This window comes from Podarcis raffonei, chromosome 16 (assembly GCF_027172205.1).
Source record: "Podarcis raffonei isolate rPodRaf1 chromosome 16, rPodRaf1.pri, whole genome shotgun sequence".
Lineage (NCBI taxonomy): Eukaryota > Metazoa > Chordata > Lepidosauria > Squamata > Lacertidae > Podarcis > Podarcis raffonei.
The window spans coordinates 8944783-9084438 of NC_070617.1; the positions used below are offsets into that span (position 1 = coordinate 8944783).

The following is a 139656-nucleotide window of genomic DNA, read 5'->3' on the forward strand; positions in this document are numbered from 1 at the left end:
CCACTGCCTCCTGTGGGAGTGAGTTCCACCGTTTAACAATGTGCTATGTGAAGAAGTAGGGACACGGGTGGCGCTGTGGTCTAAACCACAGAACCTAGGGCTTGCTGATCAGAAGGTCGGTGGTTCGAATCCCCGCGACGGGGTGAGCTCCCGTTGCTCGGTCCCTGCTCCTGCCAACCTAGCAGTTCGAAAGCACGTCAAAGTGCAAGTAGATAAATAGGTACCACTCCGGCGGGAAGGTAAACAGCATTTCCGTGTGCTGCTCTGAATCGCCAGAAGCGGCTTAGTCATGCTGGCCACATGACCCGGAAGCTGTACACCGGTTCCCTCGGCCAATAAAGCGAGATGAGTGCCGCAACCCCACAGTCGGTCACGACTGGACCTAATGGTCAGGGGTCCCTTTACCTTTTATGCGAAGAAGTACTTTCTTTCATCTTCCAACATTCACCTTCATTGGGTGCCCACCAGTTTGAATGTTAACGAGGGAGGGAAAAACTCCCCTGTGTGCTATGGATATTTTTATATACCTCTTACTCTCCTTTTCTCTAAAGCGAAAAAGTCTCAAATGCGGCCCCCTGAGCCTGCTCTGCAGCCACAGACTGCTGGCTGTTGAAGGACGATTATTTAATTAGATTATTAAAAGGGGGGACTGTTGTGTAACACTGGAGGTTAAACCATTTGGGCAGCAGGATGCGGAAAGCCCCCTGAAGACGAAAGGCAGTAAACCCGCTTGATAGCTGGCCTACCAAAGAGTGAAATGGCGCAGGGCACCAACTGTGCAGTTTGAGAAAAGTGCGCTTAGATAGTACACTTAAAGGTTCCTGGGCGTTAGCCACCAAATGGAGCACATTAATGCTATTTCTGAAGCAAGAACGACGGTTGGTGCCATACGCTTTACACCTCTCTGCCCGCGTCCTGCTTGCCCTAGGCAGCGGGACGGGTTCGTTTAAGAAATATTGCTTTTAATTTCACATCCCGTTAGACAACGACATCAAATGCAGAAGGAGCAGCGGGGTTCCCCTCTCCTCCAAACTCTCAGGAGCGAGGCGTTTTGCGCTTTGCATTAAATGCAAAGGTTGCCTCCGGCCAGCGAGGATCTGCATCGGATGCTTCCCGAAGGAACTGCAGGGTGCTGACTCGAAATGGCCCATTAGTGAAGGGTTACTTAGAAAACCAACAGAACCGTCTGTCTCGGAATGGTCTTAGAAAAATATTGAAGCCAAAAAAGAAAGAAATCTGAGCTCTACAAGAAGCTTCTGTGGTTGGAGAGACATTGGCCCTGCTGGGGATTTGGGGATGGGTCCATCGCTGTCAACTTTCCCCCTTTCTTGCGAGGAATCCTATTCGGAATAAGGGAATTTCCCTTTAAAAAAGGAAAACGTTGACAGCTATGGATGGGTCTGCTGGGGCCCACTTGTAGGAGCCCCCTGGCCCTCCCCTAAGAAGTGGCTTTATACTCAAAGCGTTGGTCCCCCTGGCTCAGTACTGAACTGTCCACACCAGGCTTCCTCAACCTCAGCCCTCCAAATGTTTTGAGACTCCAATTCCCATCATCCCTGACCACTGGTCCTGCTAGCTAGGGATCATGGGAGTTGTAGGCCAAAAACATCTGGAGGGCTGAGGTTGAGGAAGCCTGGTCCACACCAACTGGTAGCAGCTCTCCAGGGTTTAAGGCAGGGGATCTTTTCCCAGCCCCGACTGGGGATGCTGGGGAAGGAACTTGGGGCTCTTTGGCATGCAAATCTGCTGAGTCAATATACCAGGCATGGCCAAACTCGGCCCTCCAGATGTGTTGGGACTACAACTCCCATCATCCCTAGCTAACAGGACCAGTGGTCAGGGATGATGGGAGTTGTAGTCCCAAAACATCTGGAGGGCCGAGTTTGGCCATGCCTACAATATGCTCTCCCTCAAAGCAAAGTAAGAATGTTTTTTAAAAAAATATTTTTAATTGGTTTTTAACATACAAAATTATAAAACATACCACACAATTTATCACAAATACATTCTTATTGGACTTCCATCAGCACCTCTGATAATCCTCCGTCTTAAACACTTCTTATGCACTTCTTAACTTCATATTGCCTTTACATCTCTTAACATATCATCTCTCCTTCTCCATTTTTACAATATTTCTAATATTATTCCTCACAGAACTTCTTGTAAACCTACAAATGTCATCTGATCATCACATATACTTTTCAAATAATCCGTAAATTTGCTCCAGTCTTTGGTAAATTTCTGGTCCCACTGGTTTTGGATCCTTCCCGTTAGTTTGTCAAGTTCTGCATAGTCCATTAATTTCATCCTCCGTTATTCCATCGTTGGTAATTCTTCTTGCTAGTCTTCGTCAGTCATAGAGACATAGAGTTGGGAGGTACCCAATCATCTAGTTCAACCCCCTGCAATGCAGGAATATGCAGCTGTCGCATACAGGGATCGAACCTGAAAGCTTGGCCTTATCAGCACCACACTCTAACCAAGTCTAAATGAAGGGCTGGTTTAAACAGGAATGTCGGATGCTGCCTATCAACTAAGACAACTGGTCTACCCAGCTTAGTTGTGTCTGCAGTGACTCCCAGTCCCATCTGGAGACACCAAGGATTGCCTCTGAGACCTTCGGCCAGCAAAGCAGATGCGCTACCCACTAAGTTATGGCGCTTACCCCCCCCCCCAAAAAAAAATATTATAGTCCTCATAATTCTTAATAAAGGGCTGGTTTAAATAGAAGCATAGACATCTGAGTCATATCATTGGTTCACCTATGTCTGATGCCCCGCCCACTGAGCTAAGGCCCTCCCACAACCTCCTTGCTCCCTCGCCTTTCGCTCTGGCTCAAACAGCAGCTGCATCAAGTGGCTGATGCAGATTTCTGTTCCTTCTGTGTCTTTTGAATGACTTTGAAAATGGAATAGATTTATGATGTGTGTGTGTATAAATTTACTTTGTTCCTTCTATAAGTGAAATCAGGTGGTGGTGAGTGCCAGCACAGTTACTTCCGAAAGGGAGTAATTGGCGAGGTTTCTGTATGCTTAGACTAAGGAAACATGAAGTTTGCAAGAGTACCAAACACATCCCCTCCCCACAAAAATATCCACTCAGGCCCTGTCGTCGTCTTCTTCTTCTTCTTCTTCTTCTTCTTCTTCTTCTTCTTCTTCTTCTTCTTCTTCTTCTTCTTCTATCTGCCCTTCACCCTAAGGTCCCTGGGCAGGTTACAACAATTAAGATGGGTATTATACAGTTCAGAAAAGGGCAACAAAATGATCATTGAGACGAATCAACTCCTCTATGGGGAAAGATTGCAGCATTTGGAGTTTAGAGAGAAAAGGTGAGAGGTGACACCAAAGCAATTTATGAAATTATGCATGCCATCGAGAAAGTGGATTGAGAAAACAGTTTTCTCTCTCTCATGACCCTAGAATTTAGGGACATCCGATGAAGCGATTGCTGGACGATTCAGGACAGATAAAAGGAAGACGTTCTTCTCACAGCGCCGAGTTAAACTGTGGAACTCCCACCTGCAGGAAGGCCGACAATGTGGGAGGCTTTAAAAGAGGATCAGACAGATTCACGGAGGAGAGGTATATCATTGCTTCTGAATAACAGTTGCTGGAAGATGCAGGATGGGCGAGGGCTTCCCACAAGCGTCTGGGTGGCCAGCTCTGAGAACAGGATGCTAGACTAGATGTTTAGCTGCATAGCTGTCAACCGTCTCTTCTTTGGTGGGAAAGTCCCTTATCCCAGCACCGTGTCCCGCTGCTGTCCCTTATTGATGATGTCCCTTACATTTCCTGGTTTTCAAAGGAAGCAACTGCTCTCCCTCCCTGCCTGCCGGCCAGGGAGGAGGGAGGCTCCAACTGTGTTGCTTGGCTGCGTTGCTCACCCAATAAGGAGTCTAAGAACGACTGGGGGGTGGAGCTTGCATGCCTTGTGCCGATCAAATCGGCCGCGTTGCCTGGGGACTCGCCTTTGCTCAGCGCTTCCCAGCGGAGAGGTGACGGTGGTTTTCCTTGCTGCATCCCCTTTGCCGGGTTGCTGTGCTGTGAGAACCACCGCTTGAGGCTTTGTTTGGCTGCTGGCTGGGCTTTCTGCCTTTGGCTCGGAGGGGCTCAGAAGTCGAACATACCTGTGCTTTGAAAATCCCTTATTTTGGCTGCTGATCCCTTATTTCTGAGGCTGCTGGTCCCTTATTTTCAAATCTGTAAGTTGACAGCTATGTTCAGCTGAGATTCCTGCATTGCAGCGGGTTGGACTAGATGGCCCTTGGTGTCCCTTCCAACACTACAAATCTATGATTCTATTACTAGATGGACCATTGGCTCATGTTCTTATACGTATGTGTTGTATGTCCATTACAGAGGATAGTCCTCTATTTGAAGGTAATTTTTTTGGACAAAGTAATAATAAGAAATAAATAGGAATAAAAATGTGCACCCCACCCCTAGATCATTCCATTGTAACTATCCAACCTCCTAGAATTTCAACACCTCTTGCGATGGTTCGAACCATTTCCATTTTAACAGTACAAATTCTACAAATACCTTATTTGAATGTATCTTCTGCCTGAAGGACTGTCTAAAGGTAAAGGGACCCCTGACCAGTCATGGCCGACTGGGGTTGCGGCGCTCATCTCGCTTTATTGGCCAAGGGAACCGGCGTACAGCTTCTGGGTCATGTGGCCAGCATGACCAAGCCACTTCTGGTGAACCAGAGCAGCGCACGGAAACACCGTTTACCTTCACGCCAGAGCGGTACCTATTTATCTACTTGCACTTTGACGTGCTTTCGAACTGCTAGGTTGGCAGGAGCAGGGACCGAGCAACGGGAGCTCACCCCGTCGCGGGGATTCGAACCGCCAACCTTCTGATCAGCAAGTCCTAGGCTCTGTGGTTTAACCCTCAGCGCCACCCGCTAGTGTACTTTAAACCCGAAATTGGGAGGGCAAGAGGGAGCCCTGAAGTGGACCATTCACAACGAGCGCTTAGACCGCAGCAGGTACACAGGGCTGTCTTCCCCACCAGGCTGAGATTTCTTGTACATTCCTATTGCAATTGTAGCTATTTTTTCTAAAATGGCACCAAGACAAAAACACAGCCACATTTTCCTCTTTCTTGGTGACGCATGTTTTTTCTCGGGAGCCATGCCAGAGGCCCAAGGAGCCACAGAACATTTAAGTGTCCACTGGGAAAGGAAACTGGGTAGAGAGGGCATGGAATGGAGTAGCCCCAAGTGGGGCATGGCTGGCCAATTGGAACCGTGAACAGGATCACTCAATGCTGCAACGTTTTTGCTGCAATTCCCACTTGTAAACTCTTCATTAAACAAAAAACAAAGACCACAAATAAATCTCTTGAGCTCTCCTTTCTGCTGGAACGATTATCTCTCCAATCTAGGTGCCTAGTTTCTCCCAAGAATTTTCTTAGTTCCCCTCCATGTTGCCTGGACCCAGCCTGTGACCACTGACCGCTGCACAACGGTCTCTCTCCACTTGCACGCCAGATGACCGCTCTGGAAGCTGACGGCCGGCCAATGTCACACTGCCCCTTTGGCCACTTCCGTCTCCCTCCAGTTGTCCTCTGCAAAAGAGTCCAAACTTGTTATGTAACCGGGACTGATCGCCATGGAAGCCAGGAGGAAAAAGTGCCCATTGTAATTTCGTGGGAAACATTTGCAGCCTTTGTTCCGAAAGCCAAACTCCCCCCCCCCCACTTCTTGTTGAAGTCCTTGCCTTTGAGAAATAAATCTCTTTCATCCATGAGTCTTACAAAAAGAAAAGAGAAACAGCCAATCTGCCAAATACAGAGTCCCAAGTGGAACGCCAAATGAAGCCAAAAAAAGAGAGAAAGTCCAGAAGCAAACCTGGAGGCTTCTGGGAAAATCACAACTTTAGGGATGGTTTGGCAGGCCTCAAAGTGGTTGTTATGACGATGGAGCCGGTGTCTATTTTCAGTTATTTAATAAAATTTACATACTGCTTGGTTGTACATAGAACATCTAAGTGGGTTACAAAAATATTATTATTATTATTATTATTATTATTATTACATTAATATCCTATTTTTTTCTCCAAAGAGCACAAGGGGATGTACATAGTTCTCAGTTTTTCCCTCAAAACAACCCTGTGTGGTATGTAAGGCTGAGAGACAGTGATTCACCCTGTGGGTTTCGTAGCTGAGTGGAAATTTGAACCCTGGTCTCCCAGGTTGGAGTCTAGTGCTCTAACCACTGCTCCACACTGACAATAAGAGAAAGAGTTAAAAACATTATTTTTAAGAAAGGGAATAATTAATATTTGCAATAAAAACAGAGTAAAACACATGTGACTTCTACACGTCTCAATAGGTTGAAATGTTTTAAGCAGGTTCTGAAAAGTGTGCCCGCCTGAGGCAGGCAGTTCCAACATGCTGGGGCTGCCACATTAATAGATTGATTATAATTAAAATTGATTAAAAGATTGCTATATATACACATACATACAGTACACTGAGTTGGACCCTTGGTCCATTTAGCTCAGTACTACCCACTCTGAATGGCAAGCAGCTCTGCAGGGCTTCAACTGGGGAGTCCTTTCCTGCCCCATGTGGTGAATCCAGCTCACCAATTCACCAAGAACGTGTTCTTTTGCTTTAATAGTATGCAACTTTTAAAATAAAAAACCCCCAATTTTTATTAAAGTTTTCACAGTGCAATAAAGTAATATCTAGAACAGATAGAATCAAAAAGACAAGAAAGGGAGGATTAGAGAGAAAGGGAACAAAAAGGACGGAAGGAAATATTAATAATATAATAATTAATAACAATAACAATAATAATAATAGGCACAGGTTTGATTTTCATAAGGAACCTCCTTTGGCACAAGTGCACCCTGATCATCAGCCACCAGTAATTGGGAAAGTAATGGGTTTCCTAATGTACGAGTTGTTGATAATCCACCTGATTATTTTGGGGAAATGCTTCTCTCCCCCCCCCCCCGACTCTGCACAGACACACACTGTCTTTCCTCCAAAGGTTGATGGTGGCAGGTTGCCATGGACACAGCATCCAGGTACCTCTCTTCCTGCTCTGCCTCAGCCAGCAAAGCCTGGGACTGGATGGCCTTGCAAATCACAAAGCAATCGGGGAAGGGACTTTCCCACCCCTCCCCACTGCCTATCCCCCACACCGGAGAGGCTTGCATTTGTCCAGCACACCTGATGGTCAAGGTTAAAAGCCACCTGTACTACTTCCGGGATCTTCTGGAGCTAAGAGAGGATAAAAATATTTCTTATACACTGATCAAATTAGAAAACCACTTAACACCACTGCCAGTAAAATGAACAAGGAGAACAATTAATGAACAATTAAAAAAAAATAGCTACCAAAAAATCCACAGATGGAAACAGCAGGTTTCTCAAATAAATAAATTTATTTTTGCAAATGTATTTATTTATTTATATATATATATATATATATATATATATATATATATATATATATATATATATAAAATTTGCAACATTGAACCGCAGCTATCTGGGCAGCAGGTTTGGTATTTGTTATTAATGAACAAATGTATATTATTCAGAAGCAGTGTGGTGTAGTGGTTAGTGTTAGACTAGGACCTGGGAGACCAGGGTTCAAATCCCCGCTCAGCCATGAAGCTACCTAGCTGACCTTGAGCTAGTCAGTGCTTCTCAGCCTAGCCTACTTCACAGGGTTGTTGTGGAGATAAAATGAGGAAGGGGAGAACAACATATGCCACCTTGAGCTCCTTGGGGGGTGGGGGAGATGGTATATAAATGCAATTAATAAATAATAGAATTGTAAAATTAGAAGGGACCACAAGAGTCATTGGGACACGGGTGGTGCTGTGGGTTGAACCACAGAGCCTAGGACGTGCCAATCAGAAGGTCAGCGGTTTGAATCCCTGTGATGAAGTGAGCTCCCATTGCTCGGTCCCTGCTCCTGCCCACTTAGCAGTTCCAAAGCACGTCAAAGTGCAAGTAGATAAATAGGTGCCGCTCTGGCGGGAAAGTAAACGGTGTTTCCGTGCGCTGCTCTGGTTCGCCAGAAGCGGCTTAGTTATGCTGCCCACATGACCCGGAAGCTGTACGCCAGCTCCCTCGGCCAATAAAGCGAGATGAGCACCGCAACCTCAGAGTCGGCCACGACTGGACCTAATGGTCAGGGGTCCCTTTATCTTTACCTTTACAAGGGTCATCTAGTCCAGCCCCCCCCCCCCCGCAATGCAGGAATCTTTTGCCTAACCTGGGGCTCAAACCCACGACCCTGAGTTAAGAGTCTTGTGCTCCACCAACTGAGCTATCCCCAGCATAATAAAAGATGGTGATGATCATTGGGAATGGGCAGAGCGGACCTACTGAGAATAATAGACCTAAGTTAGTGGCGCTCAGTAAAGTCAGTGGTTCTACTCTGAGTAAAACGTAGCTGGCTACAACCCTGTATGATACTGAACCTGCGCTAGCGGGCAGAGAATATTGGGTACACAGTCCACAGGGCCAGGATGCGAGAGATAATCTGGATCAATTGACACAGAACACAAAAGGTTTCTGCTAGTATAGGTGAAGACTGAAGAAAGCAGTTAACCCAAGTGTGCAGACTCTGGAAATTAGTTTGTACTGGAGATCCTTGGCCTCTGACATCCCAGGATTTCTCGCAGCCCCAAACCAGAGCAGGTTTGTGTGTGTGTGTGTGTGTGTGTGTGTGTGTGTGAACAGCAGCGATCCTAATTTCGCAACAGGCTTTAAGAAAGCCCCACCCACACATTCCCATGTAACTGTAGTTACATAAGACCCCTCCTTCCCCAAATAATCTTGAGTTGCCCTATTTGGCAAAAAGAGGAAAGTAGCTGGGGCGAGGCCAGGATTACAAGAGAACATCTGGAGAACGGCGTCCAGGATGCTCAGTGGCGGCAGGCAGCTGGGATCCCAGCCCTCCGCATCCTCACAAAGGTAGCTGTGCGGCAGACTTGAATCTCCCTCCTCGGAGGCAGGATGTCTCTGAATCTGTCGCACTCAGGGCCCGCTTGCAAACTTCCTAGACTTAGGACCGAGCAAAGGGAGGACTGAGAAAAGATCGATGGAAGTTTGCTCCAGGAAGAGGCTGTGATGAGATATCATTAACTACGAACCCCAAACTACGAACTCCAAGTTTTGCAGTGTTTCTTCGGGTTCATAGCTGATGAAACTGCCGTGGCGGCCACCAACTTTGGAAGAGGACAAGGCAAACTCATGCTACTGGCCGCAATGGGTGAATACCAGCTGCTGGGAACCACAGGAGAGTCGTTCTTGTGCTCGGATCCTGTTTGCAGCCTTCTCCTTTGGACACCTGGGCGGCCACTGTAAGAACAGGATGCTAGGCTAGATGGGCCCCTTTGCCCTGATACAGCAGCTCTTCTTATGCCAACAGCAAGGATAAGAGAGCCTCCATCTCCTAAGGTAGTCTACCCCTGAACTGGAGAGATGATGGAGAGAAACAATCGAGGATGCTTTAAGTGCCCTGCCTGGGGGCCTTCCATCAGCAAAACAGGATGCTGGACCAGTGGTGTAGCTTTGGTTGCCAGTGCCAGGGGCCCCACTGAGGGGTGTGGGGGGAAACGGACAGAATAAGTATGTGCATTCAACTCATAGCTGTCAACGCTTTCCCATTTTTAAGGGAAATTCCCTTATTCCGAATAGGATTCCTCGCAAGAAAACGGAAAAGTTGACAGCTATGATTCAACTGCCTAATGGTGTCCGTCCGCATCACCCAGGAGATTGCAGCCACAGAGATAAGAAAAGAAGAGTCGTTCCATTGTCTGTAAAGGTCACTTCCTGGTTTGCACAGAGTATATTGAGGCAGCACCGGGTGTTGAAATTTTGTGCCCCTATTTTGCACCCGGGGCAACCGCCCCAGTGCCCCCCCCCCATGCTATGCCACTGTACGGACCGAGATGGGCCCTATGTTCTTAATAGGGTAGAAATGAAATAGAAATTCACAGTTGGGTTAAAGACCCTAACCCCAGGAAGAAGAAATAGCCTCTTCTTCAGCTGTGGAAGAATCTCTGCCCCGGCCCCCAGGAAAAGTCCCAACCCACATTCCTGAGGGATCATACATCTCTCTTACACTTCTAAAATCCAAACATCAGGTCCCCGGCTGCCGGAGAGGGTATTAAGAATCATATCCTTATACTTAGAAGAGGCGGATAATCTCCCAGGCTGCAGAAAAGCATTAAGCAGAGGGCAGAGAGAGAGATTCTCAGCTGGTACAACTCTGAGCCCATGTCTGCCCACGTCAGTGCTTTGAGCATCCCCACAGCAAGGTGCAGGGAACCTCAGGACCAATTGCGGCCCTCCAGTGCTTTTCATTACTATTATTTATTATTATTCTTTTAATTTATATACCGCCCTATACCCAGAGGTCTTGGGACGCGGGTGGTGCTGTGGGTTAAACCACAGAGCTTAGGACTTGCCGATCAGAAGGTCGGCGGTTCGAATCCCCGCGACAGAGTGAGCTCCTGTTGCTCGGTCCCTGCTCCTGCCAACCTAGCAGTTCGAAAGCACGTCAAAGTGCAAGTAGATAAATAGGTACCGCTCCGGCGGGAAGGTAAACGGCGTTTCCGTGCGCTGCTCTGGTTCGCCAGAAGTGGCTTAGTCATGCTGGCCACATGACCCAGAAGCTGTACGCCGGCTCCCTTGGCCAATAAAGCCAGATGAGCGCCGCAACCCCAGAGTCGTCCGCGACTGGACTTAACTGTCAGGGGTCCCTTTACCTTTACTTTATACCCAGAGGTCTCAGGGCGGTTCACAGAAGAGATCAACTTTAAAAACAGCAATATATATAATCAAAACGAAGACATCCCGAACATCTCTCTATGGCTACTTTATGAACAAGGAGGGGAGATCCGATCAGAATTCCTTGCATCGCATCTGCACTGGCTCTGCTATTATGAGCTTTTTATATGGAAGGAATTGTTTGTTTAGGTTTACATCCCTGCTTCTTGGGGGTTTTAAGATGCCGCTCGAACATACATTGACAAAAGGTAAACGGAACGCAACGTGTTAACGCATCCGTAACTTGAAGCACATATCCGGATGATGAATTCATACATTTGACGCCCAAACCTCACTTATAGCTCTGCTTCCCTTTGGACCACATCAGTGAGGACGAGAGGGAGCGGTTCTTGTCATCTGGGCAGCCCAGGCCCTCCAGACACACTGCCCAGGCTTGCGCCCTGGAGAGGTCACTTTGATGCTGCCAACACAGCAAAAACACCACAGGAGGCAGCAAGTTACCGGTCTCTGCAGTCGCAGCAGGCAGTGCGATTCTCCAGTGGTTTGCCTTCACCCCTGGAAGAGTACTCCATTGTCTCTCGAGACATGGATGCCAACAAAAAGTAGGCAGTCGACAGCCCTCCAAGGGTACAGCATTTGACTGCAGATCACAAGGTCCCCAATTCATACCCATGTTCCCCCTTTTTCCAGTGGAAATAAATGCAGTGCTGTTTATCTGAAATGGCTAGTTTCCAAATCATGCTGTCTTTGATGAGAGGCAGTGGTGATGCTGGGTTAGGGGGTTGGACTAGGAACCAGGAGAGACCAGGGTCCAGATCCCTACTTGCCATTAAGCAGGCAAGGCACTACAGTGGTACCTCGGGTTACATACACTTCAGGTTACAGACTCCACTAACCCGGAAATAGTACCTCGGGTTAAGAACTTCAGGATGAGAACAGAAATTGCGCTCCGGCGGTGCGGCGGCAGCGGGAGGCCCCATTAGCTAAAGTGGTGCTTCAGGTTAAGAACAGTTTCAGGTTAAGAACGGACCTCCAGAACGAATTAAGTACTTAATCTGAGGTACCACTGTACTTTTCAGTCTAACCTACCTCACAGGGTTGTGGAGGGGGAGAACCATGAGCAACCTGAAGAAAAGATACAAATGCAATAGATAGATAGATAGATAGATAGATAGATAGATAGATAGATACCTGTAGACAGACAGACAGTCTAAAATTCCTGGTAGAGGACAAGGATCTAGAGATCACGATAAGGGTGGCCAAATTCTGTGTGACTGCCATAAAACATAGGGAACAAGCTGTACTACCAAAATGATTAAGGTTTTAAATGACAATTTTAGGTTATATTTTAGTGATCAAGTTTTAATATATATTTTAAACTGCCACTATATCTGTATTGTCTCTGTTATACCCAATTGCCATTCAATGTATTCCTGTTGTGTTTTATGATTTTCCTGATATTGTGAGCCGGAACTGCTCTATGACCGTAATAATAAAATTCATTCATTCACTTCACAGATAGGGGGAAAACAACCACCTCAAATCAGCCCCAGCCAGCCAGGCCAGCGGTCAGGGGTGACGGGCGATGTAAAGGCCAACCTCAAATGGAGGAAACCTTGAGTTTGGCTGACCCCTGTGCAAGAACTATCCTGACCGACTCCACGTTCTGCACCTGAGCAAACGAGACTCCAGACCCACCTGATGGAAACTGGACTATTCTAGACAGACGAGAGCCGGAAACTGTAACCAATCCAAAGCTTTATTTTGAGTACAACAATCTTCTTCCTCTCCAGAGGGGAAGAGAGGAGATGGGCATTTGGTTGAGCAGTGAGTGGCATTAGCAAGAGATTATACAGCCGCACATCCAGTTTGCGGTGCGGGGAAGGAAGTCAGGTGTGCTGAAAGGAGCAGAGAGAGGACCTCGTCTCATGTACCTGGGCTATGTTTGCACGTTACACTCAAACCACGGTTTAGTGCAGCATTGTCGAGCCGGAGCACCTCTCCCACGACCCTCAGCCTCCTGAGTAGCCAGGACAGTGTCAGAAGCTGTTGCAAGCTTGCATCTGAATGAGGCATCACGGCTCGACTATGGTCTGTTTCAAAAGATGCCAAATGCAAACCATGGTTTCACGAAGCTGCCTTGCTGAAATGAGCCCTTGCTATGGTGAAACTGGGATTGGACATGGCAAGTTTAAGGGGAATTGGAATCTTCCGAAATCCTCCTCTTCTGGCTGTGCGAGAGGGTAAGGAAAGGGGGAAAGCACGACCCCTAGAGGGGACTAGCCTCATTCGCGTGACACTAAACCGTGGTTTGGCATGATGTGCAAACATGGCCAGGGAATATGCTAGGTATTCTGTAGCCCGGGGGCAAATCGGGTTGCATCAGTAGCAAACCTTCACCCTGTCCCTAGTTTTGCTCCCAACACCAGCCCACGTGACTATCTCACCCTAGCCCAAGCGCTCAACTCTCAATTCCCGCACAGTTTGGTCGCCCCCCTCTCCTCTTCAGCAGCAAAAGCCTGCCCTGCAATTTCTCAGCTTAGAACCCATTTTGGTCGCGTTGCCAACTACTTTCCCCATCATGGCTCCTGTGTCCTTCAGAACTTGCCGAACAACGTTCCCATCCGAGTAAAAAAGCCCTGTGTCGTTTATGTTCTGGGGATTAATCCAACAGGCTCAGCTCTCCCACTCTGGCTTGATCCCCACCTGTTGAATTTCTGTCCCCTCCTCTTTCCCATCACACAGCAAGGAAAAGGCACAGGAGCCTTGGTCAGGGAAGAAGTTGGTGAGATGTTTTCCAAATTAAGGATTTAGTTGGGGAGCCGGGCAAGCGAGGAGAACAGGAGGAGGTCAGCACTTTTAAGAATAAGGCACAGCGATTCCCCCCACCTTAGGGAAAGTGTGTGTGGTCAGTCATCAGCAGAAGCAGCTAAAAGTAACACTCAAAAGCGTTCCTGTCTCAGATAAAAATCAGCTTGAATCTGGGACGAGGAGCAGGACTGGAAAATGCCCCCTGAAAATAACATGCATATAATTCAACCCGCCGAGGGGACCCTATCCTGCCAGATTCAGGTGGACAGGATGATTGACAGGCACAGAGCTAGGCAAGGGTTACGAAATAAGATTTGTCCGGGGAAACAGAGCCGCAGAAGTGTGAAGCTTGAGGTTATTCTGCCCCCCGGTGGCCGAAAGCTGTAAAGGTCTAAAACTGCGACCCAAGATGGGAAGGAGGAAGGAAAACCCGAAACGGACCAAAAACCGCCCACTCCCCACAGCACAAACATACATTTCCTGCAAACATCAGCCCCCACCTGATGCTAGGTGGGGAAGGCGCCAGTGCCAGGTACGAGTGCAAAAGAACAGCCCGCGGAAATGACACACAAGCGAGCAGTCGGCCAGGATGGAGACGCATACCCTGCCTGGAATGGAGTCCCGGGGAGGGAAGAACTGGCACTGGATTATGGCACTCGCTGGAATGGATTCTCCAAAATGAAAGGAAGAGAAGAGTGGGATGGGTGTCAAAAAAACAACCCCGCCCAGAAATGCCTTGCCTTGAGGCGCACCTGACCGCAGCCCGGTGGCTACGGCGGCATTCTCCAGATTCTCTTTCTTTGGTGATGTAGCCAAACCCCAGCCCAGGTCCCGAAGGAATGGAGGGTGGGGTGGAGGGAGACAGAGAGAGAGAGAGAAAGAGAAGGAAGTGAAGATAACACAAGGGCCCTGGGTTGCGCTACAGCTTGCTGTGGATAAACTGAAGCAGTTTCTCCAGCTGAGCGTCCAGGGAAAGCTGGTCTCCGTCGTTGGTGATGACCCAATCATAAGGCACGCCCTGATCCAGGCCACATTCGGATTCCGCGTCGTCAATCCCTGGGGTGGAGAGGAGAGGGAAGACAGGCAAAAGTTGGCCATTTTGTAGTGATCAGGTGGGATTGCTATAAGGAATTGCAACAAATATAGAGTAAGCCATCTGTGTCAGCAATGAAAGCATTGCGTTGACTGGGTTTAAACTATCTTGATATGATTCCTGATCAATCCACACCTCTGCATCCCTGTTCCATTTCTCTTTCTTCACATGTCACGTACCCACTTAGACAGGCAGGTGTCTTGGGTCATCAAAGACAGTGGGCAGTTTCTTTGCTGTAGCTTTTCTGATATGTTAATCTTAGGATGTTAACCTTAGGGCCAGGAAAAAGGTTTCACATAAAGGTGATAATGATTGCTGTCCTCCTGGCCATCCTTCTTATCATGTGTATTGATTGTTTATGACCTCCGGGGTTGCTGAATACACTCCTTTGTAGTTTTCATTCATTTACCCCAAAAGTATGCATGCTTAACTAGTCTTTGTAGTTTAACTTTGTTCCCACTGGGGTTTGTTGAAATGCTCAGAAGAAATCTGATTGGTTCTTACGAACACTGAGTAAAAAGTTCTTTTGTGAATAAAACGACCTGGGCCGAGGGGTAGAGAGAGAGATTATTATACGCACCCTTCCCAGAGTCTTGCTGGTTCAAGCCTCTGTGTGTATTCTTATTAATCAGAGTTCAATCCTTCCTTTACTTTAGGAAGGCCTCACATTTGACTTGCTGGTGCTAAATGGTCTTGGTCCCGTATAGCAGGGGTGGCCAACTCTCAAGAGACTGCGATCTACTTTTAAAAACTGGCAATGATCTACCCCTGTTTTTTGGGGGGTTCAAAGTTGCAGGGCTTTTTTTTTAGGGAGGAGGAAATCCATGTTTTTAGGGATTTAAAAAAAAGCTTTGGTGGGCAAAACTTTCAGGAACTAAGCTGTTCGAAAACAAAGGTACAACTGTATGGGGGAAAATTTAATGTTAGATGTTTTGTAGTGGGGGTTGTATTTTGCTGGAAACCGCCCAGAGTGCCTGGGGCAACCCAGTCAGATGGGCAGCATATGAATAATAAAATTAGTATCATTATTAACACAAGCTTCCCAAATTCAGGCAGTGGGGAAGGGTGCAAGAGTGCAAGGAGAGCAAGCAGGATAAGGCCAATATCCTGACCAGAGATGCCAGGATAGCTCCGCTGGTGAGAGTGTGGTGCTGATAGCGCCAAGGTGGCAGCTGCGATCCCCATATGGGACAGCTGAACTGAAATACTTTATTGTCACTTGTACAACTTGTATACAGTGAGATTACTCGAGCACCCCCCACTCAGTTCTCTTAGTCTTAATTCCCCTCGTTTACTGACACACACACCAAACCCAAAAGTCAGTTGCCCTGTTGTTATCTTTTCATTCAGCAGCCTTCGGACAGAAGCTGTTCTTTACCCTGTTGGGGCAACTAATCAGGCTTCTATATCTTCTGCCTGAGGGCAGGAGATCGAGAAAGTGTCGGCCGGGGTGTGAGTCATCCCTGAGAATTTTCCTCACTCTCCTGAGGCAACGTTCTTCCGCTATTTCATCCAGCGGATTCACGGGACAGCCCATACAGTGGTGCCCCACAAGACGAACGCCTCGCAAGACGGAAAACCTGCTAGACGAAAGGGTTTTCCGTTTTGGAGGCGCTTCGCAAAACGAATTTCCCTATGGGCTTCCTTCGCAAGACGAAAGCCCAGAGGGAAATCTCCGGGACAGCGGGGAAGCGCAGCGCGTCTTCCCCACTGTCCTCGGACCTCCTCCGAAGGCTGGCGGTGGGGCAGAGAGACCTTCTCCCCGCGCCAGCTTTCGGATGGCTGTCCTGAAGACTTGCGGTGGGAGGAGGGTTTTCCTTCCCACCGCCAACATTCAGAATGCTGTTCTGAATGTTGGCGGTGGGGAGGAAAAACCCTCCTCCCACCGCAAGCCCCGGGAACAGAGAAGCGCTGCGCGCCTTCCCCTCTGTTCCCGTACCTGTCCTGAAGGCTTGCGGTGGGGAGAAAAGCCCTTCTCCGCACCGCCAGCCTGGCAAGCGGTCTCCATAGGAACGCATTAATTGATTTTCAATGCATTCCTATGGGAAACCGTGCTTCGCAAGACGAAAAACTCGCAAGAAGAAAAAACTTGCGGAACGAATTTTGTCTTGCGAGGCACCACTGTAATATCTTGTGCTGTATTCACCACCCTCTGTAGGCACCTCCTATCAGTTGATGCCAAACCAGCGTACCACACTGTGATGCAGTATGAAAGGACACTTTCTATTGTGGACCGGTAGAAGGAGATCATCAAATGTTGATTGACATCGTTCTTCCGCAATACTCTGAGGAGATGGAGTCTCTGTTGGGCTTTCTTAACCACCCGGGTTGTATTTATTTACCAAGTAAGGTCTTGGAAATATTCCTGCCTTGAAGGGGGTTGGACTAGATGACCCTTGTGGTCCCTTCCAACTCTACAATTCTATAATTCCATGCCTACGGAAAGCCCAGACAACCCCTCGTTGGTTTCCAGCAACTGGTATTCAGAAGCATCGTCAAAGTGGATTAGCTTTGACTTGATTGCTCTCCTAATATATAGGAAGAACAGTCCTTAGGGGTGTAGAAAGCTCCTTTATAGCAGGTCAATCTCATTGGTTCCAGTCTAGTCCAGTTTTGTCTACACTGATTTGCTGCATCTCTCTAGGGTTAACCCCCCAGAGCAGTGTTTCTCAAGTTTGGGCCCTTAGATCTTGTTGGACTACAACTTCCATCATCCTTAGCTAGCAGGACCAGTGGTCAGGGATGATGGGAGTTGTAGTCCAACAACCCAAGCTGAGGACCCATGAACTTACTAAGCTCGCTTCTCACCTTCCCAACCTCGTTTCTTCATGCAAATCCAGGACTGTGATGAGGCACTACAAGCCCTCCAGTGGGGGCTGCGTGACGACAACCTTGCCTTTCCATGTATATAGGAGGGAAAGGTTGCCATTTTATGTTCAGTCTTATTTTCTCGCAGAAAATATTATGATCTGAACTATTATTTTAATTGGAGCAGGGCTTTTTTCTACTTACCGCAAAGAACTGCCAAATGATTAAATGTGGGTTTTTGTTTTGCACTAAATTTTAAAAGCCTAATTGCACACCAAGCCCTGCAGAGAAACGAGAGGCAGGCGTGCCTGTGTCTCACTCACCCATTACAAACACCCAGGCCCGTCTCTTTCGCGTCTCCTCCGTGGCTACGACACGCACCACTTTCACCAGATCCCCATATACGTCCTGGAACCATTCCACGTCCGAGATGCGCCGCGTGTCACTCACTATCTGTGTGGGAAGACTGGCAGGTTAACATCCGGGGAGCTGGGTTCGAATCAATCCCTGCCACCAGCAATTTGCCACCGCTCAGCCTTACCCAGATGGGCTGTGTAACGCCCTCGACCACAATGCGGCAGAAGAATCCCGGGTCGGTCTGGCGCCGCTCCTCTCCCCATCGGATCATGTCCTGCCGATACGTCTCTTTATAAGAGCTGGAGTCCAAGAGGCGCTGGAAGTCCAAGCCGTGCTCCTACAAGGGAGGCCAGAGAGCCGAGCCACTTATCAAAGCTCTGGGATGAAAACGATTGGCAAACAAGACCAATCCAAGAGTCTACTCCTAAGTAACTTGTGGGACTCACTTCCTCGCGAAATACTGTCAGGAGCTGGAGTCAGGCGTACGCCAGCAATGAATCAATAAACCACCTGATGTCAGTGACATTAACTGTTTATACAAAAAGACCATATAACACCGGTCCTGAAAGACCTGCATTCGCTCCCAGTATGTTTCCGAGCACAATTCAAAGTGTTGGTGCTGACCTTGAAAGCCCTAAACAGCCTCGGCTCAGTATACCTGACGGAGCGTCTCCATCCCAATCATTCAGCCTGGACACTGAGGTCCAGCTCCGAAGGCCTTCTGGTGGTTCCCTCACAGCAAGAAGTGAAGCTACGGGGAACCAGGCAGAGGGCCTTCTCGGCAGTGGCACCCACCCTGTGGAACACTCTCCCATCAGATGTCAAGGAAATAAACAACTATCTGACTTTTAGAAGATGCCTGAAGGCAGCCCTGTTTAGGGAAGTCTTTAATGTTTGATGTTTTATCGTGTTTTTAATATTCTGTTGGGAGCCACACAGAGTGGCTGGCAAAAACCCAGCCAGATGGGTGGGGTATAAATAATAAATTATATTATTATTATCAGCAACTCTTCCCAGCAGGTCTTGCTTGCCCCAACGAGGCAGTTGTGACAAATGAAGGGCCCTGCCTTCCCACAGCTGAGTCCTCCCCAAGCAATCTGAGACACCTCAGTGTGTCTGCCTTTGCTCTGCCCTCTTCATACCTCTTCTGGTCCGGGGATACCAAAGGGGAGAGGAGCTGGTTGCAGAAGGAGGGGGAGACTCCCTGGTGTCTTCAGAAGAGTGGGCCCCCCTCCCCCCAGTCCTCTCCAGCCTCCACTTCTGTCTCTGATTCTGGGCCTCTCTCTGCCACAGGCTCCTCCCCGCTCACTTAAGCCTTGTTCCCTCTTCAGCATGGGTAGGCAAACTAAGGCCCAGGGGCCGGATCTGGCCCAATTGCCTTCTAAATCTGACCCGCGGACAGTCCTGGAATCAGCGTGTTTTTACATGAGTGGAATGTGTGCTTTTATTTAAAATGCATCTCTGGGTTATTTGTGGGGCATAGGAATTCGTTCATATTTTATTTCAAAATATAGTCCGCCCCCCCCCACATGTTCTGAGGGACAGTGGACCAGCCCACGGCTGGAAAAGGTTGCTGACCCCTGGACTAGATTGTGGGTAGGCAAACTAAGGCCTAGGGGCTGGATCCGGCCCAATCGCCTTCTCAATCCAGCCTGCGGACGGTCTGGGAATCAGTGTGTTTTTACATGAGTAGATGTCCTTTTATTTAAAAAGCATCTCTGGGTTATTTGTGGGGCATAGGAATTCGTTCATTTCCCCCCAAAAAATATAGTCCGGCCCCCCACAAGGTCTGAGGGACAGTGGACCGGCGCCCTGCTGAAAAAGTTTGCTGACCCCTGGACTAGACGGCCCCTCTTTCAAACTCTGCAATTCTATGGTTCTGGGCGGCAGGGCCTTTCCCAGATTTCCTCCATGAGATCTAGCGCCTCTCCTTTCAAATATAGTCCGGCCCCCCACAAGGTCTGAGGGACAGTGGACCGGCCCCCTGCTGAAAAGGTTTGCTGACCCCTGCCCTTCAGCTTCTGCCACCTCCTCCTCCTGGCCTGCTCCCTCTTCTCGCTCTGACCTCACATCGTCATCCCACCGCCACTCCCCTGGCTCAGAGCTTTCTTCTCCTGGGGGTTCCCTGGGGGATTCCCCAGCTGGTGTCTCCCGCCACTCCTCTTCATCCAGCCAGCCCATGACAAATGCATGTGGGCAACTGTTTTTAAGACGGGGATAAGACAAATCCACTAAGATCTGACCACAGTGATCTATGTGACGGTCACCTTCAGGCTTGATTATTGTAACTCGCTCTACGTGGGGCTGCCCTTGAAGCTGACTCAGAAACTCCAGCGAGTGCAGAATGCCGCGGCGAGGCTCCTTACTGCGGGATCACATTCATCCAGTGCTTTACCAACTGCACTGGCTCCCGGTGGAGTACAGAGTCAGGTTTAAGGTGCTGGTTTTGACCTTTAAAGCCCTATGTGGCCTAGGACCCTCGTACCTACGGGACCGCCTCTCCTGGTATGCCCTATCGAGAGCCTCAAGGTCCATAAATAGCAACACCCTCGTGGTCCCGGGCTCTAAGGAAGTCAGATTAGCCTCAACCAGAGCCAGGGCCTTTCCAACACTGGCTCCGGTCTGGTGGAACGCTCTGTCACAGAGACTAGGGCCCTGCAGGACTTGACATCTTTCCGCAGGGCCTGCAAGACAGAGCTGTTCCGCCTGGCCTTTGGTTTGGATTCAGTCTGACCCTCATGTTTCCCTCCCCTTAAGGTTTTGATCTATGGGCTACTTTTTAAATGAGACTGCATTTTAAGTTGCATTTTAACCTGTATTTTAAATTGGTTTTTTCCCCTATTCTGTTTTTACTGTAATTTTACTGGTGTTAGCCGACCTGGCCGGGGAGGGCGGGGTATAAATAAATTTTATTTATTTATTAATTATTATTATTATTAAGAGCAGAAGAGACAGAGGAGAGGGAATCTATCCGAGGCTGTCAGCAAAGCTATCCGAGAACATCAAGAGAGCGCTGGTGGATCAGGCCAAATGCCCATTCATTCCAGCTTCCTGTTCTTACAGTGGCCAGCCAGATGACTCAATGGGAAGCCCAGAGACAGGACGCAAGCAAAAGAGAAACTTTCTCCCCTCCTGCGATTGCCAGCAACTGGTAAACAGAAGCATTGCTGTCCCCACCTGTGGATGCAGAGCATAGTCATCATGACTAATAGACCTCAATAGCCCTCTGCTCCAGGAATTTTGCCCAAACCTCTTTTAAAGCCACCCAGTTTGGTGCCCATCACTGCCTCTTGTGGCAGGGAGTTCCACTGTTTTTTTAAATCTTTTCTTTGTCCGCTTTGCTGAGCTTCAATGAGTTCCGCTATTACCGGAGAGGGAGAAGTACAACTCTCCGAGACACGTGTGATTTTATAAACTCCGATCGTGTCCCCTCTCATCAGCCTTTTTCTTTGGAATAAAAAATCACCGAATGCTGCTGCAACCTTCTCTCACAGGGGAGCCGCGGAATCCCCCTCGATCTATTTCAGCCGCCCTTCTCTTTTCCAACTCTCGGCTTAACTCGGCAAGGATGCTATTATGCACATAACAGGAAAGATAGTAAAGGGTAAAGGGACCCTGACCATTAGGTCCAGTCGTGGCCAACTCTGGGGTTGCGGCGCTCATCTCGCTTTACTGGCCGAGGGAGCCGGCGTTCAGCTTCCGTGTCATGTGGCCAGCATGACTAAGCCGCTTCTGGCGAACCAGAGCAGTGCACGGAAACGCCGTTTACCTTCCCGCCGAAGCGGTACCTATTTATCTACTTGCACTGGCGTGCTTTTGTACTGCTAGCTTGGCAGGAGCAGGGACCGAGCAACAGGAGCTCACCCTGTTGCGGGGATTTGAACCACCGACCTTCTGACTGGCAAGCCCTAGGCTCTGTAGTTTAGACCACAGCGCCACCCGCATCCCAACAGGGAAGACAGAAGGGTACAAATTGGGGGAGGAACAACCTACCTTGGCATACTGCTCTTTGAGGGGTTCTGACAGCCGCAGGATAGTGCAAACATCAGGGCCCAACCTGTCAAGGGAGAAAAATTTAATTGAATCAGATCCAGAAAAGGCAGAAGTTTCCATCCTCAAGGGCCCTTTAGGGGAGAAGGTCTATGGGTAGGTAGGCAAACTAAGGCCCGGGTGCCGGATCAGGCCCAATCAGTGTGCTTTTACATGAGTAGAATGTGTGCTTTTATTTAAAATGCCTCTCTGGGTTATTTGTGGAGCATAGGAATTCGTTCATTCCCCCCCAAATATAGCCCAGCCCCCCACAAGGTCTGAGGGACAGTGGACCGGCCCCCTGCTGAAAAAGTTTGCTGACCCCTAGGCTCAGTGGCAGAGAGTCTGTTTTGCATACAAAAGGTCCCAGATTCGAATCTCAACATCTCCATGGGGACAGTCACCCACTGCGAGAACACGATGATGGACTAGCTAGGCCACTGGCCTGATCCCAGCAGCCAGGCTCTTCTTATGAACTCTGCCTTGGCTTAAACAAGGCCTAGTCTCTTCCCATCAGATGCACTGCAAAGTTTGAGAACATCACCTCCCTCCAGGGAAGGGCTTGGCAGACTGTGGATCTTGCCTGCTTTCCCACAGAGCCTAGGGCTTGCCGATCAGAAGGTCGGCGGTTCGAATCCCCGCGACGGGGTGAGCTCCCGTTGCTTGGTCCCTGCTCCTGCCAACCTAGCAGTTCGAAAGCACGTCAAAGTGCAAGTAGATAAATAGGTACCGCTCCGGCGGGAAGGTAAATGGCATTTCCGTGCACTGCTCTGGTTCGCCAGAAGCGGCTTAGTCATGCTGGCCACATGACCCGGAAGCTGTACGCCGGCTCCCTCGGCCAGTAAAACAAGATGAGCGTCGCCGCAACCCAAGAGTCATTCATGACTGGACCTAACAGTCAGGGATCCCTTTATAATAATAATTTATTATTTATACCATGCCCATCTGGCTGAGTCTCCCCAACCACTCTGGGTGGCTCCCAATCAAATGTTAAAAACAATACAGCATTAGATATTAAAAACTTCCCTAAACAGGGCTGCCTTCAGATGTCTTTTAAAGATAGGATAACTGCTTATTTCCTTCACATATGAAGGGAGGGTGTTCCACAGGGCGGGTGCCACCACCGAGAAGGCCCTCTGCCTGGTTCCCTGTAAACTCACTTCTCGCAATGGGGGAACCGCCAGAAGGCCCTCGGCCTATACCTTTACCTTAAGGACTAACGTTGGATTAAACTCCTGCAACTCGTGGCCTTCCCTCTTCCCCACACCCCCGCAAGGTGGGCTCCTTCCAGCTGCCCATGCCAACTTTTCTACACTTCCCTGCAACCTTCTCCCAGCCCCGTCGCGTGTTGCGTCACGTGTGAAGGGGGAGGAAGGAAACAAAAGGAGGAAACACGGAAGACCGCCTTGCTCCCCATCCCTAAGCCGTGGGGTGTCGCTTCTTTCCCCTCCTAACCACGGGGAGAGGGGAGGTCGGGGCCGATCTCGCGTGCGCTCCCGCTTCAGACGTTCGCTGCGGACACGGGAACGGGATTGAGAGAAGTCTTGCCACCACTCCAAAAAAAGGCTTGAAAACTAAAAAATGGGGGGACCGTGGGGTGTCGCTTCTTTCCCCTCCTAAGCACGGGGAGAGGGGAGGTCGGGGCCGATCTCGCGTGCGCTCCGGGTTCAGACGTTCGCTGCGGACACGAGATTGAGAGAAGTCTTGCCATCACCCCTTAAAAAGGCTTGAAAATTGAAAAATGGGGGTAATAGAGGTTTGGGAAGGTCTCTCCCCGCCGGATCCCGCGCGCACGTGGAGCGGTGGGTGGTCTTTCGCCTGCATCCCACCCACCCCGCCACCCGCCATCATGCACGGGGGGGCAGAACACTTCCTCCCGCCCGCTCTTGTGCAATCCCCGCGGCGCTGCTTACTGGCTCTGGATTTCCTCGGCCACGAAGTCCTTGCCCGACTTTCTCTTCCCGCTGAAGAGCAAGATCAGCTTCGGCGTCTGGGCCATTGCAATAACTCCGCAGCAGCAGCAGCAGCAGCAAGCAGCACTCAACAACGTCTCCCTCCCTTTGCCGGCCTTAATGGTCTCGTCCGGAACTGAGCATTCCGTCCCGCCGCCCTCCGCCCGCCTCGCACCAATGGGGACGTCGCAGGCGCCGCTTCCTGGAAAGCGGGCGCTACCAAGTGAGGAAAGCAAAAAAAGGGGGCGGTGGAAAGAGACGGACGGGACGAGGAAGACCGAATCACGCGGCGTGGGCGGAATAGAACGATCTGAAAGGGGGAGGGGCTATTCTTAAGCCACGCCCCGTGTGAACCTGCGTCCTGGTGTGTTAGGCGGAGACAGGCGTCATTTGCATATTTAAATATGATTTTTTTTTAATAAAAAAAATAATCATCTCAGTTTAGGCACAAAGGACAGAACGGGGTCATTTGGGAGGCTTATGCCGCAATACATAGGTTCCATTTTTTGAAAAAATTAAGAAGTTTTTTACGTTTATAAACATTTCCTGAGTTTTGAGTGTTTGGAAATAGTTAAGAAATAATGACTTTTGAAATATGTATTAAAAAGGGGGGTTTTCTCTTCTCTCCCCCATCCCAGTTATAGCTGATTCACAGTGATACCAAAACAATTCTACTGAATTTAAAGTATTTTAGATTTCACTCTTAAATTTGAAAAAGTGTAATGAGCATGCCCATTTAAAAATGAGTGATGTATACTTATTAGTATTAGAAGATAGTCTTTGAGAGGAAGTGAGGGAGTAACTTACCAAGGATGGTCCAAAAGAAATAGTAACATTTTTAAAATTCAGATTGGTAGCTAGGTTTGAATATGTAAGCTGCAGATGTGTACAGACACACACAAATAGTTCTGCTGGCTTAAGGTACAAAGCAAAGTATTTTGGAAGGGAAACTCTAAAGAGGGGGAGCCCTCCTCTCCCCAAAAAACCCTGTCCATTGAGATCTGAGCATGCTCTAGTAACGGAATAATAACTGATCTGGAGTTGGCAGATGTAATGGAGTACCCAGGAAGTGGGCATGGCTGGCCAGCTTCTTAAACAAGAGCCCCCCATCCTGTCGCAAGTTCCACTTGTCATGACTAATATCCATTGACAGAAGTCTCCTCTTCATGAATTCACCTTTAAAAAAAAACAACCTATGTAAGCAAGGGGCCAGTGATCGCAGGTGCCCATTTGGGGATGATTGGGCGAAAGGCAGGGAGCCCAACAAAAGGTGGCGCCAGAGAGCCCAATGACAGGCAGAGCCACCCATTTCTAGTTCCTGTTTCCACATGATCCTCCTCACTGCTGCCTTCTACAAGGGCAACACAGAGAGGAGGGAGGAAGCGGATCTACTGGTTGTAAGTTAAGAAGAAAGGCAAGTGAGGGTTTTTGGAGCCCTGCCCCATCTGCCCTAGTGAACCAGCCTCCGCTGGAGTGGGCACTGAGATCTCTCGCGCCAGTCAATCTCCATCAGTTGTGAAGAACGTGTGGCTTTAAAAAAGCTTCTGCCACAATGGACTCATTCCGCCTCCTCAATTCCAACAGCACATTCAGCAACTTGGGCGCAACTGATGTGAAAAATCGCTTCTTAGTCTTGACATCCCAGCTCTGGCCGGATACTCCTGCTCTCAAGGTCATCAAACCCACCCAAACCTAGCAGGGGCCCATCTAGCCAAAAACGTAGACAACTCTATGGTAGGGTGGATGGCTGGAGGACCAGTTGTGTGTTGCTGAGTGACAAAAAGAGGATGAAGGTTGAAGATCCCTTGTAAATCCATCTGTCTTTGAGGCTCACCCATCCATTGATACATGGCAAAGGCGGGCAGCACATTCTTAACGGTGGGATTTGTGACCTCTTAGTGTGGCTTTCCCAGTAGTGATGTATGGAAGCGAGAGCTGGACCATAAAGAAGGCTGATCGCCAAATAATTGATGCTTTTGAATTCTGGTGCTGGAGGAGACTCTTGAGAGCCCCATGGACTGCAAGTAGATCAAACCTCTCCATTCTTAAGGAAATCAGCCCTGAGTGCTCACTGGAAGGACAGATCCTGAAGCTGAGGCTCCAATACTTTGGCCACCTCAGGAGAAGAGAAGACTCCCTGGAAAAGACCCTGATGTTGGGAAAGATGGAGGGCACAAGGAGAAGGGGATGGCAGAGGACAAGATGGTTGGACAGTGTTCTCGAAGCTACCAGCATGAGTTTGACCAAACTGTGGGAGGCAGTGGAAGACAGGAGTGCCTGGCGTGCTCTGGTCCATGGGGTCATGAAGAGTCGGACACGACTAAACGACTAAACAACAACAAGTGATTCCAGCTTTGCAATGGGAGTTGGCGCACCTGTCTTGCAAGTGAGATGCTAATCTAGGGTTGCCATATTTCAAGAACTGAAAATCAGAGTACAAAAGTTGAGGGGGGAGGGATTGCCTGGACATTTTGCCCATTTTTCGAAATTCCCCCAGACGCTAATTTCGCCGGACATGTCTGGGAAATTCCAGGCGTATGGCAACCCTAGGTCTCCCAAAGATATTGGAGGTGGGAAACCACTTTGCTTATGCTCTGAGATACAATTCCTCCTTCACACACACTTCACACTGCATGCATTGTTGGGAAAGAGAGGAGAGTTTGAGCAGAGGCAGGAACGCAGGGAGCTGTGTCAGAGGTTTGGTGCATCTAGCCTGGCGTTGTCTACACTGACCGGCAGCAGCCACCCAGGACTTCCCCTCACCCAGTGCTACATGGAATTGAATTAGGGACCTTCTTCCAGCAAAGCACCGCTTGATCACTCAGCGGTGGTCCTTTCCTTAAACTCAGGAATTACTCAGACGCACAGGCCAGAAGATTCACAACGATATTCTTAGCAGGTGTCCTTGCACTGAAAAAACAACAACAGCGAACGACCGAAAGCTGTTGCCATGGCAAAACAAAAAGAGGATATGTTGTTGGAAGGACATTTCCACCCTGCCAGCATCACACACACACCCCACTCCCTCACCACATCCACCTTATGGCCTTCAATGGGCCACTTAATCAGAGACAACCTTGGAAAGAAAGGAACAATCAGTGCCTTTATTTGGTTTCCGACACACTCACAGTGCAAGAAATTGTGAGGGAGTAGGGAGGGGGTGAATGTGGGGTGGGGAAGAAGGAAAACAAGCCATCCCCCCAAGTGACTCAACCCTTCCCCACCCCTATCAGGTGAGGAAATGATATCCCCATTTTCACCATTCCTAATTAGAGAGAATTTCGGGAGAATTTCAGAGTTTAGAAGGGACAACACCAAGGTCACGGCGTCCCGAGAAGGAAAATCTCGCCGGCGTCGTATTTCTAATTTAGGGTTCCAATCCATTTTTCCTTTGACACAATTACAGTGGTACCTCGGATTACAGACGCTTCAGGTTACAGACTTTGCTAACCCAGAAATAGTACCTCGGGTTAAGAACTTTGCTTCAGGATGAGAACAGAAATTGTGCGGCAGCAGCGGGAGGCCCCATTAGCTAAAGTGGTACCTCAGGTTAAGAACAGTTTCAGGTTAAGAACGGACCTCCAGAACGAATTAAGTTCTTAACCCGAGGTACCACTGTACTTATCCCGAGCCGAAAGAGAAGTGAGCCAGGACCCCCTGGATCTGGGTGGGAAGGCCCTATAGAGACCCTCACCCACCCCCAGCAAAGATCTCTCTCAACAGGAGGGGACATGGGGTGAAAAAGGATTGCTTTCCTGACGATAATCCAACCGTCCTCTACTAATGGTCATTACTGAGTGGAAGCAAACTTGGGGTGGGGCAGGTGATGACAGAGGGCTCTGAGTGGACTTGGGTGGGGGGAGGACAATGTATCTGGGTGACCCCACACATCAGAACTTGGCATGTTGATAAAACACTTTCCTTCCCTACCAAGGAGTAACGGTACCAACCCCTCCACCGGGACATCAAGTGATCCTTGATAGGCCCAACTCCTTTACCCTCCCACCCTGAGCCAGATTAATACTGGCGGGTCCTGCCATCCTAGCCATGGGGCCAGCTGGTGCTCTCTCGGCCGTTCTTGCGCCCGTGTCCCTCGGGGTTCCTCTCTTTCGGGTGGCGCTGGGCGCTGCTGTCCCGCTGCGCGAATCTGGGGAGAAGGCAATAAGGTTAAGGCTGATAACATTGAGTGTTAAGTTGTGGATGAGCATATCAGACGACACAGCGATTCTTCAAACAGCTCTTGTTTATTCACAGGCCAGAACAGAACTGAACTGAAGGGTTCAGCCAGCCTGCTTATATAGAGCTCCAGTACAATGTAACTGTAACAATATTCTAAAACTATCCAATCACTGAATGTCACTTTCGATCCCTTATTTGCATAACTATCTACAGTATCCCCCTGCTGGCCCAGGGTGAGAACTTCAGTACATAACATTGAGCCACGCAGGTGCAGAGCACACCATTGGCAATCTGCTTCCCCTTCTCTCTTCCACAACCAGGAACGTCTCAGAGCCACGTATGACATGGGGAAAACATACCGTATAAATAGGAAAATAAGAAGAGCCTTCCGGATCAGGCCAATGGCCCATCTAGTCCAGTATCCTGTTCTCACAGCGGCTCCCCCACAAGAACGACCCACACACAACAGCAACTCTCCCCTGCTGTGGTTTCCAGTCGTTGTTATTCAAAAGCAGGACTGCCTGAGACTGTGGAGGAAGATTACAGCCATTGTGGCTAATAGCCACCAATAGTCCTCTCCTCCATGAATTTGTCTCTGAAAGACATCTCGGTCGGGGGCCATCACTGTGCCCTGTGGAATCACCTAGCTTAGCTAGGTGAAGGAATAAATGTGAGAACCAGTGGCGGCATAAGCGGTTAAAGCGTCGCAGTAGGACCTGGGGGACCCGGGTTCAAATCCCCCACCTGGTCACAAAGCTCAGTGGGACCGCATTCAAAGCATACATTTAAAGCCCCTAGAGCATGGGTAGGCAAACTAAGGCGGGGGGCCAAATCCGGCCCAATCGCTTTCTAAATCTGCCCCTCGGACGGTCTGGGAATCAGCGTGTTTTTACATGAGTGGTGGTGTAGTGGTTAAGAGCAGTGGACTTGTAATCTGGTGAACCGGGTTCGCTTCCCCGCTCCTCCACCTGCAGCTGCTGGGTGACCTTGGGCCAGTCACACTTCTCTGAAGTCTCTCAGCCCCACTCACCTCACAGAGGTTGTTGTAGGGGAGGAAGGGAAAGGAGAATGTTAGCCGCTTTGAGACTCCTTCGGGTAGTGATAAAGGGGGGTATCAAATCCAAACTCTTCTTCTTCATCATCATCTCTGGGTTATTTGTGGGGCCTGCCTGATGTTTTTACATGAGTAGAATGTGTGCTTTTCTTTAAAATGCATCTCTGGGTGATTTGTGCAACATAGGAATTGATTTCCCACACCAAAATATAGTTCGGCCCCCCACAAGGTCTGAGGGACGGTGGACCGGCCCCCTGCTGAAAAAGTTTGCTGACCCCTGCCCTAAAGAGTCTCCCGCACCCACAACTTCACAGGCTCTCTCACCTGCCCGCAGGGGCTGCCCCCAGCTGTCTCAGGATCACCTCCTCGAAATTATCCGCTTCCTCTTCGCTGCCCCCCAGCTGCTCCGCCAGCTCCTCCAGCGCGTCCTCAACCTCATCCAGGAGCTCCACGAAGCTCAGGCGGTCGTGGGCAAAGGCCCCATCGCTCCCAAAGTAGCCCTCGAGGGCGGCCACTAGTCCACCGTAGTGCTCGGCCCAGCCCAGCCCAGCCAGGTAGCTCTGGAGCATGGGCAAGAACCGCGGCTTCTGCACTGGCTCCAACCCTTCCTGCCGGGCGCACTCGCCGACGCCGGCGCAGCCCTGAGGAGGCCGGTACGGGTGCTTGGCCAGCGCTTCCCACAATGCACCGGGCTCAGCGGGCTTCTTGGCCTTCCGGTGCTCTCCGTCTCTGGCCGGCTTGGCGTCTCGTGGCCCCTGGTGCTTCCTGGGACGGTGCGGCTCGTCGGCCATCTTGGGAGCCTTGTACGGAGGACGGTGTTCCTTCTCCGGGCCTTCTCCGTGGTGCGTGGGCTTGCGCTCCTCGTGGCCATCATGCCTTTTGTGCCAGGCTCTCTCCTTCATTCGCTTGGCTTTGTGGCCATCTTTCCAGGACGGTTTGGCCCCCTCTTCTGCCCCCTCCAGCTCCTGGGCCACCCTCCGCTCCACGCCGTCCAGTTCCTTCCGGAGCCCTTCGGACACGTTGCCGGGCGGAACTTTCTGGAAGGCCCTCCCCAAGTCCCGCCGCACCGACGCCAGCAAGGAGCGCAGGCGGCGGATTTCAGCCTCGGGCCTCTCTGCCTTTTCCCGTTGGCGGTCCTGCGAGGGCAGCTTTTCCGGGCGCGGCTGGGATTTGGAGTCGCCCGCCTCGGCCAACTTCTCCCGCAAAAGATTGAGCTCGGCTCGCGTGGCGAGGAGGGAAGCCGTCTCCCGCTTCAGCGCCTCCGCCAGCCTGGAGTTCTCGGCGGCCAAATTCTGCCGCTGAGAGGTGAAGTCCAGCGCCTCGCCTTCCGTCTTGCGCAGGAGCAGCTGCAGTTCCTCCTTCTGGGCCTGCGGTTTTCCAAAAGGAAAGGAAAATGGAGACGCGTTAGTTTGCTGGAGCAAAGACGCAAGAGGAAAGCCCAATCCCAGGACACAAGTGACAAAACATCACCAGACCAAGGAACCCGGAACAATTATTGAGAGCCGCTCCCCAAAAACTGTTTGTGGAGCATTCGTTTCAGCAGTAAAATTCAGGACGGAAAGGAGTTATTTCGTCATTGTTGCTGTCATTAAAAACGCCCACCTAGTCCCACATTCTATTCTCTTAATTTATTTATTTTAAGTTTTTATTTATACCTTTTCAAATGTATACATTTCATTAATTTTAAAATCATTTTAACATTTCAAAGTTTGACTTTGAAAAAACTTTGGCCAAGAAAAAGAAAAGCTGGACAACTTTTGTGTCCTGATTTTCACTTTTTGAAATATGGCAACCCTCGCATAAGTATTTAAGAAGGAATGAAAACCACTGATGGATTATCTGTCAATTTATCACCAATATATGAAGGATTTGTAATATAAGCAGTGGATTACCGAAATATTTAACGGTAGATGGGCTTAGATAATAAATACGTATCTGTTATAAAACAGCTAATGAAAAAGAGTAAAAATCAAACATTAGGAAAGGAGGGGCGGGAAGTCAAGAAGAAACATTGTGTGTTAAAAAAGATTTGTATGTGATGATAAATGCTTTGAAATATTATGGGATACGTAATGAAAATGATATGAATGGGGAGGGGGGACAAATGACAAATGGGGAGGGGGGACTACTGTTATGAGAGAGAAGAATCAGGTCCTAACTTATTAAGGTAAAGGTAAAGGACCCCTGGATGGTTAAGTCCAGTAAAGGTGACTATGGGGTTGTGGCGACCATCTCACTTTCAAGTTTGTACACAGACAGCTTTCTAGGTCATGTGGCCAGCATGACTAAACCACTTCTGGTGCAACGGGACAATGTGACGGAAACTAGAGAGCACAGAAACACCGTTTACCTTCCCACCACAATGGTACCTATTTATCTACTTGCACAGGTGTGCTTTTGAACTGCTAGGTTGGCAGGAGCTGGGACAGAGCAACGGGAGCTCATCCCGTCGCGGGGATTCGAACCACTGACCCTCCGATCGGCAAGCCCAAGAAGCTCAGTGGTTTAGACCACAGCACCACCTTTTACCTAACTTTTACTGTCTCCACCAACTGGCAGCATCTCTCCAGGATTTCAAGTGGGGGACAATCCCCCCCTACTCGGGGATGCCCCTGGGGATTGAACCGTGGACCTTCTGCATGCAAAGGAGCTGCTCTGCCCTCCTTCGCTCCACCCAGACCCTCCACACCACCTGCAGTTCCGCTTGCATAAGCCGGATGTCTTGATTCTCCTTGGCCAGCTTGTCAAGCAAGAGTCCCATGGCATCCAGGCTCTGGCGGTCACCATCTGATGACATCACCGCTTCCTTGGCTCTCTGAAGCTCCTCGCCAACCGGGGGTTCCCGTGGGGGCGAAGCTGGCCAATCCTGCTGGGGTGGGGTGGGGAGTCACAGTGAGCCGCAGCCTTGTTGGCTGCCAGTACGTTTCCGAGCACAATTCAAAGTGTTGGTGCTGACTTTGAAAGCCCTAAACAGCCTCCGTCCAGTATACCTGAAGGAGCGTCTCCACCCCCATTGTCCAGCCCAGACACTGAGGTCCAGTTCTGAGGGCCTTCTGGCAGTTTCCTGACCGCGAGAAGCGAAGCTACAGGGAACCAGGCAGAGGGCCTTCTTGGTGGTGGCTCCCGCCATGTGGAACGCCCTCCCACCAGATGTCAAAGAGAAGAACAACTACCAGACTTTTAGAAGACATCTGAAGGCAGCCCTGTTTAGGGAAGCTTTTAATGTTTAACAGACTACTGTATTTTAATACAGTACTTTGTTGGAAGCTGCCCAGAGTGGCTGGGGATTATTATTATTATTATTATTTGCAAACATCAGGATTTGAACATCGCAGCCAAGTGTTGGTCCCTGAGGGCTCCGCCCTCCTGACCCTCCCAAGGTTTCCCATTGGCTGGAATCTTTGGCTGGGCAGCAAGCCAGCAAGAAGATTCCATATGCTAACCCAGACCCTGTATTGTCTGCACTGACTGGCAGCTGCTCTCCAGAACTCCAACCAGGAAACCCCCTGTTACCTCTTGCGTGAGCACAAAGATAAAAAGACTCACCACCCCAACAGAGCCAGGAAGGGGCTCTTCACTGTCTGAGCTTGACCAGGTGCTGAAAATGTCCACTGGGCCTGTAGGAGACAGCCGGGGTGGGGCGGGGGGAGTATGTAAAGGAGAAAAAGGGGAGAGGTGCAAAAATTAAGAGCCTCTTTCATATTCATATATATAAACACACACACACACACACACACACATAATTAAATTTTCTCTTTTACAAATTCAGAATATTCATTTAAACAGCTTTAAAATATCAATGACTTTCCCTCTTCTCCTTCCATGGTTCATTCTGCATATCATAAATCCCTGCATATTTTACATAAACTAAACAATTCAGCATTCCGTTATTACATCCATCAAAACTTATTTACCCTGTTGAATTTAACTAAACACTGCCAACGTTTTCAACTGTACACAATAGCCCCATATATTCAGTAAACATTTCCCAAACTTCTTTAAATGTATGTTCTTCTTGTTCTCTTATTCTATATGTTATAGAGCCTCTTTCTAAGCCGGCAAAATAGTGGGGGGGGGGTTCTGTGGTGGCTCCCCACTGGTGGGGAAAGGGAGTTAAAACAAGACTTACCATCATCTTGGTCAAATATGACCCCTGTAGAGAGAGATAGAGAGAGGCAATGAGGCTTTGTTATTATTTATTTCATGAAATGTCTACGCCATTCAATTGTTTTTAAAAAGCCCTCACCGTGGTTTGCAAAAAGGTTAACACAGAGGGGCTACCTTTGAAGGTGACCCGGAAACTGCAATTAATCCAGAATGCGGCAGCTAGACTGGCGACTGGGAGCGGCCGCCAAGACCACATAACACCGGTTCTGAGAGATCTGCATTGACTCCCAGTACGTTTCCGAGCACAATTCAAAGTGTTGGTGCTGACCTTTAAAGCCCTAAACGGCCTCGGTCCAGTATACCTGAAGGAGCGTCTCCACCCCCATTGTTCAGTCCTGACACTGAGATCCAGCGCCGAGGGCCTTCTGGCGGTTCCCTCATTGCGAGAAGTGAGGTTACAGGGAACCAGACAGAGGGCCTTCTTGGTAGTGGCGCCCACCCTGTGGAACACCCTCCCTTCAGATGTGAAGGAAATAAGTAGCTATCCTATCTTTAAAAGACATCTGAAGGCAGCCCTGTTCAGGGAAGTTTTTAATATTTAACACTGTATTGTTTTTAATACTTGATTGGGAGCCGCCCAGAGTGGCTGGGGAAACTCAGCCAGATGGGCGGGGTATAAATAATAAATAATAATAATAATAATAATAATAATAATTATTATTATTATTATTATTATTATTATTAAGACTGTCACAGGCCCATCCCAGAGGGAACAGCTAGCAGAGTTAGCCCCCACCCCAGCAAGGCCACCGCTTACCCAAGGATGCCAACAAGGCCAAACCCAGGAGGGCAAGGAACCCGAACAGCCATTTTGTCCTGGGAAGGCCACCGTCGTCACCCTCGAAGGCCTCTGCGCCTCGATCTCTGCCGGCCCCCGGCAGAACGGGAGGCACGTCCCGACCCTTTCGCCTGCGCAGGCCTTCGACATCACGCTCCTTGGACGCCTCTTCCCCGCTGCTGGAAGTGTTCCCTTCCTCCTTCCCCAGAGGGCCTGGGAAGGGAAAGGAGAGGAAAGAAGAGGGCAAGAAATGAGGATCAAAATATTGCGTCAGCTGGAGAAAACAGGCTCACCTGTGGCCGCTCGCCTATGGCGAGGGTGAAATTGCTCCAGGCAACCAAGCAAAGAAGCTTTTACAGGTTGCAGGTGCAGAGGTGGCGAGTCACCCTCTTTGCTCCTGAACCCTGAACTCTCTTCATGGAAATTCAGCATAAAGGTAGAAAATACCTCTGAACCTCACGGTTTCTGCTCCACATCCTCCTCAATTAGAATCTGCTCTTGAACTGCAAGAATACCTTCAGCTTGCCAGGATGAAGTGAAAGCGAGTGAACATCTGTAAGCAAGAGCCTTTGGCGACCCTACAGAGCTAAGGTTTCGTCTGCTGTTCCACCTACTGTTGCCTCCTGGATATGTCCACCACTAGAATGTGGGACGCGGGTGGCACTGTGGGTTAAACCACAGAGCCTAGGGCTTGCCGATCAGAAGGTCGGCGGTTCGAATCCCCGCAATGGAGTGAGCTCTCGTTGCTCGGTCCCTGCTCCTGCCAACCTAGCAGTTCGAAAGCACGTCAAAGTGCAAGTAGATAAATAGGTATCACTCTGGCGGGAAGGTAAATGGCATTTCCGTGAGCTGTTCTGGTTCGCCAGAAGCGGCTTAGTCATGCTGACCACATGACCCAGAAGCTGTACACCGGTTCCCTCGGCCAGTACAGCGAGATGAGCGCCGCAACCGCAGAGTCGGCCGCGACTGGACCTAATGGTCAAGGGTCCCTTTACCTTTAGAATGTGGCCCCCTGAAAGCTGCCCACAAAGAAATGCGGCCCTCAGACCCGACAAGAATCTCTGCCCCACCTAAGTCCTTAAGCACACCTGTCCAGACACTAACTTGAAGCCTAAAACTCATGCAATTGCTTGCATTTGTGTTCTGTTTCCTTGCCCTCTGCACTTCCTCTATTGCTTCTTCTGGCAGCCAAAATGTAGATGTGTAGGCTGTTACGAAAAAGGAGCAATGCAGAAGCGAGCTCCAGGTGGCTGGAAAGCCAAACAGGATGTTGATGTTTTGGGACTGTACCATGGGAACAAGGGACAGTCTATTCAAAGCACTGAGCACCTGATGTTAGCTCAGAGTGTCACATGACCCTGTACTGGAAGTACATGGGAGGAGTTTTTCTCTCTCTGCTGTTGGTGATGAGAGAGAGCAGTCACGATTTCTCTGTACTGCTGGAAGGACAGAAATAAAGGCATGTAAATACATTTCTGTCTGTCTCTTTCCCCTCCCTGGGAATGGAGGGGGAGGAGTGGTGTGTTCTTCTCACGTTGAGAAGGATCGCCGATTGAGATCTCGCCTGATCTTGCCGGGAGTCGCTGACAGGGAAGTCAACAAGGATTCAAGCCGGGCACCTGGAGGGTGGCCAATTCCTCTGACCTTTCGGCTTGGGGCAGAGATCTGTCAAAGGCCTCCGCATTATTCCACAAAGAACTGCCTTTGCTGATGGCATTAAGTCACCTGCTTTGTGAATGAAGACAGTTCCCTGTGGGACAGGCACAGATCCTTCCTCAGCCTCGCAGGTGCTGGCCTCCTTTGCATGTGACAGGACGGGCTCTGGCGTCTTGACTAGCGTGGGGGCTTCTTCAGAACTGGGGTCCACCACCACTTCAGGACCCTGGATCGCGAGAGAGAGATAAGGATGCTTGTAAAATTGGCATTGTTCTCGAATTGTGAAGGTGTGTGTGTGTGTGTGCCTACTTCCTGGCAACCTCTTATCCAGTGTTGCTTGGGAGTTCTAAGATACAAAAAAAAAATTGGTGCAGCTTTAAAAGGTTCAGTCTGCCATCTTGGTTCAAAATGGTGCCCAACCAAAATATTGCTCAAAGAAAGATACGCTAATATGCCTAGATTAAAATGTGAAGTACTGGATGGAAGAAAAATTAGTAAGGAAAGATAATAAGAATATATAGATGATTTGAGAAGATTGTAGAATGCAAAGATTATTTTAAATTTTATAATGTGGAGGAAATCGAGTGGGGGCGGAGGGAAGTGGGAGGAAGGAGAAAAGAAGAATAGGATGGATTGAGGAAATATAAATGTAAATGTATAGGGGGATGGGAAAGAAATGGTGTTGGCTTTGGTACATCTGTATTGTGATGTAATATGTGAAAACCAATGAAAAACAAAATGGTGCCCAACTGTATCCAGGTAAGAGGAGCCACCGTGCAAAATTTGGTCAGACCAGTTTCTTTGTACGATAATGGCTTTCGTTGGCCAATTACCGCCATTTACATGTCCAAAGCACTGCCGCCAACTCCAGGAGGCCCTGGGTGCCTGGGCACCCACAAAATTTTCGCTGTGGGCGCTTGGCCTACTGCCGCCCGCTGCCTTACCTCCGGGGTGCATCTGTGGCCGCAGCAGGCCCCAACAGAAGAGGGCCTGTGTGGATCATTTGGCTAATTGCCAAATGGAATTGGGTTCAAAGAGGAACGAAGCCCCAAAGTTGGAGAATTCTCATATACATGCAGAGAATTAAGCGAATGCTGTACCTTCTGACTGGCGCCATCTGCATCAGGCCGGTCGACGAGGGTTTTGCTCTCGTTGAGAGGGGCTGTCCAAAAAGATGTCTGTGTTAAAGCTAGTAAACGAATGCGTTTATTATGTTCATCTGCATGCAGGGCATAGCTGTCAACCTTCCCTTTTTTTGCGGGAAATTCCGTTATTCTAGGGCCGTTTCCCGCTGCTATCCCAGATTGTTAGATATCCCATAGACTGTCCCCGGGACAGGTGAGGCTGCTGATCCCTTATTTTCAAATCTGAAAGTTGACAGCTATGATCCAGTGTGGGGAACCATTTTCAAAGCCAGAGGCCCGCATTCCCTTCTGGGCAACTTCCGGGGGGGGGGCGCATGCCAGGGGTTGGTGGGGCCAGAAGCAAACCTGGACGCAGCAAGGGGTGTCAGGGTTCAAGGACACATTTCAGCCAGGCAAAAACACCCAAGGAAGGTGCAAAGAAGGACTGGTGAGGGGCGGGGCCTGGAGAAAAGTGGGCGTGGTCTGTGAAAGGGGGTGTGGCCTGGTGAAAGTTCCAAGAGCCAGAGAATAAGAGGGCTAGAAGGGCCGCATTCAGCCCTCATGCCTGGAATTCACACACACACACACAGTAATCAAACAGGGTCTGATGAAAATACCAGGTATCCTCCATCACTGAAAATATGCTTCCCTCCTTCAGAGCAGTGGGGTGAGCCGGACCCCATATGCAAAGCAGCTTCCCCATTATATACTGAAGTCCAGCTTGCAATATCATGCAGAGGATTGCAAAGCAACAAGGGTGGCCAGGATATGCCGGGTGGGGTTAGGAAAGGGCATGGAATAATAATAATAATAATAATAATAATAATAATAATAATAATAATAATAATTTATTATTTATACCCCGCCCATCTGGCTGAGTTTCCCCAGCCACTCTGGGCGGCTCCCAATCAGTGTTAAAAACAGTACAGCGTTACATATTAAAAACTTCCCTGAACAGGGCTGCCTTAAGATGTCTTCTGAATGTCAGGTAGTTGTTTATCGCTTTGACATCTGCTGGAAGGGCGTTCCACAGGGCGGGCGCCACTACCGAGAAGGCCCTCTGCCTGGTTCCCTGTAGCTTTGCTTCCCGCAATGAGGGAACCGCCAGAAGGCCCTCGGCGCTGGACCTCAGCGTCCGGGCTGAACGATGGGGGTGGAGACGCTCCTTCAGGTATACAGGACCGAGGCCATTTAGGGCTTTAAAGGTCAGCACCAACACTTTGAATTGTGCTCGGAAACGTACTGGGAGCCAATGCAGATCTCTCAGAACCGGTGTTATGTGGTCCCGGCGGCCACTCCCAGTCACCAGTCTAGCTGCCGCATTCTGGATTAATTGCAGTTTCCGGGTCACCTTCAAAGGCAGCTAAGGGTTGGGCCTCGTCCATTGCTACATACCTTGTGTGTCTTCCTGGGCCGGCTCAGACCCAGCCTGCGTTTCCAAGCCAAGGTCTTCTACAGGTAGAGCCTGGAGGGGCAAAACGCAACGAAAATAGAGGTCACAAGATTTCCCCTTTTTCTCATAGAGTGGCAGGGGGGAGGATCTTCACCTGGCCCCTCCCCTGTGGGCCAACTTTGGCAGGTGAGTGGGGCAACCCACTTGTCAGTCACTCAACATCATGATGGTTGTGTGTGTGTTTTGTAGCTATGTTTTTATTTATTTATTATTGGATACAGAAAAAGAAGAAGAAAACAGCTGTGATGAAGTATCAGAAATAGAGATTTATTTATTTTTTAAAGCAAAATACTCAGGCGTGCAGGAGGAATTCAACTGCCCATGGTTGATCATTATATTTGAGGTGCATATTTTTAGGACCCACCTTATTTTCTTGACTGTAAGTTGTTTAAAAGTGTTTGTTATATTGTGCCTTAATGTTGCAACCCACCCTGGGACCTTAGGGTGGAGAGTGGAATAATAATAATAATAATAATAATAATAATAATAATAATAATACAGGTAGACTGCCCCTGCCCACCCACCAAAGTCCATCACAAGGAGCTCCCACAAGGGCTTGATGGCCAGCTGGTTGCCAGGTGCTTGGGAACTGCAGCGCAGGGGGCTTTTCTGCCTCCCTAGCACCAAGCGCTTTGCACTGAGCCGCCCGCTAAAATGAGAAGGGGCAATCTCCATTTCTGCAGGGGTTTCCAACAGCAGCCACTTGGTGCTGCAGGAGAAAGGCACAGGGGTCCCTCTCTTGCTCATCAGCTGCTTGGCGGAAGCGGGAGAAGATGACCTGCTTTGAGCTCCCGACTGTCTCTTCGTGGTCACCTGGGCACCTGCCCCACATATGACACCTTGCCTGGAGCCAGTGGGCGTGGTTTAGGGGGAAAGGGTCCTGTGGGCCAAAGGGTGGGTGATGGCGGGCGAGATGCAGCCTGGTGAAGAAAGGAAGGGATCGTGGCTCAGGATCTCCTCTGCCTACGGAAGGCTCCAGCTTCAACTGGCTGCATCTCCTTGCCTTCTGAGGGGCTGCAGGTCCCAAGTGGGTGGGGCCAGAGGCAAAAGTGGGCGGAGCAGCTGATGCAAATATTACCTGTGTACAGTATAGGTAAAGGTAAAGAGACCCCTGACCATTAGGTCCAGTCGTGACTGACTCTGGGGTTGCGGCGCTCATCTTGCTTTATTGGCCGAGGGAGCCGGCGTACAGCTTCTGGGTCATGTGGCCAGCATGACTGAGCCGCTTCTGGAGAACCAGAGCACGGAAACTCCGTTTACCTTCCCACCGGAGCAGTACCTATTTACCTACTTGCACTCTGACGTGCTTTCGAACTGCTAGGTTGGCAGGAACTGGGACCAAGCAACGGGAGCTCACCCCGTCGCAGGGATTTGAACCGCAGACCTGCTGATCGGCAAGTCCTAGGCTCTGTGGTTTAACCCACAGCACCACCCGTGTCCCTACCTGTGTACAGTAGGCCAGTTAATAAACACCCCCCCAATCGTGCATCCAAAGGAGCACTCCACCCCCTCAAGAGGGTACGAAGCAACACTGGTGAGGGGGTGTGGCCTGAGGGTAGAGGGTGTGGCCTGGAAAGATGGGTGTGGCATAGGTAGATGGGTGTTTCCTGGAAAGAGGGTGTGGCCTCAGGAAAGGGGTGTGGCCTGGAAAGATGGGCCTGGCCTAGAAAGATGGGTGTGGCCCAGGGAGAGTGGGCGTGGTTTGAGGACGCCCTCCAACCCTGAGGTTGCCCACCCCCTTCAAACCTCACTGCCAACTTCAGAGATGGGACATCTTCCAAGGGATGCTAATGGACTCCAGCTTCCATCAGCCCCAGGCAACAAGGACAACAGTCCAGGAGGATAGCCACTAAAAACCTGGAGCGCTGCAGGTTTCCCTACCCACCCACCCCCCAGCCTACAGAGAAAAGAAGTAGCTTCTAGGGCCCACCACAGACCCCAACCAGTGTCCTCCTCACAAGAGGTCAGGCCTGGGAGACCCAAAAGCCTACGAGGAGAGGGCTTTTGAGGAGTTTGTTATGCTGTCCCACCCCTGATGTCTTGCCCCTGCCCCACAGAGCCTTCACCCCTCTCCCCAGTTTGCTTTCGGCTCCCGCTCACCTCGGAGCCGGCAATCACCCAGCTGTTGTTGTCCGACTCCCGGGAGTCTGAATTGTCAGTCATTCTGGCTCATGCCACGGGGCGTTGGGTCAGCGGAGCCTCCTAGGGATGCAGACCCCCAATCGGATGGGGGGCTGGAAGGAACAGAAGATGTCTGAAGAGAGAAAGAGACAGAGGAGGTTCTTTATCAGCCTCAAGTACAAAGGAGGCGAGGCCGGCCGCTTCACGTCGGGGGAATTTGACTGGCAAATTAATTTGGGCAGAGAAATTGGGGCACAGGCTGCAGATGAGATGCAAAAACCTGGAAGAGGCCAGCCGGCCTCTCTGTCTCCCATCCCAGCACAGTCTGCACTGACTGGCAGCAGCAGATATTGTCTCTAACCCCATGAATAAAGATCCCAGGTCTCATGGTTTTGAGCAAACAGCTGGTTTAAAATAGGAGCATCGGAACAGAGTCAGACTGATGGGTCCATTTAGCTCAGCATTGCCTACACTGACTGGCAGCAGCTCTCCAGGGTTTCAGGCAGGGCAGATTCCCAGCCCTACCTGGAAATGGCAGGGACTGAACTGGGACCTTATGCATGCAAACTGAGCTAAGGCCCTTCTCCATATCCTTTCAACTTGACAGCTCAGGGAAGTTACCTAGCTTTAAGAATCATATAAAATAAACTCCTTTGCCAGTTTCCTCCATTCAACACGATTTTGCCCTTGGGAAAACAACTCTTTTCCCTGCCACCTCCCCAAGTGTGAGGACGTGTATACACACCTCCTACCCCAGGAAGTAGGGACGCAGGTGGCGCTGTGGGCTAACCCACAGAGCCTAGGACTTGCTGATCAGAAGGTCGGCGGTTTGAATCCCCGCGACGGGGTGAGCTCCCGTTGCTCGGTCCCTGCTCCATGTCAAAGTGCAAGTAGATAAATAGGTACCGCTCTGGCGGGAAGGTAAACGGCGTTTCCGTGCGCTGCTCTGGTTCGCCAGAAGCGGCATAGTCATGCTGGCCACATGACCCGGAAGCTGTACGCCGGCTCCCTCAGCCAATAATGCGAGATGAGTGCCGCAACCCCAGAGTCGGCCACTATGGGACCTAATGGTCAGGGGTCCCTTTACTTTACCCCAGGAAGTGCACAGAGGTGACAATTGCTGAGCTGATTGTTGGCCAAGGAAAGCCTAATCCCATCACCAGACCTGCCAAGGGGTCCAGACATGCAAAGGAAGTTCTATTGTACTTTGGGTGGTGGGACTTCAGGGGTGTTTGCCTATGCTAATCTTATACCTGGGTCTTGCCCTGCCATGCCTGCTTATGCTAATCTTGTACCAAGGACTTGTTTGGACATGTTTGCCAAGGTTAAACTAGTGTAACCCCTGTCTACCTCTCTCCTTTTGTGACATGTCAGGGATGTAGCAATGATGCTGTATGAACTGTATTCTGGGATATGGTGGGAAACTTTTAAAAGTCCTTGTCACCCCATCCTCGGGGTTCAAAATTCTTCTTTGAACCTGTTGCGCAATAAACTTTGGTCTACAGCTATTTGCTCCGGTTGGTGGCTGGACTCCTTCCTTTATTCCGCAGTGTGATAAGAATTTTAAGGTCTTAAATATGTAATAAATGTTCATAAATGTACCGAGCAAACACGTACATAAATATATAAACCACATGTCTGAAAACTCCACAGAAAAAAAGTCCTGAACAAATTGACCTCAATTATTTCTTTGCAAGGTCAAAGTGGGAAACCTCCCCATTGTCTTTTCCCTTCACAAATCCTGTCTTAAGGGCACATTTAAGATATGAATAGGGTGTGAGCCTGTGACCTGGCTCAGGAACTAAGTATTTATCATTACAAAAGACTAGCCAGGCTCCCCAGGCAATCCAATCAACCATTAAACAGGTAACCTGGCAGGCAGGAGGTAAACAAAGCACTCAGATTTCAGCCCTTCTGTGACCTATGTATGATGTTCCTGGGGGTGGTCTTGATCTACTGGGTGGCAATTTCGAAAGTCTATATAAGGCCTTCGTGCCATTGTTCTGGGTTCCTCCTCATTCCTGCGTGTGGTGAGCGAGGACCCTGTTGCAACAGATCAATAAAGATCAGGCTTACTAGCTGCTTTGCTTTTCAATGTTCTCTGGTTGGCCTCTGTTATTTTCTCCTACCAATAGGGAACCTACGTAAGGACTCTGTATGGGCTCTTGCATAACCCATAAGGGAAGAAGGGCAGATTTTGTTTACAACAGCAGGGACTCGCAATGAGATGGGTGACTGAGCAGCCTCGCACCTGTAACAAAATCAATGGAGTTGAGTCACAGGGTTGTACCCAATGCTGGTCTTTAGAGCAGACCCATTGAAATTTAATGGCTTTGACTAACTTAGGCTGTATAAACACTGTACATTTAAAGCACTCACCCCAAAGAATTCCCAGCATGCTTAAAAGGTAAAGGGACCCCTGACCATGAGGTCCAGTCGTGGCCGACTCTGGGGTTGCAGCGCTCATCTCGCTTTACTGGCCAAGGGAGCCGGCGTACAGCTTCCGGGTCATGTGGCCAGCATGACTAAGCCGCTTCTGGCGAACCAGAGCAGCGCATGGAAACGCCGTTTACCTTCCCGCTGGAGCGGTACCTATTTATCTACTTGCACTTGATGTGCTTTTGAACTGCTAGGTTGGCAGGAGAAGGGACTGAGCAACGGGAGCTCACCCCGTCGCGGGGATTCGAACCACCGACCTTCTGATCAGCAAGTCCTAGGCTCTGTGGTTTAACCCACAGCGCCACCTGCGTCCCAGCACACTTAGGAAACTACAATTCCCAGGATTCTTTGGAGGGGGGGAATGTGCTTCAGATGCATGGTGTATACACCGCCTTCGAGTAGAATGTACTATTTGAGTAGAACGTACAATAGATAGAACTCATTTATCTCAGTGGATCTACTCTGAAGTGGATTGAGTTGGAGCCAACCCAGAATAGACAAGAGAAGAGCATCTTCCCTTATTAGTTTGGAAAGGAGGGGGTGGGTGGGCAGTTTTAAAAACGTCTTCCAGGCAGAGCTATTCTTGCTGGAAAGAGAATGTGGGGAATCCAAATTATGCCGGACTCTGAACGAGGTCTGATTACCAGCACTCCGAAAGCAAGGAGAGGAAGAGGAAACAAGTCCTCTTGCAAACACAAAAATGCAAATTTGTGGGGCTCTGGGACAAAGTTAGTGGGTTTTTGGAGGGTGACACACACAGGTGTCAAAAGAATAGGTACTCCAGACCTCCTCTAAAAAGAAAAGAAAAGAGGTGCCCATATATAAAAACCTCTATTTTTCTTCTCTTCTTAAATGTAATAAAAAGAAATCGAACAAAGATTTAAAACTTTAAACCGTAAAGATTTGCAGTCTGGAAACAAAATTACGAAGATCCAATGCAGCTCTAAAGGGATAATAAAGTATTACAAATATTCCCTTTGGTATTGGTAAGAATAAAAGAAATCTCCGTTTGTGATCTCCCTTATTGTTGAGAATCTGGGGTTTGCATATACTGGTGGCACTGAGTGAGCCTGCAACTCAATATTTTGTAGAAGAAGTAAAATCAAGGCACGTATGAAAATTAAAAATGGTCGTTCGAGCTCTGCCTATTATGTAGTTTTAGTTTATGAGACATCTCTTCAAGTAGGGCAACCTGCCAACCTTTAAACACAGCAATCCCGATGATTAAGATTAAAGGTCTTCCAGGGTTTAGCAATGCAGTCGGCCTGGTCTGCTGTTAAAAGATGAGAAGTTTTTTACTTTTCAAGACCTCTTCTCTCCCCTCCATGCAATACATTCTTGTTAAATATCCCCCCCCCCTTCCCTGTAGGGAACAGCTGTCAGAACAGGAGACTGACTTTGGGGAAAAGGAGGGAGGTATTTTTAGACGCTTTTAATACACTTTAGCAGGTGGAAATTGCTGAGCAGACCAGCCCAGACTGCTCTGGAGGGACATGACAAGATCTTTCTTGTCTCCTGCCCCAGAATCCATTTAACTCCAAGCTTTTCGACTCCCATAGGGAGCTCCAGAAGGGAAATAATTCCTGCTCCCCCCAGAACAAGTAACTCTCCACTCTTCCTTTTTTGGACGCAGGCTTTTAAACAGCCTTGCTGGTTTGGGTTCCCACCCCCCCTCTCCTGCTAGGCCCCCGTGGTTATACGAAGGAAAAGCACCTTTTTGCAGAGAATTCCTAATCTGGAAGTTTGAGAAAAAGAAGGAAGAAAAAGGCTGATGTTTTAAATGTTATCTTATTTTTTAAAAGCATGTCCCCATGGATGCTAACACTCCCTGCAGGTGCATGTAATGTTTGCCATATTCAGGGTATAAATTAGACCCATCCGTTTCAAGAGTAAAACTGAGTTGGAGACAAGCCTCTCGAGGTAGGAAACCGTTAGTCCATTGGTCTATCTAGCTTAGCGATGTCGACACGAACTGGCAGCTCTCCAGGGTTTCAGGCAGCACACGTGCCCAGCCCTAACTTGGAGATGCTGGGGATTCGAACCCAGGACCTTCTGCATGCAAAGCAGACGCTCTGCCACTGTGCTACAGCCCTTCCGTTCCATTGAACTGGCATAGGAAACTGCCTTCTAGTGAGTCAGACCGTTGGTCTATCTGCATCAGCACTGCTGGCACTGACTGGCAGCAGCTCTCCCTGCCGAAAATCAGACTTGGGAGAAAAGAGAAAAGTTTTGGGGCAGGATCCTTGGAGTGAAATAGGCACTATTATTCCTCTTTCAGAAGTCTAATCCTGTGGGACAAAGCTAATTCCCAACACCACACAATCACAAATCCCCAAAGTCACACTGCACCCCTAGTATGTACATATATTTCTGTGTTCTCTGATCCTGCTCTCAATATACAAAGAGGCTGTGGTTTTACAGCAGGCATCAGAAGATGCAAGCAGGAAGCAGCCTTGTTTTGCTGCTCTCAACTTCTGCCCCCCCCCAGCTCCGATGCCATAGCAACCCTGGCAGCGGTGCCCTTAATAGGAGATTTATGTGGGACAGCGGAACCTAGCCGGGCCGGATCCTTGGCGGCAGTGGCTACAGGCAGCCAAGCACCACCCGACACAGGCAGGGACAAAAATGGGCCTCTCTATACAACAACACTTAAAAAAAATAATTCATAGGACAAGTGAGTCCGCAGCGGTGTGGTGGTTAGTGTGTTGGACTATGACCTGGGAGACCCAGATTCAAATCCCCTCTCAGCCTGACCTCTCAGTCTGACCTACCTCACAGAGCTGTTGTGCAGGTTAAGGGAGGGAGGGAGGGGGAGACCCATGTACACCAACTTCAGCTCCTTGGAGAAAAAAAGCAGGATATAGCTGCAATAAGGGGGTTGGACTAGATGACCCGCAGGGTCCCTTCCAATTCTACAATTCTATGATTCTACATGAGGTCCTGGCAGCCTTCGGCAGGGATGTGAGAGGGCGTGTTGCGGGGCAGGAACCCGGAATGGTGATTCCATTGTATGTGAGCTGCCTAGTATCTTCAGGGCATCTCATAATGTGTTATAGCCAACGTGGAGCCCTCCAGATCTTGCTCCACTACAACTCCCATCATCCATGACCAACCGAGCTATTCTGATGTGGGCTGATGGGAACTGGAGTCCAACAAGAGACGGAAGGGCTTCGTACCTCTGATCAGACCCTTCGTAGGTTTCGACGCAACCCATTAACAAAGCTCTTCCCCCTGGAAATAGCGTGAGTTGTGGATGCGAAACACGCACTGCTGCAGATAACTCAAGTTGTTGGAGCAAGTGGGGAGAGCTACAGCCCTTGTTGGACTCCCATAATTCCTCAGCAGTTGCCCTGGGGTCCTTGGAAGGAAGGGCAAGATATAAGTTTAATTTTAAAAATAAATAACAAGTCCAAAAGGATCTGCAGGGCCTGTCCCTGCCCTCTCCCCTCAGCCATAGATCGCCACCTGGCCTGCCTTGCAAGGCTGTTGTGAAGCGGTGGTGAGGAACCTGCGGCTCTGGATTTCAAATCCCATCAGCACACCCAACCCAACCAGGAGGGGTGATGGGAGTTGTAGTTCAGCAACTTTGGGGGAGCTTCTCCTCCATCCCCTTTTTACAGATCGCTTAGCAAAAGGACACACATTACTTTCACATTCAAAATAAGGGCATAAAGGCTTATTATATTAGCAAATAGTACAAAGTAATAAAACAAAAACTGGTAATAATATGATAGCCAGGGGTTTGGGACCTGTTGACCTCTGGAGATGTCGCTAGATTAGAATACCCATCCTCCTTGACCACTGGTCGTGCTGGTCGGAGCTGGTTAGAACTGGAATCCCTAAACATCAGTGGTTTGCCCACCTGCCATAAAGTTTAGGGTGCAACCTTGTAAGCACTGACCTGGTAGGAAGTCCCATTGAACTGAATGGGTGCTTACTTTCCGGAGTAAACATGTGCAGAACTACAGTTACTGAGTTAGTACAGTCATGGGATGCGGGTGGCGCTGTGGGTTAAACCACAGAGCCTAGGACTTGCCGATCAGAAGGTTGGCAGTTCGAATCCCCGCAACGGGGTGAGCTCCCATTGCTCAGTCCCTGCTCCTGCCAAGCTAGCAGTTCGAAAGCACGTCAAAGTGCAAGTAGATAAATAGGTACCGCTCCAGCGGGAAGGTAAACAACATTTCTGTGCGCTGCTCTGGTTCGCCAGAAGCGGCTTAGTCATGCTGGCCACATGACTCGGAAGCTGTACGCCGGCTCCCTTGGCCAGTAAAGCGAGATGAGCGCTGCAACCCCAGAGTCGGTCACGACTGGACCTCATGGTCAGGGGTCCCTTTACCTTTACAGTCATGAAATCAATGATTTGGAAGTCCTCCAGCCCAACCCTCAGCAATGGAGGAATCACAGCTGAATAATCCCTGACAGATAACTGAAGGTGTGAAGCTCTCGGGTGTTCAAAAAGCGGTGTGTGCGAATGTTGAGCATGACAGCCAAAAAACAAAACAAAAAACCCGCAATCACCAGGAATAAATCAGCCTGTAGCACTGTCAACTTGGAAGGCAGAAAAGATGGACACCTTACAAGCATTCCTAGCCTTGAAGTGAGGATTATACAGCCAATTAAGATCTCGCCTCTCCATCAAAACACAACCCTAACGATTCCAGGGGCTTGCAGACTCAAGAGTATACAGAACTGGAGAACAAATTCTTCTGGATTAATTCATGCAGTGTATGTGGGCACGACTGTGTATGCGGGTGGCAATCGGGGACAATATATGGGCACAGGTGGGCTTTTGCAATGGGACAGAGGAACCTCTCCCAGCTCCAGCATCGCCCCTCTCAAACCACGCATAAAAGGATCTGGTCTAGACTCTTCCCTTTGCATTGATCGCTGAGCCAAATGCCCGTTCCCAGTTTTGGAACCAAAGTTACCTGCAATAGATCCAGGGCACCGGTGGTTGGGGGGAGGGGAGTACATTTGGAGAGATCTCAAAAACGAGTCCCATCGAAACTGCAAGCCTACTCTCTAGATAGATAGATAGATAGATAGATAGATGAGATAGATGAGATGATAGAGGTAGATAGATAGATAGATGATAGATAGATAGATAGATAGATAGATAGATAGATAGATAGATACCGATGATAGATAGATAGATAGATATCCCGAAAAACCAGCAACTCTCTCCCAGAAGGCAAGGTGAAATCACAACCAACTCACCCCCCTAAAGGGGCAACGGGAGAGCTGATGGGGCTGTTGCCATGGTAACCCTGCATCAGCGACCCTCGGGGATTCCCTCTGCTGGACCAAATCATGCCGCCGCCGCCGCCGCCCCCCTCTTCCCTTGAGAGCTGCTTGCCCTAAAATTGTGGGGGCCCCCATCTCCGGTGACCCATACTATTACCCCACAACATCCCCCTTCCTCTTCACCTTTCTATCCATCCTTACCTTAGTCTAGGGGGCTCTCAGATCTGGAAGTTTTTTTAGAAGGTGGAAAAAGGAAGGCTGCGGACGCCTCTTAACTTTGTATAGGAAACTTCGCAGCACTTTACCCTGCGGGGGGGGGGAGGAAAGGGGCGGGACGTCGGGGCCAGGCAGCCTATCCCAGGGGTTGGGGGAAATGAGTTTGGCCAATGAAGGGGAAGAGAGGGCAGGACGGGGGGTGGGCGGGGGAGGACAGCACTGTTTTGGAATCCGCAATGCAATCAATCCTGAGGCCGGGAGATAAATGTGTGCGAAACCCCCTAAATGGGGAGAATTCTGGATCGGGAAGGAGGAGCACGCTTTGCGGGGAGATTAGGGGTCCCCCCATAAGATCAGCCTTCCTAAGGCTTGGGGGGGTGCAGAGAAGGGGTGTGCCCCCCCAGTCAGCCATTTAGGATCCTAGCGAGCAGGCATGACTAAGCTGAGCGAGGCTGGAGAGAGACAGCAACAGCTGGGAGCCCAAGCAGAGAGGCGGGTTGTCCTGCCATCCCAGGGACACTTTATACCAGCCCTGGATAGCTCAGTTGGAGAGAGCGTGGTGCCGGTAACGCCAGAGTCGCAGGTTCGATCCCCGTATGGGGCAGCTGCGTTGCAAGGGGGTTGGGCTGGATGACCCTCAGAGTCCCTTTCAACCCTGGAATTCTATGGTTCTGGGGAAGGACTAGGGGACCTGTCGCTGCTGACGAATTCTGACTCTAAAGTCAGAACATGGGAAGAGCGAATAGCCCATTGATCCAGTATCCTGTTCTCACAGTGGTCCACCAGGTGCCCCAATGGGAAGCCAAAAAGCAGGACTTCCACTTGCTGGGAGTAACTGGTATTCAGAAGCATCACTGCATCCAACTGTGGAGGAACGGCCGTCATAGTTAGTTGCTCTTTCCCCCACGAATCTGCCAGCTTTGTTAATAATAATAATAACATAATTTATTATTTATACCCCGCCCATATGGCTGAACTTCCCCAGCCACTCTGGAAGGCTCCCAATTGAGTGTTAAAAACAAGACAGCATTAAATATTAAAAACTTCCCTAAACAGGGCTGCCTTCAGATGTCTTTTAAAGATAGGATAGCTGCTTATTTCCTTCACATCTGAAGGATGGGTGGGCGCCACTACCGAGAAGGCCCTCTGTCTGGTTCCCAGTAACCTCACTTCTCGCAATGAGGGAACCGTCAGAAGGCCCTCGGCGCGGGATCTCAGTGTCTGGGCTGAATGATGGGGGTGGAGACGCTCCTTCAGGTATACAGGACCGAGGCCGTTTAGGGCTTTCAAGGTTAGCACCAAAACTTTGAATTGCGCTTGGAAACGTACTGGGAGCCAATGCAGATCTCTCAGGACCGGTGTTATGTGGTCCTGGCGGCCACTCCCAGTCACCAGTCTAGCTGCCGCATTCTGGATTAATTGCAGTTTCCGAGTCACCTTCAAAGATAGCCCCACATAAAGCGCATTGCAGTAGTCCAAGCGGGGGATAACTAGAGCACGCACCACTGGCGAGACAGTCTAACCCTGAAATTTTGGGTCCCCTATGATGGGAGTAGTCAAGATTTATGTCGGGGGGGGGGGCTGGAGACCCACCTGTCATCATCCTCCGTCTGGCTCCAGCTAGCAGATTGGGAATGAAATGTCTCAACAAGGGTTGTTTTAAATTACTTTCTTTTGGTCCCAAGTGCTCAGGAAAATCTTGTCAAAATCTTCCTACAATTTCAAATTTTAGTTAAGCATTTTTATTTATTTACTTTCATTTAAGGGGGGGCTACCCCCTGGCTACTATGGCCATGGTCCCTTCCAAAGTTCTGAACTCGTTTTGTACTGCAAACCCCACGTTTTGTGCTCCCCCCCAATTGAGTAACTGATGCTCAAACTGGGGGCCATAAGTAACTCCCCCAACCCAACACTGTCCACCTTGTGCCACAAACCCTGTGTTTTGTTTCGAGTATCACTTACTCAATTGTGGGGTGGCACACAACGCAGGGTTTGCAGCACAAAACAATTCCGAAATTTTGGCACCAGTTTGGAGTGAATTGGAGAATGTTGGGTTCTGCTCAGGAGTGGACCTGCTGAAACTGAAGAACATGGCTCTTAAGTCTATTGGTTTAAATATGTCTACTCTGAGTAAAACATTGTTGACTAGCACCCATGGTGGGGCAAGGCAGGCAAAGGGAACACAAGACCTTTTAAAAAGGATGATCTTGATATCTAAAGAGGCTACCACCTGCACCCGGGAAACAATTGTCTGGGGGGGGAGCCTTTTTTCAGCTTGAGGGCCAAATTCCCTTCTGGGGAACACATCTGAGTGGTGGGTGGGGCCAGAGGCAAATGTGGGTGGAGCAACAAATGTATCTGGAGCAAGCTAAAGACCTGAGGAAGGAGATCATCACCTCACTCGTACTAACCATCCCAGGGTGCTCAACCACTGCCACAATGTCCTTTCGTCTATCAGATCAAAATGATCAGATTAACAGCAAAGGTTGCTAGGTTGATAGCAGGGGCAGTCAGAATAAGGGCCACTAACTGAATGCTGATTCAGGACTTTAAATTGTATTTTTATATCAAATTTCCTTTTCTGCGTATACTGTAATGTTTTACTGTTGCTATGGCCATTGGCTAATGCGAATAAAGTTTTATCTCTCTCTCTCTCTCTCTCTCTTGAGCAGGCTTGTCTCTTACACCCACAGCTCTCTATTCTTCCTCCAAGCAAGCAAGAGGCATTGTCACAAGTTCAAGGACACATTCCAGCCAGGTAATAACAGACAGCCTGGGGAAAGTCCTGTAAAATTCCAGAGAACTGCATCCCCCAATGTTCCTCTTCCCTGGCCCAAAATTATTTCCCTGCAACGCTGCTTCTAAGGAGCGTAGCGGCTTCCACTCTCAAAAACAAACCTGCAAGGCAGGCTCAGCTGAAAGATGCTGACCCTGGATCATCAGGTGAGCTTTGGAATTCCAGAGGGATTGAATCCAGGGAGCAAGCTCTGCAAGGTGGTGAACAGGGGATCCCAGAATTGATCAGCAGCCCCGATACCTGATCTGCATCCTATAGCATGTTGGCTCTGTAACCGGACGGTTTCTGGCTTCAGAGATGCGTTTGGCTGAGAAAGCAAAACAAACCCTTTAGGCCGGGTTTAGGCCTTCGCCTTCCTGAGAAGGGTGTGCAGACACACCTGCCACACTTAAATCTCTGCAACATTTACCTCCACCCCTGCAGATTTCAGCAATAGATGGGACATTTTGACAAGCCAGCAAGATAAATCTCAACCCAGGTCACCTGCACCCAAGTGAACAGTTCGCTTTCTATATATATGTATATTAGCATTCATTTATGTAAGGTTTTTGGAGTGGTCGCAGCACTCACAATAACCGTGAACGGGAGGTCAATTTTATCTCATAAAACCACCTTGCAGTCTGTCTCCTGGAAGCACAGGAAGTTCTCTAATCCTCTCAGCAACCTTGTAAAGGGAGGTAAAATTTCATCACAGATGCACACCTGTTGCGGAATCAGACAAGAGCCTCTTTCGCCATGACATTTCGCCAGTGTTCTTTTCTGTACCGTGGAAATGGTTCACTCTGTCCTCTCCCTCCCACCCACCTCCCTTAACTTCTACTCCACTGTTGGAAGATTTACCCTAAAAGCACCGCAGCCAGAAACCCCCCTCCCAAACCAGAGATTTTGCCTTTAGATTTCTAAGTCCCCTGCCAGCCTCTTTCTTGGCAAATCTCAGCAGTCCAGGCTTGTCCTTGGCAGCTGAATGGGTTTGGGGCTTTGTTTCTTCAGCAACCAGCCCGGGGGGGGGGGTGCTTTGAAAGGAAGCAGAAGCAGAGGTGACACTTTGTCAAGGAAGCAAACAAGGGAGGGGGGAAATGCCTTTTTGTGTGTGCGTCTCAGTAGACTCTTGTTCTTTCAAGCCTCGGATTGTCCAAATGGGCATTTTTGTGGCTTTGGCATGTGGAGGGGACGCTTAGCCAGCATGTTTGGGGGTCAGAAAAATAGAGCAAGGGCATGAAGGTCTGGTTGGTAAATTTTGTGTGCTTATTCCAACAGGATCAGATCAATTGTCTCTCTAATCAAGCATCCCATTTTCGACAGTGCACAAAGGGAGTTGCCTTCTACAAAGACTGACCACTGGCCTATTTAGTTCAATACGGCCCACACTCATACGCAGCTCAGGAGGGGGAGGCAGTATATGCCTCTGAATACCAGCTGCCAGGAATCACAAGCAGGGAGAGTTGCTGTTGCAATCAGTTCCTGCTTGTGAGCTTCCCGTTGAGGCAGCTGGCTGGCCACTGGGGGAAGAGGATGCCGGACTAGATGGACCACTGGCCTGATCCGGCGAGGCCCTTCGCATGTTCAAATGCAAACCACTAATTCATACACACATGAATGTATAAGTAACCAGGTCATTGCTCCCTCCCACTAGCTTTCAAATTGAGTTTATAACAGCACGGTACAAAATGTTTCTTTTAATACGTTCACATAAAAACCAAGAGAGTGAGAGATAGAGGCTGTAGGTGTGTGTCTGTGTGTGTGTAAACGCACGTACACACACACAGCAATGATTACCTACTCCCCCAGATTCCCTTCTTTTCAAAAAGTCCAGCAGGACAAAACAGATTTTTTTTTAAGAAAACAATTATCAAAATCACACCAGTAACCACTTGACCAAAACACACACACAAGTACAAAAAAGGTCTGGGTCTAAGGGAGAAAACAAACAAACCCGCCAATTTGTTTTTAAAAGTAAAAATTTTAAAAACCAAAAAGATGTCCAAGAGTGTTTCCTCTTGCATGGCTCTCTTGAAATGCCCTCTGAAAGAGGTTCAGGGCAGGGGTGGTCCATTCTCCGTTACTTGAGGGCCTGTCGACCTTCAAAATATCAACCCTCCCCACAGGGCCCAGGCTTTGGCTGACTCACACCTGGCAGCAGTTCTAGGGAAATGGGAAACTGAGGGAACCGTGCTGCATCTGAGGAGAGGGGGTGGTGGTCCTCTTCTAAGAAAACGCCAGCGGAAGAGAGAGCATAGACACCCCCAGTGAAGTAACCGCTCTCCAGTTTATGCTAAATTGCCGTCCGCTGGGTATCTGCAGCCCAAGGCTGGCTGTTCTGTGGCTTCGAACCGCAGGAGCGGCTGTAAAGAAAGCCCAGGAGGAGGAGGAGATGGAATGCTCAAAGGCTTGGGAAGAACAGCTCCAGGTTCCGGAGGTCACAGGAGGGGCGAAAACTCTGTCCTGCCCTTGCACCAAATCCTTTCAATAAGCGGGAGGCTTTGAAAATGTGCTACCCGTGTTCCTTGAACAGGCTGCAGAATCCACGGACGAAGCCGAAGAGTGTCTAGTGGTGCAGAGCAGGGATGCCACCACCTCCGAGGCCCAGGCAGAGGGAAGCGGCTGCGCCACAGGAGGCTCAGCCGTCGTTGGCGGCCACCAGCTGCCCCATGCCCTCTCGGATGTAGACCGACTGGATCTCCTTGGTCTTCAGGCAGAAGTCGCAGGCCCAGACGGCCGAGGCCTCGGTGGTCAGCAGCCCGTAGGCGTTCTCGGTCATCCCCGTGCACTCCCGGTGGAACCACTTCTGGCACGAGGCCTCGCATAGGATGGCGTCCTGGTCGTCGTTGACCTCGCTGCGGCACGCCCCGCAGGGGTACACCAGGCCGGGCGGGGGCTGGTGGCCCGAGTTCCCGGAAGCCTTGCTGGAGGGCGGGAGGCTGTTGGCTTCGGGCGTGCCGCCCCCGCCGTGCCCCGTGCTGTTGGGCGCAAAAGGGGGCTGGGTGCCGTTGATGGCTGCCGGCGAACTGCTGTGCTGCTCCTGGCTGAAGGTGCTGGGGGGCGGGTTGAGCGGCTTCCCCCCGCCGTTGTCTTCGCCGCCGCCAGGAGGGAAGCTGGGGTCGGGCCCGGGGAAGGAGCTGGGGTTGGGGGGCAGGTTGGGGAGGTTCGGGCGCTGCATGGGGGACTGTCCGAACAGGTTGCCCGGCTGGTTGAAGCGCTGGGCCATCGGGGGCCCCCCGGGGGGGTTTAGGGTGGGCCCCGGGCCCATGTCGCCTCCGCGCGGGGGCTGCCCCATGGTTGGGGAGATCATGGGGCCGAAGCCGCCCATGGGGCCCTGCATCAGCTGCCCCCCGGGGGGGCTGAAGTTCTGGCCCAGGGGCTGGCCAAAGGGCTGGCCGCCAAAGCCCATCCCTCCGGACTGCACGTACCCGGGGTTCTGGGGAGGCATGTTGAAGGCGGGACCCATCTGGCTTGGTCCAAAAGGGGGCGGCTGCCTCCGCATGGGCTGCGGGCCCCCGCCGTAGCCGGGCGGCACCTGCGGCCCCATCGCCCCCTGCATGCGGAAGTTCCCAAAGGGTCCGGGGCTGCCGAGGAATGGCGCGGAGGCAGAGCCGACTTTGGGGGCCCCGAAGTCATCCTCAAAGGGGTTCGACGCCACCAGGTGGTCCACCATGGGCGTGGGCGGGGGAGCAAATTCCGAGAGGTGGGAGTAGGCAGGGCCCTGGAAGGGAAAGATGCGCCACAGTTAACAGGGGGGACCTCCGCTGCACGGATGAAACCAACCTCTACATTATGCCCAGGGAATTCTGGGCTGCTCCACCATGGGGCTGAAAACAGGGTCGTATTTCTCGACCAGCCTCGCCATCCAGGATGGCCATTTGATTTAACCAGGTTAATTCTTAATGTTTCCCCCCGCCCCTATAACTCAATTGATCTTTTTTGGAAAATGACACCCTCCCCTCAACAAAAAAATATTGAGGTACAGTGGTGCCTCGCAAGACGAAATTAATTCGTTCCACAAGTTTTGTCGTCTTGCGAAGCACGGTGTCGGGAAAGTTTTGGAAAAGCTTAAAAAATCACCAAAGTCTTTAAAAACCTCAAAAAAGGCTACCACACCGCGTTCTATGAGTTGCTCCTTGAAGTCAAGTCGCAACTGTATTAACGGTGTTAAGAAAAAGGAAACAAACTTGCAAGACGTTTCCGTCTTGCGAAGCAAGCCCATAGGGAAAATCGTCTTGCGAAGCAGCTCAAAAAACAAAAAACCCTTTCGTCTTGTGAGTTTTCCGTCTTGCGAGGTACCACTGTATACAGTGAAGACACGGCATAAGAATGTAATTTAACCCAGAGCAACCAAAGAGAGGTTCGGAGGGTGGCAACCTAAGAACGGGGCCTTTTCTGCAGTGGCTCCCTATTTGTGGAATGTTGTCACTTGGCACATTCATTTACATATCTCTAGACGCCAGGCGAAAAGGTTTCTCTTCAACCAGGCCTTTGGCTGATTGCAATCTGATGGCCTTTTAAATGTGAGGTGCGAGGGGGGATTAACTGGGTCGTCTCTGGTCTTATTTTTCATTATGTATTTTGTGTTGTTTTTTTTATTGTAATATTGTGTTGTGAACTGCCCTGAGATCTATGGGTATAGGATGGTACACATAATAATAATAATAATAATAATAATAATAATAATAATAATAATACTCAGGATGTCTGAAAAAGTGCAGGACTGTTTGTCTTATTCATGTAATCGATAAAAGAGTGTCAGTCAGTTGTAAATGACTCTTTGCATCTCTGCCAGCCGTATTTTGTCGGTCAATTTCTCTATGAGGACTAGTCACCAAATTATGTTATTTCAATAAGGATGCCCCTTCCATGTCTTTCTAAAACATATGGGCTATAGCAAGTCTAACTGCTAACAACAGTTAACTAATAAGAGATTTAAATGAGATATCTGCATTCTGAACCGGAGATATATTCAACGGGCTGAATGATTTGTTGGACCAGTGATATTAGGTATCTCAAATAATGACCATATTTACTCAAGTCTAATGCCACATCAAATCTAATATGCACCTCAATTTTTAGAACTTTGAAACCAAAAAAAAGTATTTCCTGGTGAATGTAAATGTGCCATTGAATTTAATGCACACCTTAATTTTTGCAACATGATTTGGCCCCAAAAGGTGAACCTTAGATTTTTAGTAAATACGGTAATTCTTTTGCAGCTGCTACTTCAGCTTTAGGGACGTGGGTGGCGCTGTGGGTTAAACCACAGAGCCTAGGACTTGCCGATCGCATGGTCGGCGGTTCGAATCCCCGCAGCGAGGTGCGCTCCCGTTGCTCGGTCCCAGCGCCTGCCAACCTAGCAGTTCGAAAGCACCCCCGGGTGCAAGTAGATAAATAGGGACCGCTTACTAGCGGGAAGGTAAACGGCGTTTCCGTGTGCGGCTCTGGCTTGCCGGAGCAGCTTCGTCACGCTGGCCACGTGACCCGGAAGTGTCTGCGGACCGCGCTGGCTCCCGGCCTATAGAGTGAGATGAGCGCACAACCCTAGAGTCTGGCAAGACTGGCCCGTACGGGCAGGGGTACCTTTACCTTTACCTTACTTCAGCTTTAAGACAGTTGCAAATCTGCTTTTTGAACAGGCCAGAAATTCACTTTCCAAATGACTGGAGCATTAGAAAATGGACGCAGCAATGCGGCAGGATCTGTGTGGAGCAGGAAGAAGTAAGGAAAAACCCAGATCCAGAAATCTTACTTGGAAGAAAATTAAGGTGCATGCAAGGCAGAAGGGAAGCAGACAGTAATTCTCAGAGGCTGCTCTGTAGAGGTGTATTACTGCTGATTCATATACGGTGCAAACAGACACACACCCCAGTCACGTTACCTGTGTATTGGACTTGCGGCGCTTCTTCTCGGGACTCTTCATTTGAAGGCCTAATTAGGAGGAGAAAAGGGAGGAGAAAATGAAATGTAGATGTGACAAGCTAATCCAAAGTCTGGGTGGTCAGTCACAGCCTGAACATCCTGGTGCACTGCCTTGCAACTAAGCCCGCCCACGTCACTAGACCACCAAACCCAACAACACCCTGTTTGCCTGTCTACAGGTAACTATGCTAGAAATTTGTGTTTCAAAAACAAAATCTACTGCATCAAGATCATTTCCTGCCAAGTTGCTTGGGAGGAGGGAAGAACCTTGCTTTTCCAGAACTTTAAAAGAGACATTTGAAAAATGCATTGATTGAATTAAGTGCCACTGGGTGTTACAAAAGCCACCACCTTTAATATGCTTAGTGATAGCCCAGCCCACCTTCTTGTGTCTGTAAGCATATTAAAGGTGGTGGCTTTCGCAACATCTTGTGGCACTTAATTCAATCAATGCAATTTTCAAACATCTGTCTTCTGGAAAAGCAAAGTTCTTCCCTCCTGAACAGATTTTGCTTTGGGGCCGTGCTGGAGGAGAACAAACAGCATGAGAGGGGAAATTGCCTTCAGGCCCTGCTGAAATATTTGCCTGGGCACTGTGGAAAACTGGGTGGTGGGTAAAAACCACGCTGTGATCTTGAGATGAAGGGCAGCATATAAATTGAGTTGTTACTACTACTAATATTACTAATTATTATAATGTGTCCATGCTCATATTAAACAAAACAGTTCTTAGATTCCTCTAAAGCATGCGTGGATAAACTGTGGCCCTCCAGATGTTGTTGGACTACAACTCCTATCAATGGCAATGCTGGCTGGGGCTTATTGTGTCCAGTTCTGTGCAGCACAATTTAAGGTGGATATTGACAAGCTGGAACATGTGCAGAGGAAGACAACCAAGATGAAACCAAACCTTAGGAGGAACAGTTGAGAGTTGGGGGTGTTTAGCCAGGTAAAAAGGAGACTGAGAGGAGATACATCTGAAGGGCTGTCCATGGAAGATGGAGCAAGCTTATTTTCTCCTGCTCCAGAAGCTAGGGCCATAACCAATGGATTCAAGCTGCTAGAAAGGGGATTCCGACCAAACATCAGGAAGATATTTCTGACAGCAAGAGCTATTCGACAGTGGAACAGACTCTCTCGGGAGGTGATGGACTCTCCTTCCTTGGAGGTTTTCAAGTGGAGGTTGCATGACCATCTGTCATGGATGCATTGAGGGTTTGCACCAAAATGACCCTTGGATTTCCTTCCAACTCTACAATTCTATGAACACCTGGGAGAACCACAGGTTCTCCATTCCTGTTCTAAGGGACTAGATAAATTCATGGCACAATTGTCCATTGGTAGTTGGAATTGATGCTTTTGAATTATGATGCTGAAGGAGACTCTTGAGAGTCCAATGGACTGCAAGAAGATCAAACCTCTCCATTCTGAAGGAAATCAGCCCTGAGTGCTCACTGGAAGGACAGATCCTGAAGCTGAGGCTCCAATACTTTGGCCACCTCATGAGAAGAGAAGACTCCCTGAAAAAGACCCTGATGTTGGGAAAGATGGAGGGCACAAGGAGAAGGGGACGGCAGAGGACGAGATGGTTGGACAGTGTTCTTGAAGCTACCAGCATGAGTTTGACTAAACTGTGGGAGGCAGTGGAAGACAGGAGTGCCTGGCGTGCTCTGGTCCAGGGGGTCACGAAGAGTCGGACACGACTAAACAACAACAACAAAAAGTTGTCACTAAAGCTGAAATAAAAATCACCTGGAGAAGACAAGGATTGAACTTGGGACCTTCTATATGTGAAACAGATGCTCCACCACTGAGCTACCGCTCTTCTCTATAACAAAGGGACATGGGAAGCTGCTTTATTCTGAGTCAGACCACTGGCCCATCCAGTGTATTTACTTCACTGACTGGCAGCAGCACTCCAGGGATGTACACAGGACCTTCCAAACCCTACGTGGAGCTGCTGGGGGGTTCAACCTTGCACCTTCTGCATGCAAAGTACATCCCTTCCTCTAACATTAAAATAAAGATTCATTTCATTTTCACTTACTACATTAACATACCACCTTTTTTCTTCCAAGGATCTCAAGGTGGTGTACATGGTTCTCGTCCTCTCACAACAAACCTGTGCAGTAGGTTAGTCTAAAAGATGGTGACTGGCCCAAGGTCACCCAATGAGCTTCATAGCTGAGCGGGGATTTGAACCCTGGTCTCCCAGGTATTCCAACACTGTAACCATTACACCACACTGGCTCTCATGGTAGTAAACAAAGGGCCAATTTAAAGAGGAGCGCAGGAAGCTGCCTAATCCATAGTGAGGTCATTAGTCCTTCTAGCTCTGAACTGCCTACCCTGGCTGGCAGTAGCTTTTCGGGATTTCGAAAAGGACATTCCCAGCACTGGGGAGCCAACCTGGGACCTTCTGCGTGCGGAAGAGATGCTCTCTGAGCTTGCAGCCCTTCTCCCGACTGCCCTGTTCCTTCTAACTCACCAGGGTTCACGCTATCACACTGAACAACAGACTCAAAAGGACCTAGAGCGACCAGGCGAGGGCTTAAACACAAGGCTGCTTGAGCCCCTGTAAGCCCCATTGATTTCAAGGGCGGAGGGCGCTGCCACTCGAAACGTGCCGACTCCATAAGCATAACTTCCGAGTCCCATTGATTTCAATGGATCTGATCTCAGAACAGCTAAGTCCGAACCCAACGTGCACGTTTTAAAAGAAAACAAATATTTAAATTCCAGAGGGAAAAGGGGGTTCCACCCATAGACAAGACACCCCCCCCCATCATCATCATCATCGTGCGCCCTCCCCTGTCACTCAAGGACTCCGTCTCCATGGCAACCACCCTCGCCCGCCTCCCGGGTCCTTACCGGCCTTGCCCTGCTTGCGGCCTGGTCCTGTGGAGATGTTCCCTGGCGGAGGAGGCGGAGGACCCGGAGCAGGCGGAGCTGGGCCGACTCCCCCCTCCAGCTTGTCGGGGTGCGGGGCCGCCATAAGAGGGAAAAGGGGGGGAGGGGGGAGGGAGAATGGGGGGAGGGGAAGAGCAGCTACGAGCGCCGGAGGGGCCCTGCGCGCGCCATCGCGACGAGAACAGGAAGCGGAAGCCCAAGACCATAGAGTTGAGAGGACAGAGCACAGCTTCCGTCTTCCACCGGCTTTGGAAGGAGAACGCGCGCCGCTGTGCCGCTCTAGGGACCAAGCAGCTCTATGGCGACAGAAAAAAGGCGAGCCTCGCTCAATAGTGAAAGGAGGGACACTCTATTTCCCCCTCTCTATGGCTCAGGGAACCTAGCCAATAAGAAAAGAGCTTAGACATGAGGCGAGTGAAGGGGGATTGGGATGTACCATTTCGTCAGCGGGGGGAGGGAATAGAGAAACTTTAACAGACACAATAGATCTGACCCTGAGTAAAGTTCCTCAGGCGGAATGAAACCAAGGCACGGCCGGAAGGTTAAGACCACTTTTCCCCCCAGAACGGGTGACATGACACACATCCTTTCCCTACCTACCCCTGTGGAATATTCCTAAACGGCAGGCGAAGGACAGGCTTAATCCTGACAGGCACGGCCGTTGGCCAATCAGCGGCAAGGAACAAAACGCTCCTAGCCAATGGAGCTTAGGCTCTGCCTTAAGGAATCATGGGAATTGTAGGAACGAATATGAACAAGCGATTCCGTACTGCAGAGGCGGTGGGAGCGAGCGCCGCCAGCGGAGAGTTTGGGGCATAGCCGTCAACGTTTCCCTTTTTTAAAGGGAAATTCCCTTATTCCGAATAGGATTCCTCGCAAGAAAAGGGAAACGTTGACAGCTATGGTTTGGGAAAGCAGCTGGAATTCCAGAGAGACAAGCAAGTGCGCTATACAGGCGACGTGGGGAGGAGCAGGTGCTTTGGGATCTGCTCTGGAACAGTTAAGAACTTCTATATTAGAAGTAATTAGCTATATTAAGAAAAAGTTTAATTATGATAAAAGTGTGTATTGGCAACAAGTAATATGAAATCGAAATATGGAATAGACAGGAGGTTGGGTCTTTAGTGTTAAGACCACTATATGTTTTATTGTTTGCTAAGAAAATTATGTGTCCATGGTTATTCCTGTGTGCAATTTGGTATTTGTGTTTTTTTCTTTTTTCTTGCTGTATCAATAAAAATCTAAAAAATTAAGAAGAAGAAGAAGAAGAAGAGGAGGAGGAGGAGTTTTGATTTGATATCCCGCTTTATGACTACCCGAAGGAGTCTCAAAGCGGCTAACATTCTCCTTTCCCTTCCTCCCCCACAACAAACACTCTGTGGGGTGAGTGGGGCTGAGAGACTTCAGAGAAGTGTGACTGGCCCAAGGTCACCCAGCAGCTGCGTGTGGAGGAGCGGAGACACGAACCCGGTTCCCCAGATTATGAGACTACCGCTCTTAACCACTACACCACACTGGCTCTCAAAAAAAGTAAGACCCAAGTAAGACTCTTTGCTGGGTGCCCCCAACTGCACCCCACCTGCAGCTAAACAGGCAAACAAACAAAAAGTGAGGTTCCAGCAGCCACAGCTTTAAAGAAATACCAACTTTTAATAATAATAATAATTATAATAATAATAATAATCATTGGGTTCCTTTGGTATAATCAAGATAAAATCAAACCGATAAAAAGTGTGTGTATAGGATTGGGGGGGGGGACACGTGAGGTGGAAATGAAGTCCCCCCAGGGTGGGGGGACAGGCACAGTGATCATGGGTGTGTGTGTGAGGGAGGAAGGGGGGGGCTACACTTTGGCTTCTGGAGTATAACAATGTACATGCAACACTAAAGTTATCAAACTTATTTACAGACCTGGGGAGGGGAGGGAGGTGTGGCTGCAGCCTGAGCACTGCAAGGAGACGTGGCTTTCTTATACCCCCACCTCCTCTCTCCCTGGTCCTTTGGGTGCTCTGGGAAGCTTTGTGCTCCCCAATATTGCCTCCTTATGGAAGGTCCTCGAGTTCAAGGACGAGCGTCCCACAAATCCCGAGAGGTCCCTGCGCTGCTAAGGCTGTGCTTTCATAGAATCACGGAGGTGGGAGGGACCCCTGAGGGCCATCTAGTCCAACCCCCTGCAATGCAGGTGAGGAGAGGGGCTGTAGTGTAGGGCGTAGCCCAGAGTAATCCTGCCCTCTCCTCCACCTTCCCCGCAGGGCACTTTTGCCAACAGGGATGCCCAAGAGGGGTAGGAGTGCCCGCCAGGGCACAGTGATGGCTGTGCAGGTCCGAGAGATTGGGGGTGGGGGGCAAAAGAGAACAATAGCCTTCTTCTCTCCCACCCCAACCCCATCACCCTCCAAAGCAGGCCACCACAGCAAGAGGGATTTTGCATAAAATCTCAGACCTGTAAAAGGGTCAAGGCACGCAGAGTTAATTCATATGTAAAGTGAGTGTTTTTTTGGGGGGGGTGTATGTGTTACACATCTGGGTCCAGGGGGAGAATTGCGCTCTCTCTTTTTGTGCTTTACAAAAAAGGCGGCCGGGGGGGGGGAGAGAGAGAGGCTATTGTTTCCCTCCCTCCACCCTCTCCCCCACAAAAGAACAAAATACGACCAGCAACTTTGGCATTAGCTGAATCCATTGGGCAAAGATTCAATCAGGCGCTGCTACAAACGGAGACGGGGACGGACTTCCGCCCAGCCGCTTTAAAAAGTCAAGAGAAGAAGGGTGAGGTTACCTGAACTGGGGGTGGGGGTAAATAGGCAGGCGAAGTTTGGGGCTCTTCTGCCCCAAGGGAAGCTGTGCAGGCACGGAATCCAGCAAGGGCCACGAGAAAGCGAGATCCTCGCGCCCTCACTGAGGACTAGCGCCCTGCGCAGGCTTTGCAAAGGTGAGGCAGTGCTGGCCCAGGGCCTCCTTGTGAGAAATGAAAGGTGGGTGACGATAAGCGACAGGAGAGTTTGTTGATAATCGGAGAGCATCTTCTACCAAGGAGGGGTTTGTGGAGTGAGGCAGGTGTCCGGCTCGCAATAAAAGGGAGACGCTTTGGCAGAGATGGCACCGCTGTGGCCTGTGGTGGAGGGAACCATTGATGCCTGGTGTACAGGCGACACGTGTGTGAGGAACAGAACACCCGTAAAAGGCTGGAGAAGCTGAGGTGAAGCTGCTGGAAGGGGCAAGGCGGCAATTATTTTTTCCCACTGAAGGATTTGCAGGGTGGGGATTAGGATGACACCCCGGCCCCTCGCTGCTCACAATCTCCGCTCCACTGGTTGCTGCAGGCAGAGCTCGCTGCCCGCCGAAATGATTGGCAGCCGATTGTCCATGTGGTAGCTAATGAGGTGGCTGACGCTCTCGAAGCGGTGATCCTTCGTCCGGACCTGCAGGTGAGGGAAGGAGACTCTGACTGTAAGGCTTTTTAAAAATTATTTTTTAGTAAGCCTTAAATGCACTGCTTGCGCAATGGGGCTCCTCCCATTCCTGCCTCTTACGCCACAAAACTGGCCTGGGAGTTGGTGTTGGGGAAACCCCCGGAAGAGCCCATGAGAGGAGAGGGGCAAAACAAGAATTAGTGGGCTCTGGCTCTGCCCACCTTTGGGTCTCCCCGCCTCCTGTCCTTCTGCCTCTGGCTCCACCTCTTGCTGGGCTCTGGCTCCGCCCACCTTTGGGTCTCCCCGCCTCCTGTCCTTCTGCCTCTGGCTCCACCTCTTGCTGGGTCTGGCTCCGCCCACCTTTGGGTCTCCCTGCCTCCTGTCCTTCTGCCTCTGGCTCCACCTCTTGTTGGCTCTGGCTCCGCCCACCTTTGGGTCTCCCTGCCTCCTGTCCTTCTGCCTCTGGCTCCACCTCTTGCTGGGTCTGGCTCCGCCCACCTTTGGGTCTCCCTGCCTCCTGTCCTTCTGCCTCTGGCTCCACCTCTTGCTGGCTCTGGCTCCGCCTACCTCTGGGTCTCCGTGTCTCCTGTCCTTCTGCCTCTGGCTCCACCTCTTGCTGCCTCTGGCTCCGTCCACCTTTGGGTCTCCCTGCCTCCTGTCCTTCTGCCTCTGGCTCCACCTCTTGTTGGCTCTGGCTCCGCCCACCTTTGGGTCTCCCTGCCTCTGGCTCCACCTCTTGCTGGCTCTGGCTCCACCCACCTTTGGGTCTCCCTGTCTCCTGTCCTTCTGCCTCTGGCTCCACCTCATGCTGGCTCTGGCTCCGCCCACCTTTGGGTCTCCCTGCCTCCTGTCCTTCTGCCTCTGGCTCCACCTCTTGCTGGGTCTGGCTCCGCCCACCTTTGGGTCTCCCTGCCTCCTGTCCTTCTGCCTCTGGCTCCACCTCTTGCTGGCTCTGGCTCCGCCCACCTCTGGGTCTCCGTGTCTCCTGTCCTTCTGCCTCTGGCTCCACCTCTTGCTGCCTCTGGCTCCGTCCACCTTTGGGTCTCCCTGCCTCCTGTCCTTCTGCCTCTGGCTCCACCTCTTGTTGGCTCTGGCTCCGTCCACCTTTGGGTCTCCCTGCCTCCTGTCCTTCTGCCTCTGGCTCCACCTCTTGCTGGCTCTGGCTCCGCCCACCTTTGGGTCTCCGTGTCTCCTGTCCTTCTGCCTCTGGCTCCACCTCTTGCTGGCTCTGGCTCCGCCTACCATTGGGTCTCCGGACCTACCACCCTACTAGTCTCTACAGGGGGCAGCCAGCAAAGCGGGGATTTGTGACAGGAGGGGCTGTTTTGTAGGTGGCACTTGGCCCCTCTCGCCCCACCCCCTGAAGCAGAAGATGAAGCCTCACCACTCCTTCGGGGTCCACGAGGAGCAGGTGCTTGGGCTGCCCCCCCTGCAGGCCGGTCAGCACATACTGCCCCGGCGTGGTGGTGCTCTCGCGCACCAGGAAGTCCCCGTTCGCCTGCAGTAGCTTCTCGGCATCTTTGCGACTCATCCGGCCGTGGTACCAGGGCTCCCGTCGGAGCTGCTCCTCCATGGAGGCCACCAGCTGGGCTGGGGACACAGGCGGCGGCCCCCGCAAGGCATCCTCAAACGGCTCTGGGGAGAGAGGCAAGCGGTGAGAGGCGCATGACAGCCAAGTGAGGTCTAGCAGCTTGACAACTCCTTTCAGTGCCAGCGAGATATACAGTGGTACCTCTGGTTAAGAATTTAATTCGTTCCGGAGGTCCGTTCTTAACCTGAAACTGTTCTTAACCTGAAGCACCACTTTAGCTAATGGGGCCTCCCGCTGCCGCTGCACGATTTCTGTTCTCATCCTGAAGCAAAGTTCTTAAGCCGAGGTACTATTTCTGGGTTCTTGTTGGAAATACACTAAAAAGAATATACCAAGAGCTCAGGCCACAAGTTTCAATATAAGGAATAATTCCTACTCGAGAGTTGAAAAGAAAAACGTGTATATTCTGCTAAGAATAACAGTTTGAAGCTAATAGTAAATTTAAACACAACATGTAAGTACGATAGTTTTAAGGTAAAACGTTTAAGTACAGAAATAATGTAGTTTCAAATATGCAGTGATATAGTATAAAGGTACATAAAATACCAGTACACGTACAAGTCTCAATGGCAGTCAAAAGGAGTCCATATTATATAGAATCAGAATACAGAATAAAGAATCAAATAGGGCTGAAAAGGAGTATCCGGAGTGTGAATCAGATGTACGACTCAGTAGTAGTGACCAGGACAGGGCCCTGTTTCGGAGTAAACGCCTTCTTCAGCTGGTAATATCAAATAATATGTCAAAATAAATCAGGTTCTTCAATACCATAGATCATAAATATAATAAAGTATATACATTCTAAAGTGTATTCTTTTCAACTCTCGAGTAGGAATTATTCCTTATATTGAAACTTGTGGCCTGAGCTCTTGGTATATTCTTTTTAGACTATTTCTGGGTTAGCGGAGTTTGTAACCTGAAGCGTCTGTAACCTGAGGTACCACTGTCATTGGTTGGGGACTACAAGACGCTAGCAGAAGCCCACAGAGGGAAAATGAGAGTGGGGCAGAAAGCTCCCTCATCATTTTATTCATTTATTAATTATTATTATTATTAGGGATTTATGGTGGGAACTGGAGCCCAACCCACCACATTGGTGAAGCCTGATTTTGAGCATTAGGAACTCTCCCGCTACTCCCAATTCAAAAGTTTACAAATACCACAATAGTTTAAATGGAATGGTTTCAGGTCAGAAACATGTCGACACTATTTCTTAATCATCTCTTTTGAAAGGCATATGCACTTCTGCAGGAACAGGTGCATATCTTGAGATGGGACAGCAGTTAAATTAACACTACTAGATTATTTATACCTGATTATTGAGATATTGTAACAAAGGGCGGTAGATAAACCAATCGAACAAATATCCTCCAGCCCGAAACACACTTGTAAATAAGCCTTTTAAACTAGATCACCAAACATTACTAGGAGCCTTCCATCCTCAAGCCACACTTCATGGAAGGCTCTCCGCCCGGCCTCCTCTCCTCTCTGCTATTGCTTGCAGGCAGCCATTCCATCAAGAGAGATTGGGAGCAGAAGGCTCATTTCCTCAGTTCTGCTGGAGGCCCAGTTCCTGCGCCAGCCGCCCAATGGTTGAAGAACGTGCCCGAGTTTGATTTCCCCCTCTTCCCTCCCTGTCGCTTCTCCCTCATGTGTCGTGTGACCTCAGGCACTCTGGTGATCATGCTGGGGGCCACCTTACCTTATTTTGTGTTATTTTCATTCGTTTAATTTCATTCCACCCTTTTTTCCTTTTCCTCATAACACAGTTAAGATGATGTGCTCAATGCACTTCTTATCCCGGTTTCTTAATGCTGCTCACTGACTGTAATACTAAATATTTGATAGCTCAGTTGGTAGAGCGCGAGACTCCAGAGTCGTGGGTTTGAGCCCCACATTGGGCAAAAGGTTCTGCATTGCAGGGGGTTGGACTAGAACCAGTGGTTCTCAACCTGTGCGTCCCCAGATGTTGCTGGACTACAACTCCCATCATCCCTGAGCTCTGGCCTTGCTAGCAAGGGGTGATGGGAGTTGTAGTTCAACCACATCTGGGGACCCACAGGTTGAGAAAGGCTTGACTAGATGGTCCTTGTGGTTCCTTTTAACTCTAGGATTCTATGAATTAGTGACGAGTTCGATTTCCCTCCCTTCCCCCTTTTCCTTGCGTGTCTTTTTCATTTTTAAGATAGCACCTGCCTGCAGGCTTGCGGTCTTCTTTTAATTGACCGTACAGTGGCTTCCTGGGAGTCTTTTTGGCTGAAGAATGGGGTAGAAACGCTTGATATGACAACTCTCCCCAGGGAGGCCTGCTAGGACCAATATTTGGCACCAGGCAAAGACATGATGAGATCGTATTATTGTTTTTTTCTCTCTCTCTTTTTTTACTTAGGATGCAAATCACTTTGGGACTTGGGCGAGAAGTGCACATTTCACAAGCCAAAGCTAGCTTGCAGGTTACTAATAATTGTAGAAGAGGAGGGACAAAGAGAAGAGGAAGAAGAAGAAGAGTTTGGATTTGATATCCCGCTTTGTCACTACCCTAAGGAGTCTCAAAGCGGCTAGCATTCTCCTTTCCCTTCCTCCCCCACAACAAACACTCTGTGGGGTGAGTGGGGCTGAGAGACTTCAGAGAAGTGTGACTGGCCCAAGGTCACCCAGCAGCTGCATGTGGAGGAGCGGGGACGCGAACCCGGTTCCCCAGATTATGAGACTACCGCTCTTAACCACTACACCACACTGGCTGTTCGCCTTGCCCCTTTCAAAAGGCATTCCCCACAACATTTCCCCACTAGGTGCTTCCACCAGCCTTTTTACCCGCCTGTGGCTCCCAGGCAAGTGCTTAATTGCAAGGTTGCTGCCCCTGTGCCCACGAGTCTCTTGCACATACACATACACAAACATGCCTTTGACACTCACTCATGTCAAAGAGATCTCGCTGGGTGCTGCCGTTGGCAGTGGCCCCCGGACCCCCCTGCCGCGCCTTCTCCAGGTTCTGCACATTAACGTAGGAGGGGTCGTCAAAGAGATCCGTGCGGCTGGGCGGGCCCCTCTCCCTTCCTGCGAGAGGAGACAGAACAGAGCGTTAGGAAACCCGCAGGAAGACTGTAACAAATAGAAGCCCCACATGGCAGCAAACAGGATGGGGAGCTCAGGAGGTCAAGGGCAGCTAAGAGGAGCCTCCATGTCCAGAGGCAGCCTACCAGGAAAAGCCTGGGTCTACCACTTCTGGCGGGGAATGGGAACGCAGGAACATTGGAAGCAGCCTTAAACTAATTCACACCCTCCAGTCCACCTATACGGGGCTGGCAGAATCTTTTCAGGGTTTCAGACAAGGGTCTTTTCCCCAGCCCTATCAGGAGTTGCCAATAATTGAACCCGGGACCTTCTGTACTCAAAGCAGCTGCTCTGCCACTGAATTATGGCCCTTCTCCTGAAATTAAAGCATGAACTGGTGGGTGGCGCTGTGGGTTAAACCACAGAGCCTAGGACTTGCCGATCAGAAGGTCGGCGTTTCGAATCCCCGCCACGGGGTGAGCTCCTGTTGCTCGGTCCCTGCTCCTGCCCACCTAGCAGTTCGAAAGCACGTCAAAGTGCAAGTAGATAAATAGGTACCACTCTGGCGGGAAGGTAAACGGCGTTTCCGTGCACTGCTCTGGTTCGCCAGAAGCGGCTTAGTCATGCTGGCCACATGACCTGGAAGCTGTACACCGGCTCCCTCGGCCAATAAAGCAAGATGAGCGCCGCAACCCCAGAGTCGGTCATGACAGGACCTAATGGTCAGGGGTCCCTTTACCTAAAGGCAAATTTAAATAGGAAGCTTCCTTATTCTCAGCCAGTCCATTGGTCTGCCTAGCTCAGGGCTGACTGCACTGACTGGCGGCTGCTCCCTGGGGTTTCAGTCAGGGAACATCCCCAGCCCTTCCTGGAGGTGCCAGGGACTGAACCGGGGACCTTCTGCATGCCCCAGCACTAAGCCAAAGCCCTACAGCATCACCGGGTGCCAAGGGTTCCCTTTTCCTGCTCAAGGCAAAGCAGTGGCCTGGAAGTTCACCTTGTGCTGGGAGGTGCGGTTTCTTGGATTCGTAGTCCCCGGCGGACATCTGGGAGACAGGCTGAAGGAAGAAAGGCAGTGAGTGAGGCATCGAAGCTTAGACTGGATTCGGGAGGAGGGAGAGAGGGGACCTCAGGAAGCCAGCTTCCTGCTTCTGTACTTAAGAAATAGAAGCTCAAATGCTTAAAGATGTGCTTGACATTACAGTCAAACCTTGGCTTGGCTCCTGAAGAAATCGGCTCCCGAATGCCGCAAACCAGGAAGTAAGTTTTCCGGTTTGCGACTGTTTTTTGGAAGCCGAACGTCCGACATGGCTTCTGATTGGCTGCAGGAAGCTCCTGCAGCCAATCAGAAGCCGGGCCTTGGTTTATGAACAGTTTCGGGAGTTGAGCGGACTCCCGGAAAGGATTAAGTTCAAGAACCAAGGTACCACTGTAATGTCTAACGTTTTACAATTTTTTAATGTGCTGTAAGCCGCCCAGAGTGGCTGGGGAAACCACTTATAAATAATAACATTCTTATTATACCTGTAGATCAGGGATGGGGAACCCAATGTCCCTTCACCTGTATATGGACTCCAACTCCCATCAGCCTTGACCAGCCTGGCCAATGGTGCAATGATGGGAGTTGTAGTCCCCAACAGCATCAGATGACTCTGCAGTTAGGATGGAGCAGAGTGCTACTCTGGGCTTCAGAATACAAGAATAGCCCTGGCTGATAAGGTCAGTCGCCCATCTGTTACAGCGCCCTGCTCTCCTGTTATTCAACCAGATGGCCTCAATGGGAAGCCCACAAGCAGGCGCTGAGCCCCACAGCAACCCTCTCCACCCACAATTCCCAGCGACCGATGCTTAGAGGCAAATCACAGCCTAAAAACGGATGGTAGAGCATAGCCGTTGTGGCCATTGACAGCCTTTTCCATTAATGCTCTTTTAGAACCAACCAAGGTGGTGGCCGTCGCTGCTTCCTGTGGCAGTGAGTTCCAGGGCTTAACTGTGGGAAGAAGTATTGTCACAGAACTGTCGCACTGGAAGGGACCCAAAGGTTTAGGGGTGCAAATATCCAGAGTGTGGGGGGTCAGGTGGGATCGCTATGAGGAATTCTGAAGTATGGAGCAAGCCACTGTGGCAGCAATGAAAGCATTGCATTGACTGGGTTTGAATCATTGACAAGAGTTTCTGATCAATCCTAATCCATGATGGATTATGCAGAACTGGACAAATTAACAGGGAAGATCAGATATCTACGAGACCACAAGTTCATCGAAGATTGGGGGAAATTTTCAGACTATTTGAAATGCACACGCGACGAGCAAATAACGCTAGTGGGATTTCAAGAAGCTCTGTGAATGTTTGAGGAATATTGTATTGAAGAAAAATAAGAGGGAGAGGGTATATAAAATGCAATATAAAAATTAGGAAATGTGTAATTAAAAAACTGAATAATAGATGATTGTCAGAGAGGCTGAAGGAAGTCTAAAAGAGAAAATATGTGATAAATTTAGATTGGATATTATAAATGTATGTTGGAAAATTAATAAAAAATATTTTTTTAAAAAAAGAGTTTCTGATCGAATCCCACAAGCCTCTGCACCGCTGCCATTTGCTTTCTCTATGCCTGACAGGCATGTATAAGCATTCTAAATACACAGGCCAGTTGCTTCATCTGGCATCCTGGGTCTTAAAGATGATTGTTAGCTTTGACGTACCTTTCCTTGGTTTTTTTTAATCTTAGGGCCAGGAAATAGTTTCACATGGAGGTGACAAAGATGCCTAATCTTTCCTTGCCATCTTTCCTCTCCTGTTTACCGCTTGTTTATGACCTCCGGGTTTGCTGAATGCATTCCTCCTTTTAATCCTGTTTTATTAACCCAGAATGTATGCATGCTTAAATTAGCTCTTTGTAATTTTAACTTTAACTTTGTCCCCACGTGGGGTTTTTTGAAATGCTCAGAGGAAATCTGATTGGTTCTTACGAACACTGTGTTAAAAGTTCTTTCGTGAATAAAACGACCTCGGCCAAGGGGTGGACGGATTATTATTATTATTCGCACTCCTCCCAGAGTCTTGCTGGTCAAGCCTCGTGTGTATTTTATTAATCAGAGTCCAATCCTTCCTTGTTTTGGGAACGTTTCACAAAGGGTCATTTTGTTCAACCCCCTTGCAATGCAGGAATCCCAACCTTCAGCTGCCCCAGATAATCCTGCTGGCTTCTAGTGTCATGAGATCGAGAGAGAAAACTGGCCCCCTGTTCACTTCCTCCACACTGTACCAATTTAAGAACCAGCCTGGTTGCCTATGGCGAGTAGGAACTGCATGCAGGTGAGCGAGCGAGTTGGCAGAGGTACGCCGGCGCACTAACCAGGGTGGCTCCTAAGTGGTTGGGCATCAGGGCCGCCGCAGCTCCTTCTCTCAAGCGCATATCTACCACGCCTCCCAGCGGGGGCTCCTTCCCCGGGAAGTCGTTGTAGTACTGGTGGTCTGGCAGCGGTTCCTCCTCTTCGTCCCAAGCGGAGCCATCGAATCCAGCCATCCTGAGGAAAGAGGGCAGGCGCTGAATGCAAGAGAAGCCCTACTGGATCAGGCCAGGGAAGCTCCCATCATGCTCAGCATCGCCACACGATCCAATCGGATGCCTTAGGGAGGGCAGACAACAGGGCACAGAGGCTATAGACCTCTCCTGCTATTAAAGGTAAAGGGACCCCTGACCATTAGGGCCAGTCGCGGATGACTCTGGGGTTGCGGCACTCATCTCGCTTTATTGGCCGAAGGAGCCGGCGTACAGCTTCCGGGTCATGTGCCCAGACTGACTAAGCCGCTTCTGGCGAACCAGAGCAGCGCATGGAAACACCGTTTACCTTCCCGCCGGAGCGGTACCTATTTATCTACTTGCACTTTGAGCTGCTTTCAAACTGCTAGGTTGGCAGGAGCAGGGACCGAGCAATGGGAGCTCACCCCGTCGCAGGGATTCAAACTGCTGACCTTCTGATCAGCAAGTACTAAGCTCTGTGGTTTAACCCACAGCGCCACCCGTGTCCCTGCTATTACTACTCTGCAAACAAGTTTTATTTTGTTTTTAATAACAAGATACAAGACAGCCACAGGAAAGAAGGGAGCGCAAATTGTCCTTGAAAAATTTTGCCTGATTTTTTTCTTGGGAAGAACTGGGGCGGAAATCTCGCTTGAGTGTCCAAGGACCTAATGGCTTCTTTACCATTAGGTATAATTTTATTTTATATACAAACAGCAGCTCAGGAGGGCTAGGTATACCCACAGGTCTAAGTAAGCGTCCAGATTTAGTGCAGTCCAAGGTTACGTAGAATTGAAAATTTTAAAAATGGCAATGATTTTGATTTAAACCATGGAACCCTTTGTAATCACAGAACACACATCCTTCTCTTGGTTATGTTTTCTTATCGATTCAGTAAATCACATCGCTGCATCCTTTATTTATTTTTATTGACCTTTCTTTAAAATAAAGCTATTTTTTTCTTTCATTGCTGTTCTTGCCTACAATTGTTCAATAAAAAATATTTGAAAAGCAGAGGGAGTGTGCTATAAAAAAACAAAGAGATGCCACAGCATATAGACAGGGTGCTGGAGATTCTGCTCCTTGTCTGAATTTCAGGCGATGTGTGATTTTCCTCTGTAATCGCTATATTCTCCAACACTGTACATGCATTTAATATGTGATCCCTGATTGGTTGGGGCACGACTGGTTTGGGAAAGGGGTGCGGGGCCCTCCAGGTGTTGCTCAATAAAACCAGCTTGGCCTTACCTGTCATGAGGGGTGACGAGCTTGGGAGGGTTCTTGAGGTACTGTTTGAAGCGCAGCTCAAACGCCTGCCCAATGGTGCTGATCACGTCCTGCGCCAGCCCCTCGGGGCACTCCAGAATGTGGCAGGCTGTGGGGGGGGGCAGGGAGAAGCAGAATAAGGTAACAGGTCGTATCGGATGCCGTTTCGGGTGCTCAAGAGTAGATCCAGTGCAAAAAAACCAACATCCCACAATGAAATAAACCCAAGCAAACTGAAAGCGGGATAAAAAGACTGGGATGAAAAAAATCAGTTACAAACCGACGTAAATACCGTATTTTTCGCTCTATAGGACACACTTTTCCCCCTCCACAAATGAAGGGGAAATGTGTGTGTGTCCTATGGAGCAAATGCAGGGGGGAGGCAGGCAGGAAAAGCCCCCAAAAGCCGCACACAAGCTCCGCATGGCTCTTGCGGGCTTTTCCTCAGGAGGGACAAGGGACTGACGCGGCCAGTCAGTCCCTTCTCCCTCCTCGTAGAAAAGCCCACAGGAGCCGCACGCTCCTTAAAGGGTGCACGGCTCCTGTGGGCTTTTGCGGGAGGTGGGGGTATTGCCATAGCCACGTGCAACCTCACCAGCCGGGAGAGGTGATGCGCGGCTATGGCAGCAGCCTCTCCACTGCGTGCCTTTACGCTGCGCCCCGACTTGCTCTTTGGGGCTGGCGGTGGGCTTCCCCCTGCCAGCCCCAAAAAGCAGGTCGGAAGGAACCTGAAGCCTGGAGAGCGAGAGGGGTCGGTGTGCACTGACCCCTCTCGCTCTCCAGGCTTCCAAGGTAGCCGCCTAAAGGCGACTGAACGCACCTTGAACGGCACCTTGTTTTAGAGGGGGAAAGCAAGGGGGGGGGGAATTCTCCCCCTCTCTACGCAGCACCTTCTGCCGCTTCGCTGAAGGGGCGCTGGGCAGAGAGGGGGAGAATTTTTTTTCTTGTTCTCCCCCTTCTAAAACAAGGTGCGTCCTATTGTCTGGTGCGTCCTATAGAGCGAAAAATACGGTACATATTTTGCACACAAACATACCTATATCTATAAATTTAATGGAATCTAATAGCAATTAGAATCTTTCTCTCTCTCTCTACCCCCCATCTATTTATCTATTCATATCTGCCATCAGAACAGGGGCGGGAAACAGAGGGGCAGTCGTGTTACAGGGAGCCTCCGAAAATCTCGCAAAGCAGTTCCTCTTCCGGTGATGAGGAAAGCCCCACCTCCAGTGGGGAAGAGGTAAAAGGACCTGAGGATGCTGCAGGGAGCCTCAGCACCACTCCTGGCCAAGCCGGCCAGGAGGGAAGCATGCCCCTTACGTTGCCCACCTTGCGCAGAGGTCTAAAGTGCAAAGAGGGAAGGAAAAGGCTGGGACGTTCTGCTAGCGATTGAGGCAGATATGAACTTGTGGCTCTGCACTGCAAATAGTTTGCACCCAAAATAAAGCCTGTAAAAGACAGGTCTGAGTCCTGCCTGGTTACTCACGAGCAACCACCACTGCCATCTGACAATATCCAAAGCAAAAAACAAAGCAAACAGTGCATGCTAACAGAATATCAACGAACAGAAGACATGTAGCTCATGAAATGTTGTTGAGCGCCATCTCCAGCTTCTTGTAGCAGCACTAGAAGCTGCCTTCTACCAAGTCTGACCCGTTGGGTTCATCCAGCTCAGGACCGTTTACACCAGAGGTGGGGAACCTTTGGCCCACAAGCTTAGATCAAGCCCACCAGGCCTCCCAATTTGGCCCCCACCCGTCACTGGCATGCCTGTCAGGTGCCAAGACTTAAAAGAAAAAGTTAGGGATTATTATTATTCTGATTGAAGTGCTCGCTCGGTATTTTTTAAACGCTGCTGGCGTTATCGTGAGTGAGATGAACGTGGTTGCTGGAAAAGCAGGACACAAATCTTTTAAACCCAGTCGAAGCTGACCCAGGCCCAGTTTCTGGTTGGCGCAGAACGTCTTACCTCTGTGGTTGACAGGATCTTTGGCAACGTAGGCAACATATTCGGCCGTGTCCTGGGAAGATGGGAGACTTGATAAATGCCAGATTAAAAAAGGGGAGAGAGGGAAGAAGAGAAAACACCCCACAACTACCTTTCACTGGCGCTGCTTTATTTGCTATATCTATCTATCTCCCGGGATGCGGGTGGCGCTGTGGTCTAAACCACAGAGCCTAGGACTTGCCAATCAGAAGGTTGGCGGTTCGAATCCCCGCGACGGGGTGAGCTCCCGTTGCTCAGTCCCTGCTCCTGCCGACCTAGCAGTTCGAAAGCAAGTCAAAGTGCAAGTAGATAAATAGGTACCGCTCCGGCGGGAAGGTAAACAGCATTTCCGTGCGCTGCTCTGGTTTGCCAGAAGCGGCTTAGTCATGCTGGCCACATGACCCAGAAGCTGTACGCCGGCTCCCTCGGCCAATAAAGTGAGATGAGCGCGTGACTGGACCTAATGGTCAGGGATTCCTTTACCTTTTTATCTATCTCCCACCTTTCTCCCTCCAGAAGCTCAAGATGGTGTAAATTGTTCCTTCCTGGTTTATCCTAACAAGCCTGCAAGGTTGGATTATGTGTGTGGCCAAAAGTCACAAAGTTTGCTTTGGGAACAAGTGGGAATTTGAACCTGGCTCTCCCCAGACTTCAATGCTATACCACACCAGCTCTCCGTTTTCCTGACATGAAGGAGGGTAATAAGAAGTTATCTGAATCCTGCTGGAAGGGAGAATGGCTAGTCCAGGCATAGGCAAACTCTGGCCGTTCCGATGTTTGGGACTACAATTCCCACCATCCCTAGCTAACAGGACCAGTGGTCAGGGATGATGGGAATTGTAGTCCCAAACATCTGGAGGGCCGGAGTTTGCCGATGCCTGCGCTAGTCAAAGGATCTAGCAACTGGGGTGCAGCGGAATGAATATAGTCAGGACTGCATGGAGTCTGTGCTTGAAGACCCTAAAAATTCCATAGCACACATCACTGGAATTCTGCAACCTGCATAAATTATGTGAACAGCATTAATTTGCATAATTTATACAGGTTCTGCTAGCCACAGGGAGAGTCTATGCGTGGCTCACATGCAGAGAGGATGGTAAAGGTAAAGGTAAAGGGACCCCTGACTGTTAGGTCCAGTCGCAGACAACTTTGGGGTTGCGGCGCTCACCTCGCTTTACTGGCCAAGGGAGCTGACCTACAGCTTCCGGGTCATGTGGCCAGCAGGACTAAGCCGCTTCTGGCGAACCAGAGCAGCGCACGGAAACGCCGTTTACTTTCCCGCCGGAGCGGTACCTATTTATCTACTTGCACCTGACATGCTTTCGAAACTGCTAGGTGGGCAGGAGCAGGGACCGAGCAACGGGAGCTCACCCCATTGCGGGGATTCGAACCGCCGACCTTCTGATCAGCAAGCCCTAGGCTCAGTGGTTTACACCACAGTGCCACCTGCGTCCCTGGGAGAGGATGGTACTCAACTAATTTTCAGTGCAAGGATTAGCATTAATGCAGGAGGTTTTTCCCCATGTGCATCCCACACTGTCTCCAGAAACCCCAGAACAAGGTTAGGGGGCAAACCAGGGAGCGGGGAGAACATTCTGCCCTCTCGACACTCACCGGATCCCCTCCGGATGCAAAAGAAATTGATTGCATATGATGGTTGGCGATGATCTAAACAATGGAAGGGAAGGAAGAAGGAAAAATGAGACGCAAAGCACAGCAAAAAAACACAAAATGAACTTCCTCCCCGCCCCTTCCCACCCTCCTGAAATTCTTACAGTAAAGTCAAGCTCTCCTGGATTATGGGAGTGCCAGATTTTAGCTCCCCAAGGCAGACTTCTGCACCCTGACGCCCTGGCAGGGACTGGCAGGACGCTGGCAAGTGGGCACCAGGGGAAGGGGGGCAGTGGTCTGTGGGGGCCTGTACCAGCCAGGAGGCAAAAATCAGAGGCAGGAGAAGGGCTGGGTGCTTCTCCACCCTCCCCTACATCACTGGTGCCCAGAACCAGGAAAGAGCAGAAGCAGGAAGAGCAGAAACAGCACCCACACAGGCGCAATCGCTGGCTAAGTGCGCACTGCCTATTAGGGGAAGGTATATAAACTGGTGGAGGGGGAGTCGTCCCCAGTTGCTGCCAACGCCCCCTAGAGCGATGACCCAGGAGTAGTCATACCTCATGTTACGTTTTTTCAGGTTGTGTCCCGCAGCGACCCGGAAGTACTGGAAAGGGTTACTTCCGGGTTTCGCCAATCGCGCTTTGCACAGGCGCAGTAGTACCAAATCACACCGTGCACCTGCGCAGATACAGCACTTCAGGTTGCGGGCTTTTCATGTTGCGAACGGGCCTCTGGAACGGATCCCGTTCGCAGCCAGAAGTACCACTGTAGCTGCCTAGATGCTAGATTGCTGTGTGCAAGTATCCAGAGCCGTAGAGGCAACTGTAAGTGTTACCTTAGACAATAAAGAGTTAACTCTATGCCCTGCGCATTCCGTGTCTGGGAAGCACCCCTGACGTGGTTGGCATGGCCAATGGTTGATGGCCGTTGTGGCCTAGCAGTAGCTGGAAGGGATGCAAGTTTTCCTTCCCCATATTGGAAGAAGATAGAAATGTGACCAGAGCTTAGAGAAGGCAAACAGTGGTCCAGTTCAGGGATAGGGAACTTCTGACCCTCCAGATGTTGCTGGACTCCAACTCCCATCAGCCCCAGCGAGTGGTCAGGAACAATGAGAGTTGGAGCCCAGCAATGCCTGGCGGGTTCCTCAGCCGTGCCTTAGATGCATGTCCCAGCCAATCAGGGATCACGCATTAAATGTATGTAGAGCAGGGATACAGAGATGTTGCTGGACTAACATGGCCAATGGTCAAGGGACAAAGGGAACTGTAGACCAGCAACATCTGGAGGGTCATAACAAGCAAGGAGGAAGGCTGTCTAAGCCCATGATCCTCAACACCCGTCCGTCACCGAGGTGAAAGTATCCATTCTAGACAGTGTGTCCCAGAGGATGTTGGGAGAGAAGATATCTCCTTACCTGTTTACAGTCAGACGCCATGAGGTTGAGGCTGCTGGTGGAGATGGTGAGTGTGATTGGCATGCCGGCAAACTTCAGGTTGCTCTTGCCAAGGATGGAGTTCAGCGAGCGGCCGCAGGGCTGCCGAGAGGGAGAGAGACGCACCCCAAGGATGTTAGCAACAGCACTGGCTGGAGAAGACCAGGATTGAACCTGGGACTTTCTGTGTGCAAACCACGTGCTCTATCACGGAGCGACGGCCCTTCTCCATAAAACACCCCAGGATTGCCGGGGATTGAACCCAGGGACTTCTATAGGCCACTGAGCTATGGGGCCTGAAACAGGTCTGGGTTAACCAATCAGTAAAATAAGCACGTGCTTAGGGCATCACAGAATTTTTCCATTGCCAGATTTCTAACATTAACAGCCACAAATTGCTTGGCTGCGTGTTCCATTTTCTCAGTTGAAGCATATTAAAAATCCCAACAGAACTACTGTGCAACAAAGCAGGCTGGATGCCTTACCTCTACTAAGTATAGAAGCAGATGTGTTACGTAAGGATCTGATCAAAGACTTTGCAATTAGAAAAAGCAGGAGAAGATTTTTCAAATATAAATCAAGTGGAAGTATACAAAAACAAACATCATTTTCAAACTTGCCGTAGGTTTCGTTTCATTTCGAAAAATCAAAAATTTATTTTACGGTTTATTATTGTTTCTGTTTTGAATTAGATCTACGGGGGCACCAAAACCTTTTAAGTGCTTAGGGCCTCTAAAGGTCTCAAATCCAGCCCTGGAATGAAATCTGCAATCCTAGAGATTTGCTGCCAGCCAGTGCGGACAATACTAAGCTAGGTGGACCAATGGTATGGCTCAGAATAGGGCAGGCTCTATTTAAAAAAGCAGCTGCTTGTTCAAAACCATGAGGACTAGGATCTCTGTTTCTGTGTATCAGGCAGCTCCCTGTGTTCCTAAGATCCAAGCCTATTCGGGAATGGTGACTGGTAGCCACTGGGACTGGGGGATGGGAGGCCCACAGTAGGCGGAGCCAGAGCCAAGGACCCCTGGGATTGGCTGTTAAGGAAGGCAGGAAGGCAGGTGACAGGGCTGGACAGAGAACCCTGCTTGAACGCCTGGAGAGCTGCTGCCAGCCAGCGCAGACATAACTAAGCTGGCAATCAATCAATCAATCAATCAATCAATCAATCAGTTCCTTATATGTTCCTAAGAGATCAGGGAGAAGGGTGCACAGTGGGAAGAGGCAAGAGCGAGCCTGGGAAGGGCAGAAGGAACAAAAGGGAGATGGGCTGATGACCAAACGGCCCCCTCACCTCCCCACCCTGCACATGCCCCTCCACTTTCCTCCGCGTCCATTAGACGGGCTGTTATGGTTATCTATTGATCAGCCTCGCCTGCGCCGGGCCTTTATTGCAGCAACTCGGTCCCCATTTCCCAGCCTGAGGGGGAAAGGGGGGGCCGAGGCTGGAGACCTCAAATCAAATCACGCACAGACACATGTGCAAGCTTTCCTGAAAAGCACGCGCGGCTCGCACTGTGGGAGTGTTGCTGTTCCAGCTGGGGTGTGCTGAACGCATCCTCGCACCAGCTCCTTTTATCCAAATCACAAGCCCTTAAGAGTTATTCTGCCCTCTCCGGTTGGTTCTGCCTTGCTTGCTTGGGGATCTTTGCACAGACTACTAGGCCTTGTTGAAACTACAGATTTAAACCACCGCAATGCCAAGATAAACAGCCACGGCTTCCCCAAAGGTATCTGACATTTTTAAGGGTGCCTCGGATCGCTAGGAGACCCAGCCCACTCCTCTTGCCCTCCCAGAGATAACAATTCCCAGTGGGATTTCGCCCCCCATTTCAGGAAAATAGTAATAGGTTAAAAAAACAGACATTTTTAAAAGTTACACCCTTGAATATGTGAAATATTGTAGGGTGCTCCCAGAATCATACCCTAATAGACTCAAGCAGTTGTAACTCTCTCTGCTGCAGTATACTATATCCATGCACTGCACTGAAAGGAGAGTGGATTACCACTGGATTACCGCGAAAGGCTGTCTTGCGTGAGGAATCCAATTTGTAGCTGCACACAAGGCAACATTTTATTAAAGCTTTTTCATGATACAGTTAAGATAAAGGAAACTAATCCAAATAAAAATTTAAAAAGCAGAGAAAGAGAAAACGCAGCGTTCTCTCTCAAAAGTACCTCTCAACCCTTGTCTCACACAGAAAGCGGTGTGCCGTCCCAGCTCTCACCTGGGAACTTTCCTTTTCTTTTCCCTTACTTGCCAATTCCCAGAGTGGTTTAACAATCAATCCTGTTTCCTAGGGACCTCTGGGAACTGTAGCTCTGGGAGAGGAAGAGGGAAGCTTCCTAACAACTCTCAGCACCCGTAATGAGCTGCAGTTCCCAGAATACAGTGGTACCTCGGTTTAAGAACAGTCCTGTTTACGAACGATTTGGTTTACGAACTCCGCAAAACCGGAAGTCCTGGTTTGCGAACTTTACCTTGGTCTAAGAACGGAAGCCAAATGGTGGAAGAGCACCGGCGGTGGGAGGCCTCATTAGGGAAAGCGCACCTTGGTTTAAGAATGGTTTCTGTTTAAGAATGGACTTCCGGAACTAGAGCCAGTGTGGTGTAGTGGTTAAGAGCGGTGGACTCATAATCTGGTGAACCAGGTTCACTTCCCTGCTCCTCCACACGCAGCTGCTGGGTGACCTTGGGCTAGTCACACTTCTCTGAAGTCTCTCAGCCCCACTCACCTCACAGAGTGTTTGTTGTGGGGGAGGAAGGGAAAGGAGAATGTTAGCCGCTTTGAGATTCCTTAAAGGGAGTGAAAGGCAGGATATCAAATCCAAATCCAAACCCTTACGTTAGTAAACCGAGGTACCACTGTATTTTGGGGGAAAGCCATGATAGTTTCAAAGTGGCGCGCCAGCTCTTGAGATGTACGGGGCGAATTTTGACCACAGAGAAAAACAGCAACAATGTAGTATTCTCTGTCCACCTCACCTTTCTCCTGCGAATGGCTCCCTTGGCACCAGGCACAGCTTCACAGACTAGGCCAATAGCCTCCCTGGAAGAAGAGAAGAGAAATGAGGGATGGGTGTATAGAATCTTAGAATTGTGGAGCTGGAAGGAACCCGGAGGCTCAGCCATCCCCCTGCAATGCAGGAATCTCAAGTATATACTGGCAAAAAGTGGTAAACGAGCTCACCTGAACCCTCGCCCGTTTTCTTTCATTGAACTGCCCTCCTGGAACAGGACAAAGACCTGCCATCATGTCCAGCAGCCTGTTTTCCCAGCGTGGGCCAACCACCCTGACTTCTTTGGACGATGGGCGGTATATAAATTAAATAAATAAGAGGGTATTGGACCACACAGGCTGCAAGGGCTGTTCCCAGGTTCTTAGGACTCTCTACCTTTGTCGCATTGTTATGTCAGGTGTGCAATGGCTCAACCGATCGCTCCCGGTGCAGAAGCACTGTGGAATTGCCCACCATTAAGGGAGGGCACATGGGGCGCGGGTGGCACTGTGGGTTAAACCACAGGGCCTAGGGCTTGCTGATCAGAAGGTCGGCAGTTCGAATCCCCACGACGGGGTGAGCTCTCGTTGCTCAGTCCCTGCTCCTGCCAACCTAGCAGTTTGAAAGCACATCAAAGTGCAAGTAGATAAATAGATACCGCTCCGGCGGGAAGGTAAACAGTGTTTCAGTGCGCTGCTCTGGTTCGCCAGAAGCGGCTTAGTCATGCTGGCCACATGACCCGGAAGCTGTACGCTGGCTCCCTCGACCAATAAAGCGAGATGAGCGCCGCAACCCCAGAGTTGGCCACGACTGGACCTCATGGTTAGGGGTCCCTTCACCTTCAAAGGAGGGCACTTCTGGACGAGACGCTGCCCTGTCGCTGCTCTGCTTCCTTTGCCCAGCAGGCTACGTTGCCAGCCACCTGAGAGTCAAGAGGTTTCTAAACACACACGCACATCACACATCCGCCGCTCACCCTTCCACGCAAGCGAGAGCTCAAGGACGCCTTCCGGGCAGGAAAGAAAATCCAAAGACGATGAAAGCAAGGCGGATTGGGGTGTGTGTGGCCTGAGGAGGGGTGTGTGGTCCCGAGGGCCAGCTAAAGAGCCACATGCGGCCCCTGCAGGCAGCCCGTGCACACACAAACACACACAGTGTGTTTGTGTTTGGTTTGTGTGTGTGTTTGCGTGTCTCCCGCCTCCTTGGTAGCAGAGCAAGGATGGAAGAGGACGTGGGGGAAGAAATCGAGCGAGAGCTGTTAATATTTGATGATGCTGTATAAACGCTTCCTGTCTTTAGCGGATTAATTTTTTTTTTATTAAAAAAAACAACAACGCCGGCCGTTGATGGCAGGCTTGGGGCCTGGCTGCTGAAGCCTTTCCATCTCCTGCTGGCTGCTCCCTCCGGTCACCTTTTTCCAGACCCTGCGTCTGCCCGGTAATGGACAGGCTTACAGTGCAAACACACACACACACACACACACACACACACACACACACACACACACGCCTCTCTGCTCCCCCTCCAACTCAGCTTTAACTATTTCCTGCTGCTGCTAAGGATATGAGCTGGAGCGGCCTGCCTCTCTGCTGGCCTCTGCAGTCAGTTTTGGCTTCCCAAGGCCAGAGTGGCTGGGGCAAGCCAATCAGATGGGCGGAGTACAAATAATAAAATTATTATTAATATTATTATTGAGTCTCGGGTATTACAGGCTCGGTTCTTGGGATTTAATTAACAGGGGTGGGGGAGACGCAGCTTATCTTGCTGCACCAAGGGACAACAGATTGAGCCGATGACAAGGCATAACAGAATTACTTGGCCCCCAGCAAAGCCTGGTTGGAAGGACAGCGTCCCATCCAGAGGCACAACAGGCAGCCTCCCCGGACAGTGGGTTATTCCACAGTGTTTCTGCATTGGGAGTGACTGGTTGAGCCAATACACAGCCGATGCAGAGGCGCCACAAAATCGGCTCCCCAACAGGTGTCGGGTGTCAGGAGGAAACCCGGGGCAGGAACTCATCCAGAGATACAACAGGCAGCCTCCTCTGAGGGCAGGAAAGACTATCGGATCACACCGTCAAGCTAAATGACCTCCACTGAGAAAATGCACATTGGAAGGAGGCAAACACAAAGCAGCAACTCATGCAGAGACACATGAGACAAGCCTCATGCAGAGACATGTGTCTTGATCGTCTCAATGCTCCCTATGCAGCCATACCCAGTACGGTGCAGAGGTACAGCAGAATTCTGCACACACACACACACACACACACACACACAGAGGCAGATATGGAAAGGAAGTAAGCCCAGAGCAGGAACTCGCACAGAGACACAACGGGACACACCCTCTCAAAGCTTACGGCGTTTCTGCTTTAGGAGTTAGTGAGTGACAGGAGCGAGGCAGCAGTCAATCACCCAAGCGAGTTGGAGTTAACTCTTTATTAGCAAAAAACAAAGTCTGAATAGGAGTGTCGGGCTTAATGAGCACAGCAACTCGTATTGCCCCCATGAAGCAGTTGCAGAGACTGAAGGTTCCCGCCTTCTCACAGCTGCCTAAGCCCCCTCCTCCCCAGGGTTTTCCCCCAAGCAATCGGAGACTGAGAGCCTGCGTGCAGCCAACCTCTCCTCCGCTCTTTTCATGCCTCTTCTGGTTCTGGAGACAAGTGGGGAAGGGAGCTTGTCGCAGTGGGTGGGAGAGATACCTGTGACTCTTCAGCAGCCTGACTTATCTCCGCCTCTTGGCCTCCGTCATCCCACTCTCCTGCCTCCGATTCTGGACTCCTCTCTGCCACCGACTCTCCCTGCTCACTAAACCCTGTTACCTCTTCCGACACCTCCTCTTTCTGGTCTTCTCCCTCTGACCACTTGCATCGTTGCCCCACCACCAATCCCAGGGCTCTGAGCCTTCTTCCTTCTTCCTTCCCCAGCTGGTTCCTCCCACCGTTCCTCTGCATCCAACCAGTCGGTGACCCTGAGTGATGGATTGCAGCCTGTGCGGTGGCACAACATAACTATCCCGTCCGACCTCCCCTGCCCCCCCCATACCACCCCTGGTCTCTGAATGACTACGCAGCTCACCTTGTGACTTGAGTCCTCGTGTTGAAGTCGAGAGCCCGCATGGATTGGAGAACTTCCACGCAGCCCATGTACTGATGGGAGAAGGAAGAGTGGGAGAGCCTGTTAGGTCCCAAAGTCCCCTCTGTTCTCATTCACCCTCATCCCCATCACCCAGATATTATGAATCAATTATTCCACCTCCACCCTGCTCACCTCCCCATTTTTTCCTAAGGGAACAAGAGGACAGGTAGGGCCCCTGGAAGACTTCCAAGCTGCAGTGTTATCTTTATTAGTCATCAACGCCATCACTGAATTCATTTTCTGCCCTCCGCCAGCAGGTCCCAGGGAGGGCGACGGCAATTTAAAGCCAAATGCAGCCATAGGAATAGGGCGATGGGCCCCGGAAACCACCATCTCAGGGGTCAAAGGCTGTATAGTGGAAATGCCGGAGGCTCGCTCCTCTGCAGGGAGGGAATTCTAGAACTTAGGGGGCTGCCACAGAGAAGGCCCAGGTCCAGGCCATCTCCTATCGCACAGCGAGCCAGCAGTAAATCACATCAAAATTGGAGCTCACTCTTTATTAGTAAAACCACGGTCTTTACTGATTGGCAGTCAGGCCTAGTGAGCACAGCAGCTTATCCCTGGTCAGTCTTCCCCCCATGAATCCTTTCTCCTTCTGTGATGAAACTCCTATTTGGGGACTTCCCTGGCTTTTTTCTGGCCCACGTAGGACCAGTCTGGATACTTGGCCTTGGTGAAGATTTGACGTTTTCATCCCCAAGAAGTTTTTGATTTGAGTTTCTACTAAAATGAGGCTGCATTTTAATGTTGTATTTTAATCTTGCTTTTAAGTTGTATTTTAATCAATTGGTTTTTATACCTGGTGTTAGCCGCCCTGAGCCCAGTCTTGGCTGGGGAGGGTGGGGTATAAATAAAACTTCAACTTCTTCTTCTTCTTCTCAATTGCCCAGACTGAAAGTCCTTGTCTCCTCCCAGCTGCCTAAGCCCCCTTCTCTTCAGGTATTTCCCCAAGCAATCAGAAACTGAGCCTGCATGCAGCCTGCCCCTGCTCTGCCCTTTTCATGCCTCTTCTGGTTCTGGGAGATCAGGCGGGAGGGGAGCTTGTCGCAGTGGGAGGGGGAGAAGTGGGTGGAGGAACGGATGCGAATTGTACCTGTGCAGTGAGCTAGTTTCTACACCCAGAGAAACAAACACACACACTCTGTATCCTTCATCTGGATAAAGCAAACCCAGCTCCCACGACTTCACACACACAGCAGAGCCTCTCCTGGTCCTCATCACAAAGTGGCGTTTCCAGCTGGTTAGCAACACAGGAAGCTGCCTTGGACCATTGGGCTCAGTATTGTCTGCACTGTCTGGCAGCAGCTCTCCGGGGTTTCAGAAAAGGAGTCTCTCCCAGCCCTACCTGGGACCTTCTGCACGCAAGGCAGGTGCTCTGCCGACCGAGCCGCAGCCTTTCTGTTGCTGCTCGTGGAACAGGGCGCAGGAGAGATCCGTTGGCACAATCGCCAGCTGGGATGAAGAACCGACAGCAAAGAGGGTGGAAGGGGCAAGCAGCTGGCACAGGATGTGCCACTGGGCACCTGCCAGGCCGGCTGTGCGCGGTGGGAAGACACAAAGACTTCAGCGACGCCAGCGAGGCGAGGCGAGGCTACCAGTATGAGTCAGAGAAGGGGAAGTGGCAACGCAAGTGCCGCTCACCAGACCCTGTCTCTGAACGCTCTCAGGCCAGTGTTCCATCTTCCAACCTCTGCCACCCTCCCGGGCGCTCAGAGGCAGCAAACTTGCTGAGTCTCCACCCTACAGAGTAGGTTAAGCCAAGGACGCTTAAGGCTCGGGCTCTGTAACGGAGCGGCGATTCGGAAAACAGGAAGCTGCCTTGCGCAGAGTCAGATCAGATATTCATCCAGCTCAATACTGCCTACCCTGACTGGCAGCAGCTCTCCAGGGTTTCAGGCAGAGGGGGACAGCCCTACCTAGAGATGCCAGGGATCAAGCCTTCTGCAAGCAAAGCAGATGCTCTGCCCCTGGGCTATGGCCTTCCTTAAAAATAACCGTAAGATTCCAATCCTCACGATGCTGAATCGACAGGAACACACTGGTCCATTGAGCTCAGCACTGTCAACACTGACTGACAGTGGCTCTCCATGGTTTCAGGCAGGGCACCTTTGCCAGCCCGATGTGGGGATGGCAAGAATTAAACATGGGACATTCTGCAAGCCAAGCAGGTGTCCTGCCACCAAGCCGCAGCTGCCTCCAAGGCTTCAGTCTTGAAACTGACCCTGGCGATCACAGCGGGACACAGGAGGCGTTGCCCTGGGTGGGTTGCAGGGGTTTGCGTGTGACTTTGTTTCCGCATAAATCCAAAAGGATATAAGGGCAGGGGGAGGAAAAGGAGGGGGGGTGTTGGAAAACCGGCCCCCTTCCTGTGTTGTACCAGCAATGGAGGTCGAGAAAACATGGACTGGAGACCCGGATCTGGACTCTAGTCCTCCTACCGCTCACCTTCTCCCGTTAAGGGTACAACCGATCGTTCTCTGTACAGAGTCGGCACTGGGGCACCGAGGGCAAAGACACTCCCAGTGACACAGCTGTGTGCCCCTCACCAGACAAAGGTTTCAGTGAGGCTCAAGTCCAGGGCTGGGGGAAAGGTGCAGTATGGCGCCAGAGGTTAAAAGGAGTCTGGGTAGCAGCAGGACATCTGCTCTGCATGCAGAAGGTGTCTTGGGTTCAATCTCCAGGTAGGGCTGGGGAAATACCCTGGAGAGCTGCTGCCGGTCAGTGTAGACAATCCAGAGTGAGATGGACGAACTTGCTATAAGGCTGCTCCCTATGTTCCTATTGAATCAGAAACATGAGGACTAGAATCTTGGTTTATTTTCAGGGAAAGGGCGACAGCTCAGTCGTAAAGCATCTGCTTCGCTTGCAGAATATCTCAAGTTCAATCCCCAACAGCACCTCCGGGTAGGACTGGGGAAAATACCCCTGCCTGAAACCTTGGAGCTGCTGCCAGCCAGTGTGATAATACTGAGCTTGGTGGAGCAACGGTCTGACTCGACGGTTCAGACTCAACTTCAGACCACGCAATGGGGGAACAGAAAGGCATGCACTCTGCACGCCATCAGGGGAATGTTTATCTAGCATTTCTGCTTGCGCTTTACAGGCAAGGCAGCCTGTTCCGTTCACTAGAGCTGGGCCAAACACCAGCCAGACATCGCGATATAGTGATACACCGCAGCGTTGCAAAGCGGTGGGAGGAACAAGCTGCGTTGGGCCCGACCCTACGAGGCACCAAGGTGAAACCGCCTCAACTTCCTAGGCAGGAGCAGTGACAATATCAGACTTGGGGGGCTCATTCCTCCACATGCAAGGCGCTGACAGGAGTCCCTCCGCCACCAGCACGCCGAGAGGAAAACGGGCTCTATCAGCCATGGCGCCTTGCAGCTTATTCCTCCCTCAGTTTGAGGGCCAGAGCGCAATGGAGCCTTCACCTGGTGGTACATCGTGGGTGAAAGTGCCATCGTGCTCAGGCCCTCAAACCAGTCCTGGGCGATGTATCAAGACATCACCAAGACCTACCATTTACCTGGGGCAGGTGGGTGGGTGGAACGAACTTCCTGCCAGATAATCTCAGCTTCCGAGCAGCTTGCAAGCAGCATGAAGATTCAGAGGTCTCCTCCGGCGCACACCTGGACCAGCAGCAATGGGCTGACCAATCCCTGGACTCCGCCAAACCACAGAGGGATGCCCCAGCCTCCCAAAGCAGAGATCTGGGGCTGGCGGTCATCACAGCCAGAGGCTTGGAAGAGGGGCGGGGGAAGTGGAAGAGGAATGCCGGCCGACTCGATGCGCCTGGCGCATGTGCGCTGTGGCCCGGGGGATGGACGCTCGGGCGCACGCTTGTCAGAAGCAATCATGTGGCAGAGCAGAAGACCCGGGACAGATGCCTGCCGGGGAGGCCACGCCGTCGCAGCTATGCTGGGTGGGCCTGGCTGGCTGGCAGCCTCTGTGGGGAGAAAAGGGCGAGAGGGGCTGTGTATGTCCCCCCCTCATTTCTGCATAAAGAGGCCAGAGTAAGAGGTGGTTCCTGCTCAGGATTCTCTGCAATGCTGCCTTTCTTAGGAGACGGGGAGGACGGCTGAAGGGAACAGCAGGAACTCTCCTCGGTGGCCTTTTCAACAGCTCCCGTCTCAAAATGACAAGTTAAGATAGGAAGCTGCCTCATACAGAGACTCAGATCACTGGTCCATCTGGCTCAGTGCTGTCTACACTGGCTGGCAGCAGTTCTCTGGGGTTTCAGGCAGGGGATACTCCCTGCTCTACCTGGAGGTGCTGGTAACTGAGACCATCCGTGTCTGGTAACTGAGACGTGCTCCGTGTTCGAAATTATCCAGGCGCATTTTGCACCTGGCTTTCAACCACTTGTGACCAAGTGAAGATGCCTGGATGGTGCCTGACATCTCCGCCATCTGTAAATCCTTGGATCTGGACTGTTTTCGCACACTAGCACCCCATCCTGTAGAATTCTATCCATTATATTTTATCTGTACAATCGGAATGAATTTCTGGAACCAAAATGCTTTTTTTGTGCAGCCTGAGCAGCAGCAGCAGTCACCATTAAGAAAAAGAGGCCAATATACATGTGGACTGTCCCTGGGTCAAGCGACTTTTCTTCTTCAAGTTCTCAAAGCTCTTAAGCGAGCTCAGGGTTGACATCTGAACTAGCCAGATGCTTAGCTGAGAATCAATCACAGTCAGTCAATCATCTGAAAAACAAGACTTTAGACCTGTCTTGCCCCAAAATGGCAACTAGACGTCATGTTTTGGCGCCTGCAACCTTGGTTTAAGGAGCCATTTGGCGCCTAGCTTGTATGTCTGAGTTTCTAACACTGCATGTGCTCCCTCAGTCAAGTTATAACCTTGCCTCTGAAAAGGGACAGGAAGATTCTAGTCCTCATGATTCTACCTGGAGATGCTGGGGATTGATGCAGCAGGTTGCCTTCCTCATAGCAGTGATGCCCTGACCTGTGTTGTATGGATATAGGAAGCTGCCTTATACAGAGTCAGGCCATCTATCTCTGCATTATCTATACCAACTGGCAGCGGCTCTCTGGGGTTTTAGGCAGGGAACATTCCTGGAGACAACCCTTGGGGATTGAATCTGGAACTTTCTGCATGCAAAGCAGTGGTTCTACCTTCAAGCCACTGTCCTCCTAGGAACCAAGAAAGATGCGAAGCCGAATTCAAAAGCTGCCTCATACAGAATCACATCATTAGATCATCTAGGTCTTTATTGTCTGTGCTGAATGGCAGCAGCTGCTCTCTAGGGCTTCAGAAGGGACAGTCCCCCCCCCAGCCCTACCCAGAGATGCCATTGGGGCCTTCCTTCTCCACGCAGAGTCAATGCTCTGCTGCGGAGCGACAGCCCTCTCCCAACTTATGTAGGTCATGCACGCCCTCTCTCCACGTGGAAGCACCTACCCTGTTCCCAGCTATGGAAAAGAGGCTTTCTGTATGCTCTGGAGAGGCGCTGTTTTCTTAGCTCAAGAGGCACTGCCAACACACACACAAACACACAGACGTACTTCGGCAAAATATGTCCCCTGCACATTAGGTCTTGGCAGCTGGAGACCCCCAAGATCAAATCCGAGGCCCTCTCTCAGTGGGATCAACTATCCCCCCACCCCACAGCAACAGAGGGGTGTGTGAAAGCAGGGAAAGGCAGCTATGGCCAATCAGTGCAGCCCAAGTAACACGCTGAACTAGGAAGGGGAGAAAAGCTCTTGACCCACTTTCCCATACCGACCCTGCTAGTTGCCAACCAGCGACTCCATGGTGGGCTGGCCCCTCCACGTGCCACTGGACTCTGACCCCTTTTGATCCCGGCCAGCACAGCCAGATGGGAGTTGGAGTCCAGCCACATCTAGAAGACCACTAGGTTCCCCATCTCTGGCCGAGATACGCGTCCCAACCAATCAGGGTTCCCAGCGATTGGGACTTGCTGCCAGACCGCTGCACCCACAAATGCCTTGAACTACCTACCGCCCCCCGCGATCACCGCTCACTTACCCGGACGAGGTAGGAGACTCCAGGGCCCATCACCTTGTCGTCAGGGTGCAGCCAGCCCCGGCTGGGCTTGTTGACGAAGCTGCCGTGCCGTGTCCACTCGTCTCCCCCCAGCTGTCCGCCTTCCACCCGCATCCTCTTGGCACAGCCCAACTTGTTCATATCCTGGGAATAGAGACCAACAGTCCCCGCTGAGTCCGGGAAGGTAGTCACGGCAGCGACGGGGGGAGGAGGAGGAGGTGGTGGTGGTGCCGCTGGCGGCGGATGCTCCCCGGAGCTGCCCGCCTCCTTGGAGAAGGCACGGAGGCTGAGCAGAGTGGCCGGGTTGGCGAGCTTCAGGTTGGCCATCTTGGGGAAGAAGGAGCACAGGGTGGTGGGGCTGTCTTCCGACTCGGAGGACAGCTCGCCCAGGGGGAGCATGGGGCTCAGCGAGGAGGAGGACAGCGAGCTGGGCAGGGAGGGGGCCGCCACCAGGGGGTCCACGGGAGAGTCCCCGTCGGCCGCCACAGAGCCCTCCTCCAGGGAGGAAAGGGAGTCATTGCGCAAGTGGTTGTATTTGCTCTTTTGTAGCAGATCCATGCCCCAAACCGGCGGAGGAGACGGGACGAAACCAAGGCGCCAGGGGGCGGGGGAGAATCAGGAGGTGGCGAGGGTGTGCGGCCCTGGCACCAAACTCAGGAGCCCACGAAAGTCAGAACGGATCCAAGCGAGACGACTCCTGTCCGGCCCCCTGTAGGCATGGCTGCGGAGAAGAGAGGTGTTGGCACAAGAAGGGCAGCGGAAGCAGGGACACTGTGCCACAGGTGAAAGACCGTCGTCACAGGGCGCAGACGTTGCTCCGTGGCCCCCCCCGCCCCCTGACAACGCCGCCAGATGACCAGCGACCCTTGGACAGCTTTGCTGTGCTCCAGAGGAAGAGGGAGAGGCCGCCGGCTAGTCCCTGAGGCCGGAGCGATGGCCGGGAGGGAGGAGTGGCTGGCACACGCCCTGCAGAGCCGTCACGCCACCTGTGGAACTGCCGCCCTGCCCCGGGGCCGCCTGCCAAAGGTCCTGTCACGTCCTCTTGGCCACAGGCACCCCACGCCCCGCCAGCAGGTCTCACACAGCCCAGGAGGGAGAGAGAGAGAGGAAAAAAAGACAGCTGAGATGCAGAAAGCGGCCGACGACGACCAGAACGGCGGATGCTCCGGTCTTCGAGCTCGCCTGCCGCTCCGCTGAACGGATGCGCAATGTATATAGATGTATTTGAAAAGGAGAAAAATTATTATCCAAGAGCAGGGAGGCCCTGGAGCGCCGTCCAGCTGGGCCCAGCTTGGCAGGGACCGGAGAGGTGGCGCGGCCGAAGGGTCTGCCAGGAACGCGAACAAGGCTCCTCTGTGAAGTCACGGGAGCCCACGTGTCAATCAGTGGGCAGACGCCGGCCTGCCTCTCTCGGAGCGATGGAGGTCTGGGAACACGCCGGGAGCCGAAGAGGAGGGGAAACGGGTGCTGGCCCCCCTGCACCCGGCTGGTCAAAGGGGCGAAGGCGGAATCCGAGTCCCCCTTGCTTTCGGGAACCAGCAGGCAGCCCCGACCTCGGCTCTTCTCCCCACACCTCCTCCTCCTCTCTTCCCGGCTGCAGTCGCTGCTGCTGCTGCTTCCAGAGCAGAGAGACACTAATTGCTACCGCATCCTGCTCACAATCTCTGCTGGGCTCTAAGTGACTGCGGCTCCCGTTCTGGGGAAGAGGCGGGCGCGGGCGGGTAGGGGGGGTGCGGTGGAATGAGAAAGAGAGAAAGAGAGGCCAAGCCCCCGCTGCCAATGCTAGGGCAGTGCTGACTCACAAGAGCTTGGCTTCTGCCCCCCCCCCCATGTGCGGAAAGGAAGACAAGGCATCTGTATAATAAAATGCGGAGGGAGGGAGGTGGGGCCTTGTGGGGGGAGAGAGCTGGAGCGGCAGCATACAAACACTTGTGAAAATCAAGGTCAGTGGTTGCACAGGGAAGCGAAGGGAGGTTTTTCCGGCAGCTAGGCTGGAGGGGGTGGGGTGGGAAGAGCGCAGGGGGGAGAAGGGGGAGGCAGGACACAGGCAGGAAAAGCGGAGGGTGCAGAGGAGAGAATGGGGACCCGTTGCAGAGCAAGGTGGTTCCGGATCCAATATGGGCCACTCCTCATCTGAATCCACACTCCTGACTTGACAACACCTCTGGTTTTGCATGGAGCTCTTTATGGCATAGAGGAACCCCTTCTCCCTCTTTCTTAGTTAACGCTTTAGGATATAAAAGTTGACACTATACCCTGGAAGGTAAAGGTAAAGGGACCCCTGACCATTAGGTCCAGTCATGACCGAGTCTGGGGTTGTGGCGCTCATCTCGCTTTATTGGCCGAGGGAGCCGGCGTACAGCTTACGGGTCATGTGGCCAGCAGGACTAAACCGCTTCTGGCGAACCAGAGCAGCGCACGGAAACGCCGTTTACCTTCCCGCCAGAGCGGTACCTATTTATCTACTTGCACTGGCGTGCTTTCGAACTGCTAGCTTGGCAGGAGCTGGGACCGAACAATGGGAGCTCACCCCATCGCGGGGATTCAAACCGCTGACCTTCTGATCAGCAAGCCCTAGGCTCTGTGGTTTAACCCACAGCGCCACCCGCGTCCCGCAAGGTAGGCCTGCAAGGTAGGCCACTGTTAATTTCCTCGCACCTGGACAGAGAAAGAAAGAAATAGAGAGAGAAGCAACGGAAGGCTTTGTCCAAGTAATCTGCAAGAAGCAAGATTCGAAAGGGGAGTCAGGCTTCTCACACAACTCGGGCTGCCGCCCCACCTAGGCCTATTCAGAAGCAAGTCCCACCGAATCCAAGGGGCTTCCTCCCAGATAAAGGTGTGTTCCGCTTGCAGCCTCCGTCTCTTAGCGCTAGAGCCTTCCCTTCATCACGACAATTCCAGACACACAAAGCAATTATCGAAATCACCACTACAAATCCTCATAATAAAAATAAAAATGGGGGGGCAGGATCCGATAACAAGATTAGCTGTCAGACAAAGGTTTGCAAGCTCCTAGGCGTTGAAGCGCACAATCAGAGTCAAGCTGCACTTTTTAAAAATCCCGGTTTTTAATCCCATAATTAAGCACCGAATTCCCTCAATCCAGGAGGAAGGTATAAACCAGCCTCTGCCAAGTTGCTGTTGTTTTGCAGGGTGAGGTTGGAGTGAATGACCCTTTGGGTCCCTTGCAGCTTTACAATTCTATCATCCTCTGAGTTTGTGCCATCCAGATGTTAAGACTACAACTCCCATCAGCCAGCATGGCCTATGGTCAACAATACTGCTATTTTATTCAAGAACATCTGAAGAGCCTGGCTCCTGGTACCCAGCATTCTGTTCTTGCAGGGGCCAATCAGATTCCTCCAGGAAGTCCACAGGCAAGAGCCCTCCTTCCCTCCCTGCCACTCATGGGAACAAAAGAAAAGCCCTCCTGGATCAGGCCAAAGGCCCTTCTAGCCCAGCCTTCCCAGTGGCCAAACAGATACTCCTAAAGGAAGCTGGCAAGCTGAACCTGAGCGCAACAGCCACTCTCCCCACTTGCAATGGCCAGCAGCTGGCATTCATATCACTTCTGACCACAGAGGGAGGATGTAGCCATGCTGGAGAGCCTTATCCTCCTGGAATTTGTCTAGTCCTCTAAGAAGACGAGCCTGGCTGCCGGATCAGGCTGGTCACAGTGTTAGAAAGACAGATATACACACTAGGTGCTGGTATTTCGTAAGGGGTCAAAAACCCAGGCGGGAAGAGGAGGCAACGCTTGGGTGAAGTTCACCAAATCGCTGAGGGAACTGATTAAGTCCATTCGGGGGCAAAGCTTGGAAAAATTTCTAGGTCATTTCTTACCATGTGTGTATATATATACAGTCGTAAAGGTAAAGGGACCCCTGACCATTAGGTCCAGGCATGGCCGACTCTGGGGTTGCGGCGCTCATCTCGCTTTACTGGCCGAGGGAGCCGGCGTTCAGCTTCCGTGTCATGTGGCCAGCATGACTAAGCCGCTTCTGGCGAACCAGAGCAGCGCACGGAAACGCCGTTTACCTTCCCGCCGGAGCGGTACCTATTTATCTACTTGCACTTTGACGTGCTTTCGAACTGCTGGGTTGGCAGGAGCAGGGACCGAGTGACGGGAGCTCACCCCGTCGTGGGGATTCGATGGGGTTATACCTCGGGTTAAATATGCTTCAGGTTGAGCGTTTTCAGGTTACGCTCCGCGGCGACCCGGAAGTAATGGAACACGTTACTTCCGGGTTTCGCCGCTCGCGCAGACCTCAAAATGATGTCACACGCATGCGCAGAAGTGGCAAATCGCGACCCGCACAAATGCACGGACATAGGTTGCGTTCGCTTCAGGATGCGAACGGGGCTCCGGAACAGATCCCATTCACATCCAGAGGTACCACTGTATATATGATTTGGGCCTTTAAGATGAAAGTTCAAAATCGTCAGGAAAAAGAAATTAAACCATTCTTATACCAGTAGGTGGGTGGGTGGGTGGGTGGGTATGCGTTTTTTTAAAAAACCTAAGCCTTTGATCAGGGAGAGGCCAGGGTTCAAGCTGCTGGCCACCCCTGCATCCTGTGGGAAGGAATTCTGTAGTTTAACAACACGCTGCATGAAGAAGTACTTTATCTGTGCTGAACCATCCATCTTTCAGCTTCATTGGGCGTCCCTGAGTTCGAGCGTTCTAAGAGAGGGAGGAAAACCTTTTGCTCAATCCCCTTTCTCCGTGCCATGCAGAAATTTAATCACCTTCTGTCTCCTCATCTCTTACTAACGTTATTCCTCTCCCCCCCCTTTGATCATTTTGGTTGGCCTCCCCGCCCCCAAACGGAACACGAACTGATCCGGTTCGTTCTGCAAAGGGACAAACATGAACTGGGGGGGGGGGGAATGGAAGTTCCTTTTCTTTTAAACACGTTGGACTGTGAACTGGAACCGGTTCCTTTAAATAAATAAATAAAGAAAGGAAGCTTTCAAGGGGAGGAAGCAGGCAGAGTTTCACCCGTGGGCTCCTTCCTCCGAAAGAAAGAGGGAGGCAGGATCATGAGACCCCAAAGACCTGAAAGAGGGAAGAAGCGGAAGGAGGAGGGAAGGTTAAATAATGCTCTCCCTCCCCAAACAAGGCTAGCGGATGTGCCTTTGGCCTCTCGGCCCCAGTTCAAGGACCCTCTGGGCCTTGTTCCTATAGGGGCTTTGGGAGGGGGCGGAAAGAGCAGCCATTTCCGCAGCAGCCTGGCCCTCCTAGGTGATTTCTTGTCCGGGGATAAAGTTTTCCTGGAGGGGGGGGGTCTCCTACCATAAGGCTAAGGGGGAAGGGCAAGCGCTCAGGGGTTAGAGCACCAGCTCTGGGTGCAGAAAGTCGCAGGTTCAATTCTTCAGGATGTCTCCTGCCCAGAACCCCAGAGAGTTGCTGCCGTTTAAATAATAAATAAATAAATAAATATTTTTTTTATTTATACCCCGCCCTTCCCGGTTCAGAAAACCGGGCTCAGGGCGGCTAACAACAAATTTAAAACACTTAATTGATGCAACATAAACAGCATCAAATACAGTATAAAACGTGAATAACAATCAAAAATCAATTTAAGGGGAAATCCATCCAATAAACATTAGATGATAACCAGGGCCAGCTGGGTAATTAGTCCTATTTGGGCCAGCGAGGAGACCAGGGGAGAATGAGCTGTGGGATCCCAGAGCGGGTAATCTTCAAAAAAAGGGGGAGGGGGAGGGAAGGAAGGGGAATAAAAGACCAGGCTAAGTTCAAATTGAAAGCCAGGCGGAATAGCTCTGTCTTACAGGCCCTGTGGAAGGAAGTTAAATCCTGCAGGGCCCTGGTCTCATGGGACAGAGCGTTCCACCAGGTCGGAGCCATCACTGAGAAGGCCCTGGCTTTGGTGGAGGATAATCTGACTTCCTTAGAGCCCGGGACCTCTGCTTTTTCCGAACCATGAGGGCTAGGAACTTCTGTTACTAGGAGATGGACTGCAGCTTCGGGTGCAAAAAGTCCTGGGATCCACCCGCAAGATCTCCAGGTGGGAAACTTGCCGTTTGAAACCCTGCCGGTCAGTGTAAGCAATAACGAGTGAGACTGAACAGCCAGCATGGTCCGACTGGTCGACCTGTGGTCTAATCAGAGTGCCGACGGAAATGTGAGCAGGCGGGTTTTAAAATGCAAGGTGGGTGGGAAGGACAGAGGAGGTGGCAGGGGGCAGAAAGCAGAGATGTCTTGGAGAGGAGGAAGAAGAAGGCCTTGAAGAAGAGGGAGAACTGGGAGAGAGGACAACTGCACAGGGTGGGGTTCACATATTCATTCTGGAAACTACCTGCCAAATCTCAGGCAGAAGGATGCTAGTCCCTGTGAAATTCGCACCCGTACATGTCTTCCTTTGTTAAGTGTTCAGGGCTGAGCAGCAATGTTCTCATTTAGCCACAAGGTGGGGTCGCTGCAGCGCAGAGCATTGGAAGCCAGCAAAGAATCAAGGGAGCGCTGGTTTTTTTCTGGTGGCCCGGGCCACAATAAAGGCAGTCAACAACAGCATTACAATTCACCAACAAAACAGAGAGCTGTAAGGGGTGCTCATCATGCCCCTTAAAGATCACATGCAGTAATAATTTGGGGTTTACTTGTAAAGCCTGCAACCCGTTTGTGCAACCTTCCCAACCCACTTCCAGTTTGTGACTGGGTTAGGGCCTTTGCCCCAATTATAAATTTCCATTTTGTTTCTGCCCTATTAGGTCAGGATAACATGCACTGAGCATCAGAAAGGTCACAGGCTCCCGCCTCCCTAGATTCATGCCTTGCCGTCTCCCTTGATAACATGCGTCAGGCGCAGGGAACCTTTGGCCCTCTGGGTACTGCTGAACTACAACTCCCACCAGCCTAGAAAAGCTTGTATGCTGCCATATCCCCTGATTAGAGGAGGAACAGCATCATGCAGAATGTTTCCAGCTTTGGAAGCAGTGTTTGAAATGCGCCATGCGCATTTTGCACCTGGCTATTGGCCACTTGCGACCAAGTGAAGATGCCCGGGCGCCAGGATGGTGCCTGGTGTCTCCACCATCTGGAGGTGCGAGCCTGGGGATCTTTGGATCTGGACTTTTTTCACACACTAATACCTCATCCTGTAGAATTCTATCAGTTATATTTTATCTGCACAATCGCAAAGAATATCAGGAACCAAAATGCTTTTTCTGTGCGGCCTGAGCAGGAGCAATGAAAAACGTTATAATTAATTGTAGCTTGTCTTCACTTACCCCACACCTCTGCCCTGCTCCCAGTTGTGAAGAATATCCCTACGTTATGAATGGTCCATGCCGCCATTAAGAAAAAAGAGTTCAGAATGGGTCAATATATACTTTATATCTTTTCTTTTGTATAATTTTGCTATTTCTTTGTCTGTTTTATTTTTGTTTTCTTCTTTGCTTTCCCCCCGAAATGTTCTTTGTGTGTATGTGTTGATTTTAAACCAATAAAGATTATTTTTTTAAAAAAACCCAGAATAGGCCAATATATATGTGGACTGTCCCTGGACCAAGGGGCGTCTAAGTTCTCAAAGCTCTTACCCAAGCTCAAGGTTGTCATCTGAACTAGCCAGATATTTAACTGAGAATCAATCACAGTCAGTCAGTCATCTGAAAAATAAGACTTTAGACCCATCTTGCCCCAAAATGGCAACTAGACATTCCGCTTTGATAACTGCAACCTTGGTTTAAGGAGCCATTTGGCACCTAGCTTGTGTATCCGAGTTTCTAACACTGCTTGCAAGTTGCTGCAGGGGACCGACAGCAAGCGACTTCACAGGTGAGGTGTTTCTGGGACCAAGGTGAGACTGTCAAGCCCCCTTGCTATTTCTGTACGCTGTTAATGTAACTTGGTTATAACTATAGTATTGAAATGCTGCTATTGTTTTGCGGGCTGTGATATTTGCTACTGAGTTGTTGCTTTATTATGTTGGTATGAAATTGTTTCCCCAGTGTTTGATTTTGAAATGCACCCCTGCTTTCTTTGCTGTAAGCCTTTCCGAGTGTGATTCTCCCCCCCCCCCCGTGTGTGGAAAAGGAAATAAAATGAATGAACGAAGAGAGACCATGATCAATGCCACCGGGAAGAGAGGGAAGGGAGGGGAAACAGAGGGCTGACCTGCCACCGTAGCAGCCAGCCAGCCCTCCACCACACCCAGGAAAGGGAGAGGCAGCCGGCCTTACCGTGTACTCCATCACAGGCAGATGCCGGAGGGCCCCTCTTCTTGGGAATGAGACCTGCGGTTCAGTGACAAAGAGGGAATTAGCCAGGACAGTCCGAGCCATGGCGTATGCTGGAAAGCGGGGTGGGGTGGGGTCTGGAAATCAGGGAACGCTGGGAAACGCTCACATGAAAGAAGCAGGAAACTGCTCTGTGCAGGCTCAGGAGGTTTGGGGGTGTCCATGGGACAGTACAGTGGTACCTCGGGTTAAGTACTTAATTCGTTCTGGAGGTCTGTTCTTAACCTGAAACTGTTCTTAACCTGAAGCACCACTTTAGCTAATGGGGCCTCCAGCTGCCGCCGTGCCACCGGCACAATTTCTGTTCTCATCCTGAAGCAAAGTTCTTAACCGGAGGTACTATTTCTGGGTTAACGGAGTCTGTAACCTGAAGCTTATGTAACCGGAGGTACCACTGTATTGCAGAGCAGGTGTCATCAGGGAGACGTCTCTGCTCCCAACCCTGCTCAAAGCTGCCTTGGAAAGCTTTTTTAAGCCAAAACCCAAAAGGCAGAATTGCTGGGGGTGTATATAAGGAGAGGTTCATGGGAGAACAGAATGCTGTACAGGTGGCAGATTCAGCTTCCCAGGAAGTCTCAACTTCTAACCCCCCACCTTACCCCATCCCTTCCTCAAGTGCCTAGTCCTCATGGCCGCCTGCTGAAATTTCAGGCGCTAGAGAGGAGCTTGAACAGCTGGACTGAGGCCCCATCCGCACTATACCTTTAAAGCAGCGTCATATGCCTTTGAACAGTCGCCGTTTCCCCCAAAGAATCCTGGGAGCTGTAGTTTAAGGGTGCTGAGACCCCTATTCCCTCGCATCCCAGAGCTGCAGCTCCCAGAGTTCCCAGAGGAGCAGGGCTAAAACACTTTGGGAATGGTGGTTCTGCAAGGGGAACAGGGGTCTCCTAAAAACTCTCAGCAGTGCCAGCGACTTTAAGAAACTGCAGCTCCCAGGATGCTTTGCAGGAAAGCCACGACTTTTTTTTAATAATATTTTTATTATTTTTAGACTACAAAAATTTTTAAGACATACCACACAAATTATTATACATATGTCCTTGTTTGGACTTCCCTCAGCATCTGTGATAGCCTTCCGTCTTGATTATTTCTCCTGCAATTCTAAACTTAATATTGCCTTTACCTTTTCTAACAAATCATATCTCCCTTTCCATTTTTAAAATATTTCTTAAATTACTCGGAAAGCCACAACTTTTTAAAGGGGTAGGATACTGCTTTAAATGTGTTGTGCAGACAGCAGCCTTCCCACACAAGATGCTGTTTATCCATGCAGTCCAGAACTGACTACAGTTACAGTTACAGACGCTTCAGGTTGTGCGATTTCGGGTTGCACACCGCGCCAAACCCGGAAGTACCGAACCCAGAAGCGCCAAATCACGACCCGCGCATGCACAGATGCGGCGCTGCAGGTTGCGGACGCTGCAGGTTGTGGACACTGCAGGTTGCGCCTACTGTACTCTTGTCAGCCAGTGTGTCAACCAGAGAAGAATCTTTCAGAGAAGAGGCTACCTGAAGGCAGCCCTGTTCAGGGAAGTTTTTGGTACGTGGTGTTGTGTCGTGCTTTGCTATTTTTCTTGGGAGCCACCCAGAGTGGCTGGGGCAACCGAGTCAGATAGGTTAGCATATAACTAATGAATTATTATGATTATGGTTATAAAGGCTGTAATTATAATCTGATAAATGTGATTGTATTTGATAAACTAAGCATTTTGGGAAGTTCCTATCATACACTGTTGTACATTTTCTGGCTTTTCAAAATGAATAAAGTGAGTGTATGTGTGTGTTTGCGTGAAACACACACACACACACACACACACACACACACCATAGACATTCCCACAGGCTTGGGCTGATATGGTGGCAAAGTGCCCTCCCCAGTAACCTCCAAAGGAAGAATGCAGAGTCCAAGATATGCTAGTGCGGGAGGCAAACAAACAGGATTTGAACTTCCTGGTGTTGCTGCTGGAAGCAAGCAAGCCTTTCTATCTGGGGCCCTAACCTCGCCCCAGGCATGGAGCCTGGCTGATGGGAGAGATTAGGGCGGGAGGCTACCAGATAAGGGGAGCTCAGAGGAGGAGCAGGAAAACGCAGCAGGCTAGAGAAAGTCAGCAGTAAACAGGCTGTGATTAATGAGCTGTCTAGTGGGGGGAGCAAGCCAGGGAGGCCTGAAAGCAGGAGGGAAGGCAGAGCCGCGTGCCCAGTGCCGGCTCCCTATGGCTTATGTAGCTTTTGAGAAGGGGGGTGGGTTCCATGGATTCGTGGAGCCCACATGTTCAAAGGAAGTCTACCCCAGAATGCCAGCTGCAGGGGGACAAACAGGGGTGAGAGATGCTCGCCCCATCACATGACTGGGGGATTTTCATGAAAGCAGAATGCTTGACCAAATGGACTTGCGGCATTAAAAGGAGGGGAAAAACTGCATGAACAATTTGCCCAGAGAAGCAGAGTGGTGTAGTGGTTAGAGTGTCAGACTAGGACCTGGGAGAGACCAGAGTTCGAATCCTCACAGGGTGTGGCCCTGGCCAGTCACTGCCTCTCAGCCTAGCCTACCTCACGGGGTTGTTGTGTGGGGATGACCCTCAGGGCCCCTTCTGACTCTACAATTCTATTTTTCTTTGACTGAGGATGGGGAGAACCATGGAGCTTCTTGGAGAAATACAGTGGTACCTCAGGTTAAGTACCGTATTTTTTGCTCTATAAGACTCACTTTTTCCCTCCTAAAAAGTAAGGGGAAATGTGTGTGCGTCTTATGGAACGAATGCAGGCTGCGCAGCTATCCCAGAAGCCAGAACAGCAAGAGGGATCGCTGCTTTCGCTGCGCAGCGATCCCTCTTGTTGTTTTGGCTTCTGAGATTCAGAATATTTTTTTTCTTGTTTTCCTCCTCCAAAAACTAGGTGCGTCTTATGGTCTGGTGCATCTTATAGAGCGAAAAATACAGTACTTAATTCGTTCTGGAGGTCCGTACTTAACCTGAAACTGTTCTTAACTTGAAGCACCACTTTAGCTAATGGGGCCTCCTGCTGCTGCCGTGCCGCTGGAGCACGATTTCTGTTCTCATCCTGAAGCAAAGTTCTTAACCTGAAGCACTATTTCTGGGTTAGCGGAGTCTGTAACCTGAAGCGTATGTAACCTGAAGCGTATGTAACCTGAAGCGTATGTAACCCGAGATACCACTGTAGGCCGGGTAGAAAATGCAATAACTAATAAGTCAGTAGGGAAGTTCTGCTGCCATGGGTTCAAGTCTCGGTGTTGATCACTGCACTCAGAGCAACGAAGGGAAGGGCCGTGGCTCAGTGGCTGAGCTCCAGCATTGCATGCAGAAGGCCTGGATTCAATCCTGGCCATCTCCAAGCAGGGCTGATAGCAGACACTGCCCCCAAACCCTACACAGTGGTCTAACTCTGTACAAGGCAACTTCCTGTGTTCCTATGGCATATCCCCAGACTCGGGGCATTCCAAAGCTTACTTTCTGGTTTAACAGCATATGTAAACTTTGCCTCTCCAACTCAGCTGCAGAGGTGTCAACCTTTTGCAGAAATAAGGATGTGGGAAACAGCAACTCCACACCCCGGCCTGAGAGTGCCATTGCGGGCTGTGGCATCTGCAGAGGCCAAGCACACTCCCTTCCGAACAGAGGCCGCCGCAGGGAGACATGGCACTCTCTTTCTCCCTTCCGGCAAAGCCAGGAAGGAGTTGTTCCTCCCGGGCGGCTGACTTACAAAAGGGTGGCGATCCCTCGCACAGACGGATTGGGAACGGAGAGAGCAAATTGCCCTGCTGAAAAGCTGGCCTGGACACACACACTTTTCTAACCCCCGTCTCAGAAAGCAAGAGCAAACGCGAGAGAAGAAACTACAGCCTCACCCCTTCAGGAATCGCTCCTCCTCTTCCTAGAAGAGAGAAGAGGAGGTTTCCCTAACTTAAAACTGCTTCTGGTTCTTCATTTCTCCCCCGCCTCCTTTGCAGGCCATCCTGATTTTACAAGCCCTGAAATCTGAGATATCAGCCAGCCCTCTCTGGGCAGGAACAAGAAGACAAGCCCCATAACCCAGTCCTAGCTCAGACATTCCTTTGTTCTCAGACGTCCCCCAGGTGACCAACACAACCAGACCATGGAAGGAACTCCCACTGGCCTTGATGTACCTGGCAGAAGGATTGGTCTTTCTTTCTTTCACAAAGTTCAGCGGAAGGCAGTTAAAGGACCAGAGAAAAGGGTGTCGCAGATAGAAGCACAGCGGCAAAGAGCTTGCTTTGCACAGAGACGGTCCCAGGTCCAAGCTCCAGAATCTTTACAAAGGGGGAGGAAAGACCTTTGTCAAACTCTGGAGAGCTGCTACCAGTCAGGGTAAACAATGCTGAGCTAGACAGACCAATAGTATGCTTCCTATAAACCAGACGGACCAATAGTATACTTCCTATAAACCAGCTGCTCATTCAGAACCATGAGGACTAGGACCCTGCGCTATTTTAAGGAGAAAAACCGTAGCTCGGTGGCAGATCTGATACACACATGGAAGACCCCAGGTTCAGTCCCTGGCATGCAAAGTGGAGAAATAACCCCTGTCTGAAAACCTGGAGAGCAGCTGGTCAGTGTAGAGAATACCTAGCTAGAAACACCAAGGGGTCTTGACTTGCGATAAGGTAGGCTTCTCCATGTCCTGTTCCCTTTGTGATAGGTATTTTATGGTCTTAGATATATGGCAACGTTCGTAACCACACGTACATAGATCAGCACAGGAAAGCCAACCTGGAACCATTTTGATTCCTAAACTGAGCAAATGTTTCTCTGCATGGTCAAAATGGAAAAGCCTCCCCATTGTCTCTTCCTTCACAAATCCTGTCTTAATCTGTGTTTGAATAAGGGTGCGAGCCTTATCATTACAAAAGACTGCCCAGGCTCCCCAAGAAATCCAGTCAAGTAACCTGCCAGACAGGAAATAAACAAAGCGACAGGAGAAAACAACATGCAAATGTTCTGTTTTAGACCGCCTTATCTGAGGGGTGGTCTTAGGTTACACCCCTTCTGTGATGAATGCATAATGTTTCTGGGGGTGGTCTTGATCTACAGGATGGGAATTTCAAAAGTCTTTATAAGCCCTTGCACACCATTTTTCTGGGTCCTCCTCCTCTCTTGCTTGTGAGGGGAGCACCCTGTTGCAACAGATCAATAAAGATCAAGCTTACTAGCTGCTTTGCTTCTCAATATTCTCTGGTTGGCCTCTGTTATTCTCTCCTACCAATAGGGAACCTATGTAAGGACTCTATATGGGCTCTTGGATACCCCATAAGGGAAAAGGGCATATTTTTATTTACAACACCTTAAAAGTTCAGATTATAGAATCACAGAGTTGGGAGGAACCCTGAGGATTCTCTAGTCCAACCCCCTGCAATGCAGGAATATGCAGCTGTCCCATACGGGGATGGATCCTGCAGCCTTGGTGCTCCAGATGTCGCTGAACTCCAAATCCCATCACCCCTGGAAGTTGTAGGCCCACTACCCATCCCTGCCAAGGGTGAAGTCACTGGAGTATTTTGCCTCGTCTTCCCATGTGTTGTCCAGCCCTGCCAGGCAGTGGATCTTTTATAAACAATTTATAAATTCTGAACTGGAAAAGTTTGCCATGCACATATTAGGAAAATTCAATTAAGAGAGTTTTTTCAGTTTGCATCAAAACATTTTTCTGATGCCAGCTAGAACAGGTATGGGGAAACTTTGGCCCTCGGGATGTTGTGGAACTACAACTCCCATCAGCCCCAGCAAGCGTGACCAGTGGCCATGGATTATGAAGCTTGTTGTTCTCAGGTGATTGACAGGAGGGTGGCTCTGCAGGTATGTGCAGAGGTAAAGATCTGATTTGCCAGCTGGATCCAGTTCCCCAGCCCTGCCCTAAAGAGTACGTTCCTTTTACTTTTATTTTTAAAACAATGCTAAACGTCGTGAGGAAGGCCTGTAACTCAGAGGCAAAGCTCCTGCTTTGCATACAGGAGGCCTCGGGTTCAATCCCTGGCATCTCCAGGCAGGGCTGGTAATATCCCTCTGCCTGAAATGATAAATGGTCTCTGTACAAAGCAGTCACCTCCGTTGAAACTGCCAGCCTCGCCTAAAACGGAATCTGCAGTTGGCATCTATTGTTACCAATGGACTTATGAAACAGAAAGAATTCCCCCAGAGAAGCCTGGGAAGTTTTCCAGGAAATTTCCTGCCCCATATCCCTGGTCTCTTAGGGTTTTTCTTACAGTCTCCCTTTTCCAGCCTGGCTGTTTGAGACAACGTTCGGAATTACCGTATTTTTTGCTCTATAAGACTCACTTTTTCCCTCCTAAAAAGTAAGGGGAAGTGTGTGTGCGTCTTATGGAGCGAATGCAGGCTGCGCAGCTATCCCAGAAGCCAGAACAGCAAGAGGGATTGCTGCTTTCACTGTGCAGCCATCCCTCTTGCTGTTCTGGCTTCTGAGATTCAGAATATTTTTTTTATTGTTTTCCTCCTCCAAAAACTAGGTGTGTCTTGTGATCTGTAGCGTCTTATAGAGGGGAAAATACGGTAGCTAGGTGCCAGGTGCAAAATGAACCACTTACGACCAAGTGAAGATGTTTGGGCGCTAGGATGGGCGCTAGGATCCACCATTCAGGGATCCTTAGATCTGGACTGTTTTCACACCCTAACACCCTAACACCCCAACCTGTAGAATTCCATCAGTTATATTTTATCAGCACAATCAGAATGAATTTCTGGAACCAAAGTTCTTTTTCTGAGCAGCCTGAGCAGGAGCAGTCACCATTAAGAAAGAGAGTTCAGAATAGGCCAATATATACCGGTATGTGGACTGTCCCTGGACCAAGGGGCTTCTAAGTTCTCAAAGCTCTTAACCAAGCTCAAGGTTGTCATTTGAACTAGCCAGATGTTTAACTGAGAATCAAGCACAGTCAGTCAGTCATCTGAAAATAAGGCTTTAGAGCCATCTTGCCCCAAAATGGCAACTAGACATTCCGTTTTGGTGACTGCAACCTTGGTTTAAGTAAGGAGCCATTTGGCGCCTAGCTTAAACACCTGAGTTTCTAGCACTGATTTAAAAGACGCTTGCAACTGCAGATCAATGAAGGAAGCTGCCTTGTACTCAGTCAGATCGCTGGACCATTTAGCTCAGTAATGTCTACACTGACTAGCAGCAGCAATCCAGGGTTTCAGGCAAGGGTATTCCCACCCCTAGGCGGAGAGGCTGTGGATTGAACCGTGGAAGTTCTGCATGCAGATCGGATGCTCTGCCTCTGAACCATGGTCCTTCCCTCGGAAAGAAAGTAAAATTCCAGCCCTCATGATCTTAGACAAAGGATAGGATTCCCATGAATAGGAATGTGGGAAGCTGACTTTTTTCCGTCACACCATTGGTCTATCTAGCTCAGTATGGTCTGCTCCAGGGTTTCCTAAACTTGGGTCTCCAGCTGTGGTTTGAGTACAACTCCCATCATCCCTTGCTAACAGGACCAGTGGGCAGGGATGATGGGAGTTGTAGTCCCACCACAGCTGGAGACCCAAGTTTGGGAAACCCTGGTTTACACTGACCAACAGTGGCTCTACAGCAGTGTTCCCCAACCTTGGGCCTCCAGCTGTTTTTGGACTACAATTCCCATCATCCTTGACCACTGGTCTTGCTAGTGAGGGATGATGGGAGTTGTAGTCCAAAAACAGCTGGAGGCCCAAGGTTGGGGAACACTGCTACAGGGTTTCAGGCAGGGAACATGCCAAGTTCTACCTGGAGATGCCATGGATTGAAACTGGGACCTCCTGCATGCAAAGCAGATACTGGGCTGCGGTTGTTCTGTCTGGCATCAAGATGCCTCCAAAGCCATAACAACGGAGGAGGCTTCCTTTTCCCAATTTAACAAGCATTTCCTGAGCCTCAGCTGCAACCTGACTCAGTGTTTTGTCAGATCTCCGCTGAAGTAGCAGAACTGTGTGGGAGGAAAGGGGCCACAGGGTTCAAGAGAAGATTCACGGGTGCTTCCAGGATCAACTCCGTGGCTGAAGAGTGTTGGCACACTTAGCACGCAGCAGATTGAGCTGTGATACATGTCAGGCAGGCAGCCAACAGGATTATCATCAACCCGAAACCTATAGCCAAGGATTTGCAGGCTTGGCTCCAATCAATACGTGATCCCTGATTGGATAGGATATGTACCTGGCTGGGGACAAGAATGGGGAACATGGGGCCCTCAAGATGTTGCTAGATAACAACTCCCATCATCCCATACCATGCTGGCTGGGGCTGATGGGAGCTGGAGTTGAGCAATTACCCATCTTTTCCAGTAGAGAATAGTGGGTGAAATGGATTATCTGTATGAAGTAGGCTCACGCGTTCCTCCAAACAGCAATTCACACACACAGGTAGAAAGAGGCTCATGCGAAAGAAGAAAACATTATTAAAATAAACCAAGTGGGGGGAGACCCCAAGAACACCAGCTAATTTAAATCCAGATCAAAGCTTGCTGCAACTATCAAATGCTTGGGAAACACCACTGGGCTAGGCGCAAGGAGAAGCTGCTGCAGAGGAGGGAAAGCCATACGCAAGGCTGGAAAACCCCACAGATTTGGTTGCCAAAGCTTGGGATTTGAATACAGCATTTGCCTTCTCTGCCCCCCAGGGAGGACCCTGCCTGGAAGAGAAAAGCTATACATCTGCTATTTTGTAATCATGGGATATTACTCATTGCTTACTCACGTCCTTTAAAAATAACACCCCCCCAAAGCTAAGCATTTCGCAATGGGGTGGGATTCATGTACCCAGTCAGAACGGCATCCCTCCACCACCACCTGCTCAACCCCAGTTCCAGCTCAAACCAGGCAGGCTGATGGGAAAGAGACAAAACTCAGACCCACCTAGTGAAGGACTATAGGAGAAAATGGCACAGCAACTGCCAAAAGGAGGATATAAGGGGGAAAGAGAGATTGTACTCTTCTTGGACAGGAGGAAACTCAGGCACCAAATGTGGCCCTCCAGGTCTCTCTATCTGGCCCTCAGAACTCTCCCCAGGCCACACCCCTCCGTGACCCTGCTCTGCACCCTCCTTGAGTGTTTTCGCCTGGCTGGAATGTGTCCTTAAACACTGATCACACCTCTTGCTTGCTTTGATGGTGTGTGAATGTGTGTACTGCACAAATTTACACTTATTGCTCTGCACATTTTCACATGTGGCCCTCAGAAGGCTGCTCATAAGGGAATGCGGCCCTTGGATTGCAAAGGATTCCCCCTAGTCTTGCTCCACGCCGCACCGACAGCACTGCAGGGATACCCGACACAGGAGCGGCAGAAACAGCCAGGGGTCCCCTCTCCTCCACATCTATGACCTAAGCCATTGTGTCTCCTTGCTCTCTAGGTCTGCTAACAGGACTCGTTCTCCCATAAGAGAACTATTGGGCCAAAGTAACAAAGAGGCTGAGCCACGGCAGACCTGGCCTCTGGACGAACTCATTAACTGAGAGCAAGAGTGGAGAACCTTTGCCCCTTCCAGCAGTGTTCAAAACTCCTATTGTTTTAGGCACATTTTGTGACAGGGAATGTCATTAGCTTGAGCAGTCTCTGAGCTCTGGGCGCAGTACTGCGCCTAAGATTTCAGATTAAAACTGCAGAGTGGAAGGAAAGGGGGAACTTTTTCTGCCTCCCCCACTTCCAGCTACTCTCTGAAGACCGGAGAAGAGACCCTCTTAAGAATATTAGGGGGGTGGGCAGGGGAAGAACTAGACCATGTGAAAAATGAACATAATATTTTAACAGCAGTTCATTCATTCTCAGCTTTGAATTCTTGTTATAAAAAAGCCACCTAGACATTCCGTTGTTGCGTCTATAACCTAGGTTTAAGTTGCCATTTAGCTCCTAGCTTTCATATCTCAGTTTCTAACACTGCCTCCTAGGTGTTGTTGGACTCCAATTCCCATCAGCCACAGAGCCAGCATGGCCAATGGTTAGGGATGATGGGAGTTGTAGTCCAGCAACGTCTGCGGAGGGCTGAAAGTTCCCCAGCTCCGCCTTATAAGCAAGCCGGTCTTCTCTCTCAGACCACCTTCCACAACATAGGGATGATAATACATTACTGACCCAATGAAAGAGATGGTGTTGTGAAGAATTTCAGAAAACAATGAGCCTAGCTGCTAGATGAAACCAAATGCCCATCCAGTTCAGAATCCTATTCTCACAGTGGCCAACCAGATTTCTCAGTGTGAAGCCCAACAGCAGCTTTCCCCTCCTGCAGTTTCCACCAGCAACTGGTATTCAGGCTGCCTGATCATAGTCATTGTGGCTGATAGGCCCTAATAGCCTTCTCCTCCATGAACTTGTCTAAGCCTATAGTCTTAGGTGCATGTTTGTAGCTTTCATGGAACACTAAACAGGTATTAAAGGTAAAGGGACCCCTGACCATTAGGTCCAGTCATGACCGACTCTGGGGTTGCGGCGCTCATCTCGCTTTATTGGCCGAGGGAGCCGGCGTGTGGCCAGCATGACTAAGCCGCTTCTGGCGAACCAGAGCAGCGCACAGAAACGCCGTTTACCTTCCCACTGGAGCGGTACCTATTTATCTACTTGCACTTTGACGTGCTTTCAAACTGCTAGGTTGGCAGGAGCAGGGACCGAGCAATGGGAGCTCACCCTGTCGCGGGGATTTGAACCGCCAACCTTCTGATCGGCAAGTCCTAGGTTCTGTGGTTTAACCCACAGCACCACCCGCGCCACCCGCGTAAAACAGGTATTAACAGAGATCAAATCCACACCATACATTGAAAGCACATTCAATGCCCATTTAAAGCACACTGCTTTCCCCAAGGAATCCAGGGAACTGTACATAAGAACAAAAGAGAAACCCTACTGGGTCAGGCCAAAGGCTCATTGTCCAGCTTCTTGTGCCCACATTGGCCAACCAGAGGCCCCAATGGGAAGTGCAAACAGGACCTGAGGGTGACAGCAACCTTCCCCACATGTGGTCAACAGCAGCTGGGCTTCAGAAGCATACTGCCTCCTCTGACAGTGAAGGGAGAACATAGCCATTGTGGCCACTTATATCCACCACAAACTTGCCATATTTTGAAGAGGAAAAAGAGGACGCGATGACGGCAGTTCAAAGCAAATAAATGCAATTTGTCTCAAATTTTACCCCTGGAAAAAGAGGACACATGTCGCTGGCCATCACTGCATCTTGTGAAGAAACCCAAGATAACTTGGTGTGGTGATTTCAATAATTTAAAGATGTGCAATCATCATTGGAAATAATGATCCCCCACCACAGATTAAATGCTGTGCTTCTCCATTTCAGTTTAAGATTCCTTTCCATAGCAGTCGCCCTGTGCCAAGAGCCCACAACCTCCCCCTTTTTGAATACTGTACAATAACGGACAGAGTAGATTAGACACACAGGCTGCCTCTACTCCACTATTCTGTTTCCCACACAGTGACCAACCAAATTCCTCTGGGAAAGCTACAACTAGGGCAGGGAGGGCCTGGCCTTCCCTCGTTTGTCCCCTAGCAACTAGTATTCAGACGTAAGTTGCCTCTGAACCTGGAGGTTCTGTTTCACAGACACAGCTCACAGCTGTTTGCAGACTTCTCCACCTCCACCTCTTGCGTGAATCTGCCCGATCTCCTTTTAAAGGAAGTTACCAGCACAGTCTTCACCATGTCTGCTCAGTGGCAAGTCCTGTTGAATTCAGTGGGGCTTAAACACACACAGAGGGGCTTAAACACACACAGACACGCACCACTTAGCCTACCCTGAATCTGCTGCCGGGTCGGATGACTCCCAAGTCCCCCTGTCATGGGAGAGAACCACTCATATGCAGAGATCTCGGGCTGGAGGGGCGAGGCGCAGGTTCGAATCCGCCGCAAGGCTGAGCTTTTTAACCCATTCCCTCCCGGCCGGCCTGGCCTACCTTACAGGGCTGTGACGAGGAGGGCGGCCCCCTCCTTTGCTACACACATACGATTCGCAAAAGGAAAGACGAAGAAAGGAAGAAGACCAAGACCGGGGGGGAGGCGAGTCTAGAGCGCCGTGGGGGGGGAGGAATCTCCCGGAGTCAATCACGAGGGAAGGGGCGGGGCTACGAGGGAGGGGCGTGCCCGCGCTTCTTACCGGGGCGGCGGCACCATGGGGGTCCTCAGCGGAAGGCAGAGGCGGCCTCCTTCCGTCGCGCAGCAGCTCCTCGACAAACTTCAGCTGGGCCCCGGGCCCCACTCCTCCTCCCCGTCAACCACTTCCGGTTGCGGCCGCCCCAGAACCTCACTTCCGGGCTTCAAGGGCTTACTTCCGGTTCCTCCTCTATGGCTCGAGCCCGACTCTGGTTCGCACGCCCCGCCCATCTTTTTTTTTTTAAACCAACCCTTCGCTAACCCCGCTAGAGATAGAAATCAGGGTAGAGTGACACGCGCAGCCTGAAAGTCGGAAGGCTCTTAAAAACAACAACAACTCTTATTTAAAGTTCCTAATGGGGTTGTTTTTATTTCTTCCTCCCATAAAAAAGCTGTTCGACAGTGGAACAGATTCCCTCGGGAGGTGGTGGGCTCTCTCCTTCCTTGGAGGTTTTTAAGCAGAGGTTGGTTGGCCATCTGTCATGGACACTTTAGCTGAAATTCCTGCCTGCATCGCAGGGGGTTGGACTAGATGACCCTTGGGATCCCTTCCAACTCTATGATTCTATGATTTACCAGGATGTAGGGGACGTGGGTGGCGCTGTGGGTTAAACCACAGAACCTAGGACTTGCCGATCAGAAGGTCGGCGGTTTGGGGCTCAGTCCCTGCTCCTGCCAACCTAGCAGTTTGAAAGCACGTCAAAGTGCAAGTAGATAAATAGGTACCACTCCGGCGGGAAGGTAAACGGTGTTTCCGTGCGCTGCTCTGGTTCTCCAGAAGCGGCTTAGTCATGCTGGCCACATGACCCGGAAGCTGTAAGCCGGCTCCCTCGGCCAATAAAGCGAGATGAGCGCCGCAACCCCAGAGTCGGCCACGACTGGACCTAATGGTCGGGGTCCCTTTACCTTACCTTTTAGGGACCACCTGCAATATGAGAGATGGGTGTGGCATATGGAATAGGGTGTAGACTGAAGTGTGTGAGACCGGCAGGGAAGCAAATTTCTTGTTGTTTAGTCGTTTAGTCGTGTCCGACTCTTTGTGACCCCCTGGACCAGAGCACGCCAGGCACTCCTGTCTTCCACTGCCTCCCGCAGTTTGGTCAAACTCATGCTGGTAGCTTCGAGAACACTATCCACCCATCTCATCCTCTGTCGTCCCCTTCTCCTTCTGCCCTCCATCTTTCCCAACCTCATGGTCTTTTCCAGGGAGTCTTCTCTTCTCATGAGGTGGCCAAAGTCTTGGAGCCTCAGCTTCATTATCTGTCCTTCCAGTGAGCACTCAGGGCTGATTTCCTTAAGAATGCATAGGTTTGATCTTCTTGCAGTCCATGGGACTCTCAAGATTCTCCTCCAGCACTGGAAAAGACCCTGATGTTGGGAAAGATGGAGAGCACAAGGAGAAGGGGACGACAGAGGACGAGATGGTTGGACAATGTTCTCTAAGCTACCAGCATGAATCTGACCAAACTGCGGGAGGCAATGGAACTGCCTGGCGTGCTCTGTTCCAGGGGGTTATGAAGAGTCGGACATGACTAAACAACAACAAAAGCTATTATACAAATATGGGACTGCATCGTTTACAGTTGTACATATAAATTATATGAGGGCCGAAAGGCGAGACAGCAATTTACGAACGAATAAAATATTAACGCTTTAAAGATACATATTTATTATATCTTACTGTATATGATATTTAAATTGCATGTCATATAAACAATAAGTTTCTCCACACGGTCCTGATTATCCCTGCTTCCCTTCCACTTCCGCGCAGAGGACGGACGGCGATAAATCATTAATTTAAAAAAATTAAGAAAAGCGAGCGAGGCTAAGGGGAGAGGAAATCCCAAGCCAATGCCAATGCCAGCCAATCAGCACTCTCTACGTCAACAAACGTGGCCCTCCCGGCGCCTCCTCCGCCCAATCAGCGCCATCGGCGGCGGCGTTTGAAAAGCGGCGGTTGAGGAAGGGTTGTGTGTTTGCGTGCCTGAAGCGCGGGGGAGGGAGGGAGAGGACAGCAGGCCCCCTCGCGCACGCGCCGAAACGAGGGCTCGCGCCGGGCTCCTCCCTCGTCCCGCCTCCTCTTCCAACGGGCGCCAGTGAGAGAGGCCTGAGCGCGCGCCGCCGCTCGCTCGTTGGCTGCTGCTGCAGGGGCTGCCGGGATACTTCAGTGACGGGATTCTCCTATTAATTATCGTCGTCGTTGTTGTTCCCCTCTCATGGCTCACAATCAGATCTACTATTCGGACAAGTACGACGACGAGGAGTTCGAGTACCGGTGAGAAAGGGCGAGGCCTAAGGCGGGGAAGCGGCTGGCTTTGCCCTGAGAGGGAGAGGAGGGGCGTGGCTAGGGGTTGTTATGGCTACGTTGAGGGGCGGGGCCCTAAGGAGTGGGCGGGGCCTTCTCGTGGCTGGGGGGGGGGAGAGCCTTCCATAAAAGAGAGGTGGGCAGTGTTGTGTAGTGGTTAGAAGGTGAAGACTAAGCCCTGGGTTCAAATCCCTCCACTCAGCCATGAAGTCCATTAGGTGGTGACTGGCCTCTCAAGCTAGCCTACCTCACAGGGTTGTTATGAGGATAAAATGGGGGAGGGGAGAGAGAACCATTTGCTCCATCTCACCCTCCTTGGAAGGAAAGGTGGTGACAAAGTGTAATGTTATACAGTAATGGAATAGCTTCAGGAAGAATCTCTCAGAATAATGAGCAGTTCTGATGGTAAGTTGGGGAGCAGCTCTGGAAAGAAGCTCATAATCTGTTATTTGAATGGATCTAGCATTATCATCATTACCGTTATTGTCATCGTTTCTGGTGTAGGGGACAGTTTTTAGGAATAATCTCTCAGAACAGGAATCAGAATAACCAGTTATGATTGTGGGTTGTTGGGTGCGGCAGATTCGGTACTAGGAAAAAGGAAGTTTCTGATATACTTCCTTTGTTACACTGTGCGGGTGGTTTGGATTGAGAGGTGGCTTTCTATATGTATATAGTACTGCCTTGAGTATTAGAGGCAACATGCATAACAGTTGCTGAAGAATGACGATAGGAAAGTGACATTTCTTTCAAGTCTAGTCTTTTGGGCTTCCCAGAAATGTAAGACCCTGCTGGATCAGGCCAGTCACCCATCTAGTCCATCATCCAGTTCTCATAGTGGCCAACCAAATGCAAAACTCTCTCCTGCGGTTTTCATCCACTGATATGCAGAACGAAACATTGCTTCCTCTGATTGTGTAGGTAGACCGTGGCCATCATGGCTAGTAGCCATTGATAGGCTTGCCCTCCATATATTGGATCAGTTGAACATAACAGCTGGACCAGATGGGCCATGGGTCCAATGTGTTGGTTCTCTTTACTTTCTGATGATTGACTTAATGGTCACAAACTATTTTACAGTGATCCTTCCTGTGCTTCTTTTAACATTCTCTTCTCTTGATCCTGCCGCTGCAGGCACGTGATGCTTCCAAAGGACATTGCCAAGCTGGTCCCGAAGACCCACCTCATGTCCGAGTCAGAGTGGCGGAACCTGGGGGTCCAGCAAAGCCAGGGCTGGGTTCACTACATGATCCACGAGCCAGGTAGGTTGCACAATGGCACAGGAGGCTTGGAGCAAATGCTAAGAGACCTTGCTTGAGGGGAAGGGCTGACAAAATGGCTTTCTGATATCAGAGTAGCAGGAAATAGATCAGGTAGGATGTGAGACCTGCTGTCTCTCTGTTGCACATGCACACATTTCTTCTTAATGACCAAAAAGAGCTGTACTACAATAGCTGCTTTAAACACCAAGTTGAGTTGTGCTGTCATTGTGCCCTGCCAGAATCTGGAGCAGGGGTGGAGGATATGTGATCCCTGATTGGTTGGGACATGTATCTAGGGCATGCTTGGCAGATCTGAGCCCCTCCAGATATTGGACCACAACTTCCATCATGGCTGACCATTGAGAGTCCTGGGACTTGTGGTGGACTTGTGAAAAAATCAAGAACTTATGGGAGCTCATTTATAATGAACTAAAAAAAATGTTTAAATATACTTTTGTTAAAAAACCTGAAAATTTTCTTCTGGGAATGATTGGTAATGAAATTAAGAAAGAGGACCAGACCTTATTCCAGTACGCAACAACAGCTGCTAGAATTTTAATCGCCCAAAATTGGAAATCAACCAATATCCCAACAGTAAGAGATTGGCAAAGTAAATTATTTGAATATTCAGAATTGGCAAAATTAACACAAAAAATTAGAGACCAGAAAGAAACAAAGTTTATTAAAGAATGAAATAAATTCATAACCTATATTGAAGTAGATTTAAAAAATCCAAAGATCACAGTAGGCTTAATATAACCCTTCGACATACAAAAGTTTTAAAGAAAAACTGCGGGGGAAAATGTATTACATAACCCAAAACTGAGGTGGAGGGAAGTCAATAACTTACATGTTTGTCTTTGTTTTTTTTCTCTTATAAGTTATGTTGTTCTTATTATTGTGTTTTTTTTCCGTGAAGAATTTATTTTCTGTACATATGTGTGTATGAAAATTAATAAAGAGAATTTTTTTTAAAAAAAGAGTCCTGGGACTGCTGGGATTTGAAGTCCAGCAGTGCGTGGAGAGCCACAAGTTCCCTGCTGCTGCCCTGGATGAACATCTAGTCTGACCCAATATAAACAGCTCCTCTAGTTCTACACTGCACATACTTAAAACAAGGAAGTCGCTCCCACAAGAGGCAGGCAGTGTTGGCCAGCAACTCGGATGATTTTAAAAGAGGATTAGACAAATTCATGCAGTAGAAGGTCATCAATGCCTCTTAGCCATGGTGGCTATGCTCTGCCTCCACAGCTGGAGGCATTAATGCTTCCAAGTGCCAGTTGATGAAAACTACAGGAGGGAAGAGTTTTCTTGTTCTCAGATCGTGCTTGCAGGTTTCCCACAGGCACCTGGTTGCCTACTGGGCTGGGCTGGGTGGTCCATTTGCCTGATCCAGAGGGGTCTCCTTGTGTTCTTATGGACAACAGTGAAGGAGGGCTTTTGCCTTTATGCCTGTGGACTTGCTGGAGGAATCTTGCAGGCTCTCCTTATGCTCTTCAGAGAGCTATGTCTGAAGGGAGATAGCTCTCCCACTCAAAAGGAGGCAGTGAGGGGTGCACATTACTGTTACAAATTATAGTTTCAATCTCAGTAACTGTATAGACTGTATATCTATTCAGACTTAAAGATATTTAGGCCTTTGCAGAGAGCCACTGCCCTATAAAGCCTGTGTTTTTTAAAGCACACAGATGTGGCTTCAAAAACAGCATCCAATGCTTCTGTCCGCTTCTTGCAAATCCCAGTTTTGGTTGCTAGTTCCTTACTGCTTTCTATTTAAGCGAATGCCTCTGCCTCCCCTAGGAGCAGAGTTTATGTATTAATAAAGTACTCCTTATGGCCGTTTACTGGTGTTCATAATGTTCACCACCCTTGGTACGTGATTGAATATGACAAGATGAAAAGACTCCTGGCATATACTGCATATCTTGCCTCTCAGTTTGGCAGAGCACCAGCCATAGTCGGAAGTGCCCATTACCTCCACTAAAGCAGGAAGTTACTTTTGTCTTCCCCTAGTCCAGATCACAGTCAGGGTTGGCCTGTCACTCATTGAGTGACAGGAGCTCTGAACTGATCAGGGAGCTGGCCAGGGATATCAAGAAGAGAAAGTGCCCTGCAGGAAAACCAAATCAGAGTTTTGATGCAGTCATTTATTTAAGAACTATTCCTATAACTCACGCCTTGCTGTAATTGTGCTATATAGACTCATCTTAAAAACTTGGCTCTGTAATTTGTTTTTATACCGAATATGCTCTGTGTATAGTTCTGTATGGTTATATGTTGGCTTATACATATGCTTATGATAAATCAATAAAAATTAATGTGATTAAGTAGAAAAAAATGAAATCTTTGAAATCTTTTAACCACCAAAAACAGCTTACAATGTTCTGCAGTAACAATTTTTGAAGAGGGAGAGGGACCTGTGACAAGCCTAAGATTCTGCTTCTCCCGATCCCTTCTGCCTGCAGATTTTTTAACATAGGAAGCTGCCTTATACTGAGAGACCACTGGTCTATCTCCCTCAGTGTTGTCTGCACTGACCAGCAGTGGCTCTCCAGTGTTTCTCTCAGGGGTTTCTCTCAGCCACACCTGGAGATGCCAGAGATTGACTCTGGGGACCTTCTGCATGCAAAGCAGCTGTTCTACTGCTGCTCTTACATGGTTGTAGCTTTAAGCTTATTTGAAGTTGCTTCAGTGAGGATTAGCAACTTCAAATCAAAACCTGGATTTGGAGGAAGCTGATGGATGCATCGGATGCTGTTTTGGAGGTCGTGTTTGCGACACAGCTGTGACTGTGCCACGTGCAAAGTGCTCATTTGATTTCTGACATATGCTTAGAAACACCCATGTTAGGCTTGAGTCACCTAGCCTTTCAATATTATTTTCTAGATCTTTTTTTAACATGCCATTTCCTCTCTCCCTGCAGAGCCCCACATCCTGCTTTTCCGACGGCCGCTGCCAAAGAAGCCAGAAAAATGATGTGCTTGGGCCTTTCCCCATGTTTTAAGCACCTTTAAACAAAAAACCCAGCAACTGTGTTTTTTGGAAAAGTTTGACAAATGTTTTCACTATGTCTGTCAAGAAAAGGCCACTCAATGCAACAGTTAATGCCGGACAAGAAAAGCTTTGCTTGCTGCAGAAAGACTGTCTGCTGAAAAGGATTGGTTTTAGCTGCTGAAACATTAATATTTTTTTTACACTGGCTGAAGCCTTGCTCCTGCTTTATCCCACACAGCAGGGCTGGTTTGGTTTTTAAACCCAGGAGAATGCAGTGTGTTTCCCTGGTTGGATATTTCTAATCTATGTTTTTTAAATCTTTTTTTAAAACCTTGTATTTCATGTTAATCCTTTGGAACTTTTAAAAGTTACGCTTGATATGACTGTTCTTCAGGGTCTGTCAATAAAGCCCCAAGGTTTTACACATCCTTTTGCTTATTTCATAGACTCCCTCAAACCTTCTGGTTGCTGTACTCTCAAATGTGGCTTGAACAGCTTTGTATTAACAGCTGATGTTCAAACAGTGCATGGAATTGCATGCAGGAAAGTGAATGGACAGGCAGAGAAGGGGAGGATCTGCCAGTGTGTTGGGTAGATCTCTATATTTTTATCAAATCAGTGGTTATTTCTATGCCTCCAGGGGCAGCGCCTCCCTTCTCCATGGTCACCATAACAATGCGAACAACAAACCTCTTAGCAGGCTACTAAATTATTTTATTTCTGTTGGTAAATATCCTTTATGGATTTATTTACAAAGCTGAGCTAGAAGTATTTAAAAAATAAGCTGCAGATGAGCTTGTGCATGTTGTTGGCATCCATCTGTCTCGGGAGATAGTGGAGGATTATGCCTTTGCAGGTGATGTCAAACTGTTGGAAAGTTGCAGCCCCTGCTGTGGCTGTAGAGACCGATATGGGAGAGACATGTTTTGTTGCAGGTGGGGCAGACGAAGGCATCCGGTTGTGCTGCTGCAGATGCGTTTCTTCTCTCTGCGCTCCTCCCAGCAGTCATTCACCCCAAAGGGTGCTCATCAATGGTTCCTCTTCATCCTGGAGAAGAGTGACTAGTGGGGTGCCACAGGGTTCTGTCTTGGGCCCGGTCTTATTCAACATCTTTATCAACGACTTGGATGATGGACTCAAGGGCATCCTGATCAAATTTGCAGATGACACCAAACTGGGAGTGGTGGCTAACACCCCAGAGGACAGGATCACACTTCAAAACGACCTTGACAGATTGGAGAACTGGGCCAAAACAAACAAGATGAATTTTAACAGGGAAAAATGTAAAGTACATGTGAAAAGGTCTAGGAGTCTTGGTTGACCACAAACTTGACATGAGCCAACAGTGTGACGCGGCAGCTAAAAAAGCCAATGCAATTCTGGGCTGCATCAATAGGAGTATAGCATCTAGATCAAGGGAAGTAATAGTGCTACTGTATTCTGCTCTGGTCAGACCTCACCTGGAGTACTGTGTCCAGTTCTGGGCGCCACAGTTCAAGAAGGACACTGACAAACTGGAACGTGTCCAGAGGAGGGCAACCAAAATGGTCAAAGGCCTGGAAACGATGCCTTATGAGGAACAGCTAAGGGAGCTGGGCATGTTTAGCCTGGAGAAGAGGAGGTTAAGGGGTGATATGATAGCCATGTTCAAATATATAAAAGGATGTCACATAGAGGAGGGAGAAAGGTTGTTTTCTGCTGCTCCAGAGAAGCGGACACGGAGCAATGGATCCAAACTGCAGGAAAGAAGATGCCACCTAAACATTAGGAAGAACTTCCTGACAGTAAGAGCTGTTCGACAGTGGAATTTGCTGCCAAGGAGTGTGGTGGAGTCTCCTTCTTTGGAGGTCTTTAAGCAGAGGCTTGACAACCATATGTCAGGAGTGCTCTGATGGTGTTTCCTGCTTGGCAGGGGGTTGGACTCGATGGCCCCTGTGGTCTCTTCCAACTCTATGATTCTATGATTCCTCCTCTGGTCATTGCTGTGCAAAAATGGCGTGACTGTCGTGTCTCCAGGCACTGCGGTCATCTGCAAGGAATTTCCACATAGCAAGGCTGATGTCACGTTTGCAGACATCTTTGTAACGTGTGTTACAGCTTCTCTTTCTGAGGCCTTTCCGCAGAAATGGCACTGTCTCTTAAAACAAACAAACTTTATGCATGGAGAAAGGACATAGCTACCTCTCTAGGCATCCCATTGCCTCTCCTTAACACTTAAGTGGGAATAGGAACAAGTGGGGGCTGGCTCATGTGCATTCAGTTGCACAGAAATTTCCCCCCCTTAAGAGGCAACTTCCACCTCTGGGGAAAGACTTGGCAAAGCTGCTAGCATGAACAAGCAAAGGAATGGGTTAGGGTTAGGGGAACCTCTTCCCTAGGGGTGGATTGCAGCCCTCCAGCTCTCTCTGCCTGGCCCTCAAAACTTCCGCTATCTACACCCCTTACTGACCCTACCCTGTGCTCTCCTTGAGTGCTTTTTGCCTGGCTGGAATGTATCCTTTGCTAATGCCTCTTACTTGCCTGGATGTGGACACAGAGGTCTGTATGTGTCGAAACCTCTCTCTTCAGTGTGGCTGGAACATACTCAACCATGCAAAGGTAAGTGTCATGCCTGTTGCTCTCCCCATTTTTGTCTCTGGCCACGCCCACCACTAGCCCCCTGAAAGTTGCCTTTAGTACAAGGGTAGGGTAGCTTTTTCAACCTAACAGCTGCTCGTGAAACAGTAAATTAGTTGCCTCACCCACAGCTTCTTAAAATTAGAACCTATCTTGAGTCCCAAGGGCGTCAGAACAGGTGAGAGCATTCAGGAGAGAAAAATGGAATTATTTTTATTCCAGCTCACATGCAAAATGTCCTAAAGTCCACCTATTTTTTTGTTGTTTTTTTTTTTTTTTTTTGGTAAGCTCAGAATTGGGCAGCAAGCACCCTAATTGACAGAAGAGCCATTGCAACAGCCTTTAATATAGAAGTGGGCAAGCGTTAGCCTCTGGGTGTTGCTGAAATACAACTCCCATCAGCCCTAGCAATCATGGGCAATGGCCTGGGGCAATGGAAACTATAGCTCAACAGCATCTGGAGGCTCCACCAACTTGACTCAAGAGGTTGTAGTGAGAATTAAGAGGTGGGAAGATACAGTTGTCTGGTTTACACCCAATTCAAAGTAATGGTTTGCTCAACCAAAGCATATGTTGTCTGGTCCCAACAAACTAACAACGGTTTGTTTTCTGGCAGTGAACTGTGATGTGAAGTCACAATTTCCTTGGCTTAGGAAGCACAGTTTTTTTGGCCGCGGTGTGTTGTTAGGGCCAATCCTAACAGCCTTGCTTGACCATGGCTTCTTTTGCCATCCCAACACATATGTTTGGTGACCTACAGAAGCAACAGAAGCTGGAAAACAAACCAAGCTTTGGAGAAACAAACCATGGGTTCTCTGCAATATGAGTAATGGCTTGCTGAGTAACCCATGGTTAAAGCAAACCTTGGCTTAGCTTTGTGTGCAAACACAAGCAACTGCTGCAGCATTTTAGAGAGTTTTTATGAGCAGGATTTGTGTGAGATATAAAAACCCTGGTCCACCCAGATCTTTCTACACAAGCGGAACTTTAAACGGTTTGAAGCATAGTCTAATTTTTAACATGCACCATAGCAGCTGAGCTGACTGACATGTCCTGACCTGGGCATCATTACTAAGGGGAAATAGAAGCACTCAAAAACATTTTGTACCATAACAAGAGTTCACACACACAAAAGAAGTCTGCCAGGGTGAATTCACATTATGAGTCATGAAGGGGACATCTGAAAACTCTTGCTGTAGTACTTTTCTAATGTGTGTGTGTGTGCATAGCGACAAGCTGATGTTTCACAACTTTCTCCTCCTTTGAGGAAATATTTTCCAAGTCAGAACATCTGCTGAGGAAGTGCTGACCGCATGCAGTGGATTCTGGGAGCAGGGTACAAACCCATTTTACTGGATAGACTGGTTGGGATTCATCACTGGCCTACGCTGACTGCAACTGTGCCCTAGAAACACACCTCACACCTTGCAAGGGAAAACTGGTAGTCCCAAGCAATCTGTAAGATAGCCTTTCTTCCCAACAGAGTTTGAAAACTGCTGCTACGGAGGATTTATATTTATATAAGATGGCAGCATGAAGTGCTTCTGTACAGTGTGCTCAGTCACTGCATTCCATCTCCACCAAAATTTTTGGCTAGCTCAGTCGGTAAGAGCATGTGACTCTTAATCTCAGCGTTGTGGGTTTGAGCCCCACGTTAGGCAAAGACAATTCCTGCATTGCAGGGGGTTGGACTAGATGACCCTCGTGGTCCCTTCCAGCTCTACAATTCTGTAGGCACTGAGCATAGGTAAAGGGACCCCTGACCATTGGGTCCAGTTGTGGCTGTCTCTGGGGTTGTGGCGCTCATCTCGCTTTATTGGCCGAGGGAGCCGGCGTACAGCTTCCGAGTCATGTGGCCAGCAGGACTAAGCCGCTTCTGGCAAACCAGAGCAGCGCACGGAAACGCTGTTTACCTTCCCACCGGAGTGGTACCTATTTATCTACTTGCACTTTGACGTGCTTTCGAACTGCTATGGTAGCAGGAGCAGGGACTGAGCAGCGAGAGCTCACCCCATCGTGGGGATTCGCCGACCTTCTGATCAGCAACTTTTGAGATATTTAGTCTCTCCCTCCTCCCCCTTTTCTGACTCCCCCTCCCAAATATTTTCCATGCATCTGCCAACCTTGTCTGCTCATACACCTTCCTAGATTGATGATGATCTGTAGTGTATTAATATTATTTTCATTATCATCCTTCCTTTTACGTTTAGCTATCTCTCACCCTAAGAGCCCCAAGCTCCCTCCTGCCTTTCAAAGACACCCTCGAACGAAGGTGAATGCCGCAAAGCACGATGGGAATCGTAGTCCCCCGCTCCCTACCCAAGGGTCTCTTGCTCATTCTCCATCTTCCTTCTAGTAGGCGCATCAGGCTTGCTACGAGACGAAGCTTCTGGCCAATCGGTTCCTTTCCATAAGCCATTCTTTTCCCCGCCCCTTTTCCTGCTGTCCAATGGGAGGGGAGGAGGCGGGGCGACGTTGATGGAGCGGCCAATGGGCAAGAGGCGGGCGGGGAGATTCGATGAGCTTTGATCTGAGACGGGAGGTGAGTAGGAAGAGCGAGGGAGGGGAGGCTGCTTTGAATATGACTTTGGGGGTCTTCGCGAGGCTCCGTGCCAGGATGTGTTTTCAGGGCCATCCCCTTCCCCTCTGTGTCCTGAAGGATGCGAAGGAGAGGAACTCTGGGCACGTGCAGAGTGCTTTTCCTCCAAGGGGACACAAACAGGGTTAGAGCCGAAATCGTGTAGCATTGGAGTGGACTGAAGGTTGCCAACTTCCGCACTGGCCCCTGAAGCTGTGCCTTTTAAGAGCAGCTGGATCTGCAGCGATCAGCAAAGTTTATCTCCCGTGACAGCCACATCTTCACCTATTATTGTTGATTTTATTATGTTGTTTTATTAATTTTTATTAATAATTATTTTAGGTTTCTTACCTGATTTTCACAATGAAGTCCAAGAGTGGGTAATAATAATAATAATAATAATAATAATAATAATAATAATAATAATACAATATTCTATACAACACAATGCTTATTTTCATTGATCTACCGATATATACTGGGGCAGAGTTTGGTAAGATTGGTGCCCTGAGCCAGGGCATGAGTGTCTACTCATATAAACACAGGTCATTGTTATTTCTATCTTGCCCTTCCCTCTCAAAGAATATTGTAGACCAGTGTTTCCTAAAGTTGTAGTACGCATACCCCAGGGGGTACAGGAAAGGGTTTCAAATGGTATATGACATATATATACATATATATATATATATATGTATACACACACACACACACACACACACACATATATAATAGATAAAATAGTATTATTAAAACTCCCCCCAAATTACCTTCCAAGAAGGGGCAGGCCAGTAAGACTAAATTTTCAAACCCAATTATTGTAAGTTTGGGAAGTACCATTGTAGATAATGTAATACTTGTTTTAATTTATTTACACACATATATATTGATTTTAACATATTGCAGTCAATAGGGGGAGCTGGGGTGTTTCATTTGTGTGTGCGTGTAGGTGTTTTATGAGGATGTTCATGTTTTATGCAATTTTTTAATGGCTCGATGCATTTTTGCTTATTTTTAAAAATGCTTGGAGACCTTGTACGAACAAGCGACTAGTAAATTTGATAATAGTAATAATAATATGTGCATCAAAACTTCACTAATTTTGCTCAAGAGATTGAAGCTAGGGTGCTTTCCTTCCTTCCTTTTCTGACCAGTTGGCACCCATCCTTGAGACCCCTGGATTCTAGGCCCAAAGCAGGGAGGAAGGAGCAGGTGCTTCTGCTATGTAGCTTGGCTGGAGATCTTGGATTCCTGAATTCCTTGAGAGGGAAGGGCAAGTGTAGCTCTGACTTCACCAACCTGGAAGCTTCCAGGTGTTTAGGACCGCACTCCTATCGGCTGCAGCCAGCACCACAGGGGAGAGCTTCCTTCATTTTGGAAAGGGATGTTACCGGCCTTTCATGCATGTGTCAAAAGGGACATGGGTGGCGCTGTGGGTTAAACCACAGAGCCTAGGACTTGCCAATCAGAAGGTCAGCGGTTCAAGTCACCATGAAGGGGTGAGCTCCCGTTGCTCAGTCCCTGCTCCTGCCAACCTAGCAGTTTGAAAGCACGTCAAAGTGCAAGTAGAGAAATAGGTACCGCTCCGGCAGGAAGGTAAACGGCATTTGCTACATTGGCTCCCAGTACGTTTCCGAGCACAATTCAGAGTGTTGGTGTTGACATTTAAAGCCCTAAACGGCCTTGGCCCAGTATACCTGAAGGAGCGTCTCCACCCCCATCGTTCAGCCCGGACACTGAGGTCCAGCGCCGAGGGCCTTCTGGCGGTTCCCTCGCTGCGAGAAGCAAAGCTACAGGGAACCAGGCAGAGGGCACTGTGGAACGACCTCCCAACAGATGTCAAAGTGATAAACAACTACCTGACATACGGAAGACATCTTAAGGCAGCCCTGTTCAGGGAAGTTTTTAATGTGTGATATTTTAGTGTATTTTTGGTCTCTGTGGAAGCCGCCCAGAGTGGCTGGGGAAACCCAGCCAGATGGGCGGGGTACAAATAATAAATTATTATTATTATTCCGTGCGCTGCTCTGGTTCGCCAGAAGTGGCTTAGTCATGCTGGCCACATGACCCGGAAGCTGTACGCCGGCTCCCTCGGCCAGTAAAGCGAGATGAGCGCCGCAACCCCAGAGTCGGTCACGACTGGACCAAATGGTCAGGGGTCCCTTTACCTTTACCTTGTTTGTTTGGAGGCACGGAGGAGGTTTTGCCTGTTTTGGAGAGGACCTTTCTGAGCATTGTCAGTGTCTCTTCTGTGAAATGGGTATTTTGCGGGGCCTGCTGCAGTCTTTCAGGTTTCCAAATGTGCCTGTGGAACTCCCCCCAAAAGAAAAGGTTGGGGACCCCTACGCCAGATGACACATTCAGAGCACACACAGAATGGGACAGAATGTGCTTTGAATGTGCCTTCATGTGTACACAGCCATAACCCTCGCTCCTGCCCTGTGGACATGTCAGTGCTCATTCTCACTGTTTATTAATTCTAACTCAGTGCTGTTCCATGGAATCTGGTGCCAGCTTTGCATTCAGCCGTAGCTTGGTCGCCGTAGGCGAGAAGGAACCCCATGCAGGTGACCAAGTGAGCTGGCCCAAGTCTCCACTCCTGCATCTGGGTGGCTTTAAACGTACTAGGCCTTACAAGGAGTGGTCCATCACAAGGAGAGGTAAACAGGGAATCCTACTTTGTGATCATCTTGCTTGTTCCCAAGTTTTAGTTCGGGCCAGCCTCCTTGCTGCTTTGCCATGTGGGCCCCCCCTACGCCCTGCTGAGCACTGGCAGTGATGCGCTGGAACCTCCGGCTCTGCCAGGGCATTCTGCACACGGGACGGCAGAGCGGGTATCTCCGAGCCATGGCAGCACAGAGCAGCGCCGCCGCTCCCGGAACCAGTGAAGGAACCTCGGATGGCACCGTGACAGCTGGGATCATAGTTATCGGGGACGAGATTCTAAAGGTGCGTGAGCTGTGGGAAGGTGTGGCAATGGCCCTTGTCTTAGACGCAGTGGCAGTTGGTGATGCCCATTGGGGGCTGGAGGCAGAGAGGGCAACAGTAGGCAGAGCCAGAGGCAGTAATAGGCAGAGCTGGATTCTAGGTTTGTCCCCATCCTCCTTCCTGCAAGAGGCAACGCAATTTAGTCTATATCAGGGGTCCCCAAACTAAGGCCCGTGGGCTGGATAAGGCCCAAGGGACTCGTTTATCTGGCCCACAGCGACCCCCCGCTGCCCGCTCTTACCAGCGCTGCGCTGCACAGCTGTCCACTTCCGGGTCGGAGGAGCACTGGAAATAGCTTATGCGCAAGCGTTATTTGCGCATGTGTAAGCTTATTTCCATTGCCCATCCGGGTCGGAGGAGGCCCGTGCACACAATCTATTTCCGGTGCTCCTCCGACCTGGAAGTGCGCCGGAAATAGCATGTGTGCACGCATATGGGCACGCTCTCCCCGGCCCGCTGTGCAATCGGCGCTGGAGACACCTGCCCGAGGTGCGGTAAGTTTGCTGACCCCTGGTCTATATGATCTACATGGAACCCCAGCCAGTAATCTAAATCGATCTTTTGTTTTTATGAGATTTCATTAAGAGTTTTCAGAATACAATTAAAAACAAAATGAACCTAAACGAAAGGAAAAGGAAAAAAGGAAGGAAAATAAGAAAGTCCTCTCTCAAAGGAAGATCTTAAATCTTGTCCCACACACAAAGAGGCGAGAGTTTTCTAGCTCTCACCTGGGAGATCTTCCCTTCCCTGCCTCTCACGCAGGGTCCTTCATCAACCACCTCCCTAACCCAGAGGCTTAAGGAAGATAACAAAAACCAAAGTGGAACAAAATCAAGAACTAAGTTAGAGCTGCCTGCCTTTTGACATCGGGCAGGCGTCTTCACTGTAGCCTTTTCAGCACCTGCTAAAAACATTTTTGATTAGACAAGCCTACCTAGATATTTTTATGATGCATTTGGGGGGGGGTATTTTGGTGGTTTTAATTTTTTTAATGTTTTATTTGGGGTGGTGGTTAATGAAGTTTTCACAATACTATAAAAAAACAAACTAATTATAGGAACTAAAAGAAAGAAACTGAAGAAAAAAGGAACAGAAAAAAGCTACAAGATACACCCTCACCACTACATGTTTATTTGTTTTTAACCAATAATCCTATTGTTCTTTCCTTTTTATATATAAATATTTTTATTGGTTTTTGTCATACAAAATTATAAAACATAACAACACAATTTATCACAAATACAATTTTATTTGGACTTCCCTCAACACCTCTGATGATCCTAAATCTTAATCACTTCTTATGCATTTCCTAACTTAATATTGCCTTTACATCTCTTAACATATCATCTCTCCTTCTCCATTTTTACAATATTTCTAATATTATTCCTCACAGAACTTCTTGTAAACCTACAAACGTCGTCTGATTGTCACAAATACTTTTCAAATAATCCGTAAATTTACTCCAGTTTTTGGTAAATTTCTGGTCCCACCGGTTTCGGATCCTTCCTATTAGTTTGTCAAGTTCCGCATAGTCCATTAATTTCATCCTCCATTCTTCCTTCATTGGTAATTCTTCTTGCTTCCATTTTTGGGCCAATAATATTCTTGCTTCCGTTACTGCATATAGAAAAAGCTTACATTCCTTTCTATTTATATCATTTCCAACAATACCCAGGAGAAATGCTTCTGGTTTCTTTATAAATGTATATTTCAACATTTTTTTCAACTCGTTATATATCATCTCCCAGAAGCATTTCACCTTTTTACATTCCCACCACATGTGATAAAATATTCCCTCTTTTTCCTTACATTTCCAACATTTATTACTAACTTTATACATTTTTGCTAACTTCACTGGTGTAATATACCATCTATACATCATTTTCATCACATTTTCTTTTAATGCATTACATGCAGTAAATTTTAAACCTTCATTCCATAGTTTTATCCAATCACTCAACTGTATCCTATTGTTCTTTCCTTTTTGTAAACCGCTGTGAGGTATTCTGCAATCAAGCGGTATACAAATATTATGAAATAAATTAATAATCCGGCCTCTGCATTTTGGACCGGTTGAAGTTCCTGAGTCATCCTCAAGGGCAGCCCCACGCAGATTGGATTGCCGTAATCCAGTGTGGATTATTAAGTGAAATATGTAATAGGATGCAGGATTTGGCAATATTTGTAGCAGACCCCTTCGCACTGACAGCTCTCTTGTTTCGGCAGGGCTACACCCAAGACACAAATTCCTTCTTCATGTGCAAGAGGCTTCGCTCGTTGGGTGTGAAGGTGGCCAAGATCTCCGTGGTTCCTGACGACGTGGCTGCCATCGCCGACGAAGTCTCGTCGTTCTCCAGCAAGTTCACCTACGTCCTGACCTCGGGCGGGATTGGCCCCACTCATGACGACGTGACTTTTGAGGCAGTCGCCCAGGCTTTCGGAGAGAAGGTCGTTGCCCACCCAGAGATGGTGGATCTGGTGAAGAAGTTTTTTGGCAAGACGGGGGCCGACTGCCCCGAGATGAAGCTGGCCCGGGTCCCCGCGTCGTCGCTGCTCAACTACGGCGAGGACGAGAAGACAGGCCGCCGCTTCCCCTACCCACTCATCAGCGTCCGGAACGTCTACGTTTTCCCAGGCATCCCGTCGCTGATGAGGCGAGCGCTGGATGGTCTCGGCCACCTCTTCCGCAACGAGAAGACCCAGTTCTGCTCGCAGGAGATATTTGTCAACTCTGAAGAAACCCTCATCGCGCCCATACTTGATCGGGCCAACGCCAACTTCAGACGTCGCACGAGTCTGGGCTCCTACCCAGATTGGGCCAGCAACTACTTCCGGGTCAAGCTCACTCTGGACTCCGATTCGGAAGAGGACCTGGAGGAAGCGGTGGCCTTCCTGATGAAGCACCTGCCGCCGGGGATTGTGGTGCCCCTAGTGGCCGATCCCGTCTCGCAGGCAGCCCAGGACGTGTATGGCTTAGCAGAATCCGGTAGGGGAATACAGTCATACTTCGGGTTACATCTTTTCAGGTTGCATCCTGCGGCGACCCGGAAGTACCAGAAAGGGTTACTTCCGGGTTTCGCCGCTCGCGCATGCGCAGATGCTCAAGATGACGGCATGCGCAGAAGCAGCAAATCACGACACGCGCAGACGCGGGTTGCATTCTGCTCATGTTGCAAATGGGGCTCTGGAGTGGATCCTGTTCGCAACCAGAGGTACCACTATAATGCCTGGCGTACAGCTGGATCTGTGGGGATAGAGGACCATGAGATTAAGAATGCAGGACTGTGCAGGGGCTGAAAGGAGAGGCAGCGTGGTGTAGTAGGCAGAGCAGGGGTGGGGGGGGACCTGTGGTCCCCTGTAGATGTTTTTGGACTCCAACTCCCATCAGTTCCACATGGCCTGTGGTCAGGGATGATGGGATTTGTAGTTCAGCGATGTTTTCAGACTCCAGCTCCCATCAGCCCCCAGCCAGCGTCACGGATGATGCCTAGAATCAGTTTCGGCTACTGACCCGGCTGCTCCCCTGTCGGGATAGAGATAGCCTAACTTCTGTGGCCTACATTCTGGTAACCTCTAGGTTAGATTACTGGAACACATTGTACGTAAGGCTGCTTCTGAAGACGGTTTGGAAACTTCAGCTGGTGCAGAATTCGGTGGCCAGGTTGCTTACCAGGGCAAGATGGTTTGAGCATTTAACCTCAATCTTGGCTTGACTGCACTGGCTGCCAAGTAGTTTCCAGGCCCAATTCAAAGTGCTGGTTTTGACCTATAAAGCCTTGAATGGCTCAGGACCACAAGGTGCAACTCTCTCCATATAAACACTCCAGGACTCTGCATTCAACCTCTGGGACCCTTCTTCATGTGACTCCTCCATGTGAGGTCCAGAGGGTGGGGCAACACGAGAACGGGCCTTTTCTGCAGTGGCTCCCTATTTGTGGAATGCTCTCCCCAGAGAGGCCTGCCTGACACCTTCATTAATTGGCTGATAGAACATGAGACTCTTAATCTCAGGGTCGTGGGTCCGATCTTCACGCTGAGCGAAAGGTTCCTGCATTGCTGGGGTTTGGACTCGATAGCTCTTGTGATTCCTTCAAACTCTGCAATTCTGTGATTCTAGACACCAAGCAAAAACGTTCCTCTTCCCCCAGGCCTTAGGCTCATTAAACAACCCACGGCCTTTTAAAGTGGGGCAGGGTATTGTTTCTGTTTGTTATTATGGTAAGTATTTTTGTGTTTTTATATTGTAAAGTGCCCTGTGATCTTCCGTTGAAGGGCAGTATAGAAATTTAGTAATAGTAATAATGATTATGTCAAAGTTCACCAATGGTCAAGTCTTGTCAACTTAAACTACCTTATAAGGTTGTTGTGAGTACAGTGGTACCTCGGGTTAAGTACTTAATTCATTCTGGAGGTCCGTTCTTAACCTGAAACTGTTCTTAACCTGAAGCACCACTTTAGCTAATGGGGCCTCCTGCTGCTGCCACGCCGCCGGAGCCCGATTTCTGTTCTCATCCTGAAGCAAAGTTCTTAACCTGAAGCACTATTTCTGGGTTAGCGGAGTCTGTAACCTGAAGCGTATGTAACCCGAGGTACCACTGTATAAAATATGGAGGGCAGAACCATGCCCACCACCTTGGTGGCTCCTTGGAGAAAAAGGTGGCAAATAAAAGTAATGATGTTTTTAATTTTTATTACTATTATTTTTCAAAGACCCTGTTTCATCCTAGTTGCTTTTACCTCTCTGTAGGTTCCCCTCTTGGCCAGAAGGTGGCAGCAGCAATTCGGACCATTGAGGAAGCTTTGGATAAGTACGCCCTGTCAAAGCTTTGTGTCGGATTCAATGGGGGAAAGGACTGCACAGCCTTGCTTCACCTCTTCCATGCTGCCGTACAGAGGTACTTTGCATCCTCTTCTTTCAGTATTTCTCATTCGGGCTTCCCTAGATTGGGACCAGGCAAAGGTTGTTTGTTTTAAGCCTTTTCTAGCCCTGATTGCATAACAAATCGCACAGCTTAGTCGTTTCCCAACTTGTGGAATTTTTCAACAAGGCAGCACAAGTTTCTAGTCCTCATCACTGGCTTATCTGCATTTTTCTTCTTCCTTTCTCTTTCCCCCATTTCAGATTTGTTTCTTGGAAGAACGATAAAAAACAAAAAATACAAATCAGGAGGGGCAGGTGCCCATTTGTGGCTTTTTGAGGACCTCAGAATCAGGGCTTGTCCAGCATGAATTTTTCTGCCTGCAAAGGCAGCAGCTGTTAGCAATAAAGAGAACCTCCTTATTCCGAAGCAGTCTATCCCTGGGTGCCAGTTGCAAGTGGGGAAGGGGAAAGCACCTTTTCTTTCCTTGCCTGTGGACTTCCCAGAAGCTGGCCCCCATGAGGAATGGGGTGCCTTGGGGGTAGCAGGGCAGACATAGCTCATTGGCGCAACACCTGCTTGGAATGCAGAAGGCCCAGGTTCTGCCCCTGCGTCTCCAGTTAAAAATAAAACCAGTTACCTACTAAGAGGGAAGAAGTCCCTTCTCTGCCTGAGAACCCTGGAGAGCCGCACTGCCAGTCAGAGAAGGCAATTCTTGCCTAAGTGGACAAATAACCTGGTATAAGGTAGCTTAGTGTGGGACGTGGGTGGCGCTGTGGGTTAAACCACAGAGCCTAGGACTTGCCGATCAGAAGGTCGGCGGTTCAAATCCCCGCGACGGGGTGAGCTCCCGTTGCTCAGTCCCTGCTCCTGCCAACCTAGCAGTTCGAAAGCACGTCAAAGTGCAAGTAGATAAATAGGTACCGCTCCGGCAGGAAGGTAAACGGCGTTTCCGTGTGCTGCTCTGGTTCGCCAGAAGCGGCTTAGTCATGCTAGCCACGACCCGGAAGCTGTACGCCGGCTCCCTCGGCCAATAAAGCGAGATGAGCGCCGCAACCCCAGAGTCGGTCACGATTGGAACTAATAGTCAGGGGTCCCTTTACCTTTTAAGGCAGCTTAACCGGTTCCCACTGAAATGAAGGGTCCCTGTGTTCTCTCTTTCCCACCCAGGCGGTGTCCGGAGAGGTCGGAGAAGCTGCAGGCTCTTTACATCCGGATTGTGTCCCCGTTTCCCGAGATGGAGGAGTTCATCGAAGACACAGCCCAGCGGTACAAAACCTGTACTTTCATTCTGGGGGGCTGGTGTGAAGTCCCTTAACAGGCAACAAACAAAATGATCGGCACCTTCGTTTGTTGTATCCCCGTATTCTGTGTTTGTTTCATTTTGAGTACCACCTAGAGGACTTTTTGGAAATGGGAACAGCACTGTAAGCTGGCATTCTGGGGGATTTGTTTAGGCCCCAACATCCCGGCAGGACTCCTTGCTGTTTCCACCATAGCTGTCAACCGTCCCTTATTTGGCGGGAAACTCCCTTTTCCCAGCGCTGTGTCCCGCTGCTGTCCCTTATTGATGATGTCCCTTAAATTTTCCGGGTTTCAAAGGAAGCAGCTCCTCTCCCTCCCTCCCTGCCGGCCAGGGAGGAGGGAGGCTCCAACTGTGTTGCTTGGCTGCGTTGCTCACCCAATAAGGAGTCTTAAGAAGGACTGGGGGGTGGAGCTTGCATGCCTTGTGCTGATCAAATCTGCCGCGTTGCCTGGGGACTCGCCTTTGCTCAGCACTTCCCAGCGGAGAGGTGAAGGTGGTTTTCCTTGCTGCATCCCCTTTGCCGGGTTGCTGCGCTGTGGGAACCACCGCTTGAGGCTTCGTTTGGCTGCTGGCTGGGCTTTCTGCCTTTGGCTCGGAGGAGCTCAGAAGTTGAGCATCCCTGTGCTCTGAAAGTCCCTTATTTTGGCTGTTGATCCCTTATTTTCGAGGCTGCTGATCCCTTATTTTCAAATCTGTAAGTTGACAGCTATGGTTTCCACCCAGATCTAAAATGCAGCAGTCCTCAGCGATCGCCGTCATTGTTATTAAATCTGTTGCGAACGAAAAGGTCTTCTTTGTCCGGCACCAAAAAAAAAAATGTTGGCATCAGGTGAGACTCCCTCTTCTACCTCCCGCAGGTACAACCTTCAGATGTGTAATGTCCACGGGAACATCAAACAGGCGCTGGGCGAACTGAAGGCGCAACAGCCACAGCTAGAGGCTGTGTTGATGGGCACCCGCCGCACGGACCCTTACTCATGCACCTTGACGCCCTTCTGTATGACGGACGCCGATTGGCCCCAATATATGCGGGTCAACCCTCTCCTGGTATGTAGCAAAGGCGCCGTGGCATGTCAAAGGGGGCTGGGTGGGTCTGTCGGGGTTCCTCAGAGGCATCTCACCCAGTAAGCAGAGATGATGATGATGATGAAAAATTTATTATTTATACCCCGCCCATCTGGCTGGGTTTCCCCAGCCACTCTGGGAGGTTCCCAACAAAATATTGTTATTATTAATACAGTGGACGCTCGGGTTGCGAACGTGATCTGTGCGGGATGCACGTTCACAACCCACATCTGCGCATGCCCGGGTTGTGATTCTGCGCCTCTGTGCATGCGCAACCGCCGAAACCCGGAAGTAACCCGTTCCAGTACTTCGAGGTTTCGGTGGTCCGCAACCCGAAAAAACGCAACCTGAAGCGGCTGTAACCCGAGGTATGTCTGTAATAATAATAATAAAGCGATGAAACATCAGACATTAAAAACTTCCCTAAACAGGGCTGCCTTCAAATGTCTTCTAAAAGTCAGACAGTTGTTTATTTTCTTAACATCCAATGGGAGGGCGTTCCACAGGGCGGGCACCACTACCAAGAAGGCCCTCTGCCTGGTTCCCTGTAACCTCGCTTCTCGTAGGGAGGGAACCGCCAGAAGGCCCTCGGCGCTGGACCTCAGTATCTGGGCTGGACGATGGGGGTGGAGATTGCAGCTAAGGGTCTGAGTGTGGAAGGGGGGAAGCGTGGCCGCATGGCGTGGCTCGCCCGGACTGCGACAAAGCACCCTGGTAACAGCCACAGATTGAGCTCAGGGCTTCAAGGGTGCCACCTACGCTGCTGTACTAGCATCATGGGAGAATACGGTCAGTTGATACCCCCCCCATGGACCAATCCTGGCCTCCAGCCCCTATAAAACATTGGCTTCAGATCTTGCTTCTCAGATGTCATCTGCGCTATGCACTTAAAGCAGGCTAGAGAAAATTTACTTCAACTTGCTGCTCTTTTTTTAGTTGCACTAATAAGGAAGACAATTCGCCTTCTTTGTGCTATGTAAAAAATCCAGAACTCTTAACATCTGTATTTCTTTTTTAGTATTCCTCTCTTGTTCACTGAGCTTACTGGTGATGACCTTTATCCTTTCGTATCTTGTCATCTAAACCATTTTCCTGGCCTTATTTATCTCCCTTGTCTCCCATGTGTAATAGAGGTTTGCTAAAGTGTTATCCTGGAGAATGCAGTTTGTGTGGATTGCTAACATAAAAGGATTTTTTTTGGAGGGGGGTCAGTTGTCTTGTGGGGGATAAATAGTTATTTGATCTGTATTGCTGTATTGCATTTGCCAACCTTTGCGATAACTGCCTCTGACTCAAAAATGACAAAACATGCTGAATACTTTTTTTTATTATTCTGTTCCTACATAGTATTATTGAAAGTAAATAAAAATATACCCCGAGAAAGGCATGGCTTCCTCAAAGGAATCCTGGGAACTGGAGTTTCTTAAAGATGCTGAGACTCCCCTCATGGAACTACAATTCCCAGGGTTCCCTGGGAAGAGGGACTGAATGTTAACCCATTCTGGAAATTGTAACTGGTTTGTTTGTTTGTTTAATGCACCAGCCTTTGTCAAAAGATTTCAGGGCTGTTCACAAGATAAAAATACAATATAAAAGCACAACTAAATAGTTAAAGCAGAAAAAACAAAACGATACCGCCTCATCCCATAAATACATTTAAAAGGCTGTAGGATATTAATCCATCGTGAGGTGAATAGGGGTCTCCTAATGGCACCCTTAGGGATGTGGGTGGCGCTGTGGGTTAAACCACAGAGCCTAGGATTTGAGGATCAGAAGGTCGGCGGTTCAAATCCCCGTGACGGGGTGAGCTCCCGTTGCTCGGTCCCTGCTCCTGCCAACCTAGCAGTTTGAAAGCACTTCAAAGTGCAAGTAGATAAATAGGTACCTCTCCGACGGGAAGGTAAACGGTGTTTTGTGCGCTGCTCTGGTTTGCCAGAAGCAGCTTAATCATGTTGGCCACATGACTCGGAAGCTGTATGCCGGCTCCCTCGGCCAATAAAGGGAGATGAGCGCCGCAGCCCCAGAGTCAGTCACGACTGGACCTAATGGTCAGGGGTCCCTTTACCTTTAATGGCACCCTTAACAAACTACAGTACCCAGGAGTCTTTGGGGGAAGCCATGACATTTTAAAGTGATATGATACAACTTTAAATGTATTGCGCAGATGCAGGGGGGCTCGATCTGATCCATTCTATTCACTAGAGGAGACATCAACCGAGTTAGACTTCTCTTTTCCTTCTGAGTACAAACCCTTTTCCTGCCTTTCTTAAACACAGCATTACGTGCCTCTGGCCCTCCTCTGATCCTCTGTGCCTAGGAAGGTATATATGGCAGGTCTAAACTTTCCTTCATTTGCTGGATAGCTTCCTAGAGTAGAGGAATTAGAAGGAATGTCATCCCTCCTGATTACGTTGCTCTCCTTTCCCCAGGACTGGACATACCGGGATATATGGAAGTTCCTTCGCATGCTCTACATCCCGTACTGCATTCTTTATGATAAGGGGTAAGAACAGATGGAGAATTAATAACAATAATATAGCAATACCGACTCTACCCCAGCTGGCTGATTTGGGAACCAGGGTCTGGGTGTGATAGATCCAGGAATGCAGCTTAATCCAGAAACTGCAGTTAGTGGTTAATTAATGCTGCGGCACAATTGCTGACAGGAGCGGGACCTTTCCAGCACGTAGCGCCTCTGCTGGTTCCCTGATTGCCACAAATTCAAGGTGTTACTATTAGCATATAAAGCCCTTAACAGATTGGTGAAATCATCTTACCTTCATATATGCCCTCCCGAACTGCTCCGATTTGCAGAACCGGCACCATTACGGGTGCCACATAATCCTTGTTCCGCATTTGTAAGAAATTGATCTTTTAGTGTGGCAGCACCTACACTTCGGAGCCCCCTGCCTGTGGACATCAGACAGACACCTTTGCTGGAACCCTTTTATGCGCATTTTTGCCTAAGCAAGCCTACCCAGGCATATAGACATGCGTTTTAATCTGGTTTGTGGTTTTTTAAAGCAAATTGTTGATTTCAATTAACTTTCGAATGCTTTAAATAGTTGCTTTCCACTCTTCTTACCTCATTGTTTCATTGTTTCATAAATCACTTCATAGGTTGTTGTTGTTTTTATAATCGAGCGGTTTGTTACCATTTTGTGGAAGGGAATAAATGTAAATAAATAAATGCTCTAAGGCACATTGGAGATGAAGCCCCCCTGAGGGTAATAACTAAAGTTTACTTGTGGCTTAAATCTCTCCTGTCTCTCTCCCCCGCCCCGATCCCTCTTGACAGCTACACTTCACTTGGGAGCATGAGTAACACACAGAAGAATCCAGCCCTGCGCTATACGAACGCCGCAGGGCGGGAATGCTACCGGCCGGCCTATGAGCTGGAAAACGAAGAGGACGAGCGCAACTCCCGCCACTGAAGCCTGGCTAGGCCTGATGCTCGTTGCCCCGGCAACCGCTGGCCAGCGCTGGAGAGCTGACTAGGCCCGAAGCCTAGCTTGGTTAAGACTTGGGCCAGGCCGAGGCAAAATGGCGTCGGTGCCGCTACTACCGCTGGGCCATCAAGGGGCTGCTCTCACATCGACAATGTGATTGGCCAGCCCTGTCCTTGTGACAGTTGGCTGTAAGCACTGTTCCGTCCATCATGTGAGGGGACAGTAGGCCCTGGGAATAAACTCTTTGCCTCTTTGGGTTATGTTCTGCTGTGTGTTTTAACAGTGGGGTGCGGGCAAGGTGAAGTGAGATACGAGCTCTGCAGGGTCCAGTGGTGCCAAAGAGTAGCGCTTGAATCCTTTTACCTTCTCACACCCGCAAATTTGCCATATCAGGGGCGGGGAGCCTGGTGCCATCCTGAGGTTGCTGAACCACAGCTCCCATCAGCCCCGACCACTGGCCATGCTGGCTGGAGCTGAAAGGACTTGGGAGTCTGGCAACATCTGAAGGGGCCGCCATCCCTGTGCTAGGTGCTGGAACCAAAGGCCCCATCTATACTATACTATATGGCTTCCCGCAAAGCATCCTGGGAGTTGTAGTTTGTTGAGAGTTACAAGGAGACCCCGCTATTCTCCTCCCAGATCTAACAATTTTTTAGAGTGGTTTAACTGGAGCTCTGTGAGGGGCTACAAACTACAGCTCCCAGAATGCTATCTGTTTAAAGTGATACGATACTGCTTTTAATGTCTGGCATAAATGGGGCTCACGTCTGTTTTTCAAACCTATTTGATCAAAATTCACTCTAGAAGCTATTCCAACAAAGCTGGGTCCAGTTTTGAGGATGCCCTGGGGAAAAGATCCTCTGATTCATCCCCTCCTCTGTCAAGCGAGCCGAGTGGGGCTTAGGGATGGGGAAGAAATGCAACTCAGCTCATATGGCTGCTTCACACCTCCTGAAACAATAAGGGAACTGAAATGCACACTTCTCTGAATTTTGCATTGCAGTTCTCAGGCCAACAATAGAAAGAGCAAGCGAAGGGAAGGTAAAGGGGAGCAGGTGACACTGTGGTCTAAACCACTGAGCTTCTTGGGCTTGCCGATCGGAAGGTCGGTGGTTCGATTCCCTGTGATGGAGCGAGTTCCCGTTGCTCTGTCCCAGCTCCTGCCAACCAAGCAGTTCAAAAGCACACCAGTGCGAGTAGATAAACAGGTACCGCTGCAGCGGGAAGGTAAACAGTGTTTCCGTGCACTCTGGCACTTGTCACGGTTATCCGTGCGCCAGAAGTGGTTTAGTCATGCTGGCCACATGGCCTGGAAAGCTGTCTGTGGACAAATGCCGGCTCCCTCGGTCTGAACGGTAGATTCTTATCTGCTGGAGCCTTCATCCGCCTTCAAAGCCGTTGTAACATACCACTTGTTATCATCCGCCTGTTCTGCCGTTGAGGACTTCTTGGATCATTCTTTGTCTAGCTCCTTCCTTTTGACCTTACCGCCTTGGGTGACCCTGCTGGGAGTAAGAGATTCCTGACCCCATAGTCGCCTTTGACTGGACTTAACCGTCCAGGGGTCCTTTACATACAGCAACACAAATATTTGGCTAAAATGTGGATAGCAATGCATATATTAGTGAAAATAACATACCGAAATACATTCTGTCAGGGGAAACTTTTGCACAGAAAGGTGTATACTGGGAGAAATTTGCACTAGAGCATGGATTTATTTTTATGAGGACGTTTAAAAACAGATTTGCAGACCGATGTGGAGGACCGAATACTAGAAAATCGAGAAGCAGAGAACTGGCACTGAAACTGACTGCTCTGCCCAGCCCTAGTTCAGGGCAGCCTTTTTAATTTCCCGTAATGCCCCAGTGTGACAGAATGTCAAGGACTATGGGAAGTTAAAAGGGTGGGTCAAAGTTGAAAATGAATTTATGGGGGGAACGTCAGGCGTTGGGACCTCAGCAGCTCAAGGCTGCCAGATGCTGACTCTACTGTTGTTAATATCCTTGCGAGTGGGGAGAATGGGCACAAAAAGGGGATCTGCCCCCCACCCCCACGTCGGGATTGGCATCAATTTCAGTAGGCTGGAACAATGTAGGTTGTGAAAGCAGTTAAAAGTGGCCTTTTGTGCCCCTGCTTAGATCGAAAACGCCCTGCCTAGCCCCTCAGCTGCCTATAATGTTAAAAAAAATAACATTTTGGTGGTGCATTCCCCCGCATCACACCTGCATTGTGGCTAACAGCTTGCGCTGCGCACAAGACTCCCTCCACACCACAGACCTCAAATCAGTGGTTTCCTCATGATGGGAAGGAAGCGTAGGTCACCTGTTGAATTACAGGCCGCTTTTCTAACTAGCACTGATTCCGCCTTGTCATAATAAACCCACAAAAACAACCCTATTTGAAAGAATCGGTGATGGGGCTTTCCAGCACTAGAATGTAGGATTCTGTGACACTGAGATGCCCTTTTGGTTTGGAAAGGGTTTCCGGGTGGGGGGTTTCTCTCCACATGTGACAAGAGAGGGGACTGTTCTGGTATTAGGCTAGCTAGCGAGGGCCAGGCCTCAGCAGCACCCAAAGCGGCCTTGTGACCTCTTGGATAACAGAAGTTTCCAGCGATTTGCACAAAAGGACAGCGTCGGCATCACACGCCTGCTTAAAGCCAGCTCTGAGCCAGCCTCCCCAGAGTTGAACATGCATCTTCCTTTGCAGAGGTTTGCAGCCCCACGTCCGTGGGTCTTGGCGGCCCTCACGGGTCCCTACTTTGGCCGCCCAAGGGCCGCACGACCGCTTGCCCTCCCCTACTACAAAAGCGGGAATGTGGTCAGTCCGGGTTACTGGGCCCTGCAAGCTCTCCGCGAATGTCTGTACGTCCTGCTCTGCTGCTGGTGCCTGAAGGAGATTCTGGACTAAACGGTTTCCGTCTCCCATGGGTGCCTGGCCTTGTGGGCTGTGCCATGCTGAGATGCCAGGCTCCTGCGCCACCTTACCCTTCCGGGCGAGCCTTTGCCCCAGGTTTTCCAGATCTTGAAGATTCCTCCTGGCTGCTATGTTGTAAGCCACCATACCACGTAAGTTTGTTTTTGTTTGTTTTTTACGCTTCTCAATCGCCTAAGGCCGCCTTGACCAACCTGGACTACAACTCCCATCATCCATTGTCATTTGCCATGCTGGGAATTGTAGTCCAAAAGATCCGGAGGGAACCAGTTTAGGGAAGGGAGTGATCATAAGCATGCTGGTTTCTTTGCTGCCTGCCTGGGACCGCAGAAGTGGATAACTTTGCCATGCTGTAATGCACATTTGGGTGGGAGATCTAGTTTAACAAGGTTGCTTCTGCGTAATATAAAAAGCTGCTCTCTGTCATGCATCCATCTCACCAGTGATGTCCACTCTGACTGGCAGCAGCTCTCCAGCATCTCAGGCAGAGATCCTTCCAGTTACCAACCACTTTGCTATTCTTCAGCCTGATGCACCCTCCAGATGATGTGAGACTACAACTCCCATCATTCCCTGCCAGCTTAACCAATTGTTTTGAATGATGGGAGTTGTGATCCAACAGCATCTTTTTAATGTGGTCTTTTAAATGGCTGTAACAGGCCCTGGGACCTTAAGGTAAATGGTGAGTAGGAAATCAAAACACTACTACTACTATTTAATAACAGACAATTATGATTTAATACTACTACTGATCTGGGACATGGGTGGCACTGTGGGTTAAACCACTGAGCCTCTTGGACTTGCCGATCAGAAGGTCAGCAGTTCGATTCCCCACGACGGGATGAGCTCCCGTTGCTCTGCCCCAGCTCCTGCCAACCGAGCAGTTCAAAAGCACACCCCAAAGTGCAAGTAGATAAATAGGTACCACTCCAGCGGGAAGGTAAACGCCATTTCCGTGCGCTGCTCTGGTTTCGCCAGAAGCGGCTTAGTCATGCTGGCCACAAGACCCTGAAACACTGTGGACAAAC

At 49.8% G+C, this 139656-nt stretch overlaps 6 protein-coding genes across 12 annotated transcripts; 2 read left to right on the forward strand and 4 right to left on the reverse strand.

The window, feature by feature from the left end:
• Positions 1 to 12513: 12513 nt before the first annotated feature.
• PMVK (phosphomevalonate kinase) lies at positions 12514 to 24055 on the reverse strand. 3 transcript variants are annotated; one of them, XM_053370178.1, is made up of 5 exons: positions 23784 to 24055; positions 21835 to 21898; positions 18026 to 18178; positions 17808 to 17937; positions 12514 to 14639 (listed from the first exon to the last, which is right to left on the reverse strand). In XM_053370178.1, the coding sequence occupies exons 1-5, from the start codon at positions 23867 to 23869 to the stop codon at positions 14503 to 14505; spliced, it is 570 nt and encodes a 189-aa protein (XP_053226153.1). In that variant the 5' UTR covers positions 23870 to 24055; the 3' UTR covers positions 12514 to 14502. The 3 variants fall into 3 exon arrangements, with proteins under 3 accessions (XP_053226153.1, XP_053226154.1, XP_053226155.1); XM_053370179.1 differs by lacking the exon at positions 23784 to 24055 and adding an exon at positions 23079 to 23443; XM_053370180.1 differs by lacking the exon at positions 21835 to 21898 and having other exon boundaries at positions 23784 to 23856.
• A 2852-nt stretch (positions 24056 to 26907) lies between these two features.
• PBXIP1 (PBX homeobox interacting protein 1) lies at positions 26908 to 48362 on the reverse strand. Of its 2 annotated transcripts, none has more exons than XM_053370165.1 (11): positions 48239 to 48362; positions 40334 to 40487; positions 38176 to 38245; positions 36757 to 36818; positions 35726 to 35882; positions 33980 to 34213; positions 33185 to 33208; positions 32602 to 32672; positions 31748 to 31921; positions 29380 to 30422; positions 26908 to 27969 (listed from the first exon to the last, which is right to left on the reverse strand). In XM_053370165.1, exons 2-11 carry the CDS (start codon positions 40394 to 40396, stop codon positions 27864 to 27866), a joined length of 2004 nt encoding a protein of 667 aa, XP_053226140.1. In that variant the 5' UTR covers positions 40397 to 40487; positions 48239 to 48362; the 3' UTR covers positions 26908 to 27863. The 2 variants fall into 2 exon arrangements, with proteins under 2 accessions (XP_053226140.1, XP_053226139.1); XM_053370164.1 differs by having other exon boundaries at positions 31748 to 31924.
• Positions 48363 to 52680: 4318 nt separating this feature from the next.
• Positions 52681 to 60000, reverse strand: PYGO2 (pygopus family PHD finger 2). Its single transcript, XM_053370175.1, has 3 exons — positions 59826 to 60000; positions 56914 to 56963; positions 52681 to 54750 (listed from the first exon to the last, which is right to left on the reverse strand). The coding sequence occupies exons 1-3, from the start codon at positions 59947 to 59949 to the stop codon at positions 53668 to 53670; spliced, it is 1257 nt and encodes a 418-aa protein (XP_053226150.1). The 5' UTR covers positions 59950 to 60000; the 3' UTR covers positions 52681 to 53667.
• A 2523-nt stretch (positions 60001 to 62523) lies between these two features.
• On the reverse strand, positions 62524 to 110431 carry SHC1 (SHC adaptor protein 1). Of its 3 annotated transcripts, XM_053370167.1 has the most exons (14): positions 110280 to 110431; positions 98108 to 98161; positions 89885 to 90046; positions 83816 to 83886; positions 80725 to 80788; positions 77724 to 77843; positions 76313 to 76366; positions 74681 to 74732; positions 72694 to 72820; positions 71278 to 71449; positions 68917 to 68977; positions 67782 to 67922; positions 64659 to 64909; positions 62524 to 63283 (listed from the first exon to the last, which is right to left on the reverse strand). In XM_053370167.1, the coding sequence occupies exons 2-14, from the start codon at positions 98117 to 98119 to the stop codon at positions 63155 to 63157; spliced, it is 1416 nt and encodes a 471-aa protein (XP_053226142.1). In that variant the 5' UTR covers positions 98120 to 98161; positions 110280 to 110431; the 3' UTR covers positions 62524 to 63154. The 3 variants fall into 3 exon arrangements, with proteins under 3 accessions (XP_053226142.1, XP_053226143.1, XP_053226141.1); XM_053370168.1 differs by lacking the exon at positions 98108 to 98161; XM_053370166.1 differs by lacking the exons at positions 98108 to 98161; positions 110280 to 110431 and having other exon boundaries at positions 89885 to 91621.
• A 1852-nt stretch (positions 110432 to 112283) lies between these two features.
• CKS1B (CDC28 protein kinase regulatory subunit 1B) lies at positions 112284 to 117262 on the forward strand. The gene is made up of 3 exons (XM_053370181.1): positions 112284 to 112550; positions 113715 to 113842; positions 116766 to 117262. Exons 1-3 carry the CDS (start codon positions 112492 to 112494, stop codon positions 116816 to 116818), a joined length of 240 nt encoding a protein of 79 aa, XP_053226156.1. The 5' UTR covers positions 112284 to 112491; the 3' UTR covers positions 116819 to 117262.
• Positions 117263 to 121924: 4662 nt separating this feature from the next.
• FLAD1 (flavin adenine dinucleotide synthetase 1) lies at positions 121925 to 135953 on the forward strand. 2 transcript variants are annotated; one of them, XM_053370170.1, is made up of 8 exons: positions 121925 to 121994; positions 124733 to 124976; positions 127242 to 128001; positions 129763 to 129910; positions 131045 to 131143; positions 132038 to 132227; positions 134675 to 134748; positions 135544 to 135953. In XM_053370170.1, exons 2-8 carry the CDS (start codon positions 124806 to 124808, stop codon positions 135677 to 135679), a joined length of 1578 nt encoding a protein of 525 aa, XP_053226145.1. In that variant the 5' UTR covers positions 121925 to 121994; positions 124733 to 124805; the 3' UTR covers positions 135680 to 135953. The 2 variants fall into 2 exon arrangements, with proteins under 2 accessions (XP_053226145.1, XP_053226146.1); XM_053370171.1 differs by lacking the exon at positions 124733 to 124976 and having other exon boundaries at positions 121956 to 121994.
• The last annotated feature ends 3703 nt before the right edge of the window (positions 135954 to 139656 follow it).

Bases quoted from the DNA above. Each gene is read 5' to 3' on its own strand.
- PMVK (XM_053370178.1), bottom strand. From the start codon at position 23,869: ATGGCCCAGACGCCGAAGCTGATCTTGCTCTTCAGCGGGAAGAGAAAG. The intron at 18,179-21,834 runs GTAGGTTGTTCC...CCTCCCTTGTAG, and splicing joins TCAAAGAGCAGTATGCCAAG to GAGCACGGCTTGGACTTCCA. The intron at 17,938-18,025 runs GTAAGGCTGAGC...CTTCCCACACAG, and splicing joins GCGTTACACAGCCCATCTGG to ATAGTGAGTGACACGCGGCG.
- PBXIP1 (XM_053370164.1), bottom strand. From the start codon at position 40,396: ATGACTGACAATTCAGACTCCCGGGAGTCGGACAACAACAGCTGGGTG. The intron at 38,246-40,333 runs GTGAGCGGGAGC...TTGCCCCTCCAG, and splicing joins GGGTGATTGCCGGCTCCGAG to GCTCTACCTGTAGAAGACCT. The intron at 27,970-29,379 runs GTGAGAGAGCCT...CCTTCTCCCCAG, and splicing joins GGGGCAGCCCCTGCGGGCAG to ATTCGCGCAGCGGGACAGCA.
- PYGO2 (XM_053370175.1), bottom strand. From the start codon at position 59,949: ATGGCGGCCCCGCACCCCGACAAGCTGGAGGGGGGAGTCGGCCCAGCT. The intron at 56,964-59,825 runs GTAAGGACCCGG...CCTCCTAATTAG, and splicing joins CCGCAAGCAGGGCAAGGCCG to GCCTTCAAATGAAGAGTCCC. The intron at 54,751-56,913 runs GTAACGTGACTG...TTTCCCTTCCAG, and splicing joins GCCGCAAGTCCAATACACAG to GGCCCTGCCTACTCCCACCT.
- SHC1 (XM_053370166.1), bottom strand. From the start codon at position 90,460: ATGGATCTGCTACAAAAGAGCAAATACAACCACTTGCGCAATGACTCC. The intron at 64,910-67,781 runs GTGAGTGTCAAA...CTCTCTCCCCAG, and splicing joins GCGAGATCTCTTTGACATGA to AGCCGTTTGAGGATGCCTTG. The intron at 63,284-64,658 runs GTGAGGCTTCAT...CCTCACCTGCAG, and splicing joins TCGTGGACCCCGAAGGAGTG to GTCCGGACGAAGGATCACCG.
- CKS1B (XM_053370181.1), top strand. From the start codon at position 112,492: ATGGCTCACAATCAGATCTACTATTCGGACAAGTACGACGACGAGGAG. The intron at 112,551-113,714 runs GTGAGAAAGGGC...CTGCCGCTGCAG, and splicing joins GACGAGGAGTTCGAGTACCG to GCACGTGATGCTTCCAAAGG. The intron at 113,843-116,765 runs GTAGGTTGCACA...CTCTCCCTGCAG, and splicing joins CTACATGATCCACGAGCCAG to AGCCCCACATCCTGCTTTTC.
- FLAD1 (XM_053370170.1), top strand. From the start codon at position 124,806: ATGCGCTGGAACCTCCGGCTCTGCCAGGGCATTCTGCACACGGGACGG. The intron at 129,911-131,044 runs GTACTTTGCATC...TTTCCCACCCAG, and splicing joins TTCCATGCTGCCGTACAGAG to GCGGTGTCCGGAGAGGTCGG. The intron at 134,749-135,543 runs GTAAGAACAGAT...CCCTCTTGACAG, and splicing joins TGCATTCTTTATGATAAGGG to CTACACTTCACTTGGGAGCA.